Below are 107,492 nucleotides of genomic sequence, written 5' to 3' on the forward strand. Positions count from 1 at the left end.
GTGTGTGTGTGTGTGTGTGTGTGTGAGAGAGAGAGAGAGAGAGACACTGTAGCTCTTGGAAAGAGATTTTTGCCATGTAGTTAACTATTGGTTACTCTTTATATATAAAGCAGGAAGATCACAAAACACTGAGGTTCAGAAATAAATCATACCCACTTTTCCCTCTTACACAGCCCTGCACTGTTGTAGGGGATGAAGGGATGGATAGTGACAGTTCTGTAAAAGTAGAACTCTACCTTGGAATTCTTGAAAATTCTGAATACCATTGCAATTTTTTTGGTCTAGTACAATATACAACCATTTGTATAGAAAGTACAGTTTTCAGAGTTTTTCCCACTTTCTCATTTGATTTTCAAAAAACCTCTGGGAAAGTACAAAAAAAAATTTATATCCTTATTTGTAAATGAATAAATCGGATTCCCACGGCAATAAAACATGTAATTGGGGCTAGACACATGGTCAATATTGGTCAAACTGTTAGGGGGAAAAGGATGTCCTAAAGCTAATTCCATACAGGCTTTGTGGACTCCACCCCCACCCCAGGCCAAAGCCAAAGACACTGGGAACTCCAAATCCCATCACCACCAAAGGGAAGGTGGCTGGGACCTGAGGGTGGGGTTAAGCAGCCAGGTTGGTATAAAGCCAGACACGTGGGCTTTGGAGGGGTTCCCCCATTTTGGCTCCCCGCCAGCTCGCAGCATCCGGCCAGCTCTGAGAGTGACTTTGTTTCCAGGTAGGCAGATCGGTTAGAATGCATTAAAGACTTTATTTCCCTGTTTTCTCCCTGGGTTGTACATTTTCCTTATTTCCTTTTCCCTTGTAAATAAACCTTTTATTAACCTTTTGTGTGTGCCTGTAGTGGAGTATTAATAAGTCCCTTTTAAGCACGTGGGTGAGGACCCACAGCCAGGCAATCCGTTCAATATCGGGGCTCCCTATAACAAAACCTCTTTGTCCATTACTTATAGATAGAAGAACTTGTAACATCTGTGGTGACCTGGCATATGTGTGTGTGTTTGTGATACCAAACGCTGGCCTCAGTTTTCCTCAGACAATAAAAGGAAACAGTTTAAAGAGAGGAAAGTATTGTAATTTGTCGGCAAACTGAGGAGGGAAGCAGACTCGTGTCTGAACACCACCATCACGCTCTTTGGCAGAGTACAGGGTTATTTATACAAAGAAGAGGAATGAAAGGGAGATGGCAAGGGTTGGAATGTCATTTCGATGCAGGCATTGGGAGATTTTGGGTGAGCGCCAGCTTGCTTTGTTAACACCTGATGTTTAACTTTCTTATTATCCTCTTAGAGATAACCTTCCTTTTCCTTAGACAGCAAGAAGACAAACTTGTTTAATGCAACAGATAGGAATATTTATCTGATGGGACAAAAGGGGAACCTGCCCTGTTTTATTGCATCATTTCTGTTCAAATATGTTGGCTTTCATTATGTACTGAGACTCTGGCTCTACTATTTCTCATTTCATTGCATTAAAAAAAATTATTAGAAAAATTGGGTAGTGTTGACCCACTCAGTATACCAAGGTCTAGGGAAAGAACCCTAGTGTCTGAAAGCAGTCACCTCTGAATCCCCTATGTGTAATGTGACTTTACTTTGGGATGCAACTAATATCCTACAGGTTTCTTATGAAGTTCAAATGTATTGCCATAAAGCATTGTTGCAGAAATAAATAATAGCCTTTTACCCAGGAGGGGAAGAACAAGTGGTACTTTAGGAATGGTGAGGCAGGAAAGCTTTATTACTCATGCATGAGTTCTCAGACCCAGGTCTGAGCACTGGTCTAGAGACAAAGAGTTTCTTTTACACACAACTACTTTACATTGATAAAGTTGGTTAGTTTGCATACAAGTTCTTGACACAGGAAAAGGGGTAGGATACAGATCTTCCAGGATGGCCTGGGAGATCAATCAGCCTAGCAGGCTGCCAGACCTTGTTTAGATATGCTTATGCTCTATTTACTTTACATTTCCAGGTCTATGACTCTTTCACAGGGAAAGATTTCTTTTTCTTAGCAGTTCCCTTTCAGCATGTTTTGTCAACTCTTCAACTCAATGTGAATTATAATTAACGTTCATAAAATTATAATGGGAATGGTTTTGTGAGTAATAATTAGCTACTGATCTGACACAACGGTAAAACATATGAATCTATGTATTTGTGGTTTTTAAAACTAATTTTCACTGGGAGATTTCAAATGTTTTGTAAATGGGGCATCTTAATTTATGCTGTCTTCCCAGCTGTTGAACTGGGATTAAAAGAAAAAAAGGTAAGAACAAAGAATCCTTTCATTATGTTTTTTTTAGCAATTACTGTGGCCAAAGATTAAACTGAATTTTCTTCATACATAAAGGTTCATTTTCTCCTATCAATAGCCTCAGGTAGTAGGTTCATTACATTCAATTGAGATGTCTATAATATTAGTGAAGAAAGGATTAAGAGAAATTAAGCAGATTGCTTGAGGTAACATTATAAATGACAGCTTTGAATTTAAGCCTACATTATTATCACTATGTAGATTACCTTCCTTGTTAGAACAAAGAAGAAAAGCTAAGCTATTTCTAAATTGATATGAAAATTCAAAGAATTGAAACTCCTACTATCCATAAAACCTCCTGTTAAGAACTCCTAGAGCATTCAGACCACTCCCTCTCATTTTATTTGATAGCTTAAATGCCCAATTAGCAGGAAATAGAGTGCAGTTATTAAAACAATGAGTTTGAATTTCAGCCAAGCCTTTTATTTGCTATATGACAGCTAAATTGATTACTTATCCTCTCCTGAGGTCTCAGTTGCTTCATCTGTAAAATGGATATAACAACATGGTTGAGTGAATAAGATATTTAAAAAGCACAGAGCATGGCATTTTACATGCTAATATACTTAACGAATGATAGCTTTTTCTGTATCTTAACATATTATCAGTCAGAGGTTTACAAGGCTGGCTTTGTAGCATCCCAGTGGCTTTGGAATGAAAGGCCACCATACTCAGCAATTACATAGTCTAGGGAGGAACAATCACTTTTCCTCTTCCTGTTACCTAAAGAATACCCTAAGAAGAAAGGCCAGAGGGCCTCCCCTGGTGGCACAGGTGGTTGAGCGCCACACTGTGAAGCTGTTCCCAGCCTCTATAGCACCGGTTTGATCCCCGGCCCCTGGTAAGGTTCCTACATGGGGTGCAGACCTCTCCTGCTGTAACAGGGTGGTCCCCAGGAAAGGGGTAGGTTCCAAGTTCCCTGCGCTACCCAAATGGAGGGTGGAGCTGAGCAGGGAGAGAAGAAGCTGAAGAAGAGACTGAGAAGGAAGGAAGCATGATGGAGGGCCAGAAGGAGTCCTGGAGGAGGCACATGGAGCTGAGAGACACATGAAGAAACTACACTTGCCTTTTGGTGATGGACTGGTTGATACAGATGTGGGTGAGAGACCCATGGGGAGGTGACATGGAGGTTTTTGTCTTGATTTTGATTTTGCTTTTTTCCTTCCAGACTTGTCTGGTTGTTTCTGATCCTTTTCTGTGAGTCCCCACTGGAAGATGCCTTAGACTTGTGGCAGGCTTTGGGGCCTCGTTCTGGGCCAGTCCCTGTTGGGTGGACTTTTACCCACGAGGGGATGGGTAACTTTGGGTGCTTGATTTAAAAACTATATTTTTTTGTCTTTCCTGTATTTCCTAATTGTATTAAAGTTCCTTCCTATTAAAGTCTCATATGTTTTGTGTTGATTCAGCAGATGGCGGAACCCATTTAGAACAGGCAGGTTTGCGGGGTTTGGGGTGCCCTTCTCCCTGCCCTGTAACAATTTGACACTCTCTGAGTTGACTTCCCCGACTCTAATACAGGCTTACAGTGCCGTTTCTCAATTTATTAACTATGAAACTATCTTTTTTTTTCATTTTGTTAAGTTTAAAACTTTTATACTCTTTATGTCTATTACAGCAATTGCTGAAACTTTTGATTTAACTGTTTTATAAGAGGAAGATATACCCTGTTTTTTGCCTCAGCTGTCCATTTCTACCATCCTGCTTCTATTTTCTGCACATTTACTTTTCCATTTTCAGGTAATATTAGTAATTGCTACCTTTTCTATATTTGGCCTGTTGGTTGATTATGAAAATTGAAAGCCAACAAGTAGCTTTTTTTTTTTTTTAGGTCTAACTGAAAGATCATTTATTTACTAGGAGAAGACTTTTCTTGGCTTGCAATTTTTGTTGTTTTCTTGGGCTCACAACACTCTAAACTCTTCTTTAACAGTGATTATCACAGATTATAATAAAAGGCTTATCACTGTAATTATTTGCCTAATGCCTGCCCCTCTATTAAAATACGTGCTGCAGAGACAGCTCTCCTGCCTACCTGTGACTATACAGGTACCTTTCTCTTTCTTTCTTTTTTTCTTTAATTAAATTTTATTTTTATATTCCCCATACAATTGCAACCCCCTTATTTTGAACCCAATCCCTCCCCTTCCCGCCCCCACCCCCCATAGAGTGTCTCTGGTTCATAGTTTTTTGGTTACTTTGATTTTCACTTTCTTATAGTTATTCTTTTTCCTGGTCACTTATTTAAGTTTTCTAGATTCCTGCTATGAGTGAGACCATCCGGTATTTTTCTTTTTCTTTCTGGCTTATTTCGCTGAGCATGATCCCTTCCAGCGCCATCCATGTTGCTGCAAATTGCATGTGTTTATCTTTTTTGAATGCTGAGTAATATTCCATGGTGTATATGTACCACATCTTCTTGATCCAGTCATCTATTTTTGGGCATTTGGGTTGTTTCCAAAGCTTAGCTATTGTAAATAGTGCTGCTATAAACACAGGGGTGCAGGTGCTCTTTGGAATTGATCCAACAAGTAGCATTTACCTTCTAGTGTCTGATTAGTGCTTTCTCAATATGATGCTGGGACCGATTGAACTAAAAGCAATCACTGTCATCTCAAAACCTTTCATCATTGAGCTCCATCAAATCAGAGGGAACCAGCATTAAAGCAGAAGCTCTGAAGTTAGGCTGGCATTCCAGTTCTATTGGTCACTTGTATAAATTTGGACAAGTCATCTAAACTCTTTGTGCCTCAGTTTCCTTAGCTATAACATATTAATAGTTACCTTATATGACTGTCAAGAGCATTAAAAGACTTAACATTTATAGTGTTTAGAACAATGCCTGGTATAGTGTAAGGGCTGTATATATTTTGAAATGTCAAGAGAAACAAAAGCAAATATATCCAAATGAGATATCTGAAGTAAGCACACATAAGCCCCAGGTAAAACCCAGGGATAAGCTAAACTAGAGATAAGCTGACAGCTGTAAATCCCAGCACATCCTCCCCTGGCAGGAGAGACCCTGCTGCCCTCCGCCCTATGCTTTTGTGTGCCAAAAAACTGCAGCAGTAGCCTAAACCTATAAAAAAGTGCACTCCCATTTGGGGGCGTGACTCTTGGCCTGCAGAGAGTCGTCACCTCATGGACTTTCAATAAAGTCCACTTTTGTCTGATAATTTTGGCCTTTCTTTCCTAACAATATCAAACTAAAAAACGTATACACAATGAAAGAAACTCATTTAAAAAATAAAATAATCTTACTGAATGAGAAAAAATATTTGCACACTGTACATTTGAAAAGGGACTGATTTCCAAGATATATAAAAACTTATACAATCAGCAAAATAAAGCTAATAATCTAATCAAAAACTGTACAGAAGAAATAAATAAGCACTTCTCCAAAGAAGACATACAGATGGCCAGCCAGGAACATGAAAATATGCTTTTCATCACTCACCAACAGGGAAATACAAGTCAAAACTGTAACAGGGTGGAGCCCAGGAAAAAGGGAGAATCCAGGTTCCCTCACCCACCCAAAGGAGGGTGGAACTGAGCAGGGAGGAGAAGAAACTGGAGAGGAGACTGAAGAAGGAAGAAGCAGGATGGAGAGCAAGAAGGAGACCTGCAGGAGGCACAAGGAGCAGAGAGACATGTGAAGAAGCTGCACTTGCTTTTGGTCCTGGACTGAAAGAGATGGGGGTGAGAGATCCTTGAGGAGGTTGACAATGGCAGATTTTATCTGGATTTTGATTTTGCTCTTTTCCCCCCAGACTTGTCTGGCTGTTTCTGACCTTTTTTTTTTTTTGGTAAGATTTATTTATTTATGCATACAAGAACTGGGGTACAGGCCAGAGGTGGGGGGGTGAGAGGATTCACCAGAGACAGAGTGGGGAACATAACAAGCAGATTGACTGAAATACACTGCTGAGGGGAGCAGCGGGCGAGTCAGGAGAGGTCTGCTGCACCATGTGGGTGGCTCCCTGGCTGGGCAGGGATGGAACGTGTGCTGCAGTTGCAGTGGATAGCTTACCAAAGGCCAGTTCTCTTTCTATATTATGCAGTCACTAAGTGGTATTTTTTTAAAAATACTTTTAGGGGCCTCCCTAGTGGCACAAGGGGTTAAGCTGTAGCACTATGAAGCTATCTGCAGCCACTGCAGCACAAGTTCAATCCCCAGTCACGGAGCTCACCCACGTGGCGCAGCAGACCTCTCCTGTCTCACCTGCTGCTCCCTTCAGTAGTGTATTTCAGTAAATCTGCCTGTTCTGCTCCCTACTCTGTCTCTGGTAAATCTTCTCACTCCCGGCAACTCTGGCCTATATGCCAGTTCTTGTATGTATAAATAAATAAAATATAAATCTTTAAAAAAATAAAACATTATATTGAGCAGTGTGAAAAGTACTATGAGAGATAAAGACAGGCTTAAAGAAGCTGAAAGAAAGGAGCAGTCATCTCTCCCTCTGCAGGGTATGGAATGCTCACAGGCAAACAGGTAGGAGTTCATCACATTTATTGAAAAGGAAGAAGAAGAAGAACATTCAAAACAGATGGCACAGGGTGTACAAGAACAAGATGACTATGACATGGCAGTTTCTGGTAATTATGAAAGACCTCAATGGGGAGAGGTGGGAAATAAGACTGAGGAAGTGGATTAAGGCTAAATTTTGTAAAGCTTTGTATGTCCTAAACTGGAATATGATATTATGTAGTTGGAGATCATGAATATTGATGCATTTTAAATAGGGTAATATGATTGAATCCTTCATGCATTCGTATAACAAATTACTACATACCTCCCTTGTGCCAATGACTGTGATCTGTTCTGGGTTTACAGGGAGAAGTGTGACTTGGTGGTAGTAGCAGGACATCAGGTTAATGGTACTGATTTTGGAGCCAAATTACTAGGATTGAATCCTTATTCCATTGTTCCTAGATTCAAGGCTTTGGACTAGTTACTTACCCCTCTGTACCTCCTTTTCCTCACCTAGAAATTATAGATAAGAATGAAAACTAACTTTTAGGATTGCTGTGAGGATAAATCTGTTAATGTATACAAAGCATTTAGAAGAGTTTGCTGTTATTATTATTGAGACAGTTTTGACTAAAACCACTCACTATCAGTCCTTATGAATCTCACATCCTAGTGGAGAAAACAGAAAATGAAGTAATAACCCATGAACATGTAAAAAAATTTGCCATTATAAAAATTCTATGAAAGAGTCAAAGGAGTGTTTTGACAGAGAAAAAGAGGCAGGTAGAAGGAATACATCCTTTATTTAGGGCAACCAAAAGAGGCAATATTTAATCTGAAATCTGAAGAATCTGTCAATAATTGATCTGTCTAGACATTTTACCTAAGTCTATAGCTTCAATTTCAACGTCTTGTGAGTGTAGCTGAGTTTGTTCAGGCTGTAATAGCAAAGCACCCATAGACTGGGTGGCTTTATTTCTCACAGTTCTGGAGGCTGGGAGATGTAAGATCAAGGTGTCAGGAGATTTGTTTTTGGGGAGGGTCTCCTTCCTGGTTCATAGATGACCATCTTCCATATCCTCACATGCCAGAAGGGGTGAGGGAGCTCATTAGGATTCTTTTGATAGGGACCATTCATGAAGGCTCCTCCATCATTACTTAATCATATGCTAATGACCCCACTTCATAATATTATCATATTGAGGCTTAAGTTTAAACATTTATTTTGAGAGGATACAAATGTTCAGTCTAGGCCATTCCACTCCCTGTTCTCTCAAAATTCATGTCCTTCTTACGTGCCAAACTGTACATGCCTGTAGCTCCAAAGTCTTCATGCATACCAGCATGAACTCCAAAGTCTAAAATCCAGAGTCTCATTTTTATATTATCTAAATCAGATACGGGTGAGACTCAAGCTGTGATTCACCCTGCGACAAATCCTCTCCAGCTGTATGTCTGTGAAACCAACTTTCTATGTGCTTTCAAAATACAATGGAGGGGGTGGGCATAGCACAGATAGTGCCATTCCAAAGGGGGGGAAAACAGAGAAGAAAGACGTGATAGCTCTCAGGTAAAGCAAAACTTAACAGTGCAAGGAACATTTCAACTTTAAGACTAGAACAATCTCCTTTTGTTCAATGCTCTGTGTTCTGGGCACACTGGGGCTTTGGCCCTGCCTCTTCCTTTTTCCCTGATTAGGGTCAGTTATAGACAGTTCTGCAGTCCTGGTTTAGGGGAGTGACCCAGCCACAAGGCTCTAGTGGGTATTGCTCAAACAGGGACTTCCCGCAGGGTGGGAGACTCGCTCTTTCCTATCTAGTTAAGTCAGTCATGACACTGGACCTTACTCTGACACCACTAAAGTTTGCCATTTGTGCCATTTGGAGGGATAGCCACCATGCCCACACTGCATGGAGACCACTGGAGCCACACCTGGGGTGGCAGTGGTGTTCAGGGAGTGGAATCAATGATGTGAGGCAGCACCAGGTGGCACTGGCAGAGGTCATATAGGCACTGGAGGCCCCTCTGAAACTGTCTGCTCCTGTGGCCCTTATACTAAGGGTCTGTGATGGGTGGGGCAGCTCTCAGGATCTCTAAAGTTCCTTGAAGTCATTCTAGTTGGTTAGTCTTGTCTTGGAAATAAGATCCTGGCTTCTTTTGAGGTGACACATCCAATGCTAATATCATGATCAAATCTTCACGTGGCTACACCTTTAATGCTTTCCAAACATACTTTCTCTTTTTCCACAACACAGATAGGTTAAGAATTTACTAAATTCTGTTCCCTTTTTGGAAAGATAGAACACTTTCATCTTTAAATCATTTATCTCATCTTGTCTCTACTATAAGAAGTCAGGAGGAATCAGGTTGCTCCTTGAACACTTTGCTTAAAAACAGCTTCAGCTGAATATCCAATTTTATTACTTACTACTTCTATCTTTCAGAAAGCATTAGAACATGAACACAATTCCAGTACATTCTTTGCCATTTTATGACAAGGGTAGCCTTCCCTTCAGTTTCCAATAACATGTTTGATGTCGTGTAATGAATGAGACTTGATTGAAGCAAAAATGCAAACATTTATTTGGGAATTTTTTTTAGAACTACAGTCTGGGGAACAAATACCCAAGAAGCATTTGAATTGTGTGACTGAGAAATGAGAGATTAGAAGCATTTATATGCACAAAAAAACAGGTTAGTCCCCACTCAGGTTACCTTTATGTAAATGAAGTTTTCAGTCAGTACAGTTCTGATTGGTAGAAAGTTAATCAAATGGTGATTGGATCATCTGGGATTGGCCAGTTTTGGTTCAGACTCTTCTCAGAGTTACCTGTGCTTGGGAATGCCTGGGGCCTGAATCTTAAAGGCCTCCCAACACTGTATTAAGTATCTGGATTCAAGCGACTCCAAAATGTTTCATATTATCATGTTCTTCATTTCCATCTGAAGCCTCATCAGAGTTGACTCTTGTGTATGTATGTCTATCAACACTGTTCAGGATTATGGAGGCATTTTTAGAAAGACTGAGGCTTTCTCTGCAACCCTCCTCCTTTTTCTGAATCCTGACCCAAAAGCACTTTAATAGTTCTTTCACTGTAATCTAGAATTTTTCTAGCATACACCTCAAAACTCTTCTAGCTGCTACCCAGTATCAAAGTCACTTCCACATTTTTTGAATATTTGTTACCACAAAATCCTACTCCCGGTATAATTTTCTGTCTTAGTTTATTTGGGCTGCTGTAATAAAAGTGCCTATTTGGGTGCTTTAAACACTAAGCATTCTTTTCTCACAGTTTCAGAAACTATGGTGTCAAGATTAAGGTGCTAACAGATTCAGTGTCTGGTGAGAGGCTGTTTCCTGGCGCAAGGATGATTACCTTCTCCTATGTCCTCACGTCGCTGAAGGGGTCTAGGAGCTCTCTGAGGTCTCTTTTATTTATTTATTTTTAAAAGATTTATTTATTTATTTATTTATTTATACAAGCACTGGATACAGTCAGAAGCGCGGGAGGGTGAGATAATTCACCAGAGCCAGAGCGGGGAACAGAACAGACAGATTGACGAAATACACTACTGAGGGGAGCAGTGAGCACAGCAGGAGAGGTCTGTGTGCCATGTGGGATTGAACTGGCAGAGGCTGCAGAGGCTGTGGGCAACTCCACAGCCCAGTTCTCAACTGCCGCGCCACCAGGGGAGGCCCTTTGGGATCTCTTTTAAAAGGGCAGTAACCTGGGCCACCCTGGTGGTGCAAGGGGTTAAGACGCAACCTATGAAGCTATCTGGCCACTGCAGCATGAGTTCAATCCCCCGGCCTGCCAGGGAGCAACCCATATGGCACAGCAGACCTCTCCTGATTCACCCTTGCCCACTGCTCCCCTCAGCAGTGTACTTTGGTCAATCTGCCTATTCTGTTACCCACTCTGTCTCTGGTGAATCCTCTCACCCCCCACACCTCTGGCCTGTACCCCAGATCTTGTATGCATAAATAAATAAATCTTTAAAAAATAAATAAATATAAGGGCAGTAATTCCCTGAGGCCCCACCCTCATGACCTAACCACCTACTGAAGGCTCCACCTCCAAATATCATCACCTTGGGGACTAGGTTTAAATTTATGAATTAGGAGGGCATATAAATCTTCAGTCTATAGCAGTGAATCAAGATATACAGCTCTGAACATAACCTTTCTCCTGAACTTCATGCTCTTTGTTTAGCTTCTTGCTGCACACCTTAAGTTCTTTGCCCATTGCAAACTCAGTTTTCCTAATCAAACGCTTTATCTCTTTCAAAGACAACTCCTTGCCCCAGACACCCTATTTCTGTTGTTTGTTGTTGTTCACATTCCAACTCTCTATTTACTAATAGTATGATTCTGGGAAGGTTCTTTGACTGCATTGTCATTCAGTTTTTTCGGTTGTAACAGGGAATAACCACTTAACAGCATCATCTTATTTAATCCTCACAGCAGTTTTTGAAATAGTAAGGTATTAAAATCCTTAGTCTGCAGTTGAGAAAACCAAAGTACAGGAAAGTGTTGTAATATGTGCAGTGTGCTCTGGATCATAATATGTGAACCAGGCTCTCTTTGGCTCTAAGATCATACTCTTGAAAATTATGCACGAACATTTTTAGTCCTGAATATTCCTTGGATTCTAACCTCAAGTGCTTGTCAGTTGGCCTTAAGTTGGTCCTTAAGAAAAGGACCCCGCGCAGCCTCTGCAGCACCAGTTCCATCCCTGGCTGCTCCCCGGCCACCAGAAGAGGGTCCCACATGGCGCTCAAACCTCTCCTGCCGCCTGCTGCTCCCCTCAGCAGTGTACTTCGGTCCTTCTGCCTGCTCTGCTCCCCACTCTGGCTCTGGTGAATTCTCTCACCCTCCAGCGCTTCTGACTGTACCCAGTGCTTGTATGTATGTATGTATGTATGTATGTATGTATGTATGTATGTATAAATAAATAAATAAATAAATCTTAAAAAAAAAAAAAGAAAAGAAAAGGACCCCTCAAAACAAACAAAGTAGGGGCCTTCCTGGTGGCACAAGGGGTTAAGACGCAACCTATGAAGCTGTCTGCAGCCACTGCAGCATGAGTTTGATACCCGGCAAGGGAGCTACCCACATGGGGCAGGCAGACCTCTCCTGACTCGCCTGCTGCTCCCCTCAGCAGTGTACTTTGGTTAATCTGTCTATTCTGTTCCCTGCTCTGTCTCTGGTGAATCCTCTCACCCCTGCACCTCTGGCCTGTACCCCGGCTCTTGTATGCATAAATAAATAAATCTTAAAAAACAGACAGACAAAGTAACACACACAGGGTGATCAATTCACAAATATCCAATCAATATTTGGGGCAGGTGGACAGTTTTCTCAGGACTTTCCTACCTGTGTAACAGCCAGGTGTGGACAGGAGTGGAATGCTGCCCCTGATATCCGAGATCACCCAAGTTAGAAATAAACTTCCTGCCAAGACATGTCTTGTGGTGGCAGATTTTTGTTCTTCCGCAGATCTAAGTGACTTGTAAATACTATTCACTTGAACTAAAGACTTTGAGGGAAATACCACTTCCATTTGCTTTTCTTTCCTATTTATGCATAAACTCTAAAATGTACAATTTACCAAATAAAATCACAGCAACACGTGAACTTAAAAAGAAATGGAGGGCCTCCCCTCGTGGCGCAGGAGGTTGAGTGCAGTGCTGTGAAGCTGTCCGCAGCTTCTGCAGCACCAGTTTGATCCTGGCCTGCAAGCGAGGGTCCCACATGGCAATGCAGACCTCTCCTGTCTCGCCTGCTGCTCCCCTCAGCAGTGTATTTCAGTCAGTCTGCCTGTTCTGTTCCCCGCTCTGTCGCTGGTGAATCCTCTCACCCTCCTGCGCATCTGGTCTGTACCCCGTTTTATGTATAAGTAAATAAATCTTAAAAAAAAAAAGAAAAGAAATGTAAAGACAAGTACCTTTCATTAAAAAGAAAAACTTCAGGGCCTCCCCGGTGGCGCAGGGGTTGAGCGCTGGGTTGCGAAGCTGCCCGCAGCCTCTGCAGTGCCGGTTCGATCCCCAGCTGCTCTCCTGCCACCGGAGGAGGGTCCCACATGGTGCGCAGACCTCTCCTGCTGCCCGCTGCTCCCCTCAGCAGTGTACTTCGGTCCTTCTGCCTGTTCTGCTCCCCGCTCTGGCTCTGGTGAATTCTCTCACCCTCCCGCGCTTCTGACTGTACCCAGTGCTTGTATAAATAAATAAATCTTTTTTTTAAAAAAAAAAAGAAGAAAAACTTTTCAAAGGTCAATTTCACTATATAATTTGTAATAAATTTACTTCTGTTCTTTGGTTGGAGAGGTCGCAGGTAAGAGTGGAGAGGTGGAAGCAGCTTGATGTATTGCGGTGTCTTCAAAACGTTACATGTCAGGATCCACGGAAACATACGCTTTACACTGTGAAAGGGCTTCGCCTGTACATACAAAGGCGAGGTGTGTGGGGCATGTTTGAGTGAAATACATTCGGTATTGAAAGTTAAGTTGGCCTGGGGCTTCTGATTCTGCACTTGCCGTTAGGCCTAGGACAACAAAGTCAACCTTATTTTTTGGCTTTTTTTTTTTTTTTAAACTTGGGACCATTTTGATTTAAAAAATAAGATTTAAACTTCATGACTTCCTTCAATGTTATTTGGAGTGACTGAACGTTTGTTCAATTACAAATAATTATGTTTAATTAATAGTGAAATAGGTCTTGGGAATCACAATTGATAGTATCTAGTAGGTTAGTGTTTAACATCTAATAGTTTTCTAACTATGTGTGGTCCTGATCATCACTCCCTAGCAGGATGCCCAGGGTTGAGGCCAGCAGTGAGTTGCATTCCAGACTCACCCTCTGACATTGTGAATGGACTGCATCCTCCCCTTTGAGTAGCGGACCTCTCCGAGTCTGAGCCCTACAACTTTCGGCATGAACCTGACTTTCTGAATGGGGAGGGAGGCTAGTGGGAACAGGGGCAGAGCTAAGCAGCCATGTTGGAGTTAAAACACTGATCCCGTGTACGGCGATGTCTCTTTTCTGTGCTTTCACAGGTGGTATAATTGTGCTCTCTCTCTCTTTTTTAAACATTTATTTATTTATGCATACAAGAGCTGGGGTTCAGGCCAGAGTTGCAGGGGGTGAGAATATTCACCAGAGACAGAGTGGGGAACAGAAAAGGCAGATGGATGAAATACACTGCTGAGGGGAGCAGCGGGCGAAACAGGAGAGGTCTGCTGGGCCATATGAGTAGTTCCCTGGCCGGCCGGGGATTGAACTCATGCTGCAGAGGCAGCGAATTGCTTCATAGTGCAGTGCCGAACCCCCGGCGCCACCAGGGAGGCCCCAAAATTGTGTTCTCTTGAGAGACTGATAGCTGTCATCTTGACATCATGGTGGGTAAACTTTGGTCCTACATTTTGGGTTTTGCTTCTCTTCTTTTTTTTTTTAAAGATTTATTTATTTATTATTTATACAAGCACTGGGTACAGTCAGAAGCACAGGAGGGTGAGAGAATTCACCAGAGCCAGAGCAGGGAGCAGAGCAGGCAGAAGGACCGAAGTACACTGCTGAGGGGAGCAGCGGGCGGCAGGAGAGGTCTGCGCACCATGCGGGACCCTCCTCCGGTGGCCCGGGAGCAGCCGGGGATGGAACCAGCGCAGCAGAGGCTGCGGGCAGCTTTGCAACCCAGGGCTCAACTCCTGCGCCACCGGGGAGGCCCTCTCTTCATTTTTTTTAAAGAATTTATTTATTTATACAAAAACTGGGATATAGGCCAGAAGTGCAGCGGATGGGAGGTAAGAGGATTCACCAGAGACAGAGTGGGGAGCAGAAAAGGCAGATCCAGTGAAATCCACTGCTGAGGGGAGCAGTGGGCGAGACAGGAGGGGTCTGCTGCGCCATGTGTGTAGCTCCCTGGCTGGGGATTGAACTTGTGCTGCAGTGGCTGGCCATAGCTTGATAGCACTGTGTCTTTAACCCCTGCACCACCAGGGAGGCCTTGGTTTTCTTCTTTTCCAGCCCTTTGTGCCCTATACAATAGCCTGTTGGAGGTGCATTGGATTCATTTCCCTAGTGGTTCTGCTCTTGATTTTTGGCTGCTCTGTTTAGAACCTTGCCTGTTTGGCTGAACCTTTGCCCACGATGGGATGGTTGATTTTAGAGTATGATTGGCTGTCTATATTTTGAAATCCTTCTCTCCCCTACTCATTTTGCCCCTCTTTCTATACCATTTGACCTCTCACTGTTAAAAAACTTTATGTGGGCCTCCCCGGTGGTGCAGCGGTTGAGCGCTGGGCTGCGAGGCTGCCCGCAGCCTCTGCAGCACTGGTTCGATCCCCGGCCACCAGCGAGGGTCCCACATGGCGCGCAGACCGCTGCCGGCTGCTCCCCTCAGCAGTGTACTTCGGTCCTTCTGCCTGCTCTGCTCTCCCCTCTAGCTCTGGTGAATTCTCTCACCCTCCCGCGCTTCTGACTGTACCCAGTGCTTGTATAAATAAATAAATAAATTTTTAAAAAAATAAAAAAAAAAACACTTTAAGTATACTAGAGTTTAATTATTTTGCTTTTATGCACATGGGCACTTAAAATAGGCAGCAATTTGGGGTCCCTGGGCACCCCTTGGTTTTGCCCTGTAACACTTTGGGAAACATTTGTTTTATCCTCTGGTCCATTTTAACCCTCAATTGAGAATCCCTTATCTAAATCTCAGTGGGTCAAAAAATGTTCTTCATTGTGGTATGAGCCACATAACTCTACTTTTTATAGTGCATTTCCTTTCTGGGAAACTGTCTGAAAGAAGCATATACTTTGCTTCCTTATTTTGTAATTATATCTAATGCTGCAGCTACAACACAATCATTTTTTCCTGTAGTCCTCAGTTTTTCTATTATAATTCTTTGATAGTATAAATTATTAAAAGTGATAATGTATTTCTTAAATATGGGGCAATGAATAACATTTGAGTACTATTTGGATGGTAACTGAAATCTTATTCCCTAGATTCCTTTAAAAAACAGTACATTTTCAATAATCTATAATTCTAAACCTATTTCACTTCCCTGTGTTTTAAAGGTGATGAGACAATATTCATTAAATTGAAGAAGAGAGGATCAAATAGGCATAAAAATTAACTACTTTTAAGAGTAATCAGTCACAACAGTGAGAAGTTTCAGAAAACTGATCTATAAATCTGATGACCAGGAAGAGAACAGCTTATATGAAAATCATCTAAGTTTGTGCCCTGGGAAAGTATAATGGTAAGGCTGCAAATGGGATTATAAAGTTATGAAACCAGATACATGTTAAATCATTGTCTGAATGTATAGTTCTTTTCTGCCTTATAAGTGAGACTAGAATTTGAACATGGAGAGCTTATCTGAGCACATCTACATATATAATGTCCCAAATGAAAGATTTTTAATCCCATATTTGAAAGATATTGTTTACACTCCTCACTGGGCCTTAAGGCTGTTTCCATTGAATTTATTTACAGTTTTCTGTTATTCAGTCACTCAGGGTAAACCTTGTACTGAGAGAAAGATTTTCGGAATCTTTCCTATATCTTCCACCTTTGTTTTATTTTAATTTATGTTGCTCTTCACGCTCCTGTGAATGTCAGTTATAACTTGATTCATTTCATTTGAAAATATTCCCATATGGAGAGATGAGGGGGTAATAAGAGTAAGCAGGGTTATTTGTCCTTCAGTTGTAACCCTAAATATTACAGTGAATTTACTCAAGTCAATACCTCTTTCTCACTATTGAGCAGTTTAAGCAAAAGCACTCAACACTATTCTATTTTCATCACCTTTGTTATTTACTGCCTTCCAAGTCTCACAGGGGTTTATACCCTGGATTTTCCCTGGAGCTTTATTAGGCTTTGTCTTATGATCTCTTTGTCTTATGATCTCTCCTGTGTGAATTACAGGTCTCATTGTGCTTGCACTATCTACCTACTGGTGAAAACCTTACAGAGTTCACTGCTTTTTCATAATACTTAGTACTACACCCTCTGAGAACTGCCAACTCTACTGTTATTGTGCAATGGTAAACACAGTTACATGTTGGAATCAATGTACAGAGAAGAGACTAGAATAAGGTCAAGAAATAATAGATGGTTTTTCCTCAGTTCTCTTTACCATTCACATTCAGGGGTGTATTTATGACCTTGATACCCCCAGCAACTGCTCTGCGTCCCAACCTCAATTCAGGACTCCTGCAAGTTCACCACTCCCAGCTGCCAGCTCCCCACTTGAGTATACCTCCTACAGCAACTACTTGATGGGTGATGTTCAGTCTGTTGACTCATCCAGTCACTCCCAATCACAGATTACTTGACCCAGCAGCCTCCTCCTCTCCTTACTGAGCTTAGATCCCATGCCCTTTGTAGTAGTCATTCTCCCTGTGGAACCAAGCATAAGTATTCTTAGCCATTGCTTTGTCATTTTGTGTGTAACTGCCATTTTAGAATTTCAGGTCTTGCAGGTCTTGCTGTCCCGGGAAAGGACTGCATTCCAGAGATAGTTTGGACCCTCACTCCACCCTTACTCTCTGGTCACCAATGAGGGTGAACTTGCTGTAATTGGAGTTGCAGGTTGGAGCTGCATCTTGGCCTGGCCAGTCAGCTTAGAATGATAGCCTGGCAAAGTTGGAGAACGCATCCTTGTAGCCAATGAGTAACTGCCAGCATAATTTAACCTAATTAAAAGACCCCTGCTTCCTTTGTTCGAGGCTCTCGGTATCTGCCACTGCGTTGGTAGGTGCCGTGAACCCGGACTCGAGTCTGAAATAAACTCCCTTTTGTGTTTGCATCAGCTGCCTTTGGGTTCTTGGAGGCTATGCTCGCCGAGTCTGCTAACCTTGGGCACAACACTCCCAATTCTTGTTCCCTCTACTGGACACAAAGATCCCACCCTCATTAAATCCCTCTCTCTTCCACTTTGTGTTTGCACCAAGAAGCTGGGTATTACTGAAAACAGGCAAACAAATAACCAAGCAGAAGAATTCATACACACAAATCTCAGATGGATGTGAAGTACTTCCTGGGAGGACACTCTCTATTTTATTTACTTTCCCCGCTCTTAAACAAGCCACATCACATCATTACTGTTATTCTGTCTTTTTAAATTGCCTAGATTTCCCTTTCCTACCTTGAGTCTCAGTTGATGAACCTCTCTCAACTGACAAAAATAAGAACAGTCAAAGGTCTCTCCTCATTGCCCAATTCCCAAATTGATCACACTTGAGGTTCTCTATATCAACTTCTGTTCCTATGAATGAGATGTTACAACATCTATCTCCAGGGACAGCTCCTTTAAGTACATAAGATCCCATTCCTTCTTACCCCTCCTGCTCTTCTAGTCCTATGAAGAACTTCATTTCTGCAATTACTCCTCCTTCCTTCTATAGGACTTTTTAAATCAAGTACTTCTCTACCCTAGATGGCAAGTCTTCTCTGGAACCCTAGGGTCAACTCTGTGACACTCCTATTGAATGACTTTCTAGCCACTGGGGTGGAAAAACTTCTCTTCTACCCTCTTAATTGGAGATCTAGAAATTAAACTTACAAAAACAGAGTAGCAAAAGAAATGACAGACTTTCATTCATGTGTTCAGAGCCCACAAAAAAATCTAACTCAAAAAAGTCATTAGCATTGGGTCTTGTATACTATTTTAATAGGGGAAAGAGAGGAAAAAACAGGAACGTATGGGGAAATAAGTGACTTTTAGGAAAGATGAATGGCCCTCAGTGCAACAGGGTGGTCCCCAGGAAAGGGGGAGGTTCCCTGCCCCACCCAAGGGAGGGTGGAGCTGAGCAGGAAGAGGAGAAGCTGCAGAAGAGACTGAGGAAGGAAGCAGGATGGAGCCAGGAGACCTGGAGGAGGCGCATGGAGCCTAGAGACATGTGAAGAAACTGCGCTTGTCTTTTGGTCGTGGACTGGGTGACACAGATGTGGGTGAGACCCGTGGGGAGGTGACAATGGCAGCTTTTATCTTGATGTTGATTTTGCTCTTTTCCTTCCGGGCTTGTCCGGTTGTTTGTGACCCTTTTCTGTGGGTCCCCACTGGAAGATGCTTTAGACTTGTGGCAGGCTTTGGGGCCTTGTTCTGGGCCAATCCCATTTGGATGGACTTTTACCCACGAGGGGACGGGTAACTTTGGGTGCTTCATTTAGAAACTAGACTCTTTGCCTTTCCTGTATTGTTTCCTAGTTTTATTAAAGTTCCTTCCCATTAAAGTCTCCTATGTTTTGTGTTGATGCGGCGGATGGCAGAACCCATGTAGAATAGGCAGGTTTGTGGGGTTTGGGCTGCCCCTCTCCCTGTCCTATAACAGATTTGGCGCCCAACGTAATTTAGGACAGAGCCATCCGTGGTTAGTCAGCCCCATGGGGAAATTGGGCTTCCCTATGGCACTGGCTACCATAAGCGCAAATGCGATTTTGGTTTCTCCAGTGTGTTTGTTTCATATAACAGATTTGCTGTTGAAAAAAACTGGCTTGGGCTTTGTGAAGATTCTGTGTGTCTGTATGTAATTTGTTTGTAGTGACTTGCTAAGACATTTGATTTTGTGGAAATTGTTCTGTGCCAGTTTTACTCAAAAGATTAGGCAGTACATTGGACCATGTGGCCAGATCAAAGATGGCGTCTGAGGCCACTTGGAACTTTTTTTTTTTTTCTTTTTGTAATCTCTGCTGTCTCATTAGCATTTCTAAAGGCAATAATGGTTCTTCAGTGGTATGTTGCTTTGTCTTTGACTACTTCCTGCCCTGTGTCTGATGGGTTTTGCAAGCCAACTGTGGAGCAGTGGTGTTTTAATTAGCAAATGTATGCCTGGGTGTTAAGGAAAGAGTAGCCTTAAGCAGTAACTGGTAATCGCTGGTATCCTTGATGGATTCTTGGAGATAACTTGAATTTTTGCAAAGTCTGGATCAGAAAAATTAACAAGATTTTGTCTGAGTCTGAAAGGATTTGCTGCTGTGAATTTTGTCTACACAATTTGTTTTGGGCATGTTTGCCATTTTGAATCCTGGATTTGTTCAATTGCTGGTGTAAGACAAGATTTTAAGTTTCTGCTTCCTACTGAGGAAGGTCTGTTGTGGAAAGCACTCTTTAGGGTGCATCATGTAACTGTACCAGGTTTTCATACCTGTGTTGTTGTTGTTCCTCCCTAGTGTGGGGGAGGTGTAATCTATGCTTAGATGTTGAATCTGCTCTTTCAGCTTCTGTCCCAGAGTGGCTAACAGAAGTAAGGAGATGACTCCTTTTAATTGAAAGTTAATTACTGATATTTTGATTTTGCTTTTTCAGGTTCTATTCCAGGAAACCCAAGGAGTGCCTGCTTGGTGGCTAACAAGAGATGACTCCTTTTGCTTGAAAGTTAACTGTTACTTTTATTCTTTCAGTTGCTGTACAGAATACCCCAGGATTGACTTCTAATAAAAAGTCTTCAACACTGAAAACCCTAAGGTGATAAACAAGGTCATGTAATTCTTGTGATTAATAAAACTTTTCCTTCCTATTTCCAAAGTCTTAGGTTTGCAGGATGACAACTGGAAATTTTTCTGCCACCAACATTCCACATTTTTTTTGGACTTTGACATTTTTTTCTGAGCCTATGGAGTAAAACTGCAGTTACATAACATATTCTACGTGGCATAAAAAAAAAAAAACTGTCTTTGTCTATACGTTGTATGTCTGTATGTCCTTGTGTCTAACTGTCTTGACCTCCAGTGATCGACGAATTGATATACATGGTGCCCATAGACGTTGGAAAGGAAAAAAAAGTCTCCAGTTATGAGAAAAAAATAAAGGTTATGGTTTGATTGTCAACATTGTGCTACTGAACTAAGCCGGTGCCTTCTTAGAGATTGAATATTGTTGTTTCTGTTAATTTTCTGATATTTATGGCAAAGCTTCCCAGAAATCTAAATTCAAGTACAAATTTGGTGGCCTGTCATTTGACTGATGCAAGGAAATTTTGTGAAACCTCAGTAGAGCTCCTGAGACACTCCACAAAGTTTCTCCTTTTCCTCCTGGGAAGGCATTACATGAATTTGTTCTATTTGGCTTTTACCTAATGAAGTAAAACTGGAAGGGAAGCATTGTCACTTGGGAAAATGGTAAAAAACTTTGGTATGTCCAATATGTTAACAGTAGTATCGGGTATGTATGTAAATTGTCAGTGGTGATTGTCACCTTGTAATATTGTATAATTCAATTGTTTCACATCTACAGAAATTGTTTCTGGAAATATAGGGAGAAAAGGTCTCAACAGATTCTTATTGATGGAACTGTTGAGAGTAAAACTTTCTTACAAAGGACTCAATAGACCTGGAAATACACCTGACATTTACTAAGGTTTCTTTGACATAATACTGGAACTTTTTTTTTATGCATTCTGTCCTGAATCCACGAAATTTTTGTTTTGTTTTGTTTTGTTTTGACTAACCAGGATCTGCAGAAAGGTTGTAATTTTTTTCCAGCAAAGCTAACTTGTCACATTTTCTCTCCCCTTGATACCAACACAGCATACAAATAGTGGTAGTAATTTTTGCTACTTATTTCAGAGTCTGTTTTTGCATAACTTCCATAGGGATTTTGTCTGTTTTAACGAAAATTGGACGTGAGTTTGATTGTGTGGCTTTGTGTGGAGTTCTTCCAGAAAGTTGAAAAAGAGCTGAACCAAGAAGAGGAGAACCTGTTTGCCTTGTTTGTAGGGTTCCAGAGACCTCCAAAGAAGGTGAGGAAGCTTGCCTCCATTGGCAGGACTGGACAACCCGGCCAACGAAAATGCCCTGGTACCCTCGAGAAGAGGAAAGCCCAGGTGGAGTCTGATGAGACCAACTTTATACCTGAAGCCTACATCGACTGGATGCCACCGGTTCGCTCTGATCCTGTATGGAGTATTTCAACAAAGCCAGCTAAAAATTGCTGTTAGTTATTTTTGCCGTGTGATTTTATGCAAAAATAGGAAAAATGGTTTAAAAGAGGATTTAGTTTGCAAACTTTTGCTATGCTGTTAAAAGTTTGGGATCAAGGTTGAGAAAATTTGTGTTTTACATCAGTTGAACCATTTTAACATTTTTTCCCTGTGATTTTGATATATTTGCTATCTTGTTTTAGCCAATTCTCCAAATTTTTTTTTCTTTTGGCTTGGATAATGGACTATTTTTAAGTAATGAAACTGTCATACTGGACATTCATGGACAATGCTGCTGACTAATTGTTGCTTCTCTTACACACATTGTAACCCTCAAAAAAGACTGTCTCCTAAGATTACACCATGAGATCTGTGCCACCATAGATATGGTGGAATAAAAATTAAAAGGGGGATTGCAACAGGGTGGTCCCCAGGAAAGGGGGAGGTTCCCTGCCCCACCCAAGGGAGGGTGGAGCTGAGCAGGAAGAGGAGAAGCTGCAGAAGAGACTGAGGAAGGAAGCAGGATGGAGCCAGGAGACCTGGAGGAGGCGCATGGAGCCTAGAGACATGTGAAGAAACTGCGCTTGTCTTTTGGTCGTGGACTGGGTGACACAGATGTGGGTGAGACCCGTGGGGAGGTGACAATGGCAGCTTTTATCTTGATGTTGATTTTGCTCTTTTCCTTCCGGGCTTGTCCGGTTGTTTGTGACCCTTTTCTGTGGGTCCCCACTGGAAGATGCTTTAGACTTGTGGCAGGCTTTGGGGCCTTGTTCTGGGCCAATCCCATTTGGATGGACTTTTACCCACGAGGGGACGGGTAACTTTGGGTGCTTCATTTAGAAACTAGACTCTTTGCCTTTCCTGTATTGTTTCCTAGTTTTATTAAAGTTCCTTCCCATTAAAGTCTCCTATGTTTTGTGTTGATGCGGCGGATGGCAGAACCCATGTAGAATAGGCAGGTTTGTGGGGTTTGGGCTGCCCCTCTCCCTGTCCTATAACATCAGGAGAATAGAAGGGAGACATAGTAATTTTGTATCTGTGTAGGTATGGTGTCAACTTCTTTTTTCAATCTCTCTAGTTTCAAAACTCTCAAATTTCTGGGGAGAGTATTTTCAAAAAATGGAATTTTTTTCTGGGAAACTCTGCTTTCAGATAGATAAAAGAGTTTGAACAAAAGCCAATTCTCAAAGGCCTTTACTATAAAATAGTTTTTATGGTACAGTGGCCATATTCTGCACCACTTCATAGTGCTGTACTGAATCATTCTCATTGGCATACAAATACACGCTATCGCCTATCTTTACAAAAACTGTTTTAGTAACACTCTGACCACTTGCCACCCCATTTCCTCCCTTCACTTTAGCCTGAGGGACACTTTAAAAATGAAAATCAAATCCTGTCAGGATCCTGATCCATTCACTCCTGGCTTCTCATTACACTAAGTCTAAAATCCAAACTCCTTGCCTTCTTTTGCAAATTTCCACTTGATGTGTTCTATGTGTGCTTCCTGTTCACACTTAATCCCTCTGTTTACTAATCCTGTAGAATTTGGAGGATCATTCAAAAGCCGTGCCTCTGATACAGGGCAGCAAGGGGCACTAAAACTGGCCAACGACACTGCCCAAATAGTTTACCAGTCACTGTCTGAGTTCTTCACCCATGTGCACAATTGCAAGACTACTCAGGTTCAGAGAACTACAACAATGGGATTTATTTAAACCAGGGAAAAACAAAGAGTTACTGAGGCCAAAAATGGCTGCTTACTTCACCTGAAGCAGTGTTTTCCAGTCCTAAACAAAAGGCAGCTAAGATGGCATTTTTCTGCCACTGAGGAAACAGAGCTCCTCTGAACAATAGGCTACATGGCCAAGATAGCGTCTTCCTGCCATTGCGAACCTAGAGCACACAGCAGCCAGACTCTAGGCCAGGTTCCAACTCAGGAAAACAACAGAAGATACAACAGGACCTACTGGAGCTGCTAAGATGCCCCAGCACAGTACCAGACAAGCAACACTCAAAACAGCAGCTGCAACGCGGTGTATTTCGTCAGTCTGCCTGTTCTGGCTCTGTTGAATTCTCTCACCCTCCTATGCTTCTGACTGTACCCAGTGCTTGTATAAATAAATAAATAAATCTTTAAAAAAACAAAACAAAACAATAAAAAACCAGCAGCTGCAGCGGCCAAAGGACCCGACAAATAGCCACACTTACACATCTCTGCAAGGCACCCAGCTCTGGGTCTTCACCTGACCTGCCAGGCTGTAACAGCAGCAAAACTGATAGTTTCAGTTGCTTGGCTGCTTAAAAAACCTCTGAACTTTTCCTCTCTGAGGTTGACTGCTGGAGGCCTCTCCACCTTCATCAGAGAACTACAGCAGCCTTCCGGAATATCTGGATGGTGGGGGCCAAAATTGCTGACCTCAGAATCGCTAAAGACCCAAAAACACTAAATCCCGAACACTGAATTCTTAAACACTGAATACCCAACACTACATAATCAAAAGCTGAATCCTGAACACCAAATCCTTGAATGCTAAATCCGGAACACTGAGTAATCTGGGGCTGCTTCTGCAGTCCCTTATATTTCTTATCAGTTGCTTTAGCCCAAAATGTGATACTTGTCCCTGGGGCTCTCTAGCCTTACCAGCAACCCCTTCCAGGGGACAGCACCTGTAATATAGTCTTTGGCTTCAGCCACTGGTTTATACCTTGAGTGTACTAATTGCTCTTTGTAATGGCATGATAGTTACTACAGTTTCCTCAAGTGGTTTAGTCACTTGATTTCCTGTGGTCAGTCACTTGACATTTACAAAGGCCAATTAACATGCTGGAAGATGACTTTCAAATAATGAGGAACTTTCTGGAATGGAAGGAAAGTACCATCCTGCTGCAGAGCCTGAGGGTTTTGCTTTGTGAACTCTGCACAACTTCCTTAACTACTATGCATAACCCTTGTCCAAGAAGCAGGCAACCATGCAGCATAGCCTCAAGTGCTCGATCTTTCTGGCTATTTTTAAATTTGGCAGCATTCTGACTTAATGGAGAAATCAGTTGGAGTGCTCCCCACAGTGATACATACTTTTGTATGTGCCACATTTAAACCCTGAAGAGACCATGCATGATAGTTAAGGAAGTGATACTTGCACCTGGGGCTCTCTAGCCTCACCAGCAACCCCTTCCAGGGTTATAAAGCACAGCCTTTATCTAAAAGAATCACCTCATTCCCCTGTGTCTAAAAACTTAATGGATGGGGCAGGTTTCTAATTTTGTGGGATTTATTTGCATTTCTCATGCTCATGTGTCTAACCAAAACATCCAGAGTAGAAGTCATTTCCTGCCACTGGCTGCATTTAGGGTTATGCTTTCAATAAAATGGGCCAGGACATTGTACTGAGGAATGTCAAGTCAAGTCAAGTCAATTCAAGTCCCTATTGACCATATGGAACCTGTTTTGAGTCTGAAAGATTCCATCTTGGCTCTAAATACCATGTTGAGCTATCTAGGTAAAAGTTGGACAGAACTCAGTAATTCAGCAACTACAAAGAAACAGGGCACATTTGCCTATGACAACAGACCCCTACACACCGCCTCCTGGTTGGAGACTTTGGCCCATCAAAGCCAGACAAGGGAGCCATGGGTCAGCTCTGGGACGTTCTTATTCAGTATCATTTTCCAGCCATTTGAGAGGAAAAACTTCTTCTCTACCCGAAGTCCAACCTGTGGCTCACCATGGACAAATCAATGGATTTAAGAACCAATCCAGGGGCCTCCCTTGTGGCGCAGGGGTTAAAGACAGTGATCTCAAGCTACTGCCAGCCACTAACCCACATAGTGTGGCAGACCTCTCCTGTCATTCCTGCTGCTCCCCTCAGCAGTGGATTTCAGTCAATCTGCCTGTTCTCCCCACTCTCTCTGGTAAATCCTCTCGCCCCCTACACCTCTGGCTTACACCCCAGTTCTTGTGTGCATAAATAAATAAATCTTTAAAAAAAAAAAAAAGAACCATTCCAAAAGGTTGTTATGACCAGGAAGAAGCCATGAAGTGGGCAGAAGTGGGGGGCTGTTGTGTTTTCTTCTGTCAGGTCAAGATCAAGTGGTGAGGTGGCTAGGTAGAAGAAATTGCAAACTGGTAGGATGAATTGCCCCAAGTCCTGTTCGATTAGGTGGACTACTACCTGGACTAACTAGTCCTGTCCAAACAGCTCAGCCCCCCACACTGATCATGGGGCACTATGACAGAGAAAAAGCATCAGATCCTGACTAATGCTTATCTCACCATTTCTGGAGTGAGAATGCTGAGAGCCCACATGCGGGGCTGGAATGTAATTAAATACCCAGGTATAGCCCAACCTGAACAAGCTATGATGCGGCTCTTGTCCCCATCTTGTAGACTTAAACCCTTTAAATATCTCTTCCTAACTCCCTTTGGTAAGCCAGGTTATATTCTCCCTTCCCAAAATGGCTCCCTCATGCAAGAGTCTCTCTAATAAAGTCTTCCCTGTCATGGTTATTATTACTAAATTTAAAAACTGAGCCCCCACTTCTTGCCCAACAGGCAAATTTGGGAGACTTGAATGGAGAAAGGGAGTGGATGGGGCAGCCCTGAGAACTGGTCCTTATGCTGATGATCTGGATCATGAGTCAGGTGACACCCAAGGTTAGACACCCTAACCAATCAATGAAGCCCAGGGTATAAATAGAGAGCCTCAGGACCTGCTTCTCTGTGCAGGTGACCCCTCCATTCCAACCCACTGCTTTTCTCATCAGCATATTTAAAGAAATCCCCTTTTTATAATAAAGTAAAAGTCAAAATCAACAAGCAACTATAAGCCAGAGACACACTACAAGGGGGTGAGGGGAAGAGGGATTAGGATCAAAATAAGGGGGCTGGGAATTGTATGGGGCATATAACCAAGATGAAAATGCATACATTGTGCAAAAATGAAAAATGATGTAAAAAATATATAAAATTAAATTTAAAAAAAAATTCTAACCCTTAGGCCTCCCCTGGTGGCGCAGGCGTTTGATTGCCAGACTGTGAAGCTGTCCGCAGCCTCTGCAGCGCAGGTTCGATCCCGGCCGGCCAGCGAGGGTCCCACATAGCACAGCAGACCTCTCCTGTCTCGCCTGCTGCTCCCCTCAGCAGTGTGTTTTGTCAGTCTGCCTGTTTTGCTCCCCACTCACTCTGTCTCTGGTGAATCCTCTCACCGTCTCGCGCATCTGGCCTGAACCCCTGTTCTTGTGTGCATGAATAAATAAAATCTTTTTAAAAAAAAAGATTTCTAACCCTTACAAAAAGGGGGGGGGGATTTTAAAATTATAAATAAATAAATAAACAAACAAACAAATAAATAAATCCCCTTTTTCCTGTTCTCCACTTTTTTACCCTGGAGCTTCTGGTGTATACCCTGATTCTTCCTCGCAACATTCCCTTGCAACTGCAATTAGTAGTCTCTGGTGAATCTTTCCTTAAAGGGCAAAAGACTCATTCTTTTGGGCTGGGGACTCTGTAACAGTGGTGTCAACACTGGAAGAACTTCCTCCAGAGTCGTAGTATATGTGGATCTTTTCTGCACAAGTGGAAAGGATTCAAATTCATAACTAAAGAGCAAAAATTTGGAGTTCAGGACCTTCCTGGTGGTGCAAGGGGTTAAGTTGCAGCACTATGAAGCTATCTGCAACCTCTGCAGCGCAGTATGAGTTCAGTCCCTGCTGGCCAGGAAGCTACCAGATGGCACAGCAGACCTCTCATGTCTTGCCTGCTGCTCCCCTCAGCAGTGTGTTTCAGTCAATTAGTCTGTTCTGTTCCCCACACTGTCTCTGGTCATTCCTCTCCCCTTTGCATCTCTGGCCTACACCCCAGCTCTTGTATGCATAAATAAATCTTTTTTAAAAATTTAGGGGTTCAGCAGAAATACTTGGTTATTTGCAACTATGAATTAGGAAACTTGGGAGTTAAGAAACTTAATAATGTCAGAGATGGAAAAGGAAAGTATCTTTTGGGAGCCTGCTGCCCTAAAGGGAGCAGGAGTTTTTGGATAACACCTGTTTACTCTGCATATGGAGTTCCAGGACATTAGAAGTTCTGCAGAACTTCTTCCCAGAATTGACTCCTGTTCTCTGAGGACGTACTGGCTTGTGTGCATATTCCCTATTAACTAGAAAAGCTTGTTTTCAGCAGTAACTTATTAATCTGTATAAGCAAAAACACAATTGTGTGCTATTTTCTTGTTCCTTGCTCATATCTTTAGTAAAAGCTTGGGCTGGGAGAGTGAAAGGCATTGTTGCTCTCAATGGCACTCTCCCCGGCCTCCTCCTACTGCAGATTCATTTAGATTCTGCGTCTACATTAATGGCTGAGAACTTCATCAGCTGTCCTGACTGCAGCAAGTATCCACAACTGGTACTAGTTAACAGAGATTTGACTTAAAGATGTCATTTCAGGTTACAGAACTGTTGAAAGAATTTATTCCAGTTCTTGAGAGACTTAGATTTGATGAAAATTTTTTGGTTCTAACAGAAATGGTTCAGAAGAGACTATAGCAGCTTCAAAGTGATGACTTTTCAGCAATGACTATGTCATGTCATAAAATAATTAGTCTGTAAACCAGCACATCTTACGCATCTGTGTACTCGTTTGATCTCAGCTGCAGTGGAGCTGTGGAAAGCCATGTATGATCGGCTGGGTTTTGCTGGTTTTGCCTCAGTGGCTTCTAATAAATCACTGGCAAATTAGTTTCTGGTGCCTTTAAACCTCTTTCATAGTTTGAATCACATAAAGGAAATGGCTGGTGTGGGGTCCGTCTCCCCAAGAGCCAGATAGACTTTTTCTCATTGGGCCCAGAGAAGACTTGTCACTTTGGTATGAGAGAGGTCAATCAAGGCTCTGTAGCCTCAGGACATCAATTACTATTATTTAAAGAATGTAGATTATTTTGGGTTGAGGGCAGTAAGGCCCTGAAGGTAAGGAGAAGCTTCTGGTTGCATTTTTTAAAAAGATTTATTTATTTATGCATATAAGAACTGGGGTACTGGTGTGAGGGGATTCATCAGAGACAGAATGGGGAACAGAACAGGTGGATTGACTGAAATACACTGCTGAGGGGAGCAGCAGGTGAGTCAGGAGAGGTCTGCTGTGCCATGGGGGTAGCTCCCTGGCCGGGGATTGAACTCGTGCTGCAGTGGCTGCAGATAACTTCATAGGTTGAGTCTTAACCCCTTATGCCACCAGCAAGGCCCCAGAAGCTTCTGTTTTTGCCCAAGTGTTCTTCCTTTCCTAGTTGAGAAAAGATCACATCCTGAGCTTCTGTCCTTTTCCTAGTGGAAGAAGCAGTCACTGCTTTCCTTTCTATTGCCTTGAGGAATGTAGTTTGGTGGTGTCACTCTGTTCTAGTTTACAGGTTTATCAGTAAATGTATTCTATTCAAGAATCTCATCTTTACTCTCAGGGTAAGAATGATGTTATCTCCTCCTTGTCCTGTGAAGTCTTCCCTTCTCTGTCCTTGATGGCTCAGGTCCTAAAATGCAGCATTTTTGTTCTGATCCATTATTCTGTAGAATTAATAACTATGTGCATGCATGTCATTAAATTCATTGTTTTTCCTTTGTTAACCCATCTGATGTTGTTTAGATACTAATCCAGACTGAGAAGAACCCAGAAAGGTGCCAGATGATTTATTTTGTGCCCTGGATCTGATACTGGTTTAAAACTACCTAATGCCTTGAAGCACTGTGTATCAGTAGTATGTATGACATTAAGTCCTTTCCATCAAAAATATTAGAAAAGGAATTAGGGATTTCAGCTTATCCAATTTCAGCATATCTAGAAGCTTAATTTTGGAGAGGCTAATGCTCCTGTAATGCCCTCAGGACCATCTCAATCTTAAAGTGAAACGGATTCATTTAAAAAAATGTTCATCAGTAGTCAAAGCTAAGAATAAGTACTCGCTAGTGTTTTGAACTGAGGGTGCCAAAATGCAAGGAAGTCATACGATGAGATTATTATTCATCAGTATTCGGTATTCATCTACAAAGTACTGTAGTCAGTGCCTTACTCCATCCCATGTAATTCAGAAATTAGGGACAGGAAATTATTTTTTTAATTTTTTTTAGATTTATTTATTTGTTTGTTTGTTTGTTTGTTTGTTTGTTTGTTTATACAAGCACTGGGTACAGTCAGAAACACGGGAGGGTGAGAGAATTCACCAGAGCCAGAGCGGAGAGCAGAGCAGGCAGACTGACAAGTACACTGCTGAAGGGAGCAGCTGGAGGCAGGAGAGGTCTGCGCGCCGTGTGGGACTCTCGCCCAGTAGCCGGGGATCAAACGGGCTCTGCAGAGGCTGCGGGCAGCTTTGCAACCCAGCGCTCAACCGCTGTGCCACCGGGGGAGGCCCAGGGACTGGAAATTATGGGATGACCCCAATGGTAGATATACTTTATGAGTCTTTTTTGAGATATGGTGAATGCAAAGGTACTATTTCATCTTATCCTTTTAAGTGTGTGCTTCTGCAACCTTAACGCACTAAATACTGTTAAGAAATGAGCTATTGATTATCACTTGAAACCATATTTGTCAACAACTTCTCTCTCTGGCAAGTACAGTTTTAAAATGAAAGACATTCACATGAAGGATGTTTCCAAAAACAAAGAAACAAATTGGGATTTTCTACCAAATGGAAAAATTTAAAGTGCAAGAACTGGAGAATCTCCACTTGATAGTGTGATTCGTTCCTAAGAAAGAGATATTAATAAGTCCCTGCAATCTGCTCACTCCTAAGGGTATTGATCAAGAAGTCTTCAAGCAACATACAGTAGGTATTCAAGAAAAAATGCCTTCTGGAAAGTCTAGAGAAAAAAATTCAGTGGAAAGGAAGTTTAAGATGTCCTTTACATACCTCTAAAGGAATATGATCTATCTTTTCTGTAAAAACAAAACAAAACAAGATCTCTTAAATCCTAGATATTTGTTTATCCACTAGCAAACAGATATTCTCTGTATCGCCCTGTGAACAAGGAACTTAGTTTAAATAGCAGAAGTTTTTTTTTTTTTTTAACCTTTTTATCCAAAGGGATTCTTCACATTATTCGGACAACAAATTGAGGATGAACAAATGAGTCAAGGTTCAGAAAAAGTCTCAAGGATTCCACTTTTCTTTTTTTTTTTTTTAATGGCTTTGGACACTTTTCTCCAGGTTTTTTTTTTTTTTTTTTTTAAGATTTATTTATTTATTTATACAAGCATTGGGGACAGTCAGAGGCCCAGGAAGGTGAGAGAATTCACCAGAGCCAGAGCAGGGAGCAGAGCAGGCAGAAGGACCGAAGTACACTGCTGAGGGGAGCAGCGGGCAGCAGGAGAGGTCTGTGCGCCATGCGGGACCCTCGTCCGGTGGCCTGGGAGCAGCCGGGGATCGAACCTGTGCTGTAGAAGCTGCGGGCAGCTTCGCAACCCAGCGCTCAACCGCTGTGCCACCGGGGAGGCTCAAGGATTCCACTTTTCAGAAACAAACCTCTCACTATCTATTTTCCATTCTTTTCCAAATTTCCAAAATTGGAGAAAAGTGAACAATTTTTCTTCAAAAACTGCGATAACCAATAGCAATAGTCTCATCATGAAGGGCTTACAGAAAATAGAGAGCAGGATTCCACTGATGAGAAAATTACTTTTCTTTCTGACATTGATCCTGAAGTTTTTTATGAATGACCAGAGGAGGTACAAAAAAGATTGCTGGCTGATTGAGAAGAGAACAGGATCAGATTTCCACAGTGTACATAAACAAGGGTGTTCAGGGAAAAGATCTAAAAAAGAAGGGGATGATGACCATTGTCCTCAGGTTAGCAGTTAAAACTCGAAATTAAACACTAGTAGATATTCAGTAATGCAGAAAACCAGATAAAATGTTTTAGATAAAGCAAGAAGTAAATTCTAGCACAAAGCATTCAATTATTGAAACAGAAGACATCCTGTAAAATATTATCTTCCTCTTATTTCTAAAACTATTTTATATTGCTTTTCAATTGAAAAAACTCTTGGTCAAAAAAGAACCCGTTCAAAAGGCTAAACGATAAATTAATTAAACTCAGACTATTTCCCTACCTGGTCCTTTAAAACTCCCCTGTGTCCTGACTGTTGGAGCAACTGTGCAGAAAAGTGGCTGAACTACGCCCCCTGATGGCAAAATACCACACAGTCGCCCGAAGTGTCTTGAATGCGTGTGAGCTCTTGAGCGAGGAGGCTGCGGGGAAGGGACCAGAACTGAAACTATTTTGGTAGCAAAGCAGATGCGCTGGCTCTTTTATCTTAGGAGCCACTGTGGAAGTCAGTCACTTCACTGGCCATGGTTAGGCCTTTGTCGCCTTCTGTACCTCCCCTTTGCCTCCCCAGCACACCCCAACCTCAGCAGCAGCAGGTCTCTGCTGCACACTGCTGTCTCCTAGAGCTGCAACTCCACCTTGTACCATCAGTTAATAACTGGATCTTCTCTCTCTTCCTCTACCTTGTTAATTCTCCCTTTCCCTCTACCCTATTGGTTGGAGTATTATTATTATTTTTTTTTTTCACTGTCCCAAAGGCCCTTTTGTTTGCATTTGTGGTAATGCATGGCTGGACTCGGAACTGGTAAGACAGGTTCTGACCTGGTGAGAGTTTTTAGACTTTTCACCCCATAACAAGAGTCTTGCCTGGGGACTACCTCCTTAGCTTTGGATCTCGATCATGATTCCCTTTCTTGAATCCCTTCTTGGTTAGGGACTGATTTTTTTTCTCTCCAGTCAACAACTGTATTTGCAGAACAAAACCCTGGGGTAGGTTAGTATTTGCCTTTTCCAAAAGGGAACTCCTTTTGATCTTCTTTGAAATGATGAGGATTGAAAACATTTAGCAGCCCAATAGGTACATACCAAGTGCTGGAGTCTACATTTCAGTAAAGGTGCTATAATGACAGAGTAGCTAAGATTGTGTCTACTACTTGATTCATTTTGTGAGAGTCTAACACCTACTAGCATTCACTACAATCCATCTTGCAAGGGCCTTAGCGATGAATGTAATGAGATTATGGTAAGGAATGCCAATCTGGCATTATGAACTCTTCCATAGTATGCAATCTTTGCAGTCCCATGAGATAATGCTTGAGTTTACTTGGACCTTGCTTTTGCAGTGCTTCATGCATAATTCAGGGAACAATAAGAGGGCTCTGCCTGCTTTTAAGTATATTTATTCCAGCTCTTCATTAAGGGTCAATGAAATAACCATAGGTTGGGTTCAGTATTACGAGTATTTTTTTAAAGACTTATTTATTTATGCATACAAGAGCTGGGGTACAGGCCAGAGGTGTGGGAGGTGAGAGTGTTGTAGAGCAACCCCGATACAAAACGGGGTGCCTGACTGTGGGTCCTCACCCGCGCGTTTAAAAGGACTTATCAATGCTCTACTGCAGGCACACGTGAAAGTGTTGTAGAGCAACCCCGATACAAAACGGGGTGCCTGACTGTGGGTCCTCACCCGCGCGCTTAAAAGGACTTATCAATGCTCTACTGCAGGCACACGTGAAAGGTTAATAAAAGGTTTATTTACAACGGAAAGGGAAATGAGGAAATGTACAGCTCTGGGAGAAAAGTGGGAGACAAAGTTTTAAATGCGTCCTACCCGATCCGCCGATCAGGAATCCCAAAATGGCGCTCTCAGTTGGCCGCCAGCCAGGAGCGGTGAAGCCAGGAGGCGAGCGATCGCGAGCCAGAGAGGGAGCAAGGCCCACGTGTTTGGTTTTTATATCCAACCTGGCTGCCCAACTCCACCCTCAGGTCCCAGCCACCCTCCCCTTGGTGGTGATGGGATTTGTCTTTCCCAATGTCCTGATGGCTTTAGTCTGGAGTGGGGGTGGAGTCCACAAAGTCTGTATGAGATTATCTCAGGACATCCTACTTTGGGCTGGTCAACCGCGGGTGTAACTTGGAAACCACGTTGGGCGCCAAACTGTTGTAGAGCAACCCCGATACAAAACGGGGTGCCTGACTGTGGGTCCTCACCCGCGCGCTTAAAAGGACTTATCAATGCTCTACTGCAGGCACACGTGAAAGGTTAATAAAAGGTTTATTTACAACGGAAAGGGAAATGAGGAAATGTACAGCTCTGGGAGAAAAGTGGGAGACAAAGTTTTAAATGCGTCCTACCCGATCCGCCGATCAGGAATCCCAAAATGGCGCTCTCAGTTGGCCGCCAGCCAGGAGCGGTGAAGCCAGGAGGCGAGCGATCGCGAGCCAGAGAGGGAGCAAGGCCCACGTGTTTGGTTTTTATATCCAACCTGGCTGCCCAACTCCACCCTCAGGTCCCAGCCACCCTCCCCTTGGTGGTGATGGGATTTGTCTTTCCCAATGTCCTGATGGCTTTAGTCTGGAGTGGGGGTGGAGTCCACAAAGTCTGTATGAAATTATCTCAAGACATCCTTTCCCCCTAACAAAAGGTTAATAAAAGGTTTATTTACAAGGGAAGGGGAAATGAAGAAATGTACAGCTCTGGGAGAAAAGTGGGAGACAAAGTTTTAAATGAGTCCTACCCAATCCGCTGATCAGGAATCCCAAAATGGCGCTCTCAGAGTTCGCCGCCAGCCAGGAGTGGTGAAGCCAGGAGGCGAGCGATCGCGAGCCAGAGAGAGAGCCCAAGGCCCACGTGTTTGGTTTTTTATATCCAACCTGGCTGCCCAACTCCACCCTCAGGTCCCAGCCACCCTCCCTTGGTGGTGATGGGATTTGTCTTTCCCAGAGTCTTGATGGCTTTAGTCTGGAGTGGGGGTGGGGTCCACAAAGCCTGTATGGGATTATCTCAGAACATCATTTCCCCCTAACACTGGCGGGGAGCCAAAATGGGGGATCCCCTCCAAAAGCCCACGTGTCTGGCTTTCTACCAAATCTGGCTGCTTAACCCTACCCTCAGGTCCCAGCCACCTTCCCTTTGGTGGTGATGGGATTTGGAGTTCCCAGTGACTTTTGGCTTTGGTCTGGAGTGGGGGTGGAGTCCACAAAGCCTGTATGGAATTAGCTTTAGGACATCCTTTTCCCCCTAACAATATGAGCCAATTTCTTAAAATTCATCCTCTGCCTATTTGTTTTTTTGATGTTTTACAGTTCAGTGTTTTTTGTACAAAACACTCCCTTCTTTAAAGTTTTTCTAAAGTTGGTGGAGGAGGAATCTTTATCGTTAGCCAAGGACTTCTGAATTCAGCCCTGGAGAATTTTTCCTTTAATTTCCACATATATTTTGCAAGTATCTTCCTGTCTCTATTGAATTTACTTGTGTACTACTTCATGAGTCATAATAGAGAAAGGTAGAATTTTACCACCAACTAGATGATACAATTAATGTTTATTATATCACATCTTTTAAGTTTCTTTATCTATCTTTACATTTCAAAAATCTGTGACACAGACTAGCAAATATTGTTGCTCAGTATTTAATGATAAAGTTAAATGTGTGAAGGTACAATAAATTGTAAAGCTTATATATCCAAGCAATAATTGAATGGGGATTCCTCAGAGTGACTAACAGTAATGTGTTTATTACCCTAAATAGAAAAGCATATGTAAATAGGAGGGCACTTGTGAATGTGTTATGTAAATAGAGGGTCCTTGTGAATGTGATGTCCCTATACAAAACTCCCTGGTGTGAGGGAGAGAAATAGGTGGGGTCCTGGACCTTCTAAATGAATCCTAGTCTCCTGCCTAGCTTTAACAATGGTTACTATTCTTCCCTTTAAAAGAAATTGGTAGACATTTATATGGGACTGATAAGGACTCAGGGGAAAAAGCCCACAATGTGTGGAGTTGCCTCACCCTGCTATTAGAACAGTGCCATATTCTCCAAATAGTTCTAACTCTTAAGCTCATTATCTGCAGCTTGATTTTTCCATGTGATAATGGAAAAGTCCACTATCACTTTTAACTTATCTCCTCTTTGGACTGTAATAACTTGCTTTGGATATTACATTTCCTTCAATCCTAATCACATAGATTAAATTTTCCACATATGTTGTCAATGAATCTTTCAATAGTTGGGTACCATAAAACTAGCAAAGATTTGACTGTTGAAATCTCTGTTGAATCTGACTGCAGAACTATCCATTAAAGAGAATGATACTTGAAAAAGCACAAAGATTTGAAAGAGGAGGCAGGGTCCCTTCAACAGGGAGAATTAAGCCATTTTTATTTATAATTTTTCCATTTATATTTACTAAATGGAATAGATCAAGTGGCTGACTAATGGATTAAAAGTCTTGCAAAATCCCTTTAGCAAGCTATAGTTAAATATGGAATAGACAACTATATTCAAGTGACTTATATGTATCAGAGAGTACATTCTTTAGGAGTGCTAGCATTTTTAGGAATGCTTATTTCTTGTGTGCATACCCATAACTAAGTGCCATTTTAGATCCTTACCAGTATTTTGTGTTGACTATTTCCCCTCCACTCTTCTTAATTTTAGGTGAAAGCAATCTGTCCCTTTTGGTAAATTCAGTCTGTGGAACCAAGCTTAGCCGAGGCTTCGCCATTTTGTATATCCTCCATCTTGATATTTTAGTTCTTGCAAACTGCATTCTGGAGATAGTTCCAACAATCACAACCCTCACCCTACTTGTTGACGTAAAATCAGGCCTTACCCAGCTGCCAATGAGAGTGGTCTTATCCATACATGAAGCTGCATTTCTACCCATCCATTCAGCCTAGGACTATAACCACATGCGCCAAAATGCACTCTAGCAGCCAATGGGTGACAATCAGCATGATTTGATTTTCCAGCCCGTCTGTAACCTTATAAAAAAAACCCTGCTTCCTTTGTGCGGGCCTCTAGATCTCTGCCACTGTGTCAGTGCATATCATGAGCCTGGACTAGAGCCCGTAACAAACTCCTTTGTGTTCTTGCATCCGCTGTCTGTGTGTCCTTGGGGGCTGCACCCGTCGACGCTGGGCACAACAAATCAACCCTTAAAAACAAACAAAATATTTCATTCGATATAAAAGATACCCTATCTAAACTGTTAATAAATGAAAAGTATATATATTTTAATAAGAGAAATGGAAGGTGGAAAGATAAGGATGGGAGCTCCTAATTATGGAGAAGTGTCCAGATAGTGCTTGTATTATTCTTTGAGGCACTGCTAGTATGCACAGTATTTTTTTTTTTTTTAAGACTTCTGTAATTTTTTTTTTTAAAGATTTATTTATTTATACAAGCACTGGGTACAGTCAGAAGCGCGGGAGGGTGAGAGGATTCACCAGAGCCAGAGCAGGGAGCAGAGCAGGCAGAAGGACCGAAGTACACTGCTGAGGGGAGCAGCGGGCGGCAGGAGAGGTCTGCGCGCCATGTGGGACCCTCCTCTGGTGGCCGGGGAGCAGCCGGGGATGGAACCGGCGCTGCAGAGGCTGCGGGCAGCTTGGCAACCCAGCGCTCAACCGCTGCGCCACCGGGGAGGCCCTGCACAGTATTTTTGATTAGATTTAACCCATGTTTCTGAGTTCTTTCTCTAGCCGTAAATGTTAATTACAGTTTATGGAAACATATGAAATCCAACAAAAGGAAAAAAATACTGTCTTAACATATGGAAACAAAATGTGTTTTGTTTTCAAATCAGCTCTTACATTAGCTAACTTTGTTTCTTTCGCATAAAAATTCTAACAGAATATCAACGAAAATCTTGGAAAATGCTTATTTTCAAGTGCAAAAGAACGTATTTTGGAAATCACTTTCATGTAACACATAGTAACATTTGTAGATTGTCCTTGAACAAATTTCTTTTCTTATAAACCTGGGCATCAAGAAGGCCTTCTATTTTTTTTTTTCAATACAGCTGGAGAACTTTTATTCTTGCAGATTTATACTAGGATGTTAACATTTACTAATCCATTGTTCACAATTGATTTATAAAAAAAAATTAATCCTTAAATTGTACATCAATATCCTATGACTCCAAATTTTATTCATCACTCTCCTTCAAGTCTGAAGAAAATGATTAATTTATTAAGTTCCACAGACAGCACAGTCCAACTGACCCCACTGACATAACATTTAGTCTGAAGTCCTACATTCATGTGAGAATTAAGAATAGCCAGTATCAAACTGACATGACACCTGATGTCATGTTCCTGCCTCAGGATACCTACAGTAAATTTGTAAGTCCACACTAAGACACAAAAATAAATGAGGGTGTGTGTGTCACGTAAAAAACTTTTCACAGTAGAGTAAACAAACAAAAAAAATGTTACCACATTTCAGCCATATATTGGTGTTTTATCTAATTACCTTTCAAAATGCCTCATTAACTGTGAATTAATTGCAAATAACTTCATGTAGGATTTTTAAAAAAGTTTGCTCAGCATTTCAAAATGGAATTAATATAACCTTTATAATGTCAAAGTATGCTAAACATATTGAGCTTTTCTTTTACACTGGGCTAGTATCTTCCATGGCAAGCTACCTAAACTATTGAATAAAATACACTTTAAAATCAATAGGTACTTGATTAATTTCCCTGAAATTATCAACATCATTACCAAAATCTTCCAGGATTTTGTAAGATTTGATTCCTTAAATACAGTTTCAAATTTAAATTAAGGAGGGGGGGGGGAACAACCCTCATATATTTGACTTTTTTAATGTCCTTTTTTTGGTCCTTTCAATGACCAAAGAGAATTTTAAACAAATTATGTTTCCTGGCTTAATAAAAAGCTGTAATTTTTATAATCCAAATTAAGAAAAACTACACTAATCACAAGCTATTAAGTTTGAAATATCTAGGCCCTCCCCGGTGGCACGGTGGGTTGAGCGCCTCACTGTGAAGCTGTCCGCAGCCTCTGCAGCGTGGGTTCAATTCCCGGCCCGCGGCAAGAATCCCAGATGGTGCAGCAGACCTCTCCTGTCTCACCCGCTGCTCCCCTCAGCAGTGTATTTCTGTCATCTGCCTGTTCTGTTTCTCACTCTGTCTCTGGTGAATCCTCTCACCCTCCTACACATCTGGCCTGTACCCCAGCTCTTGTATAAAAATAAATCTTAGGGGAAAAAAAAGTTTGAAATATCTGTCTGTAGGTCCCCTTAGAACCTTTCCAAACTTATTTTGCAGAAAATAAAATCACTTCCCAATATGCTTGACAGAAACAAGCTATTCATTTTCATTTGTATTCCACTGAAGACATTACTGAAATCTGTCCAATGGTTTATTTCCAGTTGGTCCACTACAGAATTCTTTGGAATGTTTTAAGATCGGCTGTAGCTAGAGTTCTGACTTCCATTTGGACCCTGCTCTCCTTCACTGTTTGGAGGAGGTTTTGGTTTGGGCATCTTACTAAGAATAGTTGCCATCTCTTTTCTCTCATCAAAATTCTTCCACTGTTTATACAGTTTTAAAATAACCCTGATTATTTCCAAAATCTTCTCCATATCCACAGAAAGCTCAGCAAACCACTGTCTGGCATCTTTCTGTTGTACAACACAGGCTACATGCAGGCAGGCTAAAGATATCATAAAAGGAGGATATAGTAGGCACAGATCTGTTCTAAAGGTATCATTCACTATCCTCCGTGCAAGGGGAAGCACCATGTCTTCTTGGCCCATGTCCTGCACATACTGGAGCAAAGGTCTATAAGGATGATACACTATCAAGCAACAATCCATTAATTCTAAAAGACAGAATTCACATTCTAATATATGGTTCATCCTATAAGGAAATTCCTTTGGAAAGGCATATGAAAATCTAGTTTTTAATATAGAAGTAACAGCAGAAATCAATCTTGTATTTGAGACTACTCCAAGTCCCTCTACTTTAGATGCTAAACACACATGTAGGAGCCATTAATGCAGGATCTATAGTTTTCTGAGAATACCTGGCATAGAATCTCTTGAAACAGACCGTAGCAGTGGCAACAACTTGTCTTAATTTAAGATGTTCACTTGATGCTTGGATAACACTTGTAAAAATATTTGTAATTTCCAATGCTCTTCTTCTGAGAGAAACTTTAAGTCCTTTTGGTGTTCCTTTAACAGATCTTGTTTATCCAAAATCCAATGCAAATAATAGGAGCTCTGCAGAAATTTCCCTGCCATGGAGCACAACGTGTCCTGATTAAAAAAACACCAGCCGGTAGAGTGGCCCGCGGAGCAACCATAGACCCAGCCCGCCCAGTAACCGTGTTCCTCGATTTTCTTATTTTTTTTTAATGTTTTGTTAGAGGATAGCTTGTTGAGATTTTTGAATGTGCTTGATCATGTTCAATTCCATACTGGAACACTGATTACAGTGGAAAAAAAAATGTTTGGCTTTGTACATAACAAATTAGATTTATTTCTTGATTCCTGCCTTGCTGATTGTGACTATATTAACTATTACTATATTATTACACTACAGATGAACTATGACCTGTTAAGGCAGTGGTTGCAAGGGCTATTGCATGCATTATGGGTTGGGAAGACTCAAAACCTGTGAGGAGGTCCCACTGTACTAGTTCTATATCTCTTGGAATAGCACTAGTAGGTGCTACCTACTTAGATAGGTCCTTATGGAATGGAGAGAAGTTGGGAAGAGAATTTGATTTACTGGAAGAAATACATAGGGTTTTTTTTTTCTTTTTCTCTTTTTTTATGTCTAATTGACACCTTCCTTCAGGTCTAATCTCAAGTATTATTTTTCAAGTGTATTTTTCTCAGACTTGACCAAATCTCCCTATTACACATTTTCAGAGTACTGTGAGCCTCCATAATGTTTATCATTGTTACTACTCTACAATTATTTGTGTGATTATTTTGCCTAATACCTAACTCCCCAACAGCCTACATATTCATGAGGGCTGTACTCCCAACTGGGTTTGGTCATCACTGTATCCACAGTACTTACCACAGTGTTTACTTAAACCAGGTTTTAAAGAAAGATTTGTTGAACAAATTAGGGTTAAGAGTTTGAGCTTAACCAGCAGAGGCCCTGAAAAAAAATAGCAATATGAATCCTCAGAGGAGTACTACACCAAGAAAGAGAGCAAACTCCAGAACACAATCACAAAGACAAGGGAAGATCTAGTCTTCCTATCAAATGCAGAGTTTGAAATTGCCATGATTAAGAAATTCACAGAAATGGAAGAAAAACAAGAAAATTCAGAAAAACAAATGAATATCCTGAGAAATAAAGTCAATGAAGATTGAATTTGAATACAGTAACAAAGATGTAAGATGTAAAAAGACCAATATAGGACACAAAAAATTCTGAAGAAAGCAATGAAAGTAGACTAAACCAAGTGGAAAACCAAATTGGTGAACTTGAAGACGTGAATGCACAAAGAATATGGGTAGAAAAAGAAAGAGTGAACCAAAGTAAAAACAATCAAGAATCATCCAAATCCATGAGGAAAGGCAGATAAAAATGAATGGTGTCCCAGAGGGGTAAGAGCAAGAGATGGGAACAGAGACCATATTTAAAGATATAATGGGAGGAAACTTCCTGAATCTGGAAAAGAAACTAAATATACAAATCCTGGAGCTAAAAAATGCTAGAGTACTTCAACAAAATGAGAAGACATTAAAGACATACAGTACTGAATCTTCCCAGAGTTCAGGACAAAGGAAAAATATTGAAGCTGGTAAGGGGAAAGAATCAGATAACTTATTAAGGTACCCCAATTGGGTTAACATCATACTTCTGATTGGTAAACAGAATCCAACTTTCTGCTATCTCCAGGAAAACACCTGATCCGCAAAGATAAACATGGATTCAGAGTAAAGGATTGAAAAACAATCCTGCAAATGAAAGGGACACAAAGGAAGGCAGGAACAGCAATACATATATCTGACAAAATAAATTTCTAGTTAAAAAAAGGTAACAAGGGCCTCCCTGGTGGCACAAGGGGTTAAGACACAACCTATGAAGCTGTCCGCAGCCACTGCAGCATGAATTTGGTCCCTGGCCGGGAAGCTGACCCACATGGCACAGCAGACCTCTCCTGACTCAACTGCTGCTCCCCTCAGCAATGTATTTCAGTAGATCTGCCTGTTCTGTTCCCCACTCTGTCTCTGGTGAATCCTCTCACCCCCCACCCCGCTGGCCTATACCCTAGTTCTTATATGCATAAGTAAATAAATCGTTAAAAAAAAAAAGGTAACAAGATACAAAGATGGACACTATATAATAATTAAAGGAACAACCTGTTAGGAAGGCAGAACTTTCATTCATGTTTACTTACCAAACAAAGGAACACCAAAATATGTTGGGCAATTTCTATCAACTCTGAACACAGACACTGGAAAAAACCAATTTGTGGTAGGAGACTTCAACATCCCTTTGTCATGGATAGACAAATCAATGAGACAAAAAATGAATAGGGACATAAAAGCTTTAAACAAAGTTCCATGGTCACCAGTTGTGGAATACCAGCAGCCACTAGAAGCCAGACAAGGCAAAGAATAGATGGTCCCTAAAACCTCCAGAGGGAACATGGTCCTGTTGACTACTTGATTTTGGCATAGTGAAACTGAATTACAACTTCTGGTTGTAATGTGAGAAATGTGAGAAAGTAAGTTTGTATTGCTTTACACTGCAGGTTTGTAATAATTTGTTAGCTACCCTAGGAAACAAACACATTTGTTTTTAATTTTCATTATTTTATTAGGTAGTATATGTGGTCTTAGGCAAATTATTTAACTTCTTCAAGACTGCATAGCTCATCTCTAAAGTAGGGACAATCAATGAGATTTTTGGGATTTCTGTCAAGAATTATATTTGACAATATGTGTAAAAGCATAGCAAATAGTAGGTACAGTTTTAAGTGCTTAATAAGAATATTATTTGCAATTTTTGTTAGACATTTAATATAACTTATTTAATTCACAACTTTATGATGCTGAGTACCACATCTCTTCATTTTAGAGGTGCGGAAAGGCAAAGGGAAATCAAATAATTTGCCTAGATTACACAGTCAAAATAAAATAGGAGAATAATACTTCTGAAACATTTTTAAATGTGAAACATTTTAGATTTTATACTCTGTGTATCTTATTTCCCTGTACACTCCATCCATGCACATAATGGCTTTAGTGTTTTGGGAAGAATAACAGATATGTACTAGAACATAGAGGAGCCTGTCAAATGGGATTTTTGAGTCGCTAGGACAGGATTTGTCTTGAAAGCCAGGCATTGTCAAGTGAGAAGGGATTTAAAATTTCCTTCAGCATGCATTAACTTATTAAGAAACAGGAGTGGTGGGTGTGAAGTTCCTCCTAAGTTAATATATAAAGAAAATCTTTGCTATGGGGAAGAGAAAAAAGGGAAGCAGGTGACTTCTGACTCAGAGGATTATGAGAAAGAAGAGAGAGATGATAGTAGGGGAGGTAAGTATTATGAATCTAGTAATAAGATGCTGCATTCCACCCCCACCCCAAAATTGCTGCTTTATCAGTTTCAACTTTTATAATGCCCACTTTTCTACGTAGTGAGGAATAAAGTTTGGTGGAGTAATAATGGCTTTCCATGGCATTTGGGATGATCTCCTAATTCCTCATGGTAGCCTACAAAACCTTACGAGTTCTGGCTCTTTGATCAAGATTTTTACATAAAATTAACTTAACTGTTGTAGCTTAGCCAAATAGAAGCAGTCCAGGAGCAGCCTTTCCAGGACTGTAGCAGTTTCTGGAAGAAGTCATACACAACTCAGATTCCTTCTTTTTTTTTATAATTTTTTTAAATATTTATTTATTTATACAAGCACTGGGTACAGTCAGAAGCGAGGGAGGGTGAGAGAATTCACCAGAACCAGAGGAAAGAGTAGAGCAGGCAGACTGACAAAATACACTGCTGAGGGGAGCAGCGGGCAGCAGGAGAGGTCTGCACGCTATGTGGGACCCTCGCCCGGCGGCCAGGGATCGAACTTGCACTGTAGAGGCTGTAGGCAGCTTTGCAAACCAGCGCTCAACCACTGCACCAACCAGGGAGGCCCCAGATTCCTTTTTGAACCCTAGTCTGTCAGTCATAATCTGTGACTTTTCTTATTGTGGTCTCCAGATAACTGCTCCTTATTTGTTTCCTCTTTTTAAGCAGGAATAAAGGAGGGAGGGGAAATGGCAAGGGGTTATTAGTTCCCGTCAAATAAGCCAGTTCCTTTTTCATCACAAACAAAACAAAAAACGGTAGCATTCCCAAAAGATCCGCACAAAAGATCTTTAGCTGCAGAGAGATAAGGGAGATAAATTTGTAAATTGGACTCATTTTTCTTTATCATGTGAATGAAGGGAGGGTGGCAAAAGGAGTTGGGAAGCAACTGTATGTGTATATGTGTGTATACTGTGTGGCACACCTCTTCAGTTCGCAGTTCCTCTGGCTTACCACCATGCTTTCCCACGCAGACTTTTTTTTTTAAAGTACATTTTTATTATTATCACAATGTTTCACTTTTTTTTTTTTTTTTTTTGTGGGATCCTCGCTGGTGGCCGGGGACTGAACCGGTGCTGCAGAGGCTGCGGGCAGCTTCGCAGCCCAGCACTCAACCGCTGCACCACCAGGGGTGGCCCTAGCGTAGACTTTTATGTTACTTGACTATGGCCAACTTCTTTCCTGTCTCAGAGATTTTGCACTCTATCAGGAATGCTTTTTTTTTTTTTTTTTTGCTCAACCCGCTCAGCCACCAGGGAGGTCCAGGCACCTGGGTTTTAAGGAGAAAAACCAAATTTGTGTTTATCTCAGATTTCCAGAAATATTTTCTTGAAACTATTACCATATTGAAATGACATTATAACTCATATTTTTGATTTTTAGAAAAGCTAGAATTGAGGTTCTGCAGATCTGAAAATGGAACTATATTCCAGAAAAGCTACTTATTTATGTGCCAGGTGGAGTGCTGATGCCCCCTTTTCCATCTGCCGCCATCTATTCATACATATTCAGTTCTCAGAAAACAATTTGACAGGCATAGGGACCAAGTAGGGACTGAGCTACTATTTTTGAGTTGTAGTTCCTAAAAACAACAGACTTTCCAACTAGCAAGAGAAAAAATCCCTATCATTTTATGTGTACAATTGTAATTTACTAGGTAATGTAAATATATTTGAGCATTCTTTTCAAACTTTTGAATATCCAGTTATGAAAGAGTGACCACATATCATTATTATGTGCATATTTATTTATGTATGGATTTTATATGTTATAAATACTACTTTATTATAATATTTTATTTACATTGTGATGTATGTGCAAAAAGTGAGTTCAAGAGCCAAGAAAAGTTTTAAATATCTCTCTCATATTGTCTCATGGCATAAAACTGTTCAATAATTTTAGTAAGAGAAGTTTGGTTATTTTGTAATTTGAAAATACTGATTGGATATTTGTGATGCAATGTCTCCAATGTTGGGCTCTAAGTTAGCTTAATTTCTCTGCAAGCTTTTATTGTCCATCATATCTAAAAACAATAGTCCATAGAGGAACATAGTTCTAAATGGAAGTAATATTTCAGTGGTGCTATTTAATAAATTAGTTTTTCTTAATTCCTTCTACCAGTTATACAAAGATTTATTAAGCATCTGCTTTGAAAACTTCTGTAATGATGTCAAAAATTGCTTTCTTTATAATACAAGGGGGAAAATTACATTTTAAAAAAGTAAGATTAAAAACCATAGTAAAACTTCAGCAGCAGGACTGTCACTGGGTGGTTTTGAATAGATTAGAATCATTCATTTTTAAAGTATGCAGATATGACTTTTTTGAGTGATAAAATGCTATTTATTTTGGTAACTAAATTCTTTAGAATGGAAGGATGATTAAATGTTTGTAAATTTTCTAGACTGGCTTCCTTTAAAAAAAAGTTACTTTCTCAGTTCTTAAGTTCACTTTTAATTCAAAGGTATAGATTATATGAGTGTTTTATTTGCATATATTTTTTTATTAATAAATTTTATTTTTATATTCCCCATACAATTGCAACTCCCTTATTTTGACCCCAATCCCTCCCCTCCCCACCCCCTACTCCCCATAGAGTGTCTCTGGTTCATAGTTTTTTGTTGATTTTATCAGGAATGCTTTTCCCATGACTTTTAGGGATCTAAAGTTTCATCACTTTAGATCTCTTTCAATTATGACCTTCTCAGAAAAGTCTCTGATACCCCTTCACTACAATTTTAATTACTTACTCATGCTCCAATTATTCTTTTCCACAGCAAATTTTCTATTGCCTTCATAGTATTGCCAGTTAGGAGCTGCAATGTTCGGGTTATTTACTTATTCATAAGTTACCTAGAAGGTAAACTTCATGAGAGAAGGACCATCCATCTTAACAAGTGTAATCCTGACACCTAGAGAACACTAAACAATTAGTAAGTATTTTTGCATAATGAAGTGAAGGGGAAAAAAGAGAATATGTGGAATTCTTAATCACTCTTACTTTTATTGTACCTGTCATTCCAGTAATCACACACACTGCTTCCCTATTTAAAAATATTTATTTGTTCTGTTTCCCACTCTGTCTCTGGTGAATCCTCTCATCCCCATAACTCTGGCCTGTACCCCAATCTTTCATGTATAAATAAATAAATCTTAAAAACAAAACAAAACAAAAAACAAAGTCCATTCCAACTTTCCCTTAAGGAATATAGAATTAGAAGACTAGGATCTCAAAAACTTCTTCTGAGAACTATTTTGTTTCTCACATTCTTTGCTCAGAAGTTTTGTGCCTCAGTGCGTTACTCCTTTTCTCCCTAATGACTAGTTTGTCAGCAGACTTCCAGGAGCTGAACCTTGTAATAGAGCCGGCCTTACACATTTCCAGAGGAAGCCAAGTTCAGACATTCATTTTTTTAAAGCAAGCACTGCGGCAGCCTCTGCCGCTGAACACCAGTGAACTTACTGGAAAGAGGGAGGCTTTCACTCAGACACATCAGAGTGAGTAAGACCCCCTTCCCCTGTGCGCTGGACTGGACAGTCAATGACGGGTAAGATCGGGGGCAGACTAAAGAAGGCACTGGCCAGCCTCATGTCTGTGACTCCTGACGACCTAAGACAGGCGCAGTCCCGGAGGGGCTTCATCATGATAAACTTTGGCGTTCAGATCAAACAAGGTCTACATGCCTATAAGCCTAATTTAGGCAACAAGCCCGCAGTAAATAACCCCTCCTTTGATGGAAACAAGGCTGCTAAGAACGTCACCTGCAAACAAGTCTGATGGAATTACCTACAAAGCAGTTTAACCATCAATCAGATAGTCATTGTTTCAGAATAAGTAGCAACCTAGCAACCTGTCTATAATCATACTACTTTTTCGCTTATTTTGCTTTTTCCTTATATGTGTACAATCAGTTTCAGGAAATGCATGATAAAGAAAATAGTGTGTGGCAATAGTAGTTTTATAATAATCACAATACTTCTCACATGAGACAACACCATAAAAATCAAAATGCTTACGTAGAATATATTGCTTGTGATCACTAAAAGTAGAAGGTGCCAGTAGGTAAATATCAATGTTTTTGATCATTGTGGTTTTGGGATACGAATCAAGAAAAGCTAGCTTAAAGAATGCTGTTCTGTGTAAACAAAACTGATTGTGTAGATTCAGTACTTTGAGATTTTTTGCTGTGCCATGCCATGGAACATCGATCACATGAACATGAATAACAAAGTAGATGTCTTATGCTGAGAAAGAATTAAATTGTATGTAATCATCTATTGTTAGAAAAGGTATAAAAGTCTATGATGATTTTGAGCACATTACATTCAGATCTTCACTCTTGAAGTGTGTCTGTCTGTCATTGATGTGTCTGTCTGTCATTTATGCGCCGATTCCTTGAGCATCCTCACAGTTTCTCAATCCTGAGACAGTCCTGCAAGTCTACCGCTGCGCTGGTCCGCGGCAAAGCACATTTTAGTAATTGTGTTTCATTTCCATTAGAACTGTGAAAGAGAATCAAAGCTGTACAGTACCATACTATAAATAAATATAGTAAGGCAATATTATATTCAGTGTCACATTTTAGTCAATAATACTGGGCAAAGGGTCTAAAAAACGGTCACTGTGTCAGACCACCTCTAATTGGTTCTGGGTGAGCTTACCCACCACCACAGATACAAGCAAAGGGGCCTTTGGTGCAGCAAGAGAAAAAAGATTATTTTAGCCAACAGGCATAGTGAGAGAGAGGAGGGGTGAGAGTTTCAGCCCATACAGGGTGCCGGTGGGGGTGTTCTGCAAAGGTTCCCCCACCCAGCGGGGTGGACATCTGCCTCCCATAGAAGCTACTATGAAAAAGAAAGAATCCACGTGCACTGCTTCCTTTAAGGATTCCCCCCAAAATGGCTACTCAGCACTACCTCCTTGCTCAGGACTCAAGCAACAGAGTATAATTCAGAACATCTTCCTGCTGAGGCATATTCCCGTGTGGCTAGGAAGGTTCCAGACAGAGGGGGTGGGAGCACGGACAGGCGCAGGCAGGTGCAGTTAGGAGTTCCACCACTCCAACATTATTGCAACAGGAAAGAGTCCAGCATGAACTGAATTCCACCTTCTTGAAACAGAAGACTGGGCCATTTTAAGAGGTTGGAGTGTACAGAGGGAAAGTTACTGAGGGTGTTAAGTATGTGTGGGAAACCCATGTGACTAGTTTTTCTGCGTTTGTTATTTGGAGCTTATCAGAGGAGAAACAAACTTCTAGCTTTGGGACTGGAGGAAGAAGTGCAAACTACAGAAAGCTGCCTGATGAAGTGAGGCCTTTATCCTCCTGCACTGACTGGGAGATGAATCCTTTCTCTTAATGTTTGCCTATAAGGAGACAGGTTATCAAGTCCTTGAGTAGACATTTCTGGGTGGTAGATTCACATTACAAAAGGCAGAGGGATTCTGAGGTCTATCTGCTTACCATCAGCTTTCGTCTGGGACAAACAGTAAATTCTCCTGGAAGTGTTTTTCCAGGCAGGCATCTTAAAGGAATTTGGGGGTCTTTTTTTTCTTTTTTTTTTTAAAGCAGAGGCAAGGCCTTAAACTGCTGACAGATTACAGTTTGGACAAGCCTCTCTTAGTGCAGAGGTTTGGATGGAGATTAAGTGCCAAGAGTCTTGCAGTTTTCAGAAGAGTAGTTTGGTTAATTTGATTTTGAACTGATCAACATTTTATCATGTCTGTGTCGATACCAGCCTACTGAAAACTGGATTACATACTTAAAAGTTAAATATTTGCTATATTAGAAGATGAATATAAAAGATGAAAGTCAGTTATAAATTTTTTGGACATCAGGATTTCCAATTTTCACTTTGGTCATCTTGTTAGAGGGCAGGGAGAGGGGCAGCCCAGATCCCGCAAACCTGCCTACTCTAAATGGGTTCTGACTGTTGTGCCCAACGTCGACCAGTGCAGCCCCCAAGGACACAGACAACCGATGCAAGGACACAAAGGAGTTTATTACAGGCTCGAGTACGGGCCCTCGACACGCACCGAAGCAACGGCAGAGGTCGAGAGCCCCGAACAGAGGAAGCAGGGGTATCTTATAGGGTCACGGGTGGCGCGAATTTTGAAAGAAGCTGGCAATTACTCATTGGCTACTACAAAGGCATTTTGGTGCACATGGTTATAGTTTCAAACTGATTGGACGGTTAGAGATGCTGTCCCATTCATGGATAGGACTTCCCTCATTGGCGGCTGGGGTGGTCTTTTTCGTCACCAAGTGGAGTGAGGGTTGTGACTGCTGAAACTATCTCCGGAATGCGGCTGGACAAGGACTAACATATCAAGGTGGAGGATATACAAAATGGCGAAACCTCGGCTAAGCTTGGTTCCACACTGACATCCACCGCATCAACACAAAACATATGAGACTTTAATGGGAAGGAACTTTAATACAATTAGGGAGCAATACAGGAAAGGCAAAGAATCTCGTTTCTAAATCAAGCACACAAAGTTACCTGAACCCTCTTGGGTAAAACTCCATCCAAATGGGATTGGCCCAGAGCAAGGTCCCAAAGCCTGCCACAAGTCTAAAGCGTCTTCCAGTGGGGACCCACAGAAAAGGATCAGAAACAATCAGACAAGTCTGGAAGGAAAAAAGCAAAACCAAAATCAAGACAAAAACCACCACTGTTACTTCCCCATGGTCTCTCACCCACATCTGTGTCAATCAGTCCACAACCAAAAGGCAAGCGCAGTTTCTTCCTGTGTTTCTCAGCTCCATGTGCCTCCTCCAGGGCTCCTTCTGGCTCTCCATCCTGCTTTCTTCCTTCCTCAGTCTCTGCAGCTTCTTCTCCTCCCTGCTCAGCTCCACCCTCCTTTTGGGTGGGACAGGAAACCTGTAACCTCCCCCTTTCCTGGGGACCACCGTTACTATCCCCCCCTTTTAATTTTTATTCCACCATATCTATGGTGGCACAGATCCCAGGGTGTAGTCTTAGCAGACAGTCTTTTTTTAGGGTTACAATATATGTAAGAAAAGCAGCAATTAGCAGTAGCATTGTCCATGAATGTCCAGTATGACAGTTTTCCATTAAATGGTGGCAAAAAGTGAAAGGGGGGAATTGTTAGAGGGAAAGGATGTCCTGAGCTAAATCCATACAGGATTTGTGGACTCCAATCCCCTACTCCAGACTGAAGCATCAAGACATTGGGAATGACAAATACCATCATCACCAAAGGGAGGGTTGTTGGGACCTGAGGGTGGTGTTAAACAGTCACTGTTTGGTATAAAATCAGACACCTGGGCTTTGCGGGTGCTCTCTTGGCTTCATGGCTCTTGGCTCTCCGCCAGCTCTCAGATTGCCATTGGGATTCCAGGTGGGTGGAACTGGTAGGAGCATTTAAGACTTTATCTCTCTCTTTTCCCCCTGAGTTGTACATTTCCTCATTTCCCTTCCCTTGTAAATAAACCTTTTATTAACCTTTCGTGTGTGCCTGCAGTTGAGTATTAAGTCCCTTATAAGCTTGCTTGCGGCTGAGGACCCACAGTCAGGCAACCCATTTTTATATCAGGGCTGTCCTGTAACACTTTGGCTAATTTCTGCTCCTGTAATTCATTATGCAGAGTGACGCCCACCCCACCCCCTTCCCGCCGCGTGACTATCCCCGGGCTTGCCAGGGTCACAGCCGGCAAAACCTCGTGAAATTGAGCAACCGAAGTGAACGACTTGCTAAAGAAGGTAGAGAAAAACCTCGGATTCGTGGGTTGCAAATCCCTTGTCTAGACTCCTTAGGCTTAGTTTTCCGTAACCACTAATTATTCAGATGAGACTAGGTCGCGCGTGGTTTACAACAGCTGCCTTTGCGCCTCCCTTCTCCCCCCAAAAGCAAAAACAACCAAAAATTCACAACAAATTTCTCTCCAGTCCCTTTTCTTTCTTTTCTCTTCTTCCCCGTTCGAATTTCGGTAACTCTTTTCTCTTTCTCAGAAATTCCTTCGCGCGGGGGCGCGGGGGCCGCGGGGGGCGCGGGGGCCGCGGGGGCGCGGGGGGCCGCGGGGGCGCGGGGGCCGCGGGGGCGCGGGGGCCGCGGGGGCGCGGGGGCCGCGGGGGCGGACAGGCTGGCGTTACGACGCCTGCGCGGCGGACGCCGTCTGCTTTGCGGCACGGCCATAAAGCGCTGCTGTTCGCCAGGCGGTTCCTGTGCCCGGCCTGCCGGCCGGCGCGCGCCACCCAGCTGGGCGTGTTGGCGACATCTGCTGCTCTGGTCGCCCTAAGCACCCAGGTGGAAGCCGGGGCTGTTGTTATGGGAAGGCGCCTCGTCAGGGTGTGTCTGAGTCAAGACAAAACTAACCCTCTTGGCAACGGAAGGGCGGTCCGCTCCTAGGGACCGCTGGGTGCGGGGCGCGCGGTTCCGGGGTGGGCGGAGGTTGCTGCCCAAGCCAAGCTTGACTTCGCCTCGTAGGGCGCCGATGTCCGGGCGCGGCCTGGGAAAGGCTTTAGCCGCGGTGTCGCTGTCTGTAGCCTTGGCGTCTGTGACTGTCAAGTCCTCGGACGGCCACAGCATCTCGGCGTGCAGGTACTTACTGCCCCCCCCCCCCCCCCCCCCCGGCCCCGGCCCCGGCCCCAGCCCCGGCCCTATCCCCCAGCTCAGGCGCCTTCCAGGTCCTTGGGGTGCGGCAGGGAGCTAGCTTCCGGTTTGGCTTATCCTCCCAGTGTTATAGGACAGCCCGGATACTGAACGGGTGGCCTGGCTGTGGGTCCTCACCCGCGCCCTTAAAAGGGACTTATTAATACTCCACTACAGGCACACACAAAAGGTTAATAATAGGTTTATTTACGAGGGAAAAGGAAATAAGGAAAATGTACAACTCAGGGAGAAAATAGGGAAATAAAGTCTTTAATGCGTCCTACCTGATCCGCAGACCTGGCCAGACGCTGCTAGCTGGTGGAGAGCCAAAATGGGGGACCCCCCCTCCAAAGCCCACGTGTCTGGCTTTATATCCACCTGGCTGCTTAACCCCACCCTCAGGTCCCAGCCACCTTCCCTTTGGTGGTGATGGGATTTGGCGTTCCCAGTGTCTTTGGCTTTGGCCTGGGGTGGGGGTGGAGTCTACGAAGCCTGTATGGAATTAGCTTTAGGACATCCTTTTCCCACTAGCACTAGGTCTATGCTACACGGGTTTCTGCTGCCTTTGAGGAAAACTAGTGGTAGTGACCTTTCTTAACCTCTCTTTCTGCAGTTTGCCTTTTTGCAGAAGTCACCAAGATTATTATCCCCAAAGAGTTTAAATGGAACTTGTTGGGGTGTGGTGATATCCCGTGCTGTTTTTTCATAGTTAATTCTTAAGACATTATTAAATTAATAAATTCACAGTTTAAAAATGTAAATAGTAAAATAAATGGTGTAAAGTACAAACGATAAATTGTTATTCCTCCCTCTACTCAAAGTAGATAATATCTTTTTCTTGATCTGTCAACTCAGAATAAATCAGGCAGTTATGGTATCTCGCAGCCTCCTTTTATTTTTGTCCCTCCTTTTATTGTTTGTTTAGTAATGCTAAGTATGCTAGGCCAGAGTAATGGCAAGTTTTATGAGGCTATCTCTGAGAGTGTGGTGTGTGTATTCATCTTGCTTGAATTGATTTAGCCCGAGGACATTCTATTCTTACGCTATCACACCCTCTTCTTGTCCTGTAGTGTTCTCTTTGTTCTGGAAATCTTGTGATAGTTGTTGGAACCTCATTTTCTTTTTCTTTAATTTTCCTTTTTTTTTTAAAATGCACCATGTGCTTAGAGATATTCCTCTACTTTGCTTTCCAGATGACTAATTCAGACTTTAATCCTGTGCATTCTGTTAGTCATATCTTCTGCTGGATTGTAAATTTTGACAAGAACGGTTTTCCACTAATTGCTTTAATAGCATTTTCTTAATTTATGGATACAAAAGTCCATTGAACATATTGATACCGGAATTGTCAGGCCTAGTCTCCCAGCCAGGAACGGATTCCAGGCTGCAGGGCAGTGCTGAGCCCCAGCCGCTAGACGCCCCCACGGGTTGGTGTCTCACGAAGCCACAGCAGGAACTTCGCAGACGCTCAGGCAAGCAAGCGAGAAGAGGCAGGTTCGTTTATAGAAAGAAAAAGTTTATTGAGGAGAAAAAGAGCAGAAATAAAGTGGGACTCCCAGGCCAGGGAACCAGGCCTGGGACGGGCAAGGAAGCCAAAGTGGAGTCGTGTCTCAGGGAATATATACTTTCTTTCCCTGATTATTCTAAAGCTCCACCAGTCTCTTTGTGATTGGTCAGTTCTCGGCTGTCTCACTTAATTTGCTACTGAGTGGGGGATCTTCACATTCCTTATCTAACAGGTTTGTCTTTCCCCATTTGTTACATCTTTATCTTTATGGCCTAGTCTTCCAGGAGAGCATCTCCACACCTTATCTTTATCACCTGAAGAAAACCAGGACCATCCTTAACAAGATTGTCTGTGGTTCTAGGATGTTTGTTTTTCCCCAGTGGAATTGGTTACATTTCCTTGGTTGTCCTTATCTCTGAAGCCTCCCTAAATTCTTCAGAGGTCCCCTCCTGCACTGTCCCTAAAACAGCCTAATTTCTAGCTTGCCCTGTGTCTCAATATAAAAATGACATTAGGATAGAAAAGCATCTTGTTTTTCTGAATTATCTGCTGTGGGCCATGGTTCTGTTATTATTTAATCTGATGGATATAGTTTATCTAATTATTTATTTTTTTAAACATTTATTTATTTATGCATAGGAGAGCTGGGGTGCAGGCCAGAGATGCAGGGCCTGAGAGGATTCACCAGAGACTGAGTGGGGAGCATTACAGGCAGATGTACTGAAGTATACTGCTGAGGGGAGCAGCTGGCAAGACTGGAGAGCTCTGCTGCGCCATGTGGTCACCTCCCTGGCAGGGTATTAAACTCGTGTTGCAGTTGTTACCGAACGCCGGCCTCAGTTTCCCTCAGCCAATAAAAGGAAACTAAGTTTGAGGAAAAGGAAAGCGGTTTTATTTGTCGACAAATGAGGAGGGCGGCAGACTCATGTCCGAAAAACCACCGTCCTGCTCTTTGGCAGTGGGCAGGGGTATTTATACAGGGGGAGATGGGTAGGCATCCGCGAAGGGGAGGGGGAAGGGGTCCGCCCAGAGACAAGTGGGCTCCAGCTCAACAGGGAGATGGATGGGGGTCAGCTCATTCATCTTAAGGGAAGGGGAAGGTGTCAAGGCACAGAGAGGGGTGATCGCCAACTTGTTTTCCTTAGGGCGAGGGGGAAGGGTCTACAGGGAAACCGGTGGGCGCCAGCTTTTTTTTCTTCCCAAGGGGAGGGGAAGCTGCAACAAATGGGAAAGACAAGTCATCAATCCTGTTAATGCTAGATAAGGGGAATTGCAAAAAATGGGGGAAAGATGAACTTGTTAACTGTATCATAATCCCCACTCTCAGTTATGACCTTCCATTTCTATGGGAAAAGGGGCGTCGTGTCATCTGGCTGCTTCCTGCTGAACAGGGTCGTCGTGGTGGGGGGTTTACGATGGAAGGCCTGCACTTACTGGTGCCATAGTTCCCGACATGATGTTAAGGTCTTGGTGCTGGTGTGGCAGCGACAAGATATACAACACAGCATAGTCCTAAATGTAAGAGGGATTACTTTTTCTCTTCCTCAAGATGATGACATTAAGGTTATAGCCCTCACTGGAGAGGACCAGAGAATAATATAGTTACGGAAACATAATTTTTCTCTACCCTCATCCCAATTCTGTAAAATAGTAAACCAAATCTAATTTTAACAATTTTCCCTATATTTGCATAAACTCATAGGGCAGAGTAAACAAGTAGAGTGTTGTTGGCTTTGTTGAAAATTCCACAGGCCTTAGCGTGAGCTTTTTAACATCCAGTCCATGCCGGCTTTATCAAAGTCACAGTCTCACCAATCTTCACCTGAGATTTCCTCTTCTCAAGGTTCCCAGGACTTTTTCCAGGGTTTTCCTCAGTCCTGTCCATGGAGGCAGCTTCCTCATTTTTCATGGAGGTCTCTGGAACCCAGTAAGCAAGGTGACAGGATCTTCTTGGCTCGCTCTTCTCAGCTCAGCACGGTTTATTCCCAGAAGAATTTCAATCAAAGCCTTTTAACAAAACATGTTTAATTTACCAGGTTAAGGAGAAATAAATAAAATTCCCTATTGAGATTATGCAAAGATAGACATTGTCCTGAGAAGTACAAATATTGCTTATAAATTTTTGGGATGAGACAAGAGAAAAGCAAATGCTTCAGTTTGTTCATAAAAGATGCAAATTGTCATTGTTAAGATCATAGCCCAGCTTAAAGACAAGGTTTCTGGAGACCCAAAAAACCAAAACATTAAAAACTAATTTTTTTTTAAAAAGTCATGAAATATTCAAATCTTCCTCAGTGTACTTTCCATATATTAAGTCTCCATCTTCTGTTGGTAATTTTCATAAATCAAATTTTTATAGGCTCAGTAGGTCTTTTCAGTTCCAAAACATATCTATATTGTCAGTCTCTTTTTGTGAGTTTTTTTTAAAGACAAAGCTCAGCAAATAAACTTTAGAAAGAACAAAAACTCGAAAATGACCATACCTAAAATCATGGCTTAAGGTAAAAGACAAGGATGTTTGCTCAGTTTTGTGACAAACATACACATATATATTTCAGTATAATCAGAACCATCCAATAATATTATACCAGAACATACTAGGTTTTAAAAATCACATATATTTTAGAACACTTTAATCAATTTTATATATGCTGAAAAGGTATAACTTTTTCCCTCAATGACAATTTTTATGAAGTTTTAACATTTCTAGATTGGTCCAATGTGTTTTAGCATTTTGCTATAAGGAAAATAATTTATTAAGAGTCCTAAGACGCATCAAATAATTTTACTTGATTCAAAAAAAAACTTTACCATTTCTTAAATTTGACTCCAAGAAAAGTTTCTTCACAGGCTTAATAATATATACAGATTTTTATAAAACAACACTAAGGTACCCAGAGTGATAACTAGAGGTTTTTAAAAGTAGATATATTTTCACAGTGCTCAACAATGCTGACAGGACTATATTTTTCAGTTTACCAAGTCCAAGGGTAAAAGAGAACCAAGATTTCAGATTACCTAAACAGTTTTTAATTTTTCATCAAGAACTAGTAAAAGCAGTTTAAGAATACTTGAGCCTTTACTGCAGATGGAAAAGAAATTAAATTTTGGTTTTACGTAAGTACACCACTGATAATAAATTTGAATATTCCTAAAGCAAGTCATTCTAGCACATAGCATTTTACTAAGATACCTCTCTCAGATCTGCAAAGCTTTAACACCTTTTTTTTTCAAGATAGCCATTTTGTTTTGACACTAAATTTTTCAGACCTTTAGCATATTTTTTTACATACATATCTTAACACAATCTCGCTTTATTTGCATTTAGAGTTACAACATTTTAGTTTTTAATTTTTAGATTGTAAGACTGTTATAGAAGACTTTTGTCTTTATTTATGCCCACAGGCCCAGAGATCTTTTTCCAAAGTTCAAGCCCCCAGCAATTAGGCAATAGAGCATCCATTGCCCCAGCAGAGGCACATTCGCACTTTAAAACAAGCAGGGAGTACAGAAGCTGGAGACTCCAAGAGATCATCTGGGGCACACAAGTCAGGCGCCTGGCCAGAGAAAGTCCATCAGTCACTCCCTGAAACTTTAGTCCACTCAGGCCTTGTCCCAACAAAACTTCAGCTAATTAACAGGCAAGCCTCACATTTTTTACTTTAAGACATTGTTAGAGCTGTTATGCTATTATTCCTTTGTACTGGATAACTCATACATAAACACATGTTTTATTTTTTCCTGGATGATAACAATAAAGTTTTGTTTTCCTACTATAAGAAGCAAAAATACACCAAAAGCTCATCAAGCAGTCAACAAACTTTCGTTATTAAACTTAGTAAATCCTTAGTTTTATAGGAAAAATATACCACCATTTAAATAATGATAAGAAGAACAGAGATACCAACTGTAGCTCTAGTTTTTCTTAGGATACGAAGTTCAAATTGCAGAGTTATAAATGAAACAAATTTATATACCAGAGGTTTTTCTTTTTTTTTTTTTCCTTGGCTAGGACAAGGGAAGGAAAAATCAATTAAGTTGCTTACCTGGGGAACAAAGGTATTTCTTTCAAGGTAAATAAATAGTGGGCCAGTCTTTTTAGAAGAGAATTTTATCAAAAAGAAGTCCAGCTATAAACAAAATCACACTTATCTCTGTTAACATAGACCAGGTCAATATTTTTTCTTTTTTTTTTTTTGACCACTCCAAATTTTTTAAAACACATTTAACATACAATAAAACTTTTAACTCCCAACATTATAAATCTAAGACATATGTGCTTTAATTAAACCATTACATTTTGGTTTTTTTTTTTTTTTTTTTTTTTTTATAAATTTTATTGTTATATTCCCCATACAATTGCAGCCCCCCATTCTGACCCCAATCCCTCCCCTCCCGCCCCCGTCCCCCTAAAAGTGTCTCTGGTTCATAGTTTTTTGTTGATTTTGATTTTCACTTTCTTATAGTTTTTCATTTTCCTGGTCCATTATTTAAGTTTTCTAGATTCCTGCTATGAGTGAGACCATCCGGTATTTTTCTTTTTCTTTTGGCTTATTTCGCTGAGCATGATCCCTTCCAGCGCCATCCATGTTGCTGCAAATTGCATGTGTTTATCTTTTTTGAATGCTGAGTAATATTCCATGGTATATATGTACCACATCTTCTTGATCCAGTCATCTATTTTTGGGCATTTGGGTTGTTTCCAAAGCTTAGCTATTGTAAACAGTGCTGCTATAAACATAGGGGTGCAGGTGTTCTTTGGAATTGATGTTTCTGTGTCCTTTGGGTAAATACCTAGGAGTGGAATTGCTGGGTCATATGGAAGCTCTATGTTTAGTAGGTCCAGAAATCTCCACACAGCTTTCCACAGTGGTTGGACCAGTTTGCACTCCCACCAACAGTGCAGAAGAGTTCCTTTTTCTCCACACCCTCGCCAACATTTGTTGTTGCTAGTTTTTTTAATATGTGCCATTCTCACTGGTGTAAGATGGTATCTCATGGTAGTTTTGATTTGCATTTCCCTGATGACAAGTGATGTTGAACATTTTTCATATGCCTGTTGGCCATTTGCATTTCCTCTTCAGAGAAGTTTCTTTTAAGCTCTTCTGCCCATTTTTTGACTGGATTATTTTCTTTGTTGTTGTTGAGTCTCATCAGCTCTTTGCAGATTTTTGTGATCAGTCCTTTATCATTAGTGTTGGGTGCAAAAATGTTCTCCCAGTTGGTGGGGTTTCTCTTTGTTTTTGTTATTGTCTCTTTTGCTGTGCAAAAGCTCTTTAATTTGATATAGTCCCAGCTGTTTATCTTTGCCTTCACTATCACTGCTTTGGGTGATGTGTCTGTAAAGATGTCTTTGATGTGCAAATCACGTAGTGTTTCGCCTATATTTCCTTCTATATATTTTATGGTTTCAGGTCTTATGTCTAGTTCTTTAATCCATTTTGAGTTGATTTTTGTGTATGGTGTGAGGTGGTGGTCAAGCTTCATTCTTTTGCATGTAGCGACCCAGTTTTCCCAGCACCATTTATTGAACAAACTTTCTTTGCTCCAATGCATAGTCTTTGCTCCTTTGTCAAAGATTAGTTGACCATAAATCTGTGGGTTTATTTCTGGATTTTCTATTCGATTCCATTGGTCTGTATGTCTGTTCTTGTTCCAATACCATGCAGTTTTGATGATTATGGCTTTGTAGTATAGTTTGAAGTCTGGGAGTCTGATGCCTCCATTCCCTTCTTTTTTTTTCAGGAGAGCTTTGGCTATTCGGGGTTTTTTGTGATTCCATATGAATTTCATCAATAATTGTTCTATTTCTTTGAAGAATGACATTGAAATTTTGATTGGAATAGCATTGAATCTGTATATTGCTTTTGGAAGGATGGCCATTTTAATAATGTTTATTCTTCCAATCCATGAGCAGGGGATGTCTCTCCATTTCTTTGTGTCTTCTTCTATTTCTTTTAACAGTGTTTTATAGTTTTCTTTGTATAGGTCCTTTACCTCTTTTGTTAGATTTATTCCCAAATATTTGATTTTTTTTGTTTCAATAACAAAAGGGATGGTCTTTTCGATTTCTTCTTCTTCAGATTTATTGTTTGTGTATAGGAAGGCTACTGACTTTTGCGTGTTGATTTTGTATCCTGCCACTTTACTGAACTGATTGATGAGTTGAATTAGCTTTTCTGTGGAGTTTTTGGGGTTCTCTATGTATAATATCATATCGTCTGCAAATAGTGATAGTTTGACTTCTCCTTTTCCTATTTGGATTCCTTGGATGTCTTTCTCTTGTCTTATTGCCCTGGCTAGGACTTCCAGTATTATATTGAAAAGCAATGGTGAGAGTGGACATCCTTGTCTTGTTCCAGATCTTAATGGAATTGCTTTCAGCTTTTCACCATTGAGAATGATACTGGCTGTTGGCTTGTCATAGATGGCCTTTATGATGTTGAGGTATGTTCCTTGTATCCCAAGAACTTCAAGGGCTTTTATCATGAATGGGTGTTGCACTTTGTCGAAAGCTTTCTCAGCATCTATTGATATTATCATATGGTTTTTATATTTCTTTTGTTGATGTGTTGGATAACGTTGATTGATTTTCGGATGTTAAACCATCCTTGTGCCCCTGGAATGAATCCAACTTGGTCGTGGTGAATTATCTTATGGATACATTGTTGGATTCTGATAGCTAAAATTTTATTGAGGATTTTTGCATCAGTGTTCATTAGGGAGATTGGCCTGTAGTTTTCCTTTTTTGTGTTGTCCTTGTTCGGTTTTGGTATTAGTGTAATGTTGGCTTCATAGAACGTGTTTGGTATTGTCCCTTCCTTCTCAATTTTTTGGAAGAGTTTGTGAAGGATAGGCACTAATTCGTCTCTGAATGTTTGGTAGAATTCATTTGTAAATCCATCAGGTCCTGGGCTTTTGTTTTTGGGGAGGTTTTTGATTACCATTTCAATTTCGCTAATTGTAATTGGTCTGTTTAGGTGTTCTATTTCTTCTTTATCTAGCTTTGGGTGATTGTAGAGTTGTAGGAATTTGTCCATCTCCTCTAGATTGTTAAACTTGTTTCCATATAACTGTTCATAGTAGTTACTGATTATTCTTTTGATTTCTGCTGTGTCCGTTGTGATTTCTCCTCTTTCATTGATGATCCTGTTTATTTGTGCTTTCTCCCTTTTTCCTTTGTGAGCCTGGCTAGGGGTTTGTCTATTTTATTGATTTTTTCAAAGAACCAGCTCTTGGTTTCATTGATCTTTTGGATTGTTTTTTTAGTTTCAATTTCATTTATTTCTGCTTTTTTTATTATTTCTTTTCTTCTACTGGTTTTGGGGTTTTCTTGTTGTTCTTTTTCTAGATCTTTGAGCTTCGAGATTAGGTTGTTTCTTTGCGTTCTTTCTTGTTTCTTGATGTGAGCTTCTATTGCTATATATTTTCCTCTTATTACTGCTTTTGCTGCATCCCATACATTTAGGATATTGGTGTCCTCCTTGTCGTTCAATTCAAAAAATTTTTTAATTTCTTCTTTGATCTCCTCATTAGTCCAATGGTCTTCCAGTAGTGTGGTTTTTAATCTCCATGAGGTAGGAAAGTTCCTTGCCTTCTTTTTATGGTTTATTTCTAGTTTGATGCCTTCATGGTCAGAAAAGATGGTTGATATGATTTCAATCTTGGTGTATCTGTTGATGTTTGTCTTGTGCCCCAGTATGTGATCGATCCTGGAGAATGATCCGTGTGCGCTTGAGAAAAATGTGTACTCCGTTTTTTTGGGGTTTAGTGTTCTATAGATGTCTGTTAAGCCCAATTGCTCTAGGTCCTTATTTAGAGCTTTGGTTTCTTTACTTATTTTTTGTCTTGTTGATCTATCCATTGTTGATAGTGGTGTGTTGAAGTCTCCCACTACGTATGTGTTTTCTCTGATGTCTGTTTTCAGAGAGGACAACAGTTGTCTGATATATTTTGGTGCTCCTTCGTTTGGTGAGTATATGTTAATGAGTGTTATTTCTTCTTGAAGTATTGTCCCCTTGATCATAATGTAGTGACCATTGGGGTCTCTTTTTATCTTTTTGAGTTTGAAATCTGTTTTATCTGATATAAGTATAGCTGTTCCTGCTTTCTTTTTTGGTCCATTTGCTTGTAGGATTGTTTTCCATCCTTTAACTTTGAGCCTATTTTTATCTTTTGTAGCTAAATGTGTTTCCTGGAGACAGCAAAAGGTTGGGTTTTGTTTCTTAATCCAGGCTGCAACTCTGTGTCTTTTTATTGAAGAGTTTAGTCCATTTACATTTAGAGTTAATATTGATATGTTAACATCTGTATTTGCCATTGTGTTTGTCTTTCCTTTGATTTTATTTATTTATTCTTTTAATAACTTTTTTTTTTTTTTGGCCTTCTTTCATTGTTATTCGTCGCTCTGAGGTTCTGGCTTTAGAACTCCTTGTAGTATTTTTTGGAGTGGGGGTTTAGTTGCAATGAAATTCCAGAGTTTCTGTTTGTCTGGGAAGGTCCATATTCTTTCTTCAAAGAGGAAGGAGAGCTTTGCGGGATAGAGTATTCTTGGTTGGCATCTGTTTTCTTGGAGTCTGTTGACTATGTCCCTCCACTCTCTCCTTGCCCGTAGTGTTTCTTCGGAGAAGTCTGATGTCAGCCTGATTGGTTTTCCTTTGAATGTTATCTGTTTCTTCCCTCTTGCCAGCTTCATTATTTTTTCCTTGTCCTGGATTCTTGGGAGCTTTACTATTATGTGTCTTGCTGTATTTTTCCTTTCGTCGTGGAAGTTTGGTGTTCTTCTTGCTTCTTGTATATCAATTTTCAGCTCCTTCTTCACATTTGGGAAGTTCTCTTCAATTATCTCTTTGAATATTTTCTCTGTTCCTACATCTCTCTCCTCTCCTTCTGGTATTCCTATAACTCTTATATTTCCTTTCCTCATGGAGTCCGATAGTTCCCGAAGTCTTTCTTCGTTCTTTTTCCTTCGTACTTCTCTTTCCTTCTCTGTTTTGGTTCTTTTTATTTCTGTGTCTTCAAGATTACTTATTCGTTCTTCCATTTCATCTATTCTGCTTTCATTGCTTTTCCCAGAATTCTTTAGTTCTTCCATTAATTCTTTGATCTCCTGCATTTCTTTTACTTCCCTCTTTAGGGACTCAATTTCTTTCTTCTGACCATTGTTTTCCCTCTCTAGGGACTCAATTGCATTCTTCTGATCGTTGATTATTTTTCCCTTATCATTGTTTTCCTTTATGACTTCTGTCAGTTTTTTAATCACGGCAATTTTAAATTCTCTTTCTGGAAGGCTCAGAAATTCTTCCAAGTTATTGTCGTTGCAATCTGGGGGCTGGCTTTCTTTTTGTGGTGTGCTTTTTCTCTGGAGAGTTGCTAGGTTGCGTGTGGTTCTTCTCCTCCCTACTGTCTGTTTTCTAATTTGCCGTATGCGTTGGGACACTGTGTTGTTGGGACTTGCCGGCATCTTGGGTGGGCTTCTCTGTTCCCCTCTGGTTCTTCCAGGAGTCATCTGTCAGTTTCAAGCAGCCTTTACTGGAGAAAGGTCCCTGTTCTAAAATGCCGATGTGGGGACACACTCCCCTGTGCGCCTGGTCTGCCCCGGCGGTGGGTTCCTGCTCCCCTCTGGGCTTGGACTGCAGGCCAGAGGGGGTCTGGCGTGGGCGAACTTCCCCCGCTCACCTCTGGCTCCTGAGGAAGCCTTCTGCAGGTAGTCTTTACTGAAGAAATGTCCCTGTTCTAAAATGGTGATGTGGGACACACTCCCTGCGCTTCTGGTCTCAGGCACACTATTCTGCGCGCCTGGTCTGCCCCGGCTGTGGGTGCTCGCTCTCCCTGTGGGCTCAGACTACTTGTTCAGAAGGGGCCCGGTGTGGGCTAACTCCCCAGCTGGCCACTAGCTCCTTCAGTAGCCTGTGCTGGGGTCAAGTCGCTAGGTGGCACCAGAGATCTCTCCTAGAGCCCTTGGGGAGCTGATTTTCCACCCCGTGGGACAGGGAGCAGAGCGGGGATGGTAGGGTACACCTCAACGGCTTTGGGGTGCTGTGTCTGCCTTGTGCCCCACCGTCGTGGGGAACCCACGCCCCTAATTTCGTGCCCCGGGTCTCAGTTCCAAAGCCCTCAGTTCCAGGACGCGGGCTGTAGCCCAGATCAGTGGCGCGGGAATGGCGCCTTTTGAATCCCGCTCCCCTGCCTGGGCGCCTTGTTCCTGCTCACTCAGGGAGGGCCTCCGCCCGGGTCTCAGTTCCAAAGCCCTCAGTTCCAGGACACGGGCTGTAGCCCAGATCAGTCGCGCGGGAATGGCGCCTTTTGAATCCCGCTCCCCTGCCTGGGTGCCTTGTTCCTGCTCACTCAGGGAGGGCCTCCGCCGTCTCCCCGCAAGCCTAGGTCGCAGGCGCAGGGCCCTGGGCAGCTGCAATCCGAGCGCCGCTTTCGCGCAAGCTTACCGGGCGGCTGGGGCTGTGTGCTGGTGCTGGTCTCCTCCTGGGGGGCGGGGCTCTCTTTAATGGCGCCTGGAGCTCACCTCCGCGGCGGATCCTGCAGGGTTCGCCTCAGCTCCCGTTCACGGGGTGTGGTGGCTGAAATAGTTCCTTTCCACTCACAGTCCCACTTGCTGCATCCGTTTTTCTTGTTGGGCGTTTTGGTTTGTTGTTTCCCTCGTCTCTGCCGGTCGGAGAGTGCCGCCTCTGTGGGCGGGGGAGGGGAGCAGGGTTCTGCGCTTCCCTCCCTTCTCGTCCTCTTTTATGGCAACTTTCTTCTTCGGGCAGTTTGCTGGAGTCACCCGTTTATCTTCCGTGTCTCAGTTCTCACTGGGACCTGCCGCTTTTCCTCCCTATTAACTTTTTTTAATGGGAGATCTTACTCGCAGCGTCTCCTCGCCGCCATGTTGCTCCGCCCTAAACCATTACATTTTGAACTAGTTTTTGTTTACCAAAAATTTTAGATCGCGATCTCAAAATTTGGGTTCTTTTCTATTAGAATTTATATAGGCGCCATTTAAAATGATTTTTAACACAGTAACCCTCCAGAGACAAAAAAACACAAAGGCAAAGACATAGACACAGAGATCTCTTTCATTTAGAATTTTGGCCATTTGCACTAATTTTTAGAGATAGTTATTTTACCAATATTTCTGACAACACTGACAACAATTATTAATTTGTTTTTTAATATCTTTTCTAACTAACTCCTTCAGATAAGAAAACATTTCTCAAGTTATAGTTGTAAGAATGCCCCTTAGGTTCTAAAGAAAGTGGGGCATAAAATTCCCTATCAGTTTTCTAAGGCCACATATTCCTTTAAATTCCTAGAAGAGATATTGGATGGGTAGACAGTTTCACCAAAACTATATCCCTTTCAATACAAAGATAGACTAATTCCTAAAACAACTTAAGTTTTCAAGTTAAGTTGATATAGCCATCTAAGTTCTGTTGGTTTTTTTTTTGTTTGTTTGTTTGTTTTTTAATCAAGGAGGTTTCCAATAAGAGAGATGGAAGTTAAAGTCCTTACATGTTCTAATAAGCATCCCATTTTAATCATTTTAAAACCTCTAGAACCCAAGATTGGAACCATTTTTAAAGACAAGCATAGAAAACTCAAATTGCTTCACAGAGTCCTAGTTTCTGTTTGACCTCACGGATGAGGCCTGGTCCAAGAAAGATAGAACATGGGCCATGAGATATACATGGGCCACGAGAAGGACAGCAGAAGAGGCAAATTAAGATCTTAACTTGGCAGCTTATTTGTTCTTAGATTCTTACTAGAAATTTTATAAGGAATATTATTTACAGAAACCTACTATGTAGTTTGATTAGTAAATTGATTATTTTAAGAGACTTAGATTTTCAAGGAAACCTAAAATTTTATGGTCAATAAGAAGTTTAGAAATTTTCCAACCAACTAGCAAGCTTCCTTTATAGCTAACTAGAAAGTCCAAAGTAATCTTGACAAAACCATCTGAGCCTGATCCCAGAAGTCTCAGCACGTGATCAGAAAAAGCCTGCAAATTTATAGGAAGAAAACACCTCCTTAAAGTGGAGAACACTCTCTTCAGCTTACTTTACATCCAATTATTACAGTGACTGGTAAATACTGAGTTAGGTATCTGACTAAAACATAAAAAGCAGAAAAATACCAAATTTTTAAATTATCCAAGACCTGATTCCAGATACTTGCTTGAATTCCTTACACAGGCACAAAGATCAGATTTACAAATCTATTTGCATAAAATGGGGAAAAGGTAAGGTAAGACAAGAATAGAAAAACTGAAAAAGAGATGTCCACAAGACCAAAAACCTGGCTCACAAAATGCCAAGAGCTGGAGGCCTGGGTAGAAGGGATTAGCATAGCCATTGACACAGCTATGGAAACCAAGATCCTCAGTCTCCAATGCCTAGATTACAAAGCATAACACCCAAGCAGGTATAAAGATATGGAGATTGGGCCTATTGTAGAATTGGGCCTATTGTAGAATCTCTGGTCACTTTCAGATTCTACATAATTATCCAGAATCAGCAACTAACCCGAAGGCTCACAAGGGGCAAATCCCTCCCAAACAGAAGACAACTAAATCCGTTCAATCTCTGCACAGGCTCCGGAGAGCATACCGTCTGCCCACCTGTGCCTAAGTAGCTTCCTCTTTTCACCAACCCTCTCCCTCTGCAGGGCAGCAGCCTCCCTGCCTGCCCATGACCTGTCTCTCTGGGGCCTCTCCTCACTGACCTCCCTCAGCGGAGGTCACTCTCCTCAAAGCCACCCACCTGCAACCACGCAGGCCTCTCTCAGCAAACCTGTCCCTCCTGGGGCAGCTGTTCCTGCCCGCTTGTGTCTCCTTTACTTTCCTTGTCCCCTTTCCCTAATAAGCCTGCCCTTTCAATATAACTAATGTCTCTGTCTCGTGGAGAAACTGGCCTGGGAAGCTTGCTGCAGGTCCCTGAAACAGGAGCTCTGGCAACACCTTTCCCATAGTGAACCCAAAGACCCCGCACTCCAGACCCACTAACTCCAAAAACAACATCAAGTAGAAGTCCTGGTCCAAGCCCAGTTTTCTCTCTGGAACAATTACAGTCCTTCCAGCCATCTGCCAATGTCCTAGAAGAGTCAGAATAATCTTAGGTTGCCTAAAGCCAAAGCATCTGGACTGACACTGAATGTCAGGGTAAGATTTTAGCAGAGCATAGATAAAAGGAGCTCACAGGTGAGCCAGCCAATGTGGAAAAGGAGAGTATATTGCCTGGCTCTTGTGCTAAAAAAAAATCAGTCTGTTCCCCATAATCAGTTTTTCCTGGGCTCCTGCAGGGAAACCATGATAGGGGTTGCTTCTTAGACATAGGTTTGTAGCTACAGGTCGACCACTCAGTTAATATTTTCCCCAAGGGGCTTTTAGATGGAACAAATACGGCACCTCTCATAAGTTTAACTAAATCCCTGGCTTCCAAAAACAAACGGGAAACTCCAAATACCAAATACCAAATAGATATCAAGTGACAAAAACACCAAATGTTTCCCAATTCCCACTCAACCGGGCCTAACACACCAAAGAGCGCTCCAAATTGAGGGAGACTCATAGACTCCCTCCCAAATGAGGAGACCTGAACTCCCTCCGCGAGGGGACTCAGATTCCTCCCGAATGTGTGAAGGCCAAGGTCTTGGCGTGCACGCCAGGGGAACTTACACCAAACGCCAGGGGACCGCGGTTTTCCATCCAGTTTCCATTTCCTCAAAGGTAAATCCAGGGTGCAGAGAAGAGCTGTGCCTCTCCCGAGGAGGACTTGGGAAGTTCCCCGGAGGAAAAAGAACTCCGGCAGCTGCTGGGACTCTCCCTCATCCTCCTGGAGAGAGGGCGCTCCCTCTCAGCAGGAGGGTCAGGATGCCACCCGGGATGCCCAGGTCCCTCTCTGACAGCACAGACCAGCATAGATAGGTGAGCCCTGGTGCTCTGCAGCAGGCAACAGCTCCGTCAGTTGGAAGTCAGAGTTGGGGTTGGGAGAGCCGAAGTGGCATCCACCTCCTGGCTGGCTCGCCAAAATTGTTACCGAACGCCGGCCTCAGTTTCCCTCAGCCAATAAAAGGAAACTAAGTTTGAGGAAAAGGAAAGCGGTTTTATTTGTCGACAAATGAGGAGGGCGGCAGACTCATGTCCGAAAAACCACCGTCCTGCTCTTTGGCAGTGGGCAGGGGTATTTATACAGGGGGAGATGGGTAGGCATCCGCGAAGGGGAGGGGGAAGGGGTCCGCCCAGAGACAAGTGGGCTCCAGCTCAACAGGGAGATGGATGGGGGTCAGCTCATTCATCTTAAGGGAAGGGGAAGGTGTCAAGGCACAGAGAGGGGTGATCGCCAACTTGTTTTCCTTAGGGCGAGGGGGAAGGGTCTACAGGGAAACCGGTGGGCGCCAGCTTTTTTTTCTTCCCAAGGGGAGGGGAAGCTGCAACAAATGGGAAAGACAAGTCATCAATCCTGTTAATGCTAGATAAGGGGAATTGCAAAAAATGGGGGAAAGATGAACTTGTTAACTGTATCACAGTGGCTTCGTATAGATTCATCGTGTCATGTCTTAACCCCTTTTGCAACTAGGAAGACCCCTATCTATTTATATTTTTAATGTACATGATAGGCATTGTTTTTGCTTACATGGGAGTACTGATGACCTGTTGGCTCTAGGCTCCATGGTGCCTGAAGTTAAAGGTTTCTTTTGAGTTTGTGAGAGCAAGTAGCAGGTCTGCAGACTGGGAACTTCCCTTCCCCTTTTGCTCCAGGCTTTACCCTAGTGGAGCAGTTTTTCTGCTGAGCACAGAAGCCTTAATTTTTTTCTCAGTGAGAGCTAAAGAGGTATTAATCTTAAGTTTCTACTATGTCCCCTAATATCAACATTCACAGTAGAGATCCTTTGCTTTAATTTTTGAGTAACTTTTGGCTTTATCCTGTATGCAAATTTAATTTTTGCCAGCTTTCTATTTGGAGATGGGGAGAAAAGGAGACTGATTTCCCAGGTTATTGTCCCCCTGCCTGCTTGTTTCAAACTTCTCAGGCCTCCTCTTACAGAAATGCCTTCTGTCCTTCGTTCTTTTGTGCATATTCTCAAATAGAATTGGTTTCCAGTTTGTAGGTCAATATAATTTCATCCACTTTCTATCTTCCTGAAATTGATTAAAATCTCATATACTGGTGGTGGCCTATTCCCTCTCCTGTTGTGGATTTTATTGCCTTTCGTATATCTTTATTTCTTTACATTGGGGTTTAGGTAAGGAAGGAATAAACATCTATATGCTCTGGAAGTCACTACTGCTATTGATATGAGACAGGACAAGCTAGGGTTATTAGGCAGTTTTAGGGACAGTGCAGGAGGGGACCTCTGAAGAATTTAGGGAGGCTTCAGAGATAAGGACAACCAAAGGAATATAACCAATTCCATTAGGAAAAACAAACATGCCAGGACCAAGGACAACATTGTTAATGCTGGTCCTGGTTTCCTTCAGGTGGTAAAGGGAGGCGGAGATTGGAGAAATGGAGAGTGGTTTAATTTATGGTCACATTAGAAGGGCAGCTGTTTAACTTCAATGCAGGGATGCCCATCCAGAAGACTGGGCCATAAATTTAAAGATGCAACAAATGGGGAAAGAGAAACCTGTTAGATAAGGAATGTGAAGATCCCCACTCAGTAGCAAATTGAGTGAGACAGCCGAGAACTGACCAATCACAAAGAGACTGGGGCAGCTTTAGAATAATGAGGGAAAAAAGGTATATATTCCCTAAGACACGACTCTACTTTGGCTTCCTTGCCCCTCCCAGGCCTGGTTCCCTGGCCTGGGAGTCCCACTTTATTTCTGCTCTTTTTCTCCTCAATAAACTTTTTCTTCTAAACAAACCTGCCTCTTCTCGCTTGCTTGCCTGAGCGTCTGCGAAGTTCCTGCTGTGGCTTCGTGAGACACCAACCCGTGGGGGTCTAGCGGCTGGGGCTCAGCGCTGCCCTGCAGCCTGAGATCCATTCCTGGCTGGGAGACTAGACCTGACAATTCCGGTATCAGATAGGTGTCACTAGTAATATGAAACTGGCAGTTATTCTGTGGTTTTATAATGTTGGGGATGCCAGCATTATAGGATATATCTGAAATGGTGACTACTTTGTGAACTTGGAAAAAGAGGCTAAAGATAAGCCAACAAAAATGAGTACCTGGTATCTTACCTTGAAAGGCATCTTGAAAGAGACAAGAGGAATTCATCAAGGATTTTACTTCTAATAATTTGGGCAAATCCAGAAAGTGACAGTTTTGCAGTTGATCATTGTGATTTTTTTTTTTTTTTTAAATTTTTTTTTAATAGAGGCATGTTTTATTTATTTGTTTATTTGTTTGTTTGTTTTTTTGTTTATACATGCACTGGGTACAGTCAGAAGCGCGGGAGGGTGAGAGAATTCACCAGAGCCAGAGCGGGGAGCAGAGCAGGCAGAAGGACCAAAGTACACTGCTGAGGGGAGCAGCGGGCGGCAGGAGAGGTCTGCGCGCCATGTGGGACCCTCCTCTGGTGGCCGGGGAGCAGCCGGGGATTGAACCAGCGCTGCAGAGGCCGCTGGCAGCTTTGCAACCCAGCGCTCAACCGCTGCGCCACCGGGGAGGCCCTGATCATTGTGATTTAACTAGAAAGTTGTAATACTGATAATCTGGGGGGAAAAAAAAAGGTAACATAAAAAGACTTATTTTGAATGCTTTCACATTTTCCAGCAGGATCTATCAGCGACATGGCTAGGGAATATATATATTTTATTCCCATGAATACATGTAAATAAGTCTGGTTAAAAATTAGGTGGAGACAGAATAGCATAATCTTAAGAACCTGGAATTGAGACCCAGCTTGCCTGGGATTGGATCCTGATTTCTCTATCACTTTTGTGACCTAGTTAACTTAGCGTCTCTGGGTCTTATTTCTAAAATCAGATAGTTGTACTAACTTCAGAACTGTGAGCTGTACTGTATTAACATCTCTTTGGAAGGTGTCTTGCACATAGCAATCATTATATACATATAACTATTATTATGGCTATTTGTATTATTTCACATTTGTTTTATTTCTGAGCACCATTATTAGTATGGTATTCAAGTTTTAAGAACTGGTTTTTGATTTGTAAAATGAACTTTAATATCTTTAAAATAAACTTTCTATGCAAATGTAATCACATAAATTGATCTAAGTGAACAAATGTGATCATTATTTTGGGGTAGGTTTTTTTTTTTCTTTTTGCTTTTCTTTTCTGTTTACTTTCTTGTCCCTTGTTCCAACTCCCTCTGCTTTCCTCTGGTTTTCATCCCTTTAATGTCACCCTCCTTTCCTCTTACCTTTTGTTTTCCCTTTCCTTTTTTCTTTCCCCTCCTCCATTCACTTTTTCTGTCTTTCCCCCCTTTTTCCTCCCTCCTTTTTATTCTCCTTTTCTTCTCTTTTTCCCTTTTCCCTTTACCTATATCTGTACTCTATTTTCTAACCCATGTTCAGATCCCAGTGGTTTAGGTCTTCCTATATTTTTCTTGTACTCCTGTAATAAATAGTGTGGGCATTTCTGGTGAGTAGTCTAATGGCTCCAGAAAGATCTCCACATTCTAATCCTTGGAACCTGTGAATATTTTGCCTTTCATGGCAAAAGAAATTTCACAGATGTGATTAAGGTTAGGAAATTTGAGAGGCAGAGAGTAGCCCTTATTATGAGTCTTTTTTATTTTTAATAAAGAGTTGTTCCCAGTTGTCAGAGAGGGTCACTCAAACTACTGAAAAAGATTTGATGTTGTTGACTTTGAAGATGAAGGCAGGTGACCAGGAATCGTGGGATGGGGGTAACCTTTAGAAACTGGTAAAGGTAAGGAAATGAATTCTTCTAGAGTCTCCAGAAAGGAATGGAGCTTGGACGACATGTAGATTTGAACCCAGTGCTGTCTGTGTCCGACTTCTAACCTACAGAACTGTAAGATAATAAAATTGTTTTGGGTCACTAATTTGTGTTAATTCGTTATGGTAGTAGAGAATGAATATATAATGCACATACACTAAATTGTATGTCCTTAAAATTTTTTTCTGTCATTTTATAAAAATGGGATCATATTACATACACTTTTTTGTATCTTCCTTTTTTTCAGTAGTTCCTTGTGATAATAGTGACAAGTCACTTGATACCATTATTTTTAATAACTGCACAATATTTCATTGTGTAGTTCTTCCATAATTTATTAACCCATTCCCATTATTGGACATTCATTTTACTGCTTGCCCACTGAACACTATTAAAGCAAACATTATTATTTTTTCCCAAAGGGCAAGTATATTTATTTATAGCACCCACACACCCTCTCTTTCAGCATGTAATACCTGGGGGTAGGGGCAGCCTAAGGGCCTTAAGCCCCTGAAACCCCAGGAGGACCAGGGTGGTCTGGAGGAGACCCTGGTTCTAGTCCCATCCCCTGTGCGCTCCACCCCACTTTCTCACCCTTAACTCCTGGGCATCCAGGGTTGGGTAGGGCATGGAAAGGCAGTATTCCCTCTCTAGATTACGACCGTCTGTCCAGTATGTTCATGTACACTTTTAAGGCCTTTAAGCAGGTATCTATTTCGGCCTCCTGGTGATTGGAGCTGTACTCTTTGATGGGGATGCAGTTCCCGGAACAGACCAGGCATCATTTATTGGGGATCAAGTTCCCTGAAGTGGCCAGGCATATGTAATGGAGGTCTCATTTTAGGGGGATGGACTTTTCCACATTGATCAGGTAGTGGGGCTGTGAACCGTACTTTATTTACTGGGTATTTTATTTTTATAGATAGATTGCCAGGAATGGACTATGTTAAAGGATATAAATGTATAATCATTATTGTCAGATTGCTTTTCAGAGTGTGGGGAGGACTGGCGATAATTCTTCTTTAAATATTTAATAGAATTCACTACTGAAGTCATCTGATCCTAAGCTTTTCTTTGTTGAGAGTAAGTAGATATTTTTTTTATTACTTTTAAAAATTATTTCTATAACCTTATTTAAATTTCACCACTTGTCCCATACTTTTTTCCCCTTCTGTTTCAGGAAACAATCCAGAATATTTGATTGCATTTAGTTTTCTTATCTCTCTAGTCTCCATCTATCTGCAAGAGTTTCTCTGACTTTATTATTCCTATTTCATTTTAAAAGTACAGATGCCCTGGTTCTGTATTTCATGTCTGACTCAGGTCACATGTTCTTATAAGAAGTTTCTGGAAGTGATCACTGTGTACTTCTCAATTTACGGTATCAGAAGGCAATTCATGTTGACTTGCCCAATCACCACATTAAATTGGTGTTTGCCCCATCAGCTTTGTGTCAAGAGAGACAAGCTGACTGGCATTGTGAGAACAAGGGAAGGGCCTCTTATCAGTTTACCCTGTTCTCAGAATTCCATTTTCTATTTTAGAGATTCTTACTTAGGATCATTAGAAATTTAATCATTATTTTAAGAATAATGAGAAACCATTCAAGTTTTTGTTTTTTTAAAAGATTTATTTATTTATTTATTTATTTATTTATACAAGCACTGGGTGCAGTCAGAAGCGTGGGAGGGTGAGAGGATTCACCAGGCCAGAGCGGGGAGCAGAGCAGGCAGAATGACGAAGTACACTGCTGAGGGGAGCAGCGGGCGGCAGGAGAGGTCTGAGCTCCATGCAGGACCCTCCTCCAGTGGCAGGGGAGCAGCCGGGGATGTAACTGGCGCTGCAGAGGCTGCGGGCAGCTTCGCAACCCAGCGCTCAACCGCTGCGCCACCGGGGAGGCCCGAAACCATAAAAGTTTTTAGGCAGGAGGCATAATAAGGAATTTTGCGTATGCTGTGATGTAGAGATCAAGGCTCAATTTTTTTGTTTTGGTTTATGTTTTGTTTTTATATGTGTTGCACAATTATTTCAATTAATTTATGTTTCTTTCCTTAAACTTTACTATTACTTATAATAGTGACTTTATTAAAAAATTGTGAATTGTAGTCATCCTCCAAATAACATTATATTATGTATCATGAATGAATCTTACAGCCATCTATTTCCATATCCCTATTCATCCTTTGTGCTATTTTTGTGATATATTTGTGCTATTTTTGTGATACATTTTACACATGTATGTTAGACTATAGACTTTTTAAAAAATATTCTTTCATGTAGACTTAAATAATCTTTTACATTTATTTTAATAGTTGAGTTTTCATAACAAACTTACCTTCTGTGAATATGACACAACTGTAAACTTCTTTTTTTTTTTTTTTTTTTTAATAATAAATTTTATTGTTGTATTCCCCATACAATTGCAGCCCCCCCATTCTGACCCCAATCCCTCCCCTCCCGCCCCCACCCCCCTAAAAGTGTCTCTGGTTCATAGTTTTTTGTTGATTTTGATTTTCACTTTCTTATAGTTATTCGTTTTCCTGGTCCCTTATTTAAGTTTTCTAGATTCCTGCTATGAGTGAGACCATCCGGTATTTTTCTTTTTCTTTTTGGCTTATTTCGCTGAGCATGATCCCTTCCAGCGCCATCCATGTTGCTGCAAATTGCATGTGTTTATCTTTTTTGAATGCTGAGTAATATTCCATGGTATATATGGACCACATCTTCTTGATCCAGTCATCTATTTTTGGGCATTTGGGTTGTTTCCAAAGCTTAGCTATTGTAAACAGTGCTGCTATAAACATAGGGGTGCAGGTGTTCTTTGGAATTGATGTTTCTGTGTCCTTTGGGTAAATACCTAGGAGTGGAATTGCTGGATCATATGGAAGCTCTATGTTTAGTAGGTCCAGAAATCTCCACACAGCTTTCCACAGTGGTTGGACCAGTTTGCACTCCCACCAACAGTGTAGAAGAGTTCCTTTTTCTCCACACCCTCGCCAGCATTTGTTGTTGCTAGTTTTTTTAATATGTGCCATTCTCACTGGTGTAAGATGGTATCTCATGGTAGTTTTGATTTGCATTTCCCTGATGGCAAGTGATACAACTGTAAACTTCTACCCCCTTTCCTCAACTAAAATAAATTTACTGAGTAAGTATTAATAGTTTAGCTATATTTTAAAATTTTTCATATCTGAAAATAATCTTTCACAGATACTGTCTTTCATACTTATCCATATCAACTTTGAATTTTTTTTCAAATTTGAATTTTCTGAATTATAGTTCTCTGGTATTAAAAGGTAAGTTTTTGGGTCTTTGAATTAGGTTTTTTTTTTTTTTATATTTATGTAAAACATTTTTCTTTTTTGTTTCCCCCCAGAAACTTATTTTCATCCTGCTGGTTTCATCTTAACTCCAACATCATGTCTGGTTTTAGTGGTCCCATCAGGAATTACCACATCAAGGCTCGGGTATGCCCTTACCCAGGTTCAAAAGTTAAGCGCAGCCCGGTTCCTGATGAGAAAGTAAGCTGGCTTGCTGAGTGGAATGACTATAAGCCTGTTGAATACACTGCAGACTCTGTCTTGGCTGGACCCACGTGGGCAGATCCTCTGATTGGGTGAGCATATTAGCTGCAGACACGGGTAACTGTCATTTTGTTAGCAGACTTAGGGGTACCCCAGGACCCCCAGACTTGTATGCTCTAAAGGGTTTCTGCCATCTGCCGCATAAAGACAGAGCATACTCTTAGTGTGAAAGAACTTTAATAGATTAGAGTACATAGAGAAGGCAGAAGAGAAAGGATATAATTTCCCAATGAAATACCCAGTTACCCATCCCCTGTGGGTAAATGCCCAGCCAGAGAGAGTCGACCCAAAGCAGGGGCACTGAAGCCTGGAAACTTGTCACAAGTCTAAGATACCTTCTGACAGGGAGCCTTAGGAGAGGGACAGAAGGGGCCAGGCAAGTCTGAAACTAAAGGAGCAAAATCAAAGTACAAATCAATGTAACGGCTGCCATTGTCAGCCTCCATACGGGTCTCTTACCACATGTCCCTTCCAACTGTCTTTATGTATCTTGACTCCACGCATCTCCTCCTAAACCCCCCAAGTCCCGGGTATGGGTCCAGACCCGAGAAGCAAGTGTATCCTCCTTCACATGTCTTTCTTCACATGCCTTCTCTTAAGTTTTCTCTAACTTCCCTTTCCCTTCAGCACTTCCCTTCATTATAATGGTGGGTAGGGAACCTGGAACCATCCCCTTGTTGTTTTTTTTTAAAGATTTATTTATTTATGGGCCTCCCTGGTGGCGCAAGGGGTTAAGCAGTGCACTATGAAGCAGCCCACAGCCTTTGCAGCATGAGTTTGATCCCCAAACGGCCAGAGAGAAACCCACATGGCGAAGCAGACCTCTCCTGTCTTGCCCACTGCTCCCCTCAGCAGTGTGTTTCCGTCAGTCTGCCTGTTCTGTTCCTCACTCTGTCTCTGGTGAATCCCCCCCCCCCCATCTCTGGCCTATACCCCAGCTCTTGTATGCATAAATAAATAAATCTTTAATAAATAAATAAATATTTATGCATACAAGAGCTGGGGTGTAGGCCAGAGGTGGGGGGGGGGTGCTGTGTGTGGTGTAAGAGGATTCACCAGAGACAGAGTGGGGAACAGAACAGGCAGACTGACGGAAACACACTGCATATGGGGGGTAGCAGGCAAGACAGGTGAGGTCTACTGTGCCAAGTGGCCTAGCTCCCTGATTGGGGATTGATCTTGTGCCATAGTGGCTGCAGATAGCTTCACAGCACTGAAACTTAACCCCTTGTGCCACCAAACCTCCCCTTGTTATAGAGATCCTTTCTGTAACAATTTGACAGCTGAGAAGTTTGTAAATTATTATTTGACAGCTGAGAAACTATTTTTATTCATGCTTAACTTTATTATAATTTAGTTTCCATGTTTGTTTAAATGCTTGCCCAAGAACAACAGTCATATTTGTTTACTCCTTTGGGGGTTTTATGGTGATTCTCCCGATAGGTAAATCTATTTTGCTGTGGAGTTTTTTGTTTTATAAATTGACAATTTGTGGTATCTATTTTCATTTATTCTCTTTGAATCATCAATAGAAAGTAGTGAAAATATTTTTCAATAATTTTTTCCAGACTACAGGTCAGGGAGCCCTGGTCAACCAGCATGGTGAGATAAATTTTCTATGCTATCAGTAATGTAAACTTTTTTTTTTGTGGCATGTGAGGGGAATTGTAGTTGTTCTGCCATTAGTTTTTCCAGGGGAAGGAATTCCCAGAGGAAGTCTAGTATTAATACATATTTACGGTATTTTGGTATTTAAGGTATTTTGATGAAAAAATTTTTCTCTCAGAAACTACTTTGAAATAGTACGATGGATTTGTAAATAAAAAATTAATCCTGAAAAAATATAGTTTCATGGTTATTATTATGAATAACAGATTGGCAATTTTAAATTTTTGTTGGTATTGTATCATTTCTTATTTTGCATTGGTGTTCTCATTGCAGTGAAAGTAACTTTTCTCCCAAGTTTAATGACAAGGATGGAAATGTTGAAAGAAAGAGCCAGGCTGGCCCGTATGAGATTGAAGGTGGAAAACCTAAGTAGGTACTCGTAATGGAACATTTTACAATGATGGGTCTTCAAAAGATAGAAAATATAAGTAACATTTATTGAGTGCTTATATGTGCCAGACATTGTGAAAGAATTTATATGTGTGATCTAATTAAATTGTCACTATACTTGTTGGGGGTTAATTTTAGTTCCATTTTGCAAGTAAGGAGAGAGAATGTAAATAATTTGCATATTGTTAGTAAGTTTATTGCAGTTCTAGTTACAATGGCAAAGCTATGTAAACAACCTAAGTGTTCACAGCACATGAGTAGATCAAAAAGGTGTGGTATATGCTCCTAATGGAATACTGCCAAGTGATCAAAACAGATAAACTCTTGCCATTTGCATCAACATGAATGTAAACAGAAAGGTTTATGCTAAGTAAAGTCAGAGAGAGAAAGATAAATAACAGGTTGTGTCACTTATATATATGGGATATATAGAAACCAAACAAAGAGAGAATTGAGGTATCCGGAGGGGAAAGGTATACTTGTAATCTGGAAATATTTACTAATACTAATAACTAACTATACATGTATAAAACTGATGTCTAAAATCCAAAACCCACTGAGGAAAAAAAATGGACTTTAAAATGAAACAAAATATTTTTCTTCCATTAGTTATTTTTTCTTAAGTTATTGTAGTCCCCGTAGTTCTCCTGCCACCATATCCATCACCATACTCTCTTGTAACCACATATTTTAATGGGAAGGGTTAAAGGAGAATGGATTCGGATATAAGGGTGATGAGAAAGTGAAGAGAAGTGTGGGTATCATGAATGAAAAATCATCACTGTTGTAAAGAGTGATGGTAATTAGGTGTGGCATGTTTCATTCTCCCAGCTTAAATAGTCCAGTAAGGTTCAAATTCAAATTTAGAAGTATAGGTGAAAACTCAAATTATAGAACAACTTTGGAAATGAGAACCTCCTCTTAGATTAAGTTCAAAGCTTAAGACATGTACAAAAGAAAAGTTATGCAACAGTACATATAAGGAAATAAGTGGTTTTAGTGCCATGTATGTAATAGTGCTACTGGGTTTGTGAGGTGATATTTCTCTTACAGCTCTTATGACAGTTTTTTAGTCTTTATCAAGTCAGTTTAAACAGATGAACACATTCAACTGATTTTATGTTTTGTTTTTTCCTCCAGAAATCCTGTAGGACGGACAGGACTAGCTGGCCGAGGGCTTTTGGGGCGGTGGGGCCCAAATCATGCTGCAGATCCCATCATAACCAGGTGAGAACCAAAAAAACCCTTAGTAGCAAAAAGCTAAAGTGATTGGAAAAATACAAACTATAACCATATGTTTATATATATGTATTTGCACACATGTATGCACACATGTATATGTATGTATAAACCACAGGTGTATGTTTGTATATAAACACGCACACATAAACGTGTATCTATGTGTGTGTGTATACACACATAGACATGAAATCCACACTTTAACAGTACTTTATTTTTTTATTTTTTACATCATTGTTCATTTTTAAACAATATTTGCTTCCCCCCACCTCCTCAAGTGTAGTCCCCATAGAATTTCCTTCACCAGTGTTCCTGTGCACCATCACCTCAGTCCCCTGTGCTCCTCCCTCCCTCGCTCTGATCCCTCTCTCTCCTCCTCCCCTGCAGGATGTCTCTGATTTATAATTGTCTGTTTTTGCTTTGTTGTGTTTTGTACTTAACAGTAATTTTATGTGAAATTATGGTGATGTGATATAAGTATAAAGCTATAGTATTAATTTGGTTGAGGCAGGCTTTTTTTTTTTAATTTTTTTTTTTTTTTAATAGAGGCATGTTTTTATTTATTTATTTTATTTGTTTGTTTGTTTTGTTTATATATGCACTGGGTACAGTCAGAAGCGTGGGAGGGTGAGAGAATTCACCAGAGCCAGAGTGGGGAGCAGAGCAGGCAGAAAGACTGAAGTACACTGCTGAGGGGAGCAGTGGGCGGCAGGAGAGGTCTGCGCACCATGTGGGATCCTCCTCCGGTGGCCGGGGAGCAGCCGGGGATCGAACCGGCACCGCAGAGGCCGCGCAGCTTCGCAACCCAGCGCTCAACCGCTGCACCACCGGGGAGGCCCTTGAGGCAGGCATTTTATAAATAAAGCTAATTCACCAGGTATTTATTGAATAGGTAGTTTACAGGATTTAAAGTGTAAGTTTTAGCTTCCTGTCACTGAAGAGCTATGGCTTATTTGCAAGATGGAAAATATGAAATAAGAAAACATGTCAAAGTAACATTGGTGATACAGGATGCTTTAGAAAATTGGAAGATTGAATGTGGAGAGTGATAATGCATTCCAGCTGAATTTGAAGCTTAGCTGGGGACAGGAGGAGGCCTAAGAAAAAATCTTTTATCTGTTTGAGTAATCCTTATTGAAATATTGAGAAATGAAAATGCCAGCTTAATTGAAATGTAAGATTCTTGTAGGAGAATAGTGGATGATAAATTAAACATAATTTTTGTGCAGTTCTGTTGTGGAGAATATTCAATGCCAAAGGTAAGGAGTGTGAACTGTTAAAGGTTTCATGACAGAAGAAAGGTATTTTTTTTTTTAAAAATAAATTGTATTTTTATATTCCCCATACAATTGCAACCCCCTTATTTTGACCCCAATCCCTCCCCTCCCCAACTCTCACCCCTCATAGAGTGTCTCTGGTTCATAGTTTTTTGTTGATTTTGAGTTTCACTTGAAGAAAGGCATTTTTTTCCCTGAGTCAGACCAAGTTGGTAAGCCAAATCATATTCAAAATGTCTCTTAGTGAGAATGAATCAGAAGAAAGACAATAGGTGATTCTAATATTTAGATGGATTTGGCCATCTCCATTTCGTCTTTTCTTTTTTATAAAAAATAAGCAAGTTCTTTTTTTTTTTTATTTTTAAGGATTTATTTATTTATTTAAGCACTGGGTACAGTCAGAAGCGCTGGAGGGTGAGAGAATTACAGACAGATCAGGGAACAGATAGGCAGACTGACGAAATACACTGCTGAGGGGAGCAGCGGGCGCGGCAGGAGAGGTCTGTCGCGCCATGTGGGATCCTCGTTGGCGGCCGGGGATTGAACCGATGCTGCAGAGGCTTCCCAGCCCAGTGCTCAACCGCTGAGCCACCAGGGGAGGCCCCATTTCGTCTTTTCAACACATCTGAAATATCCTGTCATCTCTGCCATGCTTTTAATTGTGTTTACTTTTAGTATTTCTTCACTTATGAACTTTCTCCTCACATGTAATCATCACTTTCATTCTTTAAGCAAGGCAAATACACTAAATATTCTTACTTTTTTATTTGATAGTTTCAGGACCTTGTTTTTCTCTGAGGTATAATGATTTTAGTTTAACACTGTTTTCAGGTTTTTAGAAGAGGGTCCAATATTTGCCCCATGTTATTATCTTGCCCTTTCAGTTACATATCAGAAGGGATCTTTATCCCATCATAAAGTTTATCTTTCAACCAACTGTCCATCCACTCATCCATCCATTCATCTACACATCCATCACCTCACCATCCTACCTATCCACCCATCTAACTCATCCATTTATGTACACCCACCCACCTAAAATTCATTTAGACACTTTATAGTTTAAATGGGATGGGAAGAATAATATATTCTTATTGATGCTCATAAATGAAATCAAATTAATGTCATTTTCTTTCAAATTTTGGCAAGACTGTTTAAAAACAGGAAGGTTGAAACTTCTGATGCAGAATTATAATGCTAGAAGAAATAAAATAAGCAGAAATATAATACTTCTACAAGAAGTAGAAAAGGGAGGCCAGAGTTAGCCTCTAATTAATGTGCCTTTATGGTGGACCAAGTAGTTACTGGGAGTATACATTGTGACTGTTTGTCAAGTTGTTTTGAAATGGTAGAGTTTTTGAGCTTAACTTGATTATTTTACAAATGAGGTAACAAAGATTAGCAGTGATCCAAGGCTACAAAAAAACCCCACAGGGGCAGAGTCTAGCTTTTGACTTTATTCTTGGGCTGATGTTCTTTGCTATCTCAGTAATGCAGGTAATAACTAATGAGTGACTTGCCTGTAGCTTGTAGATCTGAAATTTGAATCAGGATATTTGGTTTCAAATACTGTTTCTCTTTTATACCAGTATTTCACTAATGAGTAATCATAAGAATCACCTAGATACTTTTAAAGCTAAGATTCCATCTCCTTTTCTTTTTTTTTTTATAGAAAATTGTTAATTTTTATTTATTTATTTATTTATTATTTTTATATTGCCCCATACAATTGCAAACCCCCCATTCTGACCCCAATCCCTCCCGTCCCACCCTCCACCCCCCAAAAAGTGTCTCTGGTTCATAGTTTTTTGTTGATTTTGATTCACTTTCTTATAGTTATTCATTTTCCTGGTCCCTTATTTAAGTTTTCTAGATACCTGATATGAGTGAGACCCTCCGGTATTTTTCTTTTTCTTTTTGGCTTATTTCGCTGAGCATGATTCCTTCCAGCGCCATCCATGTTGCTGCAAATTGTATGTGTTTATCTTTTTTGAATGCTGAGTAATATTCCATGGTATATATGTACCACATCTTCTTGATCCAGTCATCTATTTTTGGGCATTTGGGCTGTTTCCAAAGCTTAGCTATTGTAAACAGTGCTGCTATAAACATAGGGGTGCAGGTGTTCTTTGGAATTGATGTTTCTGTGTCCTTTGGGTAGATACCTAGGAGTGGAATTGCTGGATCATATGGAAGCTCTATGTTTAGTAGGTCCAGAAATCTCCACACAGCTCTCCATAGTGGTTGGACCAGTTTGCACTCCCACCAACAGTGTAGAAGAGTTCCTTTTTCTCCACAACCTCGCCAACATTTGCTGTTGCTAGTTTTTTTAATATGTGCCATTCTCACTGGTGTAAGATGGTATCTCATGGTAGTTTTGATTTGCATTTCCCTGATTGCAAGTGATGTTGAACATTTTTTCATATGCCTGTTGGCCATTCACATTTCCTCTTCAGAGAAGTTTCTTTTTAGCTCTTCTGCCCATTTTTTGACTGGATTATTTTCTTTGTTGTTGTTGAGTCTCATCAGCTCTTTGCAGATTTTTGTGATCAGTCCTTTATCATTAGTGTTGGGTGCAAAAATGTTCTCCCAGTTGGTGGGGTTTCTCTTTGTTTTTGTTATTGTCTCTTTTGCTGTGCAGAAGCTCTTTAATTTGATGTAGTCCCAGCTGTTTATCTTTGCCTTCACTATCACTGCTTTGGGTGATGTGTCTGTAAAGATGTCTTTGATGTGCAAATCACGTAGTGTTTCGCCTATATTTCCTTCTATGTATTTTATGGTTTCAGGTCTTATGTCTAGTTCTTTAATCCATTTTGGGTTGATTTTTGTGTATGGTGTGAGGTAGTGGTCAAGCTTCATTCTTTTGCATGTAGCAACCCAGTTTTCCCAGCACCATTTATTGAACAAACTTTCTTTGCTCCAATGCATAGTCTTTGCTCCTTTGTCAAAGATTAGTTGACCATAAATCTGTGGGTTTATTTCTGGATTTTCTATTCGATTCCATTGGTCTGTATGTCTGTTCTTGTTCCAATACCATGCAGTTTTGATGATTATGGCTTTGTAGTAGAGTTTGAAGTCTGGGAGTGTGATGCCTCCATTCCCTTCTTTTTTTTTCAGGAGAGCTTTGGCTATTCGGGGTTTTTTGTGATTCCATATGAATTTCATCAATAATTGTTCTATTTCTTTGAAGAATGACATTGAAATTTTGATTGGAATAGCATTGAATCTGTATATTGCTTTTGGTAGGATGGCCATTTTAATAATGTTTATTCTCCCAATCCATGAGCAGGGGATGTCTTTCCATTTCTTTGTGTCTTCTTCTATTTCTTTTAACAGTGTTTTATAGTTTTCTTTGTATAGGTCCTTTACCTCTTTTGTTAGATTTATTCCCAAATATTTGATTTTTTTTGTTTTGATACTAAAAGGGATTTTTTTTTTGATTTCTTCTTCTTCAGATTTATTATTTGTGTATAGGAAGGCTACTGATTTTTGCGTGTTGATTTTGTATCCTGCCACTTTACTGAATTGATTGATGAATTGAATTAGTTTTTCTGTGGAGTTTTTAGGGTTTTCTATGTATATTATCATATCATCTGCAAATAGTGATAGTTTGACTTCTTCTTTTCCTATTTGGATTCCTTGTATGTCTTTCTCTTGTCTTATTGCTCTGGCTAGGACTTCCAGTATTATATTGAAAAGCAGTGGTGAGAGTGGACATCCTTGTCTTGTTCCATATCTTAATGGAATTGCTTTCAGCTTTTCACCATTGAGAATGATACTGGCTGTTGGCTTGTCATAGAATTCCATCTCCTTTTCTTTCAAGTACTTTCTGGTTCAAAGTAGCATTGTAAGTGAATTTCACAAATGTTCAGAATCTCCGGATACCTCTCTAGAGATTTCTTATGTATCACAGTTTATTCACTCATGTCTAGCTCCACTGCTAGACTATTAGCTCTTTCAGAGGAGGAATTAGACATTGGATATGGTAGTCAGCCACTATATAAAGAAATTTGGAAACTCACATCTAAACTAGTATATTTCATTGAGTTTCATGCATACTGATGATTAGCTCAGACTTTCTTTTTGGGTTTAGTGTTAGAAATTCAAACTCGGGCTTCCCTGGTGGTGCAAAGGGCTAAGATGCAACCTATGGAGTTATCCGCAGCCACAGCTGTTCGAACCCCAGCCAGTCAGGGAGCTACCCACATGGTGCAGCAGACCTCTCCTGGCTTGACCGCTGGGCCCCTCAGCAGTGAATTTCAGTTGATCTGCCTGTTCTGTTCCCCACTCTCTCTGGTGAATCCTCTCACCACCCCCCCATATCTCTGGCCTGTACCCCAGTTCTTGTATACATAAATAAATAAATCTTTAAAAAAAATAAATTCAAAATCTTTGTTTTTGCCTAAGAGACTATTAGAACAATTCTTAGAATTAAGTGGGGGAGATGGATGTGCCGGTGGTAGGGAAGTGGAAGGGGACATTTATCAACGTCTGATTAACTGGTTAGAAAAAGCTCATCCTTAATAAGAATGCATTGTTGCTTAAAAAGAAAAAGAAAAAAAAATGTATATATGCACAATTCAATTCAAAAATATAAAATTACAGTTACTTTTCATCAAAAAAAGGGCATAAAGGTTGAAAAGTACTACTTTTGAGATCAGAGCATTTGAACATATATAATCTTTTTTTTTTTAAATAATTTTTTTGATAATGCAGCGTGAACTATAAAAGCCCATATTACAAGATCTTTTTATACTCTCTGTAATTCTTTTTTTTTTTTTTTTAGAACAGGGGTACAGGGCAGAGGCATGGCAGGTGAGAGGATTCACCAGAGACAGAGTGGGGAACAAAACAGGCAGATTGAAATGCACTGCTGAGGGGGGCAGCGGGCGAGCTGGAGAGGTCTGCTGTGTCATTGGGTCACCTCCCTGGCCGGGGATCAAACTCGTGCTGCGGTGGCTGTGGATAGCTTCATAGTGCCGCTTCTCAACCCCTTGAGCCACCCTATCTGTAATTCTTAAAAAGGATCCTTGGACTTTTTTTTAAACTCTTACGGCCTTTCCTTTAAATTCTGTTCTGCTTTTAAACTTCTTTTTACAAATTAAGTAGTAAAAACTATTTACATTCTGAATTTTCATAGTGGAGAATACAATATCCTTTATGAAAAAGTAGATATTTGTCTGAGTTTGTAATAGTCCTAAATATAGAATATTTCTAATTAAAACATTTTTTATAAAGTTAGCTTATTTGAAATATATGTACATATATAATTTGTTATAAAAATGCATCTTTATAACTCTCAAGTTTGAGATAGAATGTTGGTTTTTGTTCTAGGTAGGTTGTGATCTTAAATTATTATTCACACTTTAATATTTATTTGTAGGTGGAAAAGGGATAGCTGTGGAAATAAAATAACCCACCCTATTTCTGGGAAAAACATCTTACAGTTTGTTGCTATAGAAAGGAAAGACTGTGGAGAATGGGCAATCCCTGGGGTAAGTATTAAAATTAAATTAACATTTTAAGTTCTATTTTTAGTTGCTTTGTTTAATACAAGGTTATTGTGTGTGAATCTTTTCTACCCCATTTATCCTCCATTTTCCTCCCACTTCAATTTGTAATTTTTCTGTCATTCATCATTGCAACTAAGTGTCACTATAAATTAGAGGTATAAGATAATACAATAAGACTGAGAATCTAGTCTATTTCTAAAATAGACCAGAGGAAAGTACCCTTAGGAAAGAACATGGACTTTGGCATTAGACCTGGTTTGTGTCCTGGCCTTTCCTCTTTGAGCTGAGTAATATGAAATTAGACCGTCATTTTAAAATAAAGACAATATCTACTTTAGAAGATCACTAGCGAGCATGTATAAAGCACCCAGTGTAAAGTAAAAAAATGTTTTGGCCTATCTGAGAATTCAGTCCCTATTTCAAGCCCAAAGATAGATTTTTAGCATTTTTTTTTTTTTGGTTGAAGGGTGGTAACTGTGGACATAATAGAAAAGGTAACTTTTATTATTTACTGTAGTTTGCAGTTTTTAAAATTTCTGTGATAGCATCAGGAAGAGAGTACTTTTATTGAGTTCATCTCAATGGTATGTTTGAAGTGGCTTTTTAAAGTGTGTGTATCTATGGCAGAGGGTTTTCTATTTCATGCCATATTGTGAAGTAGAGATAGTTTGATGGGAGGATGATTCTATATGCATAATACTTACTATCTGCAAGAACTGGTTTTTTTGTTGTTGTAGGGTAAAAATGGAATAGAGATAAAGATCTCAACTGACTATAATAAAAACTTTGGGTAATTTCTACAAGCCAAACAGTTAAACTTCCCTAATGCTAAGTGCAAAAAACCAGTAATGATTTCATCACAGGATCTTATATTTTTATTCTCATTTGAAATTCTAACCAGTCAGGAACTGTATGTTACTGATGTCATTTTGAGAACCATTCTTCTAATCAATATATTTTGAATATCTGTCTTTTTTCCCCACTAATAATTTAGACATGCAGGGTACAAAAAAGCAACATAAATAAGTATCCCTTTTCCTCTTGGTGCTCACGTTCTAGTGGGGGATGCAGATAATACAAGACAAATTAGTTATTGTATGTTAGAAAATAACGTATTAAGAAAAAAATTAAAGCATGGTGGGAGATTAGGAAGTATGGGAGTTTGGATTGTTAGACCAGTACTGCCTGAGAAAGTGACTTGTGAGTAAATATCTGTAAGAAATGAATGAACCATGTTGACATTTGGAGAAGAACATCTTGGGCAGAGAGAATAGCAGGTACAAAGAGCCATCGTAGGAAGTTTGAGGAGGTTAGTGTGGCTGGAATGGGATCAACATTGGGGAAAGTGTTAACATGCTATATATTTTTTTCTTGCCTCCTTACTTTTCTTGAGTTTGGAAAATACCAGGAAATGCGTGATTGACTTAATTTGCCATAAGGTTGACCTTGCACCAATAATGTGGTCAAATAACTGAGGTATCCTAAAGGCTCTTTCTACTAGACACAAATGATGAATTGTGGAAATAGAATAATGAATGTCTGTTGCATCATTGATTAAATGTTTAGTGAATGGATTAATGGCTTATTACTTAAAAAATGTGAATCTCAGGGGATGGTGGATCCAGGAGAAAAGATGAGTGCTACATTGAAAAGAGAATTTGCTGAAGAAGGCTTCAACTCTTTACAAAAATCCTGTGCTGAAAAGAAAGAATTAGAGGAGCAGTTGCACAAACTCTTCAGCCAGGAACATCTAGTGGTAAGAAATGATGGTTTGGATTTTGGTCCTGTGGTTAATAAAAATTACTTAAAGTTCATCTGAAAATCTGGTAGATTATTTTTCACATAAAATGAAATATATATATTTAAAATACATATTAATAAAAACAAAACAACAGAATAGATTTTCACTGTAAATAGAATTCTACTTAAATTTTGTAGCTTAACTTTAGGTCATTTATATCATTTATTTTAATACATATTTTCCTCTTAGATTTTTCTTTACCAGGTATGAGCTAATGTGGCACTGAGTTTACCCTTCTAACAGAGAATCTTTTTTAAAATTTGGCATAAATTCAGCTTTTTTGAAAGGAATTTACATAATTGTGTTAGAGTTTTTCTGGCTGACAATCATTTAAGTCTGTCTGTTTTGTTTACATAATCTTTGTGATTAAAAACAAAAAACCTTGTGAGGCATATGTACACCAATAAGGAAAAGGACAGATTTTCTTTTCTCTTTTGTTAGTTTTTGGTTCGGATTGCTTTTATTGTTTTCTTTCCAGAAGTGAGACTTTTTTAAATTATTAGCTTAATTTTTTTCAGCCACATTTGTTTAGGTGGCTAGATGAAATCTTTTCATGTAGTAATATCTTAAATTTGAGCTTTACTAACTTCACTTATAGTTTGCCTTTTTAAAAATGGATCTGTCTTTGTATTTCTGAAACTATTACCACAGAAATTATTAAAACATAATTATTAAATTATTAAAACAGAAAAATGCTTCAATCATACACCTTTAAAAAAATTATGTGTCCTTGGTATAACTGTGCTTGAATTTTGAAATTAGAGTTTATGATTTTGAGGTTCTCCCCCCCCCAAAAGATTTATTTATTTATACAAGCACTGGGTATAGTCAGAAGCGCGGGAGGGTGAGAGAATTCACCAGAGCCAGAGCGGGGAACAGAACAGGCAGACCGACGAAATACACTGCTGAGGGGAGCAGCAGGCATAGCAGGAGAGGTCTGCTGCGCCATGTGGGACGCTTGCCAGCGGCCGGGGATCGAACCAGCGCTGCAGAGGCTGTGGGCAGCATCGCAGCCCAGCGCTCAACTGCTGCACCACCAGGGGAGGCCCTGATTTTGAGGGTTTTGTGAATTTTAAAATGGCCCCAAAATGTTCTTGAGAATATTGTTCCTTGGGAAATTTTAAATAAGCATATGGAATGCTACATTAAAACTTCTGTGATATTTATAGTTAAAAAAACATGGTCAACGAATGCTTAATATGTAATTTATTGTTTTAACCATTTTTAAATTTTTAAAAATTTTTTTTTTTTTTATAGAGGCATGTTTTTTATTTATTTATTTATTTGTTTGTTTTGTTTATACAAGCACTGGGTACAGTCAGAAGCGTGGGAGGGTGAGAGGATTCACCAGAGCCAGAGCAGGGAGCAGAGCAGGCAGAAGGACCGAAGTACACTGCTGAGGGGAGCAGCGGGTGGCAGGAGAGGTCTGCGTGCCATGCGGGACCCTCCTCCGGTGGCCGGGATGCAGCTGGGGATCAAACCAGCGCTGCAGAGGCTGCAGGCAGCTTCGCAAGCCAGCGCTCAACCGCTGCACCACCGGGGAGGCCCTGTTTTAACCATTTTTAATTGTACAGTTCAGTAATGCTATTTTTATGCATGTTTTTTGACAACATATTTACATTTATGATTATGAAGAAGATAATGTGACTCTGCTCTACTCATTCTTGTTTCACCCAAGACTTTTTTATTTGTATTCCTTTAAAAATAGATATATAAGGGATATGTTGATGATCCTCGAAACACTGATAATGCTTGGATAGAGACAGAAGCTGTCAACTATCATGACGAAACAGGTATTTACACTTTTATTTATTGACTGGATTAGAGGAATAATATAAATCAAGCAGCCTGCTAGCGCATAATTAAGTCTGGACTGTTTTATCATCTTAAGCCCATAAGTTGTTGATTATGAAACCAAAGCTGTTAGTTTTGGAAAAACATAGAAGAAGGCAAAGTGTTACCAGTTAGTAATTTCCTTTACTCCATCGGCAGCATCTACAGTTAAGATTGAATTCATTGATGAAAATTATGTACCTTAAAATTGCCAAATTGGGCCTCCCCCGTGGCGCAGTGGTTGAGCGCTAGCCTGCAAAGCTGCCCACAGCCTCTGCAGCACCGGTTCAATCCCTGGCCACCCGTGAGGGTGCCACATGGCATGCAGACCTCTCCTGCTGCACCCCCTGCTCCCCTCAGCAGTGTACTTTGTCAGTCTGCCTGTTCTGCTCTCTGCTCTGGTTCTGGTGAATTCTCTCATCCTCCCGTGCTTCTGACTGTACCCAGTGCTTGTATAAATAAAAAAAATAAATAAATAACAAATTACCAAATTGTACTGTATGGTTCATTTGTATAAAACAAAAGCAAAAGCAACTGGTGATTTGGTAGGAAGTATGACCATAATAAAGGAAATGGGATATATATTTGTCTCATTGTTTGAAGTATTTTTATAATAAGCTTGTATAATTAAAACACAAAGCAATACCAAAAAATTACAACTATTCAGAACATTTTAAATGAATGTTTTTTTTAAAATCTGGATATACTTTATTTTTTTAAGATTTATTTTTATTTATGCATACAAGAATTGGGGTGTAGCTCAGAGATGTGGGGGTGAGGGGATTCATCAGAGACAGAGTGGTGAGCAGAACAGGGAGACTGACTGAAATACACTGCTGAGAGGAGCAGTGGGCAAGACAGGAGAGGTCTGCTGTGCCATGTGGAAGCTCCCTGGCCGAGATTGAACTCACAGGGCAGTGGCTGGCGATAGCTTAATAGGGCTGAGACTTTAACCCCTGTGCCATCAGTAAGGCCCTTATCTGTAGATTTAAAAATTTTTGGGAAAATCAAATTGTTATTATGAGAGGGAAAAATCTATCTTAAAAGTTAATTATGGGGCCTCCCCAGTGGCAGAGCAGTTGAGCGCTGGGTTGCGAAGCTGCCCGCAGCCTCTGCGGCGCCGGTTCGATCCCCGGCTGCTCCCCGGCCACCGGAGAAGGGTCCCACATGGCGCGCAGACCTCTCCTGCCGCCCGCTGCTCCCCGCAGCAGTGTACTTCGGTCCTTCTGCCTGCTCTGCTCCCCGCTCTGGCTCTGGTGAATTCTCTCACCCTCCCGCGCTTCTGACTGTACCCGGTGCACGTATAAATAAATAAATAAATCTTTAAAAAAAAAAAAAGTTAATTATGATCATTATACATTGAATAACTTCTCTTGAAACATATTGCTGGATGAGGTTTTAAATACTTTGTTTCATCTGTATCATAATGAGACAAGGTACCATATCAGAGAATGAAATGTACTGTTAGTGTTAGTGACTCTTTTTTATTTTTTATTAATTAAAATTTTTTTTCTTACATTGTTGTCCCTATAGTTATCCCGCCACTGTGAACCATCATCACTGTAGTCCCTTGACTTTATTCCTCACCTGTTTTGTAACCCCCCTTCCTTCTCCTCCTTTGCTATGTGCCTCAGTTCTATGGTCAGCTGCTAGTTTTGACTTTTTCTTAACCTTTTGTTTAGTTTCTCTATATTCCACATATAAGTGAGACCATCTGGTATTTATCTTACACAACCATTCTTTTTTTTTTTTAAGTTTTTATTTTTTATTTTATTTTTTTAATAATAAATTTTATTTTTATATTCCCCATACAATTGCAACCCCCCCATTCTGACCCCAATCCCTCCCCTCCCGCCCCCCACCCCCAAAAAGTGTCTCTGGTTCATAGTTTTTTGGTGATTTTGATTTTCACTTTCTTATAGTTATTCATTTTCCTGGTCCCTTATTTAAGTTTTCTAGATTCCTGCTATGAGTGAGACCCTCCGGTATTTTTCTTTTTCTTTTTGGCTTATTTTGCTGAGCATGATCCCTTCCAGCGCCATCCATGTTGCTGCAAATTGCATGTGTTTATCTTTTTTGAATGCTGAGTAATATTCCATGGTATATATGTACCACATCTTCTTGATCCAGTCATCTATTTTTGGGCATTTGGGCTGTTTCCAAAGCTTAGCTATTGTAAATAGTGCTGCTATAAACATAGGGGTGCAGGTGTTCTTTGGAATTGGTGTTTCTGTGTCCTTTGGGTAAATACCTAGGAGTGGAATTGCTGGATCCTATGGAAGCTCTATGTTTAGTAGGTCCAGAAATCTCCACACAGCTCTCCATAGTGGTTGGACCAGTCTGCACTCCCACCAACAGTGCAGAAGAGTTCCTTTTTCTCCACACCCTCGCCAACATTTGTTGTTGCTCGTTTTTTTAATATGTGCCATTCTCACTGGTGTAAGATGGTATCTCATGGTAGTTTTGATTTGCATTTCCCTGATTGCAAGTGATGTTGAACATTTTTTCATATGCCTGTTGGCCATTCACATTTCCTCTTCAGAGAAGTTTCTTTTTAGCTCTTCTGCCCATTTTTTGACTGGATTATTTTCTTTGTTGTTGTTGAGTCTCATCAGCTCTTTGCAGATTTTTGTGATCAGTCCTTTATCATTAGTGTTGGGTGCAAAAATGTTCTCCCAGTTGGTGGGGTTTCTCTTTGTTTTTGTTATTGTCTCTTTTGCTGTGCAGAAGCTCTTTAATTTGATGTAGTCCCAGCTGTTTATCTTTGCCTTCACTATCACTGCTTTGGGTGATGTGTCTGTAAAGATGTCTTTGATGTGCAAATCACGTAGTGTTTCGCCTATATTTCCTTCTATGTATTTTATGGTTTCAGGTCTTATGTCTAGTTCTTTAATCCATTTTGGGTTGATTTTTGTGTATGGTGTGAGGTAGTGGTCAAGCTTCATTCTTTTGCATGTAGCAACCCAGTTTTCCCAGCACCATTTATTGAACAAACTTTCTTTGCTCCAATGCATAGTCTTTGCTCCTTTGTCAAAGATTAGTTGACCATAAATCTGTGGGTTTATTTCTGGATTTTCTATTCGATTCCATTGGTCTGTATGTCTGTTCTTGTTCCAATACCATGCAGTTTTGATGATTATGGCTTTGTAGTAGAGTTTGAAGTCTGGGAGTGTGATGCCTCCATTCCCTTCTTTTTTTTTCAGGAGAGCTTTGGCTATTCGGGGTTTTTTGTGATTCCATATGAATTTCATCAATAATTGTTCTATTTCTTTGAAGAATGACATTGAAATTTTGATTGGAATAGCATTGAATCTGTATATTGCTTTTGGTAGGATGGCCATTTTAATAATGTTTATTCTCCCAATCCATGAGCAGGGGATGTCTTTCCATTTCTTTGTGTCTTCTATTTCTTTTAACAGTGTTTTATAGTTTTCTTTGTATAGGTCCTTTACCTCTTTTGTTAGATTTATTCCCAAATATTTGATTTTTTTTGTTTCAATAATAAAAGGGATGGTTTTTTTGATTTCTTCTTCTTCAGATTTATTGTTTGTGTATAGGAAGGCTACTGACTTTTGCGTGTTGATTTTGTATCCTGCCACTTTACTGAACTGATTGATGAGTTGAATTAGTTTTTCTGTGGAGTTTTTGGGGTTCTCTATGTATATTATCATAAAAAATATGGAACGCTTCACGAATTTGCGTGTCATCCTTGCACAGGGGCCATGCTAATCTTCTTTGTATCGTTCCAATTTTAGTATATGTGCTGCTGAAGCAAACACTATCTTACACAACCATTCTTCAGCAAAGTATTAGAAGAGTTCACCTTGTATTGAGGAGTTAGAAGAAATATGTCAGAGGGAGAAATATGCAGATGAAACTTAGGGAGTGGGTCCATATGACTTAAGTACTGATAAATTTCATTACTTTTTTTGTTTATGGAGTTAAAAACAATGACTGATCCTCTAGAGGTTGATAATACAGTTTATGACTTGTTTTCATCCTTTCTTTCTTTAAATTAAAAAATAGTTTTCTGGTCTGGTAACTGAAATGTACACCATATCTGAGTCTGGATTTGATACTTGCTATATCTCTACGAACTGTGCTTTTTGCCTTTTTGCATGCCTTAGAGGGTTTTTTTCTTGTTTTTTGTTTATTGTTTTTGTAGTTTAAAAGTTGAAAATGATATATTCAGTAGAAGGAACTGAAGCAAACAGGTCTTTGGTGTGATTAGAAGTCTGGCTGTGAGTCTAAAAATTTTTTTAGTGTTCTTGTTTTTGTCCTGTCTGTTGTCTTTGGGTTTTCCTAGAGACTTCTTAATAAGGTCTGAGCCATTCAGTTCTTTCGGTTGTATTCCCCCCGTTGTTGTCTAGGAGCCCTGCTGGTGTGCTGAGGTGTGAGGGGAGGAAATGAGACGGTAAGTCCGTCTCAGGCTCTGAGGTGAGCCTGTGCTCCTGGCCTCTGATCCCCACAACTGCTCCTCAGCTTATCCCTCCACTTTAGTGCTCCTTAGGTGAGACAGGAAGGCTAGAGTTGGGCTACTTCCCTTCCCCCAGGTTGGTTAGGTTTTGATAAAATAGTTTTTCTTGAGGACAGAATGTTTTGGGATGTATTTCAAAATGGTTACTTATCCCCTTTTCTGCTGGAAGCAAGCTGAGAACACCCCCTCCCCCGACTTCACCCTGACAACCTTGTAGCATGTCTGGAGGTAAAGCTTGTGAAAAGTGGTCCCTTCAGCCCAAGACTGGACTCCACAGGAGTTTCTCTCTCAAGTTAGTCCACAGATGACCTGCCAGAAATTACTTAGTTGCCGTCTAAGTGTTCCTATCATTTGCTGGCTCTGGTGGTGGGTGTCTCTGTACCTAGCAAGTGATAATACTCTGTGCCTCTCTCCAGGGGTTCAGGGTGGCAGTGTTCCTTGTGACCTTTGTTCTTTGATGATCTGAGAAGAGATTTCAGTTTGTTCAGAATTTTTCTTGCGAGGATTGAGATGATGATGTCCAAGCTCTTTACATATCTATCGTATTGGACCTCTTTAAACCTATTAGAATTTTGTTTTGTATAATTTATTAGGTTATCATGGAGGGTGGGGTGAGAGGAGAACTTTTCAGGCATTATTAGTTTTGATGAACATGTTGTTAGAAGATGTTATTTAGATAATCATGTTTACTTTTTAATTCTGATTCTCCATTAGTGACTGGATGTTGTAGTTGTGTTAGGGGGAAAAGTATGTCCTAAGGCTAATTCCATTCAGGCTTGGTGGACTCCACCCCCACTCCAGACCAAAGCCAAAAGACACTGGGAAAGACAAATCCCATCACCACCAAAGGGAAGGTTGCTGGAACCTGAGGGTGGGGTTAAGCAGCCAGGTTTGGTATAAAACCAGACACGTGGGCTTTGGGGGTTTCCCTTTTTGTCCCTCCGCCAGCTCGCAGCACTTGGCCAGCTCTTGGAGTTCCTTTGGATTTCCAGGTCGTTGGATAGGGTAGGACGCATTAAAGACATTATTTCCCTATTTTCTCCCCGAGTTGTACATTTCCTCATTTCCCTTTCCCTTGTAAATAAACCTTTTATTAACCTTTTGTGTATCCCTGTAGTGGAGTATTAATAAGTCCCTTTTAAGCATGCAGGTGAGGACCCACAGCCAGACAGCCCATTTTTCTATCGGGGCTGCTCTGTAACAGTTGCAGTGAGACTACAGAGAGAGCTGTCAATTTAGCATTGGGGTTTAGAAACCCGTGTGCTAAAATATTCAATTGACTCTTTTCATTTAAAAAGTAGCCTTATTATTTTATGATAAAGTTAACTATGTATTAAAGGTAAAGGTAATATGTATTCATAGTAAGTTACTTAGAAAATAGATCATTTAAAGAGGAAAACATTTATAAAACAGTTCTTTCATTTCTTGAAGGTTTTAACATTTCGCTCTTAAGATTTAACTGTAAGACTTAACATTTAACAGTTTAAGATCTTTTTTTTACTGGAGTATTTTATTCTTAAATTAATTTTTTTTACATCATTGTTCATTTTTAAACAATATTTGCTTCCCCCCACCCCCTCAGGCGTAGTCCCCATAGAGTTTACTTCACCAATGCATCTGCGCACCATCACCTGAGTCCCCTGTGCTCCTCCCTCCCTCTGATCCCTCTCCCGCCTCCTCCCCTACAGTATATCTCTGATTTATAATTGTCTGTTTTTACTTTGTTGCGTTTTGTACTGTTATTATTTTTTTACACTGATGTCTTATTTGGTTCCCCTATATTCCTGCTATAAGTGAAACCATGCGATATTTTTCTTTTTCCTTCTGGCTTATTTCGCTGAGCATAATTCCTTCTAGCTCCATCCACATTGCTGAGAATGGCATGAGTTTATCTTTTTTGGATGCTGAATAATATTCCATTGTGTGGATATACCACATCTTCTTGATCCAGTCATCTGTTTTGGGGCATTTGGGTTAACAGTTTAAGATTTAACTGTTACCATTTTGGTTTATCTTTTAGACTTTGATTAGCTGTTTTTAAAATAAAAATGGACTTATACAGTACATGTTTTTTTGTTTCTTGATGTTTCACTTAAAAATATATTATGGGTATCTGTTCATAACAGCATGTGTAGATCTTCATCTTTAATGACTAGATGAGCGTCCATTACGTCATTGTCCCCTCACTTAATCTGAGTCCTATAGATGGAGAGGTTAGTTGTCCAATTTTTTCCTTTTGGTTATAGATAGTGTTGCTTTGAGTACTTTAACAGATTTATATGTTTATTTCCTTAGGATAAAATCTCAGAAATGGAATTGCTGCATTGCTTATGGTATCCTCAGTGCCTCCTACAGAATGGTTCATAGAGGCATCTGGATTTTTTTAAATGAATGGTCAATAAAGAGCATTTGTCTTTCAAGAGCTCTTGATAAACATTGCCAAATTGTCCTACAAAATGCCATTTACATTCTCAACAGGATTGAGAGTCTTTATTTTAAATTTTTAAGTAATTATAACTGAATATTTCAATAAATATGTTTACATAGTTATAAATATAATTATAAATATTTTATTTCATGGCATTGGGTTTGATGTCATCTTAGAGAAGTTCACTTTAAGATTATAAAATGACTCACCAATAATTATGATGTTTCACTTTTTCCATCTCTAATACCTATTAAATTTATTTTGACATAAAATTTAAAGCTCATGAAATGAGCTTTATTTTTTTAAGGAAAATAGTCTTACTTTTTAAAAGAAAAATTTTCTTTTTTTAAATAATTTATTCTTTTAATTTTGGTAACATTAGGATTTTCCCCATCAAGTATCATCACCATGGGTACCAGCCACCAAATCACCTTTAGTCCACCTCCAATGTGTTACCTTCCTGTTTATTCCTACTCCTTTCCTTCCCTTTTTATTCCTATTCCCTCTACCTTCTGCGGATGCTTCAGTTCTTTAGTCATTTTTCACAGGTTAACTTTTAAGGTTGTCTTTTTATGGTTCTTAGTTTGGTTTCTCTATATTCTGCATATTAGTGACACTATGTGGTATTTATTTTTTTTCTTCTGACTTATTTAATTTAGGATTATCTCTTCCAACTCCATCCATGTTGCTGCAAATGGAATGAGTATCTTTTTCGTTGCTGAGTAATATTCCATCATGTATCTATACCACATCTTTTTGATCCATTTACCCATTTTTGGACACTTACGTTGTTTTCTTATCTTGGCTATTGTAAATAGTGCTGCTATGAATGTAGGGGTGCAGGTTCCATTTCTAATTAGTGTTTTTGTATTTTTGGGGTAGATACTTAGGAGTGGAATTGCTGGGTCATATGGCTGATCTATTTACTGGCTCTCTTTACTGGGTGGTACCTCTACTTGAAATTTAGGAGCTTGGTTAAAATTTGGGCATTCTGGAATATTGCAGTATTTAATTCACTTGTCACCTAATAGAATGATTATTTAAGAGTATTTTTAGTAAGAATGCTTGAAATTACAGTTATAAATTACTTGAGTAAATGAATTTCTTTTTTGGTGGTTTTTGTTTTGGTGACCAGGTGAGATAATGGATAACCTTATCCTAGAAGCTGGAGATGATGCTGGAAAAGTGAAATGGGTGGACATTAATGATAAACTCAAGCTTTATGCCAGTCACTGTCAATTCATCAAAATTGTGACAGAGAAACGAGATGCACACTGGAGTGAGGACTCTGAGGCTGCCTGCCCTGCGTTATAACTTCCAATCTCCATGTACGCCAGAGGCTAACAAAGGAGCTTGTACTGAATAAAGACAAGAGCACCAAATTCATACTATGAAAGGGGCAGGGGAGTTCACTTGGGAAATATTTCGTTTATGTTCCAAGCAGTTTGTTTGTAAAAGGTATTACATCAGAATAAAATGAGTAAATATGTGACTGGAACACAGAATTTTCTGCTTTCCAGCCAAAACAAATGTAAATAATCTTTTTTTGTATTATATTTAAGCATGGCTTTAACCAAACTTAAATAACTCATGTTCTAGGAGGAATCATAATCTGATCAGCCATAACTTCTGCTGCCCATCTAGATCTTGTTTGTTCTTTTTCTCCACTGATATTATGAAGTCTGCAGGATGTACCTGTCACATAATACTCCTTTAGGAGGAGCATTGCTATTGTCTAATCTGATTTTAAATTATTTGCTTTGAATTTTGCATTATATGATCTTATTGAAGTTTATTTCTAAAATGAAAAGTTTATGTAAGTATTCTCGCCTTGAGTCATCAGTTTTATGAGTAAGTTTCAGTCACTGTTGTAGTCAGTAAAGATCAGTATCAATGTACAAGAGCCTATATTCTTTTTTTTTTTTTTTTTTAAGATTTATTTTAGTTTTATACAAGAGCTGGGGTAACACAGGCCAGCGGCGCGGGAGGGTGAGAGGATTCACCAGAGACAAAGCAGAGAGCGGAACAGGCAAATGACAGAATACTGCTGAGGGGAGCAGTGGGCAAGACAGGAGAGGTCTGCCGTGCCTTGTGGAACCCTCGCTAGCCTGTCGGGATCGAACCCGCACTGCGGAGGTTACAGACAGCCTCACAGTGTGGCATTCAACCCACTGCGCCACTGGGGAGGCCCCCTATATATATTCTTTTTATCAAAAATTTTGAATTTAAAATGTGTCCAGATTATTAGTAAGTTGTTATTTTTATTTCATTCTACTATAACTCATTGTCATAAATAATTAAAAATAGGTATTTAGAGAAGAATTGAAATCAGGTGGTGACAGAGGGAGGTCTTTGAGAATTTTTGTTAGGAAGGGAATATTAAGAATTAGAATTGGTTTCTGAAAACCAGTGTTAAATTTTAAATCCCAGAGGAAAGTTTATTGGTGTATAAGGTGGTCTTAGAGACAGTGGAGGGGAGGACACAGATCTTGTCCACAGATCAGTGGACACAGATCTTGTTCTACCTAAGATACCATTGGGAAATTTCATGATAGCCAGTCCTGTCAACCTTAGGTAGGCGCTATCACAGCTCCATCTTCATTCCCCTTGGACTGCAGATGAGACATCTGAAGGTAAAGAGGTATTGGGGATCGAGACATGGGTGTTCTTAGTTTTGAAATTAAAAAAAATTTTAGATACTTGGAAAAGGTTATTAGGCTTACACTATACCTAAGGGACAGAAGAAAGGCTTTTTCCTCCCATTAGTGTGAATATGAGTTTTGCTGAGAAACATTAGAATGATTTAAGGATGATGCCTCAAGCCCCTCTGAAAGAGTTATAAGGTTTATATATACAAGCTTTATTTTCTAAAATTCATAAAATCCTGGTTTTAGGGAATATGGTAAGGGACGTGTGCTTAACAAGGAAGACATGTCGTTAGATGAGAAATAGGATGACCTTCCAACATGAGTCTGATTCTGCTTTACTCTTTGGCAGGAAGAAATTGTTTCTTCCTGGCACAGAATGGATTTCTCTAAAATTGAAACTGCTTATAGAAGCTCTTGAGAAATTTTGAGCAATTCCCTGAAGAATGACATTTACTTAACATTCTTGATATATTTAAACTGACATTAAGAAAAATAAGTTTATATTAAGATTTATTCAAAGTATGGATGTAGCACATGTTCTACAGATAAATTCTTTAACACAATTAGGGTTGTCACTGGAATATTTACAAAGAAGACAGAATGATAAAACTCGTAAACTGTAGATAGAAATAATCTCAGGGCTGTAGGAATCCAGCACCATCTATAATGAAGAAAAATCAGATTAAAATTTTAGCTTAAGATATTTCTTGGGGAATATCTACTCATATTACTTAGTAATGTTGCCTTCATAATTTGCTTTTCTTATATTTTAGATATAAGAAATACTTTGTTTTTAAGAGATATTTAGTAAAATAAATAATAGTAATAGTTACCATTACTTTTTATATCACCTAATCCTCACAGCTAATCCTCATGTTAGGTAGTAGTATTTCTATTTCAAGGTGAAATTGTTACTTAGAATAAGTTGTCCCAAGATTAATTCAGTCAGGGACAAAGCTGGGATTTGAATCCTAGTTTGCATGGTTCTAAAACCTGTTTTCTGTCTTTTGTCTACTAAGGTTATGAATCTCTTATGATTTGTTATTTTAAGTATACAGTTTGGAAGATTATATATTCCTTAAGCATTACTTATGCTATCATTATTAATAGTTATGTCATTTAAGACTTGAGATGTAAGGGCCACATCTGATTTGACTTGTATTGTTGAAATTGCTTGAATATTTTTGGTCCAAAGACAATTTACTTGATCATATCTTGACTTGAGGACAAGTGGCCACAATCAGTAATTATCTTACCAGCAGGTATTCTTGAATTTTTGAAAACATTTCAAACTCAAATAGGAACATAAACTAAACTTACATAAGATGATAACTATCTAAAAAGCTAAGAATTCAGGCAGTAACTAAAGATGGCACTTGAAAACCTCAACCACTTTACAGGTTAAATGCTACTCTTTCTTATGGTATCAGGATTTCTGGCAGTTAGTATTGTTTTCAAAAATATTGGTTAAATTTTGGTAAATAAACTGATTTAAAAATAAATTCTCTGTAGAAAATGTTTCTAATTAATTTGATCATCAATAACACTTTCATCATTTTATTAAAATTACCAATATGGATACAGTCTGAAACTCATACTCTGAAGGCAAAAATATTTAAAGATGTGTAATAATGCTTGAAAGATTTCTGGAGATTTTACTAACCTCATATAGCTTCTGACAGTGAGAGAATTAGTTCTGTCAAAATAAACATACAGATTATAGTTACTATACAAAGGTATTTTTGCTATAATTTCTTTTTTGACTTCCCCTACATTTTTCGACTTTACCCACATCCCCTGTTTTATTTCATTAGTAATGGGTTAGATTTGGTATAATCGTGTTTTAGAAGGTAAAACTTTTTTCTGCAACTTTTTTCTGCAACATAGATTTAAATTTTTCCCATTTGATCTGATTTCAAGTATTTGAAATGATAAAAGAGATACTAAATAAGCACTTCAGAACAAAGAAATTACTATTCAGAAGCAAAACTTAACGAAATTCAGTATCTCAAAATTTGGATTGAGGATATTATGATTTATCAACTTTTCTCAAGGTAGATTCAAATAAATACAAACTATATAATTTTAATTGGCATTCATTCAGATATTTTAAAAAGGAGTATACCTTTTGGGTCTCTATTATGGGTATAATTTTAAGTGAAATCAGTTTTGGGTGAGAATCAAAATAGAAAATCAAGTTTTGTAACTTTTCTATCCAAGCTGCTGGCTTGTATGTTAAGGAGATGTGCACCTTTGAGATGAAGCCATTTCTAGGTTTGGTAGTTTCACAGCATGCTTACATCGCTGTTTACTCTGAATTGTTTGTAAGACAGAAATAAACTAGAGGTAAAATTTACTGTTTGAAATTTCTTAATCCCTTATTACATGTATTTATATAAATGGAAGTTATATTAAATACCATGAACATTAGGAAAGAATACCTTTTTAGAGCTACAGAAATTCTGATGTAAATAACGTGAAAGAAATTGAGTTTATGGCTCATGAGCTCTAATTTTTGTAGGTTAGTTGAATTTGATTCTGTCATATGTTTTTATAATTTAGAAGAAACATTCTTACCTTTCCTGAGGTTAAATGTCACTTGCTTTTATTAATATAATCATAGAAATAAAGTCTTACCCCAAATAAGTCCTAAAAACAAACAAAGAGATTATCTTAAGTACATAAAACAGATGTGTAGTTTATGATAGCTTAAAAATAAATATGGACTTACCCCTAGTTGGTTCAAAATAAAAGTGATTAACTGGGAAAGAAGAAAAAATATCAATTATTAGTGCTATCAATGTGTTACTTCTTACTTTTAAGGTAGTAATAAAAATATGCATGAAAATCTTTGTTTTTATTGAAAAGTTAATTCCATTTTACTGCTTGGTGTTTTATTTATGTGATTCAAGATTTTAAAATGAATACATAATATCTAGATTTAAATCCCTTAATTCACAGAAATATTTTCCTATAACTATTCAGTTTATCCAAAAGATAGGAAATTGATGTGAATGGTTAAGAAACTCACTGTATACTTCCTTAGAAGTGCTCTCTTTATTAAATGATACAAATTCCATTGTGAATGATACTTGAACCAAAATTTTAGTGCTACTATGAATACTTTACTTGGAGGGTTTGCTTACACTGCAGTTTCTTGGTCCTTCTGATTTAAGAGACTGGAAGCTTGCCCAAGAAATTGACCCCTCTATCAAGAAGGCCAACCATTTATTTGCAGAGTTGTCCATTCCAGAGTATATTTAAGACCATGTAAGCAAAACCCCGTCCCATAGGCAGTTCTTAGGCAAGAAAAATGCCCTGATGTCATGTTTATTCTCTTAGGATCCCTTTTCCTGCTCCTTTACCATAATCACTAAGAGAAAAAAAAAAACATCATCATGTAGATAAGACAGTTTTATAAATTATTATGTCAGTTTCTTGTCCAAGATGGATATGGGCAATAACACTTTGAAAAGTTCAGAAAAATAAAGTACGGGCCTCCCTGGTGGCCTAGGGATTAAGTCTCAGTGCTGTCACTGCTGGGCCTGATACTGATCCCCAGTCGGGGACCTAAGCCACACATGGCACAGCAGACCCCTCCTGTCTCCTCTGCTGTTCCCCTCAGCAGTGTATTTCAGTAATTCCTCCTGTTCTGCTCCCCACTCTGTCTCTGGTGAACTCTCTTACCTCCATGCCTCTGGCCTGTACCCCAATTTTTCTCAAAAAAAGAAAAAGTACAAATAGGTATAAATTAAATAGGTATGAAATTAAATGTTCAGATCTGGTAATTTGAATGAATCACATGGATCTATGGAGTCACTTGGAGATGACTTGGAGATTAATTTAGAGGGAAGTTCATACATTTTACCCAACTTCATGTGGTTATTTTAATTGTAAAGAGATTAGAATCTAGGCTTTCCAGACATAGGCCAACACTCTTGACCATATGTTGGTTCAAAGATGAACTTTCTAATTTTGTGATCATCAGTAGTTAATCATTGAAGGTAGTTTCCTAAAACAATTTTAGTTGGCGGTATGCTGGAAATTTTAAGTCTTGCCATTTGGAAATGAACTAGAATACCACTTGAATAGAGTGGATTGTGGGGAGAGCACTAGCTATTTCAACATAAAAGATTTAGGTACTTAGTTTTGTTCAGAGGCTATCCTTAATTTTAAATAGACCTTATTGAAGAATCTTGAAAAATTTTGTCTCAGGCACGCAAATTTTGTAACTGACATTTTTAGGAAATACTGTATGTCCCCAATTCCAAAATACTACCATTAAAATAGACCATTTGGGTTAAGCATTTTTTAAAAATATTTATTTATGTGTACAAGAGCTGGGGTGTAGGCCAGAGGTACGGGGTGGTGAGAGGATTCACCAGAGACAGAGTGGGGAGCAGAACAGGCAGATGTACTGAAATACACTGTGGAGGGGAGCAGCAGGCAAGACAAGAGAGGTCTGCTGTGCCATGTGGGCCAGCTGCTTGGCCAGGGATGTGCTGCAGTGGCTGCCGAAAGCTTCATAGTGCTGAGACTTAACCCCTTGAGCCATCAGGAAGCTCCCTAGGTTAAGCATTGTAAAGATAAATGAAATTCTCGATTAAATGTATCTTTTGTGAGATGTGCCTTTGATTTCAGAAAAGTTATGAGAAATGTGTTTTTAAAGAAATGGAATTTCTTTAATTTCTTTTTTTAGTGTTATCCTTTGTAACTCCAAGTACATTTCAGTGTTTTCATAAACAGATTCTAACATCAATAAAGGGCTTCATTAAAATGTTGAATTATGTGCATTTTGGTAAAAAAAATTTGTTGGGATTTAGATCTGATTGTCTTTATTGTATTAGGCGTTTATGTTAATGCTTCATTAGTGAAGGAATAACCAAACCTATTTCATCTCATAAAGGAAATTATTCTGTAACCTTAAGTCTTCTGACTTGTTACTTTTACCCTCATCAATGATAGAAGTTGTTTTGTTGATTTATAATTTGGATGAATTGAGTAAATAAGTGCTGAACTGTTCACATGATTATTTTTGGCTTTGAATTTAACTGTGCTTTCTTTCTAAATTTATTGGACTAAAAAAGCCAGTAATTTTCATATGATCTGGCTCTTATATAGGTTGTTGCATATAATATTTTTTATAAACTTTGTAGATTTTAACAATCTCCAATGTACTTACCGCTATGAGATCATTAATTGTCAGGACCTAGAACAAAAAGAAACACAATCAAGGAATTGTAATTCAACATTTTATCTCTTTTCATGTTGCATACTTTAGATTAGCTTGGTTAATAAAAACATGCTTTTCAGAATTCCTAGTGTTTCTAAAATTATGTCATTAAGATCCATTATTAACTAATACTTTAAGTACCCCACTTCCCCCATGTACTCCTCACCCCACCCTTTTCAACCTTGACTATCTCCAGAAACAATCCACATTTTCTTATGTGAGCTCCAAATGTTTCTTGGAAAGATCATTAAATGTATACTTACTAGCTTGGATAAAAGACTTTATTTTGGCATCACTTTTTTATGAAGAAACTTTAATGATATTTCCTATAGTTGTAATAGGAGTATTATTTAAAAATTTGAAGTTATAATACATAACTCTTTGTGACTAAGTCAGTTTTATCACATGTAATTATCAGTCATTCAGTAAAATCCTGTCAAAAGTAAAACTGAAATAACCCTTTTATACCATAACCATATCCTTAAATTTAGTTTTGAAATTTTAGGACAGGTTGCATTTTAATAAGGATGAATTTCCCCCATTAATGGCAGATGTGAGCATACAATCTTAGGGCTGAAATGGGCTTTATCAATCATCTGTTTTCATCATTTTATATTTTAGAAGAAAGTAAGAAACAAAGGTTACTTCAAGGTAAATGGCAGAGCAGGAGCTTGCAGATTATTTAATTACTTTTCCCTACTGCTCTGCAAGGTTTCCTCCACATGATTAAGGAAAAATTTCAGATCTTAGATAGTTTAGTACTTGTGATACCTGCACATTAAATGACTGAGATCTGTCAAAATATTAATAACTAAATCCTTCATAGAGAATGTTAACTATTAAGTCCTCTCCAATTAAGTCTAAAGAATTTTCAAATTTTTGTTTTGTGATAATTAAAATAACATTTTTGAGGGAAGCATAAGTATAATTACCTGATTTGGATCAAAAGGAATAGGAAAAGGAATAGGAATTGGAATCTACAAGGAAGGGAAAAAGTGAATTGTGAGAAAACAAAATTTGAATGTTTTATTTTGACTTTTTTCCTCATTTAATCATTTGCTTATCCATCCATCCATCCACCCACTCACCCAGCCAGGATTTATTAAGCAGTTTGTGCTTGCAGGGAGTCTATCTTTTATATGGTGGAGATTAGATTCTGGTGTATTTTAAATAATTTCTTTTCATTCATGGTGCTTATTTTGCTAATTTATTAAATCACAGTCCAGGAATTTGTCTTATATGTTGACAGTTCTTGCAAATCAATATTTCTCTATAGCACGGTTTCATTGATTGCCTGATTTTTAATACTATTTTGCCATCTGGTGGAAGGAAATCTTTCCAGTTCAAAGTTAATGGCTCTTTTTATCTATATAGATTTACATAATTTTAAACAAGATATTAACAGAGGTTCCCAAATTTTATTATTTATTTATTTATTTGGTTCCCAAATTTTAATTATAAAGGAAAACATCAGGATTTTGTGTTGTATGAAAGGAGAGGTTTACATTAATTAAAAAAATCTTACTGATTTCAGCCCAAAAGTGGGAAAACAATGTACTTTACACTCACTAGAACCAAAGAATAACAACTAATTATAAATGTAAGTACTTAGAAATTAATCGGCTAGGATTCAATGGGACATGTAAAAACATTAAAGGGAAAGAATGTTCCATTGAGGACTGTAATTTTAGTGACAAATTTCTAAAAGCCAACTTAAAGTTGACATAAACAGTTTGAAATAAATGAAGGAGATTATGTTTAGTTATAAATAAACTATTCAAAACTGTGTTTATATTTTAAAAATATTTAGATGATCCCACAAGGAGTTAAGCAAGACACTAATTTAAGATGTGTGTGAGCTTTCCAAAACATTGCTTAAATACAGTCCAAATTGAATGTGTCTTCAACTTGTAATGCAACCTTATCCTGATCATTCTTTGCCTGAATCACCTTGTCCTCAGGTTCATACCCATGCACTTGCTGTTCCCTCTGGCTGGAGTGCCCTATTCACCCCTCATCTTTCATCCTCTCATTCAGATACTACCCTTTCTGTGAATGAAATCTGTAACCCACAGCACATGTTGGCTTTGTATTTGCATTTAGAAGCACTTATCAAATTATGTGTTTTTTTCCATTTATGAATCTCATCAGGTTGTGAACTTACACTTTTTCTATATCTATATGTATATTATATAGTAGACACTCAGTAACTGTTAACTGAATGAATGTTATCTGTACCAGCAAAAGTGCTAGATGTAGAATGAGGGCAATTCTATTAGATGTTTAGCATTATTCTGGCCCTTACTAAACAGTGCTAGAAGAATACAGATATTAGGAGAGAGTGCAACAAGAACAGTACAATAAATGGCCTGTGAGGAAAAGCTATGAGAGCTGAAAAAAATCTTTTTAGAAAAAGCAGTAAGGCGATTTAGGAAAATAAAATGAATGAATATTATATGAATACTCTCATGAAGAATAAGTAGGCTTGCAGTGATAGTAACTCAGTATGGACACCTAGTTGAAGGTAAGTATAGAGAGACATTGAAATGAGTTATTGAGATTTGGAGGGAAATTTGCTAGCTCCCATCACATTCCACCACTACTGATGACTAGATGAACCTAGCCACCTCTAAAAACCTAATATTTCTGTATCAAAATTTGGAAACTTTCACAACCACTTTTCAAATAATACATACTTTTGCAATTTGAAATTCCCCAAGCCCATGCTTACTGGGGGCCGTGGTGGTGGTGGAAGAAATGGGATCGGAGGAAAAAACGGTGGTCCTTGTAGTGGGTAAAAGTTAAATCTCTGATAAAAGAAAGATGATGTTAGTCATTTTAGATAATTGCAGACTTTTAAAATGATAAACACATCATTTGAAAATACAATTAGAAGTTTACCTGTTCACTGGAACTCCCTCCAGATTGCTGAAACTTGTAAAACAATAACAGCAACAACAGGTAACAAGGTAAATCAAGACAAGGCAATATGTTACTTGTTACAGACAGTAACAAGTAACTCTCTGTAATTAACAACTAACTCTTGGTAACTGTATTCTAAATGAGAATAGTTAACAAGTCATTATTGCGCATTATATCCATCAGCAGTGTAGCTTCACTTCTGAAATAAAAGTTGAGTATCTAATAAAAATTGACTTAATTTTGTCTAGTGAATTAGTCACAAACTTTTTGTCTTAAAACTTATTTCCAAAGAATTTATATTTCTTCAGTTATATATTGCATCTCTTTTCCTTTGTTCGAGCAATGTCCCTGTTTAGAGCTTAGCATTATTAAGTTCGAAGTGAAGTGAGTGTGAAAGAGTAAATTTAATTTTTGTTTCTGCAAACACAGGTTTTGAAAGCTCTCTCACGTCTTTGAAAAGCTCCTTTGTTACAAGCTTGCTCCCTCCTTGGTGCCCTGGATATTTAGACTGTAATAAACAGATTAGACTCAGTTTCATTTGCATAGATGTGGAGGCCTGGCTGTAGTCAATAGTCAAATGAAATAGCTTGGGATGAAGGAACTGGAACTGGAACTCAACTCAAACTGCATAATTAAGACCTGGGTCACTGTGGAATACTTGTACTATGTTACTAGGTTTATTTGAGAGCTTAGGTTTCAACTGGGGCTCCTGAGTGCTTTTGATACATTTTTATCCTCTTAGGTAGTTCTTATTTTGGTTTGGGAAAACTCTTGGCTGAGGGAGAGTAGTAAATTCCTAGTTTTGTGACTTTCCTGGACAATACTATCCCCCTTTGTGGAAATGAGAAGAGGTAAGTTATCTAACCCAGAAACAACGTCTATAAGACATAAGTGGAGTCCACGCCAGAGGCGGAGTACTCACGGGGATGGGCAAGGCAATGGCAGTGCTCAGAAGGCCAGCCAATATGAGGAGGTTCATTCTGAAGAAACAGTCTGGAATTGAAGTGATGGAGACCAGCTCCAGCTAGAAGTCGTGTCAGGGATCTCAGAAAGGAGAGGACGGAGTCGGTGAAGTCTTTTCTCTTTCTCGGAGGGCTGAAGGGAAGTGGAGCGAGGTAGAAGTGAGGAAGACACAGACACCTTATTTCGTGCAAGTATCTCCTGCTGAGGGTCTCAGCGGGTCTTTATTTATACCTTAATGAGAACGGTGGGATTACATCAGCGTAAACATTGAAGCAGAGCAAAGACAATCAATACATATTTTCTCATGATCATGTAAAGACTCCCTTGGCCTTACACCTACAGAGGCCTACAGAGGCCATTTCTTTGGTAACCTAAGAACAATTAGTTTCCTAGGTACAGCTCATTTACTAGCATGAT

At 39.9% G+C, this 107,492-nt stretch overlaps 1 protein-coding gene, 1 non-coding gene and 2 pseudogenes across 6 annotated transcripts; 2 read left to right on the plus strand and 2 right to left on the minus strand.

Moving 5' to 3' along the window:
* The first annotated feature begins 25,956 nt into the window (after positions 1-25,956).
* Positions 25,957-31,566, plus strand: LOC119260353 (DNA polymerase iota-like; annotated as a pseudogene).
* Positions 31,567-38,960: 7,394 nt separating this feature from the next.
* Positions 38,961-39,809, minus strand: LOC119260842 (cyclin-C-like; annotated as a pseudogene).
* A 10,962-nt stretch (positions 39,810-50,771) lies between these two features.
* Positions 50,772-103,459, plus strand: NUDT9 (nudix hydrolase 9). Of its 5 annotated transcripts, XM_037529739.2 has the most exons (10): positions 51,634-51,673; positions 71,092-71,174; positions 72,137-72,182; positions 74,476-74,715; positions 76,625-76,720; positions 77,882-77,968; positions 84,641-84,752; positions 86,380-86,526; positions 88,280-88,364; positions 96,445-103,459. In XM_037529739.2, the coding sequence occupies exons 4-10, from the start codon at positions 74,519-74,521 to the stop codon at positions 96,621-96,623; spliced, it is 903 nt and encodes a 300-aa protein (XP_037385636.1). In that variant the 5' UTR covers positions 51,634-51,673; positions 71,092-71,174; positions 72,137-72,182; positions 74,476-74,518; the 3' UTR covers positions 96,624-103,459. The 5 variants fall into 5 exon arrangements, with proteins under 5 accessions (XP_037385637.1, XP_037385635.1, XP_037385634.1 ...); XM_037529738.2 differs by lacking the exons at positions 71,092-71,174; positions 72,137-72,182 and adding an exon at positions 51,289-51,421 and having other exon boundaries at positions 51,560-51,673; positions 96,445-103,458; XM_054687840.1 differs by lacking the exon at positions 71,092-71,174 and having other exon boundaries at positions 51,643-51,673.
* LOC119261469 (U6 spliceosomal RNA) lies at positions 92,077-92,183 on the minus strand. Its single transcript, XR_005129015.1, has one exon. It is a non-coding gene; the product is annotated as a U6 spliceosomal RNA (small nuclear RNA).
* Positions 103,460-107,492: the final 4,033 nt, after the last annotated feature.

The sequence above is a fragment of the Talpa occidentalis genome, unplaced genomic scaffold, assembly GCF_014898055.3.
Source record: "Talpa occidentalis isolate TD23 unplaced genomic scaffold, MPIMG_talOcc4v2.1 talOcc4.6, whole genome shotgun sequence".
Classification (NCBI taxonomy): domain Eukaryota; kingdom Metazoa; phylum Chordata; class Mammalia; order Eulipotyphla; family Talpidae; genus Talpa; species Talpa occidentalis.

Coding starts and splice junctions, on each gene's coding strand:
- NUDT9 (XM_037529737.2), top strand. CDS start 51,567: ATGTCCGGGCGCGGCCTGGGAAAGGCTTTAGCCGCGGTGTCGCTGTCT. Junction 84,753..86,379: donor GAGAATGGGCAATCCCTGGG/GTAAGTATTAAA, acceptor TGTGAATCTCAG/GGGATGGTGGATCCAGGAGA. Junction 86,527..88,279: donor TCAGCCAGGAACATCTAGTG/GTAAGAAATGAT, acceptor CTTTAAAAATAG/ATATATAAGGGATATGTTGA.